General features: G+C 38.9%; 6 protein-coding genes and 1 long non-coding RNA gene across 20 annotated transcripts; 2 read left to right on the top strand and 5 right to left on the bottom strand.

The window, feature by feature from the left end:
- Window positions 1-4050: 4050 nt before the first annotated feature.
- On the bottom strand, window positions 4051-17842 carry tmem38b (transmembrane protein 38B). Its single transcript, XM_032570835.1, has 6 exons — window positions 17389-17842; window positions 10602-10758; window positions 9206-9390; window positions 8992-9079; window positions 6848-6965; window positions 4051-4799 (listed from the first exon to the last, which is right to left on the bottom strand). The coding sequence occupies exons 1-6, from the start codon at window positions 17510-17512 to the stop codon at window positions 4515-4517; spliced, it is 957 nt and encodes a 318-aa protein (XP_032426726.1). The 5' UTR covers window positions 17513-17842; the 3' UTR covers window positions 4051-4514.
- A 41492-nt stretch (window positions 17843-59334) lies between these two features.
- On the bottom strand, window positions 59335-60484 carry LOC116724198 (uncharacterized). The gene is made up of 2 exons (XR_004340118.1): window positions 60375-60484; window positions 59335-60277 (listed from the first exon to the last, which is right to left on the bottom strand). It is a non-coding gene; the product is annotated as an uncharacterized LOC116724198 (long non-coding RNA).
- Window positions 60485-60557: 73 nt separating this feature from the next.
- Window positions 60558-81279, top strand: prag1 (PEAK1 related, kinase-activating pseudokinase 1). Of its 8 annotated transcripts, none has more exons than XM_032569674.1 (7): window positions 60797-61309; window positions 61436-61481; window positions 63272-63618; window positions 63703-65408; window positions 72593-72738; window positions 73653-74419; window positions 78018-81279. In XM_032569674.1, the coding sequence occupies exons 3-7, from the start codon at window positions 63349-63351 to the stop codon at window positions 79176-79178; spliced, it is 4050 nt and encodes a 1349-aa protein (XP_032425565.1). In that variant the 5' UTR covers window positions 60797-61309; window positions 61436-61481; window positions 63272-63348; the 3' UTR covers window positions 79179-81279. The 8 variants fall into 8 exon arrangements, with proteins under 8 accessions (XP_032425564.1, XP_032425559.1, XP_032425565.1 ...); XM_032569669.1 differs by having other exon boundaries at window positions 63268-63618; XM_032569673.1 differs by lacking the exons at window positions 60797-61309; window positions 61436-61481 and adding an exon at window positions 60558-60783.
- A 2182-nt stretch (window positions 81280-83461) lies between these two features.
- edf1 (endothelial differentiation-related factor 1) lies at window positions 83462-86975 on the bottom strand. The gene is made up of 5 exons (XM_032569677.1): window positions 86721-86975; window positions 85672-85723; window positions 85134-85294; window positions 84882-84975; window positions 83462-84455 (listed from the first exon to the last, which is right to left on the bottom strand). The coding sequence occupies exons 1-5, from the start codon at window positions 86796-86798 to the stop codon at window positions 84394-84396; spliced, it is 447 nt and encodes a 148-aa protein (XP_032425568.1). The 5' UTR covers window positions 86799-86975; the 3' UTR covers window positions 83462-84393.
- Window positions 86976-91536: 4561 nt separating this feature from the next.
- Window positions 91537-111653, bottom strand: prrc2b (proline-rich coiled-coil 2B). 5 transcript variants are annotated; one of them, XM_032569666.1, is made up of 31 exons: window positions 111479-111653; window positions 108878-109055; window positions 108612-108789; window positions 108127-108229; window positions 107701-107764; window positions 107325-107468; window positions 106107-106420; window positions 105882-106006; window positions 105631-105794; window positions 105068-105155; window positions 104810-104978; window positions 104128-104461; window positions 103859-104037; window positions 103501-103696; window positions 103123-103327; window positions 100649-102655; window positions 100366-100529; window positions 100054-100169; window positions 99095-99239; window positions 98865-98941; window positions 98418-98705; window positions 98188-98286; window positions 97429-97618; window positions 97248-97345; window positions 97036-97163; window positions 96686-96926; window positions 95505-95672; window positions 95317-95396; window positions 95117-95198; window positions 94670-94879; window positions 91537-93667 (listed from the first exon to the last, which is right to left on the bottom strand). In XM_032569666.1, exons 2-31 carry the CDS (start codon window positions 108990-108992, stop codon window positions 93494-93496), a joined length of 6645 nt encoding a protein of 2214 aa, XP_032425557.1. In that variant the 5' UTR covers window positions 108993-109055; window positions 111479-111653; the 3' UTR covers window positions 91537-93493. The 5 variants fall into 5 exon arrangements, with proteins under 5 accessions (XP_032425557.1, XP_032425556.1, XP_032425555.1 ...); XM_032569665.1 differs by having other exon boundaries at window positions 100366-100532; window positions 108612-108786; XM_032569663.1 differs by having other exon boundaries at window positions 93494-93667; window positions 100366-100532.
- A 3833-nt stretch (window positions 111654-115486) lies between these two features.
- On the bottom strand, window positions 115487-122261 carry LOC116724358 (inactive phospholipid phosphatase 7-like). Its single transcript, XM_032570000.1, has 3 exons — window positions 122095-122261; window positions 121239-121972; window positions 115487-116746 (listed from the first exon to the last, which is right to left on the bottom strand). The coding sequence occupies exons 2-3, from the start codon at window positions 121717-121719 to the stop codon at window positions 116358-116360; spliced, it is 870 nt and encodes a 289-aa protein (XP_032425891.1). The 5' UTR covers window positions 121720-121972; window positions 122095-122261; the 3' UTR covers window positions 115487-116357.
- A 1649-nt stretch (window positions 122262-123910) lies between these two features.
- On the top strand, window positions 123911-136078 carry fam78ab (family with sequence similarity 78 member Ab). 3 transcript variants are annotated; one of them, XM_032569999.1, is made up of 4 exons: window positions 123911-124080; window positions 125206-125509; window positions 131354-131844; window positions 135952-136078. In XM_032569999.1, exons 2-4 carry the CDS (start codon window positions 125247-125249, stop codon window positions 136053-136055), a joined length of 858 nt encoding a protein of 285 aa, XP_032425890.1. In that variant the 5' UTR covers window positions 123911-124080; window positions 125206-125246; the 3' UTR covers window positions 136056-136078. The 3 variants fall into 3 exon arrangements, with proteins under 3 accessions (XP_032425890.1, XP_032425888.1, XP_032425889.1); XM_032569997.1 differs by having other exon boundaries at window positions 123911-125509; XM_032569998.1 differs by lacking the exon at window positions 135952-136078 and having other exon boundaries at window positions 123911-125509; window positions 131354-135878.
- Window positions 136079-144179: the final 8101 nt, after the last annotated feature.

Here is a 144179-nt window from a genome sequence, read left to right as displayed (position 1 = left end):
CAGCTGGTAGCCAGCCTGTCAGTTCCCAGTCATCAAGCCTTCAGAGATGACGCCTCCTCACGCCACCAAGTGGTAATCACCTGTCCTGCACATCTCAGACACAGAAACACTGTTATGCACTCAGAGTAAAGGTACTGAAGAATCTGTTTCTCATGTTGTTGTTTGTTTTTTTTTTGTTATTTAAATCTTCACCATTTGGATTTTGCAGCAAAAACTAAAACAGTTCATAATAAAAATAAAAAAAGCTGTGATGTTATAAGGTTTTGGTTATGAATATCTAAGTTATAGTTTCACAAGGAGTAAATTAACTAATAATCATAGTGAAATAAAAAAAAAAGATTTTCATTGTAACTTAGAGTGCATACATATTTTTGCAAGACACCGCCACTGCAAATGAACTAAAACGACTAGCTTTGGATGCAAATGTCTTCAATTTGAGGGAAATGTAACGAAGTGCCATGTTGCTATGAATATAAAAATTCCAGTTAACATTTCCACTGTTGTGGGCCTGACAGATAACAAAATACAGTTGAAGTGCAGGACATGCACTACTGTCAACTGAACTGGCTTTGCATAGCCTCAGATCTCAACCTGAGATTATAAAGTGTTGACAGCACACATGTCCTGGGAACTTATTTAAATTGTTAAAACAAGGTTACAGAGTTCAACAAGTCATTTGCATCCCTAACTTTAGACAGCTACGTAGGTATAGCTACCTACATAGCTGTAGGTAGCTATACCTACAGCTACCTATAGCTACCTACAGCTTGTGTTGAGCTTGTGTTGAGCTCAACACAAGCTCAACACCAAAGCTTGTGTTGAGCTTTGGTGCCTGAATTCACTAACAAAAGGTCACTTTTAATTGACTGGCATCATCTATAGGTTTGCTGTTATTAAACAGAAGAGGTATTACACAATAGAGATGAGGGAAAAAAAAATCACAATTTTGTTTTGAAAATATCATCAAAAAACAGCATGTTAGTCTGTAGACCAGGGGTCTCAAACTCAATTTACCCGGGGGCCGCTGGAGGTAGAGTTTGGGTGAGGCTGGGCCGCATTCACACACACGGTCTCCTCAGCCGAACCTTTCTGATTGCCTATTACCATATTTGGCCGTAGTCAGGCGCTGTAACAGCCGTAATTGTGTAGTGTCTCTTTAAGATACTCTAGTATTGCTAATGATGTCAGAAGTATGCGCCACGGCTTCTCTGTAGAGAGCTTGGGAGAAACGTGCTAGACGGACATGTTAGCTCCCTAACTTTTTAGTAATGTTACGGGTTGTTTGGACGCTGCTCAATTTTCATGTCTGATAATATAGCAGCCGTTCAACCAGGCTTTGTAAGGTTGGTGAAGAGCGTATTTATTAAAGGGCAACACTGTGGAATTCCCAGTACCAGTGTGGTTGTGAGTTTTTGACCGTCCTGACGAATCTGCCGCCTCCTCTCCTCCCTTAAAACACAACCCAAGCATTACAGCGCCTAACCTTAATTACGTTACACTGATCAGCAACTTCCGGGTCTAGACTGGATGCTGAAGCACGTGAAGTGGGAGCGGCCGCAGAAATTGCGCATGTACCGCATGAAAATAATGACAAATAGAAAATGCAAATAGGCCCGGCCGATGTCCCGCCCCCAAGAGCAATATACTCCACCGTGATTGGTAAGTTTGTTCAGCTCCGCACACAACACTGAAAAGTGCCAATTATATCAAACTCGCGGGCCGCACTAACATTAAACTTTCATATTAAGGCGGGGGCCACAAACTATCGTCCCGAGGGCCGCAGTTGGCCCGCGGGCCGCGAGTTTGAGACCCCTGCTGTAGACAAAGCTTGTGTATTAAATGTAGCCTTAGATTTATAAGTATATTTCCACACCCTGATTTTAAGTAGTTACATCTGGTGAAGTCTGAATTTTGGCGATTTTGCAGTAACTGAAAAGCACACAACATAAGTAAACTCAGTGACAGGATTCAAATCAGAAACTTCAGTTAGAGGAATGGTTTTGGCATTACCAGTCCAAAACCAATGCCTGTCGTAACATTTTGTACTTCTAGTAAATATGATAAAGACAGATGTAAGTCTCAAAAGATTCTCATTAACCTATAACTTGTAGAGCAAAGAACATCCAAGTACAGAAACATCCAGATGTGAATCCAGTTAAAAAATTGTAAAGGGAATGTGAAGAAGAAAGTACCTGCAAGAAAATTAAAAATCTCCCATTAACGGATGTCAGATGGCGATATTATACAAGTTTTGTTTTGTTGGGGGTTTTTTGTGAATAGATAATTTTAGGTTGTTCACAAAGAATATACAAAATTGTCCCTCTTGGAAAAGCTTCTCAGTGTGATACAAACAGAGAGTGTATTCTGTCGGTAAATTTAAAAGAAAAGACTGGAAGATGTTTACTTCAATATGATAAAAGCTTGACCTTTCTGAGTGAATGTGATGTCCTCAGATGACATCAGGTCATGGCGATGACAAAAGAAAAACAAAAAGCAAAGAAGATAGCGGAACAAACGGTCAAGCTCCCAGTGTCACATTTCTCCTGATGGCTTCCAGACACCAGCTTTCACCGTTTGTGGGTCTGTTTGTTTGTGATCGGGTTGGTTGTAGTTGGTATTCCATGGGCCTAGTATGTCAGCGACCTTTGGTAGGAATTCACAGACAGTTTGCAATATCATTGCACTGATAAAACCTTCATGTAAAAACAATGTGATTTTATCAACTTTTAAGAAAGACCTAGAAGTGCTAATGGAAGGATATGTGAATGAACAACCATATGCTTAAACCTTGGCACGTCTATGTTTCAGAATGGAAAACAGGGAACAAAGAGCTGATGAGGAAAAAAAACAAAAAAGCAAGGGGTCTTCAGTGATGGGTGGGCCGCTTTGTTCATTGAGTAATTGATGTGTGTTGGGGGGAGACTGCGTGAGGGTTTTATGCAAGTCAGGATTTCATTAAGACAACTGCATCATAACATTTAGGCTCTGAGCTGTGTAATGACATAATTGTTCTGGTTGTAAAAAGCAGTGAATAAAAATATGTGTCCTTTTATTCAATTAGTTCAACATTAAGGAAGATTAAGAAAGGACACCACAACAAAAGCCCAGCAGCCAACAGTAAAATCCAAGCCTCTAACTTACACACACACACCCACCCCCACCCACGCACACATACACATGACATATGCGGACATTTTAAAAGCAGGTACATCACCTCCACCAGTATCGCTTTTGATCTTCTTCTCTTTTCTTCTCAACACCCACCCTCGGTTTTTAATTTGCATTCGCAGAAGGGAGAGGGTAGAGGGGTGGGCCGCTCCAACGTTTGAGGTTACGCAGAATTGGGGGTGGGGGGGATTTGGGGGATTTCTCTCCAGCAGCTTTTCAGAGAGGGTGAGGTATCAATCAGGTGCTGATGTTACGATGATGCAAGGTTTCAGTCTACTAAGAAAAGTTACTTCTGAGGATTTGTATCAACTTAAGAGCAGTTAAAAGTCGCTATGAGTTGTTTGCTGACACATGCATGCAGCTGTTAGGAGGATGTCTGATGTTGCATTAATGAGACGTCTTGTAAAAGTATTTAAGAGAACTTGATGTCTTCTGGGTTTAAAAAACTGGAGACAGTATCTAAAATGTCGGGCAGAATCAAGAAATCAAATCATAGAAATAATTAGCTTGAATCAACCCATTTATTCTCATGCGCTTAGTTTACATCCAAGCCAGAAAGGTGTGAATGCATTGCATTTCTCAAATATATATTACATTCAATAGTGCCGCTGATTTGTATAAATATAATACAACATCAGAGTGTCATCAAATATAATTTCTTTTAAAAAGTGTAAAACTGAGGTGCTGTGGTGGCGCAGGGGCAAGGCACGGCCCACGTATTGAGGCCTTAGTCCTCGTGGCGGCGGTCGCAGGTTCGATTCCCAGCCTGGCGACATTTGCCACATGTCTTCCCCCTCTCTGATTACCCTGTTTCCTTTCAAATGGAAGCCACTAGAGCCAACAAACCCTTTTTTTTTTTTTTTAAAAGTGTAAAACCTGTAAAAGTAAAAAAAAAAAAAATGGAGCAAAATATACAGAAATTCTCAACAGTTGTACAGCATTGGTCCCAAAGCTTTGGAATATATAAACTTTTCATTTCTAAAATAAATATTTTAAAATAAAGAAGCTATACTTTGTACTGCAAGTGTGCAATCAGCCAAAGGATAGTGTTTCTTTCACCTCCAACAGCATGCATTTCACTGTTCTTTAAGGAGGGGGTAATTAACCCACAGAAACCCAGAGGTTGCTTAACTCATCTCTTATTGAATGTCTTCTTTTTTTTATAGCTAAAATCCTGAGAAATACATAAGAAATACTTTAGGAAAATATATATTTTCAAGCATGGCTACTAAAAAATTTTTTCTCAAACGGAGAAAAACGGAACATAAAGTCTAGGTCAACATTCAATGTGACAAATCTGAACCGTAAAGGATTCAGATAAAAAGGTGCTACGAGGCAAAGGCTGTTTATTTGTATTTTTTGGAGTCTTTAGCGTCTGACTCGTCTTTGGCTCTGCGCGTGCCTCTGTCACCCCTAACAGGAGAAGGGCAGTTGTGTCTGCACTCTTTGGTTGACCCACGAGTGGTGATCCTGCCTCTGTTTGATGTGCCGTTATCCATGATGATGGTTCCACATATCCGTCTCAGGGTGAGAGCGCCGTAGGAGAAACGTCCCGTAAAGAGCACCTCAAACAGGAGCCACTCGATGGGGGCGAAGGGGAAGGAGGAGGAGCCAGTCAGCATCATATAGGACTGAAGAAAAGCAAAGAAAAAAAAAATCAGATGAGAGAAGTTGCCCAAATAGTTCATTACTGCTCAACTGGACCGAAAAAAATAAAACTGTAAACGGTAAAACATTGAAATTCTAATTTCTAAGGAGATAAAACGAAATCACAGCAAAATTTCAAATAGCACAACCACTAAAGGAAAATAACATTAGAATAGAAATTGCTTGGAAGTTCTGTCAACAATAGCAAGTTTACTTTAACAATTTGGACCTTTTTGTTCTGACCACAATCTGGGTTTGATTCGAACCCAGACTATGGACGTTTCGTACCCGCCTTGACACGCCAGTCTTTTCTTGGTTTTATTTATAAAGTTGACCAGCCAAAACAGGAATTGGAACAATAATATCTGTAAATAGGATGTAACATGACATCTCAAAAAATGTCATAAAAATATTACTTCAATGCAATAGACTAACAAATGTATCAACAAGTGAAATTGGGGCGTTTTATGATTTGTTTTGTCCACAATTCATCAAAAACGCTTAACAGATACAATATGTTTGTTCAAGGGACAAAACTAGACATAACCAGGTATCAAATCAACCTGCAAACTAGTATAAGAGCCAACTGACCCAAGATTGTTTTACTACTTATTTTGAGTCTTTTCTGCACTTTTTCAAATGTTACAATTGTGTATCTATCTTTTTGTATCTTACGTTCTTCTGACTTCAGTTACATATTTTTATCTTTTTGTTTATTTATTTTTTGAGGAAAATGCTTTTGGTACGGTATTTGTTATTGGGTTTGTCGCAAATGTTACATATAACAAACATATATACAGTATATACAGTATATATATATATATATATATATATATATATATATATATATATATATATATATATGTATCTCAAGTCTTATAATTAATTAAAGCAATTTCCATTTACAGTGGTTTTGATCCACTGTAGGTTCAGGAGGCTCTTATTTATATGAGAATCTATCAGGCATGATTGCACAACTATAAAGGACCTTTTGTTTATAAGTCAGGCAATTATTATTTGGAGACATAGCTACATTTTCTAACAGTTAATCTATACATAGACCTTAGAAAATGAGTGTAAATGACTGCTTGTCAAAGTGGGTCCAAAACACCCAACTGGCAGGTACAAGTTACAGAACAGTCTGTTGATTTCAGTTACACTACCTATCTGGAAAGATTGAGAATAGAAACGTCTAAACTGCAGACACTTCTCTCAAATCGATGTATTTAGAATATGATTCCGTATTTTAACTAAACACTGCAGATCATTAAGACGGTCTCATAAAATTATGTCAATTTATAAAAAGCAGACTGCTATCTCTTCTATATCCAAGTACTAAACAAACTAACTTTAGAAAATGCACAAATTATCATTACATTCAAGCAGCATAAATGCAGACTTGAAATATATGTCTGTGTAAAGTATTAAAACCTTATAAACGATCAAGGGGTGTTTTTTCAGCAAGAACATGATGGCTGCTTAATAAGCATAAAAGCACATATTAGCGGTTAATTTCCATTAGTGAATGACTGCGTAAAGTATATGCCATTAGAAACAAAATAATAAACATCAGGCCTGGACACAGCTCTTAAATCTGATGAAACGGGCTGCTGGTAATTTGACGGATCAGTCAGTGGGAGCTAACTGGAGCAAAAGTTGAAAGAAGATGTGATAGATTTATCTGTGTCTGAGTCATGAGCACAAGTTTCCCAGAGAAGAGAAAAGTGGGTGATGCAAGCTGATGAAAATGATGCAAAAGCTCCAGCCCTGGGGTAATACGCAGCTAATGTGAGTCACCGCAGTAAAAACCTAAAAAAAAACAGCAAAGGGAGAAAGGTCATTTAAAAGACAAAACATCAAAGATCTGGCTGGAGCTGTGGCTGTGGCAAACAAAACATTTGCCATATCAAAGGTTCGCTTCAATTAATAAAAAGGAGACTGTCAAATTGCTGTTATTAGACACATCTCCCTGTTCTGCATATGACTCTCAGGGTTGAATTCCAGTAGTGTGAATACGGTCCAAGACACTGACCTTGTTGACAACAGTAAAGACGGTGTAGAAAAGCATCAGGTGGTGTTTCTCCACAGGCAGGTACTGAGTCTCCTCCAGAGCAAACAGCACCGCCCCTATCAGGGTGATCTTTGTAGGACTGAAATTGACAAAACATCACACAGAATATTCTAATAAACAAGAAAAAAACAACACATCAAAATATTTATTATCTCAACAGCAAAGCCTGCCGACACTTTAAATATATCTGGAGACACGCGAGACGTTCTGCATGCAAAATGGCTGCAAAATTACAAAAGTCCAAAACAAACACTTTGTTTACAGGCTGCCTCTTGGCTCTGCATCATCATGCAGAACATTATCTGTAACTAGAGAGTGGCAAAAGCTGGTGCTGCAGCATGAATGATGAGAAAGGACGTATTAAACACTGAACAGAACCCTCTCACAAAATCATAAACCTGTGAGCATAATTAGAGCTCATTAAGACACATAAGCACTAATGTGCATTATCGCTCTTAACTCGATTGCTGTAAGACACTTTCCAATAAATTACAGCACCGTATTGGAAAAATGATCATTTCCATTTCTACTCATTCCTCAAATGAGACGATTGGTACAGTAAGCTCCAACATTCAGGCATAACATCATGGTCACCTGCATGATGCTGTTTGTTGGTCCTGCTTTGCCCTAAAGCTTTGAGACATGGCATTTTATATAAGTAGCACGTTTCAGAGATAAACATCATAATGTGCTGTACACAGAGGGAAACGTTAAAAACATGGTTCCCATATAATGCACTCCATGGAAACCAGGTGGGTATTTATCAAAAATCTTAGGCTGATCCAGAACAGAAATCAGTCATAACTTTTTAAAGGATTGTGTAATTAATTGGCTGAAAGGAGTCCAAGCTGCGCTTCTTAAGAACTAGAACCCCAGAAGGTGTGCTGTGGTGTCTGGCAGTCAGATGTCAGCAGCAGATCCTTTCACTCTGGCCCAACTAAAAACCTAGGTGTCAGTTCAATTGAAGTGATCTCTGGTGAGGTACGAATGGATAAGTGGATGCCAATCGGACCGGACACCGTTCCGAAATCAGGAAGCAAACTATAGCGCAGGGCAACCTGAGTAAATGTGCGTGTCAAGCGATAGAGGGAGAAATGGCTTGTAGTCTTTTACCAAAGACAAAAAAGTAATCCTGCAATCGCAAAAATATTACACCACTCCATTTTTGTTTACATTTTTGCGAAGAAGGAAGTCGTGCTCATGTCTTCTTTAGACGCTTTCATGTCGCTTTATTCACAGGTTCTTAATGCTGCACCACCACATGCGAGGAAGTAAACAAGTTTTTCAAATGGTTTGGATTGTTTGACACAGTATCAAAGACACAGTATCAAGACAAGTGTGAAAGCGAACCACACCAGCTGAAAATGTAACAAGCAATTTTCCTTCCCAATCGAAAGAAGTCTACCGGACTATCAGGTGTGAAAACACTCCGAGTTAGCTATGTGTGGAAACTATCACTGATTTGTACATCATGCTGCCAGCATATTGTTATTAATGTTGACTGATTGCTCTCATCATCTTAATACTTGCTTCCTTTAATGAACTAGTTTAACCACGGTAATGAATTTAGGATTAGTTTTCCAACCTGAAAGAAGATATTTTTGCGCTTTAGCAGGATGTGTTATTCTACAAAGATGCACTATGTATTTTAACATATTTCTCTCAGATGTAGCATAAACCTCAGCAATTTAACTACTACTCACATGTGAATGTGTTAGATTGGGCTACACAGATCAGCCTTTCATCCCCACATGCATCAGCTCACATAGGTTGGACAACTTCTGACAGATACTGACCACTGCAGAGTGCCTACAACCCATAAAGACTGCAGTTTTGGAGATGCCCTAACCTATTACTACAACTACCCTTGTCAAACGCGCTTAAATGCATCTGGTGCCCTAAAACACCAGCTTTGTTTATTGCACCTACTAACAGATGAACAGATAATCCATGTTATTCCGCTGTAGTGGTCATAGCTGTGTGAGCTACATTCTTGTCAGAACTCCAGGGGTGAGTGTATGGTAGTAAAACAAGTCTGTTTTGTTTCTCCACTCAGGAAACATGTAAACACCGACCGCAATGCAAACCTGCTGGAGAAGACTTACTAGGACATCCTAATTAGCTCGTTGGTTTCTGGCCTCCATATACCCCGGACAAGCTGCTCAAAATTACTGATGAGGCCACCTCCAGCACCTGCAAAGAACAGCCATGCCTTTAAAACACATAAACAAGTACACAATTTACCTGATTTATAGTGACTTAAAAGCTAAATAATGTTTTCATATCTATCACATAAAAACAATGCATAACTCAGATCACCTTTCGCCCACCCGATGGCTATCATAATCAGCAGGTTGTCCTCGTACTTGTCTTGTGCCTGAGCAATGCCTCCAAGGATCTTCCAGGTCCTGGTCACCTCCTTCATTGCTGACAGCACCACCCTGATGGGCGTCAGAGTAGTGAAGCTGTAGACCCAGTCCATGGGGCAATAAAATATCAAGTACCTGTAGAGACAAAAAAAGCTCTGATAACTTCCAGTTCTGGTCAAAACATTACACATACTTACCATGGCAATGCATGTCTTATTAATTTTGGCTTCTTAATAATGCATTTAAACAGTTCTTTTTCCAAGGTGGAAATTGAATAAAGAACCAAACATTTTTTGTAGCCATAAACAAGTTACAATTAGCAGCGTACCTCTGGATGGGTGGATGGATGATCTTGCTACTTGGCTGTTGTTAGTTTTACTATTTGTTAGTTTTTGAAAATTAAATTGTCAGACTTTTAAAAAAAACAATAGGACAAAAATCTAATCAGAGTTATATCTTGAATCCCAGGTGTAGGGATTCAAGAAGCTATATGTGCAACTTGTTACAAAAATATTTATCGTATTAGTTTGGGTGTATGTCTGCAAATGTTAATGGAGAGTGAAGAGTGCCGAATTGCATTAAATAGATAACACATGTAATAATTATTTGTATTCTTAAAAAATTTTAAATAAATGCAGAAATAGTATTAAAAACGTAATTAATTATTTGTGCCTCAATTAAGTGTGCTGATTTCATTTTAAAAACAGATACAATCACCATCTAATAAGTCAAGTCAAAACAACTTCTTCAAAGTTTGCCATGTCTCAACATCTTCACTCTCAATACATATTTGAGGCATCATGTACAATTTAGACCATAAGCAGGTAAGGTTACCTGCACACAATAAATTCCAACTTACACGATGACTGCCGGATTATAAAAAATAACTAAGTTGTAGCATGTTGTATAATTATATAAGTTGTAAAAAGAACTTCCAAATGCATTGTCAAAAGCCCAAAATTAATTACTTTTATGGTCACGAGTGTAAACGTCTGACTAATCTGTGTAAAGTGAAGTGTTTTTACCCTGCTGTGTCAGTGAAGTACCTCTCTTTACCAGCAGAGTGCTAGATATGTGTTAAGGTGTAATTTTATAGTAAACCAGCAGAGGGAACCAAAGATTTTGTTTTCAAAGTCAGGAGACCTGCTGTGTCTTCCACTTGTCAGGCTCTCCCTGACTTAAAAAAAAAAAGCAAGTTCACCAATAGTTATATTTGTGTGTCACCTTTATCTGTCAACATAAACTTTTTTATTTCTTCCTCTTTGCTCTTCTCTCTGAACTTGCTTTGGACACATCTAGACAGACAAAAGACCGTTCTATGCACTGTTCCAGCCTCTGTCATTTACCAGATGATTGATGCAAGCAGAATATTGTCGCTGTTGGACAAAGGTCCTATTGGTGGCTCAGCCAGCATGATCCCTGTCAGTACTGCTCCCCCGAAGCAGTGCAGCATGGAGCTGAACCAACAGGCCAGGGGGCTGATTCTGGACAGAACTAGAGCTCCTGTGTAAGAAACATGAGTATTAAAGTGATTAGTGTCTCTGTTGATTAAATATTTCAACACCTTCACGAACATTTGCAAAAGTGTAAATGTCTGAGAACACCATATATTTGTTTGCAACAAATCAAGTTTAGAGCAATGTAATACTTTGGTTTCTTCGCGGCCAGATATTTGTGCCTCAAACGTCTTAGCTGCCTAAATATTAACTAGCTTATATTCCACAGGCACAGAGAACAGAGGAAGGGAAAGGTTTGTCAAACACATCCGCAGACTTTGCTCTGCAGTTTACATTTCGAAGTGCAGAGCAGAGAAATGACCTATATAGATAATGACACTGATCAGAGCACTTCCTCAAAGATAAAAAACCATCAGCTTTCTGAGTAATTCCAGCCTGATTAGACAGAACCGTGCAGTTTTGCTTTTTTCACCTGCAATCATTCACACAATACCTGCTTGACAAGACCAGCAATGAACTCAAGATTAACATATGCAAACATAGAAGCCTGGGAACTGCTCTACAGCATGCCACAACGCATTCTGATTTCCATAATCATAGTCAAGAAAAGTAAGATATTATGCAGTATGCCTTACATTTAGAATATACCGATGTCATTATAATATGATTCGTATAATACATTCATAGATCATTAGTCACTGATCTATTTAGTTTAATGAAAACAAATCAAGCCCAGAAATCAACACATTTAGACCTCAGACAGGTAGCCCTATCCAGAGAAGCTACAACCATACAGCTTTACTTGAGACTACAACGTTAATCTGAGGATTAGAGACTGATTGTAGACTCCAGGAGAGGGATATGGAGAATTTAAATCTGTTTTTCTCCCCTGAAGACTACTTTGGACTCAGTATGATTGCTTTTTAACCCTCTACTAACAATTATCAGTCAAGAGAGGCCTTTCCAGTGTGCTCCAGTAGGTGCAATAGGACAACTTTGCTTGAGTTCAAGGTCCTAAATTGATGGCCCGACATTCTTCCTCGAGGTTTTCTGTTAGGGAGCATGGTTCCACCTATTCCACCATTGCTGGTCTTCCAAAGTCCAGAAGTAGCTCCAGAACATCACACTACCACCACCATGTTTGACTCTATGTGTTATGTTCTTTTAGCTTTGGACTAGATATAACAGAGATCATAGGATCCACAGAGTTCCACTGTTGTTTCTCATTAGTCTACAGAATGGTCTCAATAAGTCTGGATATTCATCAAGATGTTTTTAGGGAAACAGAAAAGGGGCATTTGTGATTTTCTTTAGTCAGTCATGGTTTTGGCCTTGGAAATCTCCCATTTTTTAGTCTTATTGTTTAATCATGGACACTGACATTTACTGAAGCAAATGAGGCTCACGCATCTTTAGATGTTGTTTTGTGATCTTTTGAATTAATTGTTTCTGCTCTGTTGCAGTAATTATTTTAGGCAGGCCATTCCCAGGAAGATTCATTGCTGTGAGTAAGTAGAAGGCAACTGGACTTTTTTATCTTCTTTTTTCTGAAGATATATCAACTCTCAGTTAGAGGCAAAATGTTTTCAAGAATGGCTTTAGAGGCTTTTAGAGAAGAAATCCAGTTGTCTTCTACCTAAGTACTCAGGAATGTCCTGGAGGACTCAGAACTCATACCAGCATATTACTACTGATGTTTTCTCTGCAGGTCAATAATGGTTCACAGGAGATCAGTGGCTTGCAACCCTGTCCATGCTGATAGGGGTCATTGACTTACTTTCTCATCTGCTCTTGAATTTCTTTTGATTTTGACATAATTTGTTGCTTTTAGAGATCTTTAAGCCTACATTGTGTTGTCAGACAACTATTTAAGTTATTTCTTTCTTGAGCCTACAAGTCAGACAGAGTTCAACATTTTGTTTGGATGGAAAAACTGAGCTTTGTGGGAAAAGGTGGGTAATCACAGGTAATTCAGGATTTAACAAGCAGGGTAATTACAGTTTCACACAGGGCCAGAGCAGTTTGGATAGCTTTTTTTCCTTTAACGAATAAAATCTTAGCTAGATAGCTAGCATTTACATGTGTTTACTCTGACATCCCTCACAGTAAACACTAAAAAGTGGGTGTGCTTGGCCTGGTGGGAGTCTTGGTGCAGAGTGCAGCATTGTGTTTACACAGTTAACAGCCATGACGCTTTGTCACCACCTTTAGATGTGAAGCAAATGTAAATTATGCTGTCAGTGCTACAGTAGAGTCTGACTGAGCAGACAATCAGAAAATCATGATTAGCACTAAAACTGCTGGGTGCGGCAAGATCAACTCAATACAAACACCACAATACGATTGTTGTTTATATTTTCAGCTGATGTAAACTTAAAGAGCTCTGATCGGCAGGTTCACCTCAACTAGATCCTCTCTTTTGCTTAGTAGGAAACACATTTCCAAGGCAAATGAGCTATCAGGCCAACCACACTGCTGCTACCATGATATGCTTCCCCTAGTTTGTTTATCCTTTTCCTTGGCTGGAAAGAAGAGACAGAATTGTCTCTTTTCTTCATTCACTACTCGTTGTTTTGTTTGAAAGTTGGTTTGTCATCAAAACAAATACATATAATTTCTTCCATCTGAGAAGATCTTTTTTTTCTTTCCTCTTTACAATTATGTAGTACTTTGTGTTGGTCTAACACATAAAAATAAATATTAATATTTGTGCTTTTTCAAAATGGTGAAAATGATCAAACAGTATAAATACTCTTGTCATGTCTTATAGTTATTATCCAAGATCTGTACCACTTAACTAAAGACACTACAATGAATCAACTAACAGGAAGACACCCCTAAACTAAACATGTCCGATCTGCACCCAAACAGGAGCTTTCTCTGTCAGTTTAGACTGATGCCCGTGGCATCAGTCTAAACTGATTTCTCTTCATCCATCTATCTTTCTTCACTCACATGATCAGACTGATCCTGAACTCATGACTTCCATGGCCTAAGTGGTCTGTCTTTACAGCCATTAATGGATTGATAAAAAAAAAAAATCTTGTTTCTATTTCTGGCTTGAAGCAGAAATTGCTGACAGACAAATAACCACTGTTGGTCCTCCATGTCTCTGCCTCCTGCTTCCTAAACAATCCACATGTGGAAGTGAGTGTAGCTTTTGAGTTTAAAATAACTCCATAATGAGATACAGCCTTAGGATGAACTCTTGTGCTCTTTTAGAGAAAGCTTGTGTGCGTCCGTGTCTAGAAAATGTCCTTTATAAGTTTAAATAACGACTTTCTTCTCTTACTGTTACTTAAGAAAAAGAAAGTGATTTAAGGCAGGAAAGAGGACAGGCATGAAGGGCTGGAAAAGTTTATAGCATTCCATTCCTTTTATGGGATTTAAGACCAATAGAACCTGAAAACCAAATCAAACTTTTAGGAGATGTTGTTCAAACCAGCTTACTATTTTCAGAACTTTTTTCCACTAGAAATCACAGAACACAGATGTACGAGCACATTTCCCAGAGGCACCTCATATGAATTGTTTGCTTATATCTCTACACTCTGTATCTTCCCACCACTTTGAGACGGCCTGATGCCAGGAGATGAGGACAATGGGTTAAAATGTCACAGCGGCTCAGATGCTTTGCAAGGCAAGTTCAGAAATAGATCTGCTCTGTACTACAATGGCTTGCGTCTATGTTCTTGAATGTTCGTGTGTTGAAAGTCAAACGCTGGAGCAATTAGAAGCCCACCTGTCACTATAGCCATAACAGAAACAAACCCTGGCACAAGGCCTGACTTTGCTCTGTGTTGCTATAATACGGTTTGACTGGCACAAGGTTAATATTAAAGTCATCTTAGAGAGTTTTATTTCTGTTTGAGCTCAGCAAAACACCTGAACAAGCCTAATTCAAACACTTGAGGAGAAGCAGTAACTCTCTTCTTTCTTCTATTTTCCAAGTATCAACATGTGTTTGTTACTATGATCTGCTACTGTTGTCAATCAGTCACTTAAAAATATAATCAATATAATTGTTAGAGGATAAGTAGTAGTTAGTAGTTTATTGTTATAAATGTCCTACATCTAGTCCAAATAGGCCTTAGACTAGATGTAGGATCAAGCCTGTATAAGCCTACTAATTAGTCTTACAGATGTTAGATGGCCTCTAAAGCTTGGTTCAAAATATATTTAATGTCACAGATAAATATATTTAAAAAGCAAGACTGCTTGAATGCTCCTTAAAAGTCTAAAAAGTGCTTTCAACAGTGGCAATGGCTACTTCAAGATGGTCATGTTGGATTTCAACAGGATTTAAACCTGTCAGTGCAGAACGATGGTTCTGTGGAGGCTGTTTGATGTGTGCATGTATGGTCCTCATAAAAATAATGTTTTATTTCTCTTTCTGGACTGGCACACTGTCAGGAGTACTGTAAGAATCCAAACCTTAAATGAACAAAAGTGCAGCCATGCCTCCCTCAGCATAGACACCCAAGGAAGCTGAAACTATAAAGCTGACAAACCAGCTGGGTGGGTTCATAAATTTGGAGCAGGCCAGTCTTATCTGACATACCCCAGCTGCTGTGATGTTTAACACACGACTAAAGAAACCGTTGAATTACAAAAATAAAACAACACATATCCCTGGAGATAACCCAGAGAGGTGTCTTCACCTCTGACCAAAAATAATTTTTAATAAGGGAAACATGATGTCTTTTTATCTTTTTTTTTATATCTTCACTTTATAGTAGAGTTACTGCATGAACCTAAAACAAGTATGAAACAATATAAAACAGTATAAAAGAATACTGTTTTATATACACTAAAGAATGTAAATGAAAGGCAAAGCTTCTATCACATCTATAGCTCTACAAGTGGCCATTGTAAACACATAAATGCAGAAATATGAAGGTGAATTTACAACTTGCAACGCATTTGGGAATCTTATCATTAAAATCTCACAGTGTCATCGCAAAATTAAATAATAATCAATTACCGAAAATATCTGATTCTAACACGAACATTACCAGATTATCATTTGTTATCTATTTCTTCATTCCTGTTCATGACAGAGCTGGTGCTAACTGCTAACATTTTGATCTGCCAAAACGCTAAATTTACCTGAAGACAAGGGGAATTTTTTGTCAACTTTATGGCCTATTAGGTGATGTTTTTAACAAGCAATATACCAAAAAGAACTACTGATCTGATATCAGGGAGATTGCGAATTAGCTCGCGAACCACCTGGATTCCATTACAAATTACAAAAATAAACTAGAAATAATAGATACAAACTAATTTAGCAATATGATTGCATTTTTAAAAGGTAACTGTTTATTCTTGTAGTGTGTAATTCTTCAATGTTTTTAAGGTTAAAAAGAGGATTTTTTTACAGTCAAGCTGCACAATATATTGAACTGCTGATGTCAGCGCAACATCAATGTGTGCAATGTTACAACTGCAAAAGATGAAATATTTTGTAGGCTTTAAAATTGTAAGTGCCATATATTCAAACTGTGCACGTCAATAACATATTTGGTAAGTTATGTTACCAAAAATAATGTACTTTCCTTTTATGGAAAGGATGTACTTTCCTTTTATGCTTATAATCTGATTTTGGCATGGGTGACTAAGAACCTCATTCTCAGAGAGATTTCTGGCAACTCTGATGAGCGAAAAAAGAAAAGCTATTGTCAATGCAGATATTGTAAACACAGTATTCAAAAATATGTTTGGAGTCTAATACCATGCAGGTCTGTTCAACAGCAACAAAGTTACTTTTTGGCTCAATAAAAATACTATTACAAGTCACTTAATTTGCATTATTTCTAACCACTAGACAAAACACTGAGCAAACACAATTACTGAATTTGAACTATTAATATCAACATTTTAAAATATTTTACAAACTAAGCATGTTTTTATGATTTCACAATTACATATTTTACAAGTTGTAGTACAAACAAAGGAACATAAATCACAATGTAATTTCAGCTTATAAACGTTACTGCAATATTATTTCTAAACTCCACATGCATGACCTATCGTTGGTATCTCTGGAAAGTTATATTTAACCTCTTTCAGAGCAAGTCATGTGTTTTTACAGATCATTTGAACATTTTGCTAACATACATGTATCTCCAGCCCACTAAATACAGATTTTCTGCTAGCAAAGGCCTTCATCATAAAGTTGCAATCAAAAAAATAAAATAAAATAAAATAAATAAATGAATGAATAAATAAAAAATATCCTGGAAATCTATGGGACATAAATGGGACAAAATATTTAGTCATTCCAATAGCTGGAATAATAAACTTTGTAAGAGAGACCGGAAGTTCTTTTCCGGTTTAAGATTGAAAAATAACAAAAAAGTTAAAATATTCTCCCTTTCTTCTATAAGCTTCATAAGATAAAACCAACGAGACATAAACATGAAAAATAAATATTAAATACTTATTAAAAGTGTACACTGCACAATGAGGGTGATTAAAATAAATAACAGTCAGTCCGCATTCTAACTGCCACAACACCCGCTGTGTTTGCTTACGTTGTTGCAACACTGAACGTTCAACGTTAACATGTTACAGCTGTTACACTTTAACTTATAAACTATTTAAGTATCAACACAAGGACAACTATAGTTTCCAAACTTTATAAATTATGCAGACGCTCGAACTTTTCACTCACCTGGCTGCTCCCTCAAAGCCATCACCGACACGATATAGTGCGCGATCTCAAAATAAGGAAACATGGGCAAGTTTGCCAGTCCATCTGACAGTTCGTCCAAGGACGACATGTCGAAGAAACTCATCTTTGTTGCCTGGTCGAGAGCACTACGCTATGCTAGTTAGTTAGTCTGACCCTCGGGTGGAGAAAAGGCACGGGTCCAACTGAGAGCATCAAGGTATTAACACTTCATCCACGGTCTAAGAGGTTTGACACAAGCCAGGTGGCACACAACAGCTGTGTGTTGAGGATACGCTTCTGCCGAGTGGCTCACAGCTGGCTAGCTGAGTTATGGGATCACCGCTGGTCGCTGGGCAACAGCTTGGCGTTGCCACGGGACGGTCATCAGCGACGCTGTCATCCGCGCATAGACGGAATTCCTGTTTCGTTCTCCGCCATGCTAGTGATGTGGCGGGCGGAGCCAGGGCGGATTGTCATTGGAGGATTACAGCCAATCAGCTGCCAGGGGGTGGCTTTGCGAGGTGATGGAACAGGATATGAAAGCCTTCTGTGCCTGTTGTGTTTATTCCCACCTGCAGTTGCTTGGCATTACGATCATCTTATTCAAACTATAATCAATGTGACATGATTTGCTATTAATGATACAAAACTGCTTTGTGTACGGTAAGACCATTACAAGACGATGGTTATAAAACCTTGAAAAATAACTATATGGACAGGCCGAGTGCATGTCACATAAGTCATGAAGTGGAACTAATGGCTGCTATTAAAATTAAAATGGACAAATGAAAACTGTGGATAAAACATGTAGCTAATACAATAAAAAAAGCATTTAGAAGAAATTGCCTTCAGTTGAGAATTTCAGGATTTACTTTGCTATATTTAACTGTTATATAATCTATAGTTTAGATAGTGTTCTTTTATTAGTAGCATACTAATAATTTCAGGATGTAGCCTACTGTCAGACGGGACAGATTCCTTTAGAGTTTTATATTAGATTTGCTTCAGAAAAGGGGCAAATTGGATTGGCCTTTTCTTGTGTTTTTCTTGTATGTATATGTAAGGTTCTAAGTGTGGTGGGAAAACTAATACCATGAACACACCATGTCCACCAAGTGGTGACATTACAATAATGCTGCAACCATAAACATTCTTTGGAATGGCTTCACTAAAAACATATTAATGAGTTAGAACAGCCTACACATGAATAAAAATTAATGATCTCATAGTTGACCTTGATCAATTTTTAATAGGAGAGTTGGTGCAAATCTCAGTTTATAGAAGTAAATACAAATGCATGCTACAGGTTTCAGCTTCTTTTGTGCAAAAAGAGTTAGAAGAGCTGTCTCAATTTCCTTGGATTTCACAATTGTGCAGCATTTTGTGTTGATCTTTAATGTCAAACCCTGACAGAATATGTTTATTTGCGATTGGCATCTACCAAAATGGGAACAACATAATATGGTATTCATATAGGCCTACACACACAAATAAATTAATTAATTAATAAGTAAGCAACAAAACAAGAATGTCTACTGCATCTAGAGTCATAAAAGTATCATTTAAAATTCCCCTGCAAGCTTTCTTGTGTGTCAGTATTTTATATATTTTGTGTACGTTTAAAAAATAACCAATTACTGTTCACTGAAAGCATTAGACAACTTTCTATCAGAGGATGTATCACCCTGAAATTGAAAACAAAAATAGCATTTTAGTTGAAATACATAGCAGTCTGCTTTTGGCCTAGGGCAGCTTTGGATAGACCAAATAAAAGAACAAAGCAGGATATAACATGTTTTAGGTGCAGCTGTAGCTCAGTCTTCTTGGATGACTAATTTTGACAAATAGAAACTATGCTATCCCAAACCCTCAAGATTAATTTGTATTAATCTCGAAAGCAATTGAAAATTGGAAAAATAACAAGGCCTTTAAAAATAGGTTTTACTCTGTGGTTTCACATTAGTTCTCTTCATTTAACAGTGCAAAGAAAAGAAGAGCTGATGTAGCATTTCTGAAACCAAACTGACCCACTTGTTTTGCGGCTTGAGCTCTAAAGAAAGTACTTTCTTGTGTTTTTCTGCACAATCATAGTGAATGCAGTTAGGATTTACTGCAGCGCCAAAACCTTCTCCTCATAATCAAACAAATAGAAGTTGCAGGATGAGAATCATAATAGGCAGAATTGTGAAATTGTAGACATGCCATACTGCATGCAAACATCTGTGGTGATTCTGATGTCACGTTATAGCCATGGGTTAAATGCTACAGAGCTATTATGAACTGCACTATTAGTGTAAAATCTGCACTCTAATTTACTTTGTGAGCGAGCATGACACCTACTGGTGAATTTGCCTGGAAGCACATTTTGAAACCTGCAAAATATTTGACATCCTGTAATTCGAGGTACATTTTTACAGGAAGAAGAAAAATAATTAACTTATTGCTCAATAGAGCAGTAAGTTTCTATGATCCCTCAGTGTAATCTCATTCACTGCTTGCAAAGTTTACACATTTTGTTTTCTAATATTTAACATGGTTCCTTGAGTTTATTGCAGATAAACTATATGATATTATAATTATTTAGAAAAATCTTACAATTAAACATTTTATATTTTAAAATGTATCATTAAAGCATCCAACTGTACACATTTACACCAGATGATAGAGGCTTATCTGTGTGCATCTTTATTGACAGTTAATTATTAATCATCAGAAACATTTGATGTTTTTTTAAGCATTTAGAAAATACTTTATTACTTAAAATAAACTGTAACAATTAAAAGGGGTTAGATATTTTTAGTGCAATCTGCCATTTGAGTAACACTCCAGAAGAGGGCAGCACTGCACAATCCTTTATGTCACTTACTGTCGCTGTCCACTTTTGCTGTAGATAATTACACTGAAAAATATCCATCCATCAACGGCAGCTGTCAACGAGGGAGTAATTTCCTATCTCATGCTCTCTTATTAAAAAGATAAATCAAGAGAGAAAATATTGCACACAGGAAATTAGAAAAAAAAAACCTAATTGATAAGTTGTAGTTATGAAACTTTGATCTTCCCCGAGTTCTGAACCCACGGCAGAAGCAGGTGGTCATTTTGGTTTCTATTTTGTAACAGTGCCATCTTATTAAAGGATGTAATGAAGCTTTCCCTATGGATACTAAAAAGTGCTTCCAAACTGAAAATTACGTTAACAGGGACTAATGGAAATATTACTGACACACAATGGAAAAAGAGAGTGTACTAACATGACCAGGTGATGAAGTAATCTCATACTTAAGATTGTCTTGAAGAGAGAAACTCCACCCGAAACCACTCCTGTGTTTGGAACCAACACAACTCAAAGATCTGTATCGTCTTGTTAAGTCTCACTGCATGTCGTCACCGGAAGCATTACAGATGGCATAGAAATCAGGCCAGACACCTTCTAGTAATATTTTATAAGACCATACGTTTGTCAGAGCCAAGGCTCAGTACTTGTAAGTCCTTTCAACACCTTTACACACACACATACACACACAATCCACTTCCATTAAATCCAGGGATTCTGATCTGTATTCTTTGAAGAAAGCTCTCTCCACAGCACATGTTCTGCCACCGATTCATTTGGACTTTTCAGTGAAGGTTGAGTATTTGTTCATTTCATTCTGTAGTAGCTAGGCCTGTCAATCCGTCGTTACTCCCTTTGTTTCTAGACTGAATGCTGCCTTCCTTGAGGAAGCCAGGCAGGGCTTGGGCTGGTCACTCCTGGTATTAGAACAGCTCATTTCACATTTCTCAAACAATTGAAGGTCAAAGAAATCTATTCACTTGAATGTTCTAAAAAATAACTTTGTGCATGTGCAGGAATGTAAACTACTGTCTTTTGATAGGTGTACTCACATCCTATTCACTCAAAAGCATTATAAACAAGTTAAAATGGGCCACTGGAATCATTAATTTTAGCACAGCTTTGTCAAACTCTATTTCATTTTCTTTTAGTCGATCAGTCAATCGGTTAGACAGCGGGACGGATGGACAGAGACAGACAGACAACACTGATTAATGAATTGTGCTGTTTGTGATAAAGGATTCAGCTTAAAACTGCAGTATATAACTTTTACAAAAATATGTTTTTTACATATTTGGTTAAATGTCACCATGTTGTGACAAGACACATAATCTGTGATAAGACTGAGCTCATACACCTCCTCCCAGTGCTATTATTGGCGTCTGCAGAAATGCCCTTCTCCCAATCAAAAACAACCAATCAGAGCTAGGAAGAAGGTCTTAGCGCTGTCAATCAAGCTCATGTGCATGCTGCTAAATATGTTAATGGTGAAACAAGTTACCGTTCCAGGAAAACCATTTATCCACCATTATCAGTAACCATTCTCACTAGCCTGAGCTTTCATGCCATACTTTGTTGTAGTGAATCAGCTGTAGCATTGCAGAGAGAAAGGGGAAGAGGACGAGCAGCACATACACAAATTTGATTGACAGCACTAAGACCCTCCTCCGGACCCTAACTGGTTGTTTCTGACGGAACAGTGAACATTTTATAAAGTAAAATTTCTTTTATTCTTTTGAGATAAGGTTGGAGAGGAAAAATAAAAATGTAAAGTATGCTAGCGATTGCAAGCATTACTTACACTCGCTCATTCTGACTGTTACTAAAGCTTTGACGCCAGCTTTATAAGCTTTATGTGATTACTTGGAGTATACATGAAAAACTATCCAGTGACCCTTTGCATATCTGCATTTTTGATAAAGCATTTTCAGTTTTGCACAAGCAGCCTTCACAATCTAAACAATGACATCTGTTAGCATCAGTATTTATCTCAGGCGCTGTGACATCACACCATCTCTTGAGAATCCCCAGCAACACCGCCTAAAAGTGAATCTTAGACCACAACACTCTGAAATAACTGGTCGCATTTTGTGGTTTACTAAATACGTCAAGTGATAGAAACATAAACCCAGTCTCATGGGGTTACAACATTAAAGGGTACATGACTGGGAAAGTTCAGTAGGCATTTACCTGACTGTTTTCAATAGAAATGTATATATGAATACTTAAGAAAATCCCAGCAAAGATCAGAAACAATGATCAATCCAAAACTTTAAAAATAATCTCATGCACAAATAAATTATGTTTAATGTAATTTTTTTCTGAAAAACTAGATTATTTTCTTCCAACTTTTGGAGTCTCATAACTGAGACTCCTTAGCTGGCACAAAGATCTGTCTGTCTTCATCTGTACTGTTCACATGAGAACAACTAAAAGGTAGGACAGCACAACAACCAGCAGCACATAATCCCTGCAATTAGTTTCAATCCCACAAGCAGATGTTGTATCCATCAGTACTGCGGTGATCTAAAATCCTTTATAGGATCTGCAAACAATAAACAGCTACTAACAAACCATTGGGTTTGTTAGCAAAACAAACCCAAGGATGGGTAATAATGCTGTTCTTGGTGAAACAACATACAATAGGAATTTTTCAACACAACTATACTTAAGTATACACCAGGCTAATGTTGTGCTAATGTCTTCAGTTTTCTTGAATTCTGTGAGCTCACTTAGTATGAGCATGATAAATTTTAGTTTAATGTTAGGAATATGCATGATTTGAATAAGATTCAACACAATGGCAATTACTTAGGTCTGCTCTTAGCAAATATGTATGGTTGCTACAGTATGCAGGCATTTGATACTATAGGAAAATAGCTCACTGGGGAGTGTGTGAACTAAAATAATGACTGTTTCTTATGAGAATGGTCAAAAAAACTACAGAGTGAAAACTGAGTGCATTTTTTTCACAGATTAAGCAAATAGTTAGCTCACTTACAAGCCAAAACTACTTAGCGCCTTTAATAATTGATGTAAAGCTGCATGCTAAATCCTAGACACTAACAGGTACCATAGAATTGAACAAAAATCCGTGAGGGACGGCGGAGTCCCTGCTCGAAATTCCGTGAAAGAGCCTTGTGCCAGAAGCCCATTAAAATGCTGTCTACATCATTTTAACCTGTGTGATTGTGAGCGTGAGTGGGAATAAAAATAGCAATAGGTATTTTGTTCCATAAAACATAGTAGGAGTGTAACAGCTCAACCTTTTATGGGTGCAAACTCGACTAAAACCCACCTGTTGAGGATTGTATTTGAAACGTAATCAATTACAAATTTATTGATGGAACCTGACTTAATGTCGTGTTTTGATTGTTGATTCTATGTTGCATTGTGTTTTTGTGTTTGATATGATGTAAAGCACTTTGAAATGCCTTGCTGCTGAAATGTGCTATACAAATAAAATTTGATTGATTGGTTGATTGATTGATGTGTGGCAACAGTTTCATCAACAAGTCACATGTGCTCAATATTACAGTTCATCGACTAACTGTCAGATGGGATTAAGATTGCTGCCTCCAAGAGAATAAACCTCTGAGAAGGGAAAGTGCGTGAGTATCATTAAAACAAGTCAATCCCTTCAAACTAAACAAAACAAAGTAAAAGAGTGACAGTAAATGCTGGAGTTTCTTGAGCAGTGTATAAGACAGAGGAAATGAAAGCCATTTTTACTCATGAACTGCACAAATGAAACCAGAAGCCCTGAAGAGCCTGGTTCTGGTATTTACTTCATCAAATTGGACGATACAAGTCCCAACTTTATTAGATTTTGGATTATTAAGTTAGTCTAAAGTCAGCTGCTGGGGAAGAAGTTGAGCAGTTTTAACCAAAGATTAGACCAAAAATTGTACCCAGGTTATTGAGTTAGAAGGAAGATGAGAAAAATCCTCATTACTCCTCAAAGATCAGTGATCACCCTTCACTGAATCCCCTCCATGGTAAAGGAATTATACTTGTACTCAGTTATGCTAGAAAGTGATTTTCATGTCGATGAGTTGTGCTAGTGCCTTCAGTTTTCTTGAGTTCTGTGAGTTCACTTAGAATAGTAACAGCCATATTCCTGCTAACTAGTTAAGTCAGGTTAATGCCATATTGCTAGCATAGTTGAGCATAAATAGTTGGTCATAAAGTCACCACAGACAGGGAAAGATTATGCAGAATGACTCTCTTAGTCCAGTTTCACTTGTGCCTTTAATATAATTTAATTGATTAAGTTTTAATACAGAATTAAACTTGAAATGACAAAAACATTCATTAAATAATCCAGATATTTCTAGTATAAAAATTCAGGTTATAGGTTATTCTATTCAGCTCACTCTTCAGTAGTCTTAACAGAGGACGTAAATCATTTAACCCAATTTTTGGTTAAAAACCTATCTTAGAATTCTGGGTCAAACTCATTAGCTAACCATGTTGCATTAAATCAACCCAGTGCTAAATTATTTTAGGTTTGGCCCAGATCTGGGTTATCAAAAATAATCTATACTTGTCAAAGGAATGGTTTGGTTTTTTTTGTCTGTTTGTGTCTATAATTGTAAAAGGACACAGTGTCTTTATCCCAAATCATGTTTTTTTGTTTTTTTGTTTTGTTTTAAATACAAATCTCAATAGCTTTTGTTAGACCTACAAAGAAGTTGTTTATTAAGGTGTTTGTTGCTGGTGACTGGCAACAAACCTGAACTGTGTAAACCTATTAGTCTGCTATTCTGCTTAACTATTTGTCTCAAGGCTGAATGTTTATGTCTGACCAGGCAATAATCTTAACATTCACAAACATTACAGCAGACAGAATTAAATGTGTTTTTGCTGAATTTGTCAGAAAACTGATAGTCACTGGGAGTTTTTCAAAGTACAAAAACTTGAATTTTTGTTCTCATGACAGAAGCTCTTCACTTAATCCACTTACTTTAGTACCATCTCCACAGTAGTATTTTCGAAAAGCCTACAAAAGTGACAGACTATTGACTTCTTTTACTTTTCACCAGATAGGGCTTGAAATTAATCGAACAACTTAAAAGCGTGACCGATGGGGCAACGTGGTCGGCAGCCTATTAAATGTCCACAGAAGGTCAGTCAGTGAGTCAGCTTGTAGCTTCCTTCCTCAGGGGGCTCTGCGTATGTGGGACATTGACTGCCTTCGGGTCGGGCTGGAAAAGCCTCTCACCTGCCAGATATTTCCACAGAGCTCTCAACTACCAAATGCACACGCACAATTAAACACAAAAATCCACTAAACTCTGTCTATGGTATCTCCGTCTCCGTGTGTGAGCTGGGGTGTGGGCCTCAGTGTCGGCCTGGCCACACAGCTATGCAGGGGAGTGCGTCACCCTGTGGTAAATTAGAAGTTGTGGCATAAACAGATTCTTTTAGACTCTCATTACATGTGTACCAAATGATGGCTTAGCCCAATCAACGAGGACTCTGCCCAAACCCTCCTTTTTTGATTGGAGCTCTTGCCAGTAATTATTACTCTGACTCAGTATGGCGAGTGGATAAAGATATTAGAAAGGTAAGGTAAAATGACATTGTGCATGCAAGGCTTTAGGTACCAAGGATCTTGAGAACATTACTTTCTTCGCCTTCAGCTGAAGTTCTCTATCCCTGAACATTACAAACTACAGTACATTAATTATTATTCTCAAGATTTAATCTCAATTTCCTTCCTCATTTTCCACCGGATGCAGCTGTCTGTTTCATGTTGCTTGGAAATTAGGTGGGTAAAAATGCTATGCTCGATGTAACAACATCCAATAAGGAGTTTTCAACACAACTTTTGTGAGGCATTCACCAGAATATCAAAATAAGCCATGTTTTAGAGATAGCAGGAGAAAGGGCGGAGGCTGAACTGCAACAAGTTTAAACTCCAAACCATCTATCTGTTTTTGATAAATATGCAAACGTTTCCGCAGGTTTGCTTCTCTCTACCAGAATCAACCATGTAATTTCAGTTCAGCCAAAGCTGGGTGTCGCCTTTTCTCTGGTGAAATCATGCCACGTGGAGAATTAGAGGGCATAGGGAGGAAATACCTAAATTGAAACTTGAAGTTTTTCAGTAACAGTTGAGTGGAAACACACATGACTTTTGGCAAAAATTCTTGAACAAAAATGTGATGTGGTTTCTTCTCTTCAGTATCTGTTTACGCCTTTGTGGATGTGTACTATTGCACCTCCACACTTCACATGCTAAATTTATTACCAAATATCAATTTAGCTATTTTTTGGGGAATGGGGCAGGGCTGGTGCAAATCCATTTACCTGGTCCTTAATGCAAAATGAAGGAGATGCTTATTGACTTCCAAAGGCCACATTCTAAGTTCGCACCCCTCTGCATCAACAACTGTGGAGTACAGAACATGGAAAGTATTAATTTTTTCAGAGTTCAGGTGTCAGATCACCTCAACCTGGTAAAGAACAGGGTTAGGACTGTGAAATGAGCTCAGTAGAGACTGCACTTTCAATACCTACCAGCATTCATACAGCATTAAATGTTGGTTTGCATGTGCAATTTGGTAGTCATGCAGTCATGCAGAAGACAGTGAAGAAAAAGAAAAAAAAATACTGTCTCAGCTTTTCTCCCACAAATATAAACTTTAAGGTAGTTTATTGTGTTATGATATTGCCCCATTCTTTGCAGCTGTACAACTTCAGGATTGTGAGCATTCACAATCCTGGATCAAGATTGTGCATGTGGCAAATTTCTATCATTCTTCCAGCACCACATTTATGAGATTAGACACTGCTGTTGGATGAGATGACCTGTCAAGTTCTTCAACACCAAAGTTGCTCATGCATTTCTTTATGGACCCTGCATTGTACACATTAGTGCTCAGCCATGTTGGAACAGTAAGCAGCCATCTTCAAACTGTTACTAATTTGGGAGATTGAAATTGTCCAATTTCCCCCATAGTCTTTCATTAAAACTGAGGTGTTGAGTCCAAATACTGAAAACCAAATTCACATCCTAATTCTCTTTGGACCAAACATTACAATTTACACAGACCAGTACTTTATGCCACTGCATCCAATCGTTTGCATTTTACTTGGTGACGTAAGGCTTAGATTCAGTTGCTTGGTCATGAAGACCAAAGCTCTTGACACAGCTATTTAACTAATCTGAACATGGAATATCAGCAGCTATTGATTCTGTAGAAAATTGGCATTCTTTGTGCACTGTATTCTTCATCTGCTGATGACCCCAAGCTGAAATTTTACCCAGCCTAGCACTTCATAAATGAGATGTTGTCAAACTCAATCACTTCCACTTTCTTGTAATACCATTATCTGTTGTTTGTGGGATAGTTAGCTGTGAGGAAAATTATTGAAGGGACTTATTGCACAAGTGGCATCTTACCACAATACCATGTTGGAATGTACTGAGCTCCTGAAGGGATCTGCTTTTTATAAATGTTTGTATAACCAGCCTATAGTCAAATTCCAGACTAACAAAGAATGGAGCTGGTCTTCATTTGTTCTTAAGTGGCAGGCAAAACGAGGTGCTGGGTTCATCATTCAGTGTTTGCAACAATCCACTGTGGGAAAACTGGCAGTGTTTTGCATATTAGTGAAAAGATAGAGCCCTCTGGGTTGATGCCATAGCCAAGTTCTTTCTGATGCTCTCAAAGTGCACTCCGGCTTAATTACATCTGCTCCTATGTGAGAGATACAAGCATGTTTATGATGAATCTGTGACTGCTATGAAATAGCAGAAAACATGCTGCACTTGTTCATAATGAAACGCGATTCAGGATTCAGCATAATTTCAAGTCAAGCCCTTTAAAAATCACTTAATTGCAGTTTTTGGTGTTCTCCCTAATTCTCCACGGTGCTTCATACTTACATTTGGATTAATCAAGGCTGACTTGAGCAGTTGTCATGCTGAGGGAGGAATGCTCCTCTCGACTCCCTTCATTTTTGAGGATAATTGGTGCTGATTACCACCTCTTACTGTGTCTATTCACTGCTTGCAGATGAGGAAATTGGCTCATGAGCAAAGATGCTCGCAAGCTTGCTTTTGTGAGCTCAAAATTCCAGGGCAAGACAACGACTTGTGCGTGCAGATACAGAGCGATTCCCTCATTATCTGCAGCAGTTTGTACCTGTAGAGAAGAAAACGTGTTTATTTGAGCTGCTATGTCTCTTAGAGACATTCCACAGAGGCTTTCCCACGCTGAGGGTAGTGCTGGTAGCTGAGGGCGGAGGTGAATGGGCTTAAGGCTGAAGACCTCTTGGGCTTTGTTGGACCATGAACTACTGAAACATACCATACCTCTGAAACAAGTCCAGGCAAGTTAGAGACCAACTGAGGTCAAAGGCATTTTCTCATACAGTTACAGGGCCTTGCAAAAAAAATATTCAAACCTTTGAACTTTTACTCTATTTGTCACACTACATCTCCAATCTTCTATTGATTTTATTGATATTTTTGCGGCAGATCGACATGAGATAGCAAATAATAGTCAAAAGGATGGAAATGAACACATTTTCTTACAAGTACAAATCTAAAAAGTGTGGCATGCATTCGCATTCGGTCTGCCTGAGTCAATACTACGTAGAATCACCTTTTGCTGCATTTAGGTACCCTGGAAAGTTTTGTGGAAAGTATTTTGACCAGCATCACTCATTTAGAAATTGAAATGTCATGTAAACTTACAGGGTTATGGCACCACCAACATGTTTTCCTATTGGGATGTGCAGTGATAGTTTCCCACCACAAATAGTGATGATTTAAATGATCTTTGTTGAGATGTTCAAAGCTTGGGATGTTGTTTTATAACCTAGAATTGTATAACCTGCTTTAGACCAAATATTGACCCAGAGTTGTTTTGGTCTTCATGATGTTGTTTGTTCTCCAGTAAAGGTTACCAAACCTCAAAGATCCTCACCAATCAGTTTATTTCAAATTAAAATTTAACAACATGCTGGTGGACTCTGTTTACTATAATTAGTTTATTTCTGAGGGCAAGATATCACTAGATTTTATTTTGGAAAGGTGTTTGAATACAATCAAACACCTTTAATTTTCACATCTTTTATTTATCTTATATATATACACTGCTCAAAAAAATAAAGGGAACACTCAAATAACACATCCTAGATCTGAATGAAAGAAATATTCTCATTGAATACTTTGTTCTGTACAAAGTTGAATGTGCTGACAACAAAATCACACAAAAATCATCAATGGAAATCAAATTTATTAACCAATGGAGGCCTGGATTTGGAGCCACACACAAAATTAAAGTGAAATAACACTACACACTGATCCAACTTTAATGTAATGTCCTTAAAACAAGTCAAAATGAGGCTCAGTATTGTGTGTGGCCTCCAAGTGCCTGTATGACCTCCCTACAACGCCTGGGCATGCTCCTGATGAGGTGGCGGATGGTCTCCTGAGGGATCTCCTCCCAGACCTGGACTAAAGCATCCGCCAACTCCTGGACAGTCTGTGGTGCAATGTGACGTTGGTGGATGGAGCGAGACATGATGTCCCAGATGTGCTCAATCGGATTCAGGTCTGGGGAACGGGCTGGCCAGTCCATAGCTTCAATGCCTTCATCTTGCAGGAACTGCTGACACACTCCAGCCACATGAGGTCTAGCATTGTCCTGCATTAGGAGGAACCCAGGGCCAACCGCACCAGCATATGGTCTCACAAGGGGTCTGAGGATCTCATCTCGGTACCTAATGGCAGTCAGGCTACCTCTGGTGAGCCTGACTGCTGGTGAGCAGTCAGGCTCACCAGCAGTCAGGCTCACCAGGCTCACCTGCTGGTGAGCTGTGCGGTCCCTCCAAAGAGGGACCGCACAGCCCTCCAAAGAGGGCTGTGCGGTCCTCCAAAGAAATGCCACCCCACACCATTACTGACCCACTGCCAAACCGGTCATGCTGAAGGATGTTGCAGGCAGCAGACCACTCTCCACGGCGTCTCCAGACTCTGTCACATCCTCATGGAGTCGGTTTCTAACCGTTTGTGCAGACACATGCACATTTGTGGCCTGCTGGAGGTCATTTTGCAGGGCTCTGGCAGTGCTCCTCCTGTTCCTTCTTGCACAAAGGCGGAGGTAGCGGTCCTGCTGCTGGGTTGTTGCCCTCCTACGGCCTCCTCCACGTCTCCTGGTGTACTGGCCTGTCTCCTGGTAGCACCTCCAGCCTCTGGACACTACGCTGACAGACACAGCAAACCTTCTTGCCACAGCTCGCATTGATGTGCCATCCTGGATGAGCTGCACTACCTGAGCCACTTGTGTGGGTTGTGGAGTCCGTCTCATGCTACCACGAGTGTGAAAGCACCACCAACATTCAAAACTGACCAAAACATCAGCCAGACAGCATAGGTACTGAGAAGTGGTCTGTGGTCCCAACTGCAGAACCACTCCTTTATTGAGTGTGTCTTGCTAATTGCCAATAATTTCCACCTGTTGCCTATTCCATCTGCACAACAGCAGGTGAAATTGATTGTCAATCAGTGTTGCTTCCTAAGTGGACAGTTTGATTTCACAGAAGTTTGATTTACTTGGAGTTATATTGTGTTGTTTAAGTGTTCCCTTTATTTTTTTGAGAAGTGTATATACGTATATAGTACATATGTATATATAGTACAAGAAGTATTGTGTGTGGACACCAGATACTTCACAATTTTGAAGTATCAGGTGTTGGTCCATCACCTGTAGAGGATTGAAACATGCTGAAGTTTTTGTGCTGTTTTAAAAAGTAACAAAGATAAAGTGTTATGAATTAAGACGGTAAGACAGAACCTATAAAGTAAAGGAAAGATGGGTTGAGCATGTGTATGTGTATCTTTGGACAAAGTCGGTATATACGGTGCAGGATTATTCTTGGTCTTCATTTTTGGTGTTGAAGTCAACACAGTCCTGCTATTAAAAACATAACGACTTGGTTTACAGAGTGCAGCAACAGCTAAGCTCTGAAGTCATACCTCGGTCTGTTCCATCATTAGATGCAGATTTAAAACTGCAGATAGTAACACAGCCATGGAATTACCCTGAACTGTATGGCTCCAAGATAGATCTTATCAGAGTGACTGCTGCTTCCAGACAAGGAGTGTTGAAATACAACAGTTTGCTCGATTTCTGAAAAAAACAGTTATATATATAACACACTCTGAAACACACTCTCCACTGTGAATGCCTAATGTTGCATCCCTAAAGCTCCCACTGTCTGCATAAATCAGCATCGTATTTGGTGAAACTGGAGTCCACTGGATATTGGAAGGACACAGAAACAGGGTACAGAGGAGGGGACAGGAGGGGGTGCTCCCGTCCCTTTTCTCCCTCTCAACCAGCTGCCACCAAGGGGCAAGTCTGTGTCCCCCGTAACTGATTTACACCCCGCAGGTGTTTTGCATGTTCATGTGCAGGCATGCATGCATAAGTTCATGCACGTGCAATGGCTCCCTTCACCGTATATAGGCTTTTAGTTAAGGTTGTGAAGTGAAACAAAGAGATGAATGCTTCAGACTGTGGCCTGCGTCATTAATTCTGCATGGTTAAACACTTCCTTTAAAAACTCTTTCTGATGGGTAATAACAAGCAGATTCGGTGTCTGCTTTTTGCTGTGAAGAATTCTTACAGATAGAGACATACAATGGATTTTATTTTTCATTGGATATCAAACATTAAGATTGTTCAAACAGTATTTCCAAAAGAGATAACTTAAAAACCTTTAAGTGTGCGACAGGTTTTCCAAAGCCACAAATATTTACGGCACGTTTCTTGCTCTTAGCTTTGTGAACGATAGTAATAAGCCCTTTTTTGTTTTTGAAGGTTACCCTAAATCCTTTTGTGCATACTCCTTTAAAGAAAATATATTTTGCTCCTCACCCATATCTACTGAAACCTGACAGACACTGAGTCTGTACATGTCTGCCTGTCTGTTAAGCTCCCAGAATGTACAGACTGAGTGCTGTTGGGCTGTTTATACAGGAGGGAAACATACAACCAGTTTCATGTTAAAAGTTCATTTGTTACTATTTATAAGAACTGTTCTTCTTTGGAATGCTTCACAATGTCTATGCTGGACGTTTTAAGACTAGTCACAACAACCTCTTCTACCATACTAATTGCATTTCAGAATCTTCAAAATGTTCATCTTTTCATGGCCTCAAGATGTTTTATGCTCAAAAAAGTTTTTCTTTTCAATATGCCTGTCAGTATATCTCAAAGTTCATCAATTATGTATGGTCTTACTTAGCTAATTTAGAAATTTAGAACAGCTTTTGAAATGAGCTATGATTCGTGATGAGATTAATGTGTTAATCTATGAATGTGAATTTGTCTTTTTTTATCCACCATCATGGGCCTCACAAAAATGTACAGAACCTATATTCCATTTTACCTGACCAGGTCAAAGAGTTGTCTGATCAACCCAACAAGCTTTGTTTGCAATATATGTTTTGGTTCGCCTCATACACCTATCGACGTTTATTTTATCTTTGTTTAAGGGTTGTGCAAGATTTTTATTTTTATTTTTTATTTTTGTGTCATCAAATCCAAACTGGGGAACAACCATGACATCCAACTTACTGAGCCAACACAGGTCACGGTGACAGAAACAAAACGTGCATGAGTCTAAACATCAGTCACTGAATTTTGTGAAGTTCAAAGTTCATGACGATGGAAAACATTCCTTTCTGCAAGCTTCATCGACACACCACTAACTGGAACAGCACTGAAATGTGCAATGTGCAGCAACTACAAACATCAACACAAAGAGTAAACATGCTAGAACTAGCACTCTGAGTCTTCTCAGCAAGAAAACATCAGCAGGTGCAAGACATGAGTTGATCAGCTATATGTGTCGAGTCAAATATATGTCCAGAAGCAAGTTGCGTATGTTATACATGTTTTCCAAATATTTTAATTGCTTCCTTAGTTGAGTTAGCCCTATGTTAAAAGCCCAATCTTGGATGACTTTGATTGCATCACAGACAAAAAAAGTCCTTATCTGAAAGATTTTAATTGAAAAATACAAAAACTTCACTGGTTCCTTCCTGGTTAGTAGACCTCATATGGTTCTCTTTTTTAATATTCCCACACCTGATTGAAGGTATTGTATCAATGGAGATGAAGTGGAAAAGGATGGAGTGATAAGAAAGATAGGCTGCGGGATGGGCAGTGGAGTGTTGAGGGGGGTCAGGTTAATGCAGAATGCTGATTTAGCTCTTTCCTGCACACTCTATTCTAGAATTTCCTGAGGGATCAGTTATGTTCTCATGGCTGCTCTCTTTATAACGGGAACACTCATCAGTCAGCCAGCACTTTGTTATGAGGATCAAATTACTAGTGTGAGGCAATATGTGGCAAAAACGCTCACAAAACAACTTACAACAATAGCTTCAAGTAATAAAACTCAAAGTCTTAGCTTCATGAATGAGAATGGCTGCTTGTTTTTAGTGTCATTAAATAGTGTTGCTTTCATTCGTCCCACTGGAAATGTATAAAAAAGTTACATAAACCTAAAGACAATGGAGTGTCCCTCCACATCTGTCAAAACAACACTGCTGGTCCTTGGTTCTTTTTCCCCTCAAGCTGTCCCATGATTTGGCCTATGCAATGCTTCTGATAGCGAAACAATAGGGAAATATGTCTGGTAGGTCAAAGATGTCATGGGTATCACAGATCAGCCAGCTGAAGCTGCAGTGTAACCTAGAAACTTAAACATAGATGTCTAATTGGTTGACAGGAAGGAAGCAAGATGAATACAAGGAAACAAGGTTCACTGAGAAGACCAAACGCCCACCATGACCTCGTTTGCTAGTTGCATGAAATGTCCAAAAGTTTCCTGAGTCTGCTTCAGCCTGTTTGCTGTTTCTAAGCAACAGTGATTACGTTTAATCACTGGGGAACTTTTATCTTCCCTTGACTGCAAATTTTGCCTCTTCCTCCAGAAAAGGTCATCTCATGTATGCAGAGTTATGATAGGCTGATTTATATCTGAGTACTGTGACAATTACCTGCTATAGACTAGCTAACCTAATCAGCAATGTGAGTCAATAATGGGGAAATAGTTTATCGCGTTGAGCTGCTATTCTGGTCACACTGAAATTGCTGAGAGTTAATAATTGTAAAGAAAAAAAATCCAAGTAAAAATCTTTTCTATAGTGCATTCTCACTAGATTCAATGTTTAGGTTTTTAGACTGATTACTATGACACCAGCTGCTAATTAAACCTGCTGCATTATTCACTGAAATGTAAATAAATGGTATTTTACTGTAAAGTTCCCTGTAGACATTCAAGGATAAAAAAGAAAAACTATTTATTTTTTTTCTGCTCCAGCTTGGTTAAACACTTCCTTCCATTGACTACAATTACAGTAGTAAATGAAAATGAGTCTGTTTGATACTATACAAGTGTCCGGTTTACTGTAGGATTAACACAGAAACACCTATTCATGGACACTAACACCATTAGTGTCCATGAATAGGACACTAATGGTGTATTTGATGTATTTGTATCAAACAAATACATTTAGATCTTGGCACCCCAATGAGTAGACCTTTAAACCGGGTTTCTCATCGAGTTGAATCCATGCACTTTTCTGAATTTTCTGATCTCACCGAGATGTCACATTACAACCATAGCTACCTGACCATTGCAACAACTGGAGGATGGATTCTGCCCTCTTTAAAAGCAAGGGAGCAAACATCTGTAATGCATAAACAACTTTACACATCATTAGATTATTCAGATCAAGGTTGCAGGCTGCTCAGACATATTAGTCTTCAGCGGGGAAAAGTAAGCATTGCAGGTTTTGCGCATATCTGTGTCTGTTGTTATGAGACTTTCCATCACTCTATAGAAAGAGCATCCCAGTGGCTATTTTCTCATTAACCTAGACATAAACTAGCTCAAAATTGAGAGCAAAAATTGCCAAAAAAGTTATATTCTACAAGAATGACATTACTTCATGAGCTGTGAGGTTAGAAGTTCACAACTAATTCACATACACATTAAATAAATGTAAATAAAGGTAAGTCTGTTTAGACATTTTTTTAAAACAAATAGTGAATAACCCATTTAGATTCATATCATCCTGAGCTACCAAGTTACCACATGTGCAAAGACTGCCATGTGGCAGCCACTCAATGTAGTTGGACCTCTAGATGTGATGACTTGCTGAAGTTCAAACCAAGCATCTGGATGGGTGAAAAAAGGGGAGCTTAATTGACTTTGAACTAGGCATGGTTTTTGGTGCCAGATGTCGGGTCTTTGTATTTTGAAAACCGATTATCTACCGGATAAGTTCTCTGGTTTACAGATAATGATCCGAATAGAGATGAAATACAGAGTGAGGGTTGACTGTGTGCATGAAATTGCCTTGGTGACGTCAGAGGTGATTAAAAGCTCTAAATGTTCTTGTTACAGCCAAGGCTTGTAACATATGATGAGGCTACAGTGTGCACAGAAAATGTCAGGCTGGAAAAATGCTGCCTGGTCAAATTAGGCTTCTGGATTAAGTTGGTCAGAATTTGGTGTAAGTAACATAAAAGCATGGGTCCATCCTGCTGGTAGATTTGGTTCATGAATGTGTAGCCAACAAATCTGCACCAGCTGCATCACGTCAACAAGTCAAAATGTTCTGAAGTCTAATAAATGTTTCAGAGAGGGTTTATTCATGCCCTAAGAGCTCAAAGCAGCTTTGCAGGCAAATAGCTGTCCAACCAAATATCTTAGTGCTCTTGCAGAAAATGTCTCTAAATTTTTCAGCGAGAGTAGATATCCTGTACAGAGGACTTAATATTTATTGATGTGAGATTATTTCTTATAGGTTCTCACTTGTGGTGTTCTTCTGATTCATGTTACTATTTAATATCTGAAATTGCTCTGTAGGTCACTTGACAACATGTACTTTAGCCTTTGGGCAAATATTTCATTAACAAGTTTCTGTGCACAGTTAAAGACATTGTTTTCTTTCCAACACAGGCTACCACAAAGATTTGTCACACCGCTACTAAGTGTCAACAAAAGAAAAAAAAAATGCACATTTAACAAAGCCACAGTGTGACCCAGAACAAAAAGAGACAGCTAACAAAACTTTGGTAGTTGTTAGTCAAACCAGGGAGACAGATGGCAGGAAGTGCATCTGTGTCTTTCTCTCTTAGACAGCTGTAGCTGTCATGCAGGTTTGACGCAGACCCTTCCCAGGTGTTGCCTCCTGGGCTCCACCGAGGGAGGCACCGGGCACTCCAACCCATCTGAGGGGAAACCGATGTCTTTCATGAGTGCGTGTGCCGTTCTAGCAACGGTTTCAGTCCCAGAACACTTTTACAAGTATACATGTCATGTCCTGCCTCCGTCAGAGCAACTGATGTGTCATGCTGTGCCTCAAAGCGGCTGGCACGGGGTGAGACAAAGAGAATTTACTTTAAGCTGAAGCACCTTTCATGTGCACATTCTTCTCATGCCAAAACACAGTCAACACCTAGATTAAACAAAGGAAAGGTATCGTTTTCCCAACTGTGTGTTTGCTCAGGAAGTCTCTCTGAGACAGAGATCAACAGATTTAGACAGAAATAAAGGATGCATTTAAAAATGCTGCCCACATGAGAAACATTCAGGCGATAATGACTCCTGGCTTACCTGATTGCCGGGTTCAGGAATGCCTTTTCTCACTAATGTTTTTACATGAGCTCATAATGCTTCTTCTTTAAAATAGCGTATGCTAATAATTTGGCTTTTTCTTATGGCGCTAATCTATTTGTGATGTAATGATTTTCTTGTTGTTCAGGATCAAAATGTTTACAAGAAGCAGGCAAGATTAATTGCAGCGGAGTTTAATGAATAAGCTGATGGAAAATACTGTTTTAAGGAGCTGTAGGTGACAGAGAAAAATAACGACAGGGACCAAAACCGCAAAGACACCTTAAGGTTACAATCCGACAGCTGTTAAGTCAAACTTATGACTACATTTTTGGTAAAATTCATGACTAAAATCCTGGTCATGGCATGAGAAGAATGGAGTTTGGCCTCATGGGTGTGATGTGTCTGTACATTGGAGAAGCAGCTGCCACCATCTAGCATCACACAGACAGGAAGCAACTCGCTGACCGATCGCGTTTCATTTCCTCCTGCCAGCTGAAAGGCAGGAAGTCAGACTGATAAGCAAGAGTGACCAAAGACAAGGAACTGTGTAAACTGCCAGAGACCAAAACCTACGCTTTCTCACACTGCTCAGAATGACTAATTTGTAACTGTGTATGTAATTATTTAAAGAGATTCCCAAACAAAGGAACGCCTGCACTCTTCTCCCTTTTGTACAGCATGCTGAGTGGGCTTATTGTTTCCCACTATTGTCTGAAAGGGCAAAAAAACTACTCTGTCAGCAGAATCTCTGGAATGCCTGAAATTTGTCCTATCAATTTTATTCATTCACAAAAGAGCTCGAAGGAAACAAAGCACTGGGAAAAATATTCTCTGCGAAAACAACTTCAATTTTAAGTATTTGGTAGAAAAGTGAAAAGAAAAGAGCCAGAAACAGCATTGATCTCAAATAGAGTGTTGGGTGGTATTTTTGATCAATGAGCACTTGTCATGTTTTCTTTCCTTGAGTTAAAATGAGCGAATTAGCTATAGCCTGCTATTTGTGAAGGTTTATTGCTACATTACGAGGTTAGCATATAATTACAAGTCGACCTATGGAGAAGAGAGGTCACTTTCATGTGTCTAATTAGCAGATTAGTATGTTCTTCAGAATGTATTCATCCCTTTTATGTGGCCATTTTATCCAGGTCCATTTCATGACCTTCATATGTGCTATTGAAATTTGTCCCAACCCAAAGGTTTCTGCAGAGGAAGGTGGTGTTCTCACAAGAAGTCACAAAAAATGGTGCATAGCTTAATTAATTATTCCCAGAGACAGAATGAGGTAAAATCAAATGGACTAAAGCAGTTTAATTTCATCAGGACACAATTATTCCTATTTTCTATCCAGTGTTCTTTGCGAATGTAACTCTTACTGGATGGCCACCCATTCAGCTTAATCTTTGACACACATATCACACTCTTCTCAGTACACCAAACATTGCACAGTCAGTTGAGCAAGATGACCAGGAAAGCTTGGGTTTACTGGAGGGACACAAAAGGCTTTTGTATTTCTACCCCAAACTGACACACAATGGTTGAATGTATGGGAAAAAAATTTAACAATGCATACATTACTGTTTGGACAGCACCAACAATGTGCTTGTGTGATTCACACTTTTGCTGCACCTTTCTACATTTTCACACTGCATCGCCATGAACCAATTATTTAAAAGACCGAAGCCACGGGGACTGATATGCATCAAACCCTCAGAGGACAGAGGCTTACGTTTGTCATTCAAAGGAGAGATTTGTAATGATTTTTTTTTTCTCCTCCCTTCATTTAAAAGACAGGCAGCAGGGAAAGAGTGAAAAGGAGCATTCTGAAGCAGCTCTGGAGAAAATTAAGTGCTGGTTAAAGTGAGAAAACTGTGAGGCACAGAAGGAAAAAAGGAAAATGGAGATTAAGGCAGGGAGGAAACAACAAGGACAAAGACTGATCCCTCACAGTTAAAAAAGAGGGAGAGAAAGAGAGCGGGACAATGTTGTTAAGGCTGGAAAAAAATAATTGTGGAAAAAGAGAATGAAGGGACAATAGTAAGAAAAGGGAGGCAGAACAGAAAAATGGGTCTATCATCCAGACAGACAACAGATAAATGATTTAGAACCTTAATGATAATTTACTATATTGTGTGTTCTTTGGAAAACAATAAAACTCACTGGGATAAACTTGTCTTGGATTTTTCCCATTTGATTTCAGTTTTGTGTGTGTGCGTGTGTGTGTGTGTGAATTCTTATATAAAATCTTTACCTAAGAATTATAATACACCCATTGTCATTGTCATCGTCTTTTGCATATAATCTGCACACTTTTTGTCAGGTAAATAGAGCACACTGAAACAATATGCTTGTTGTTTCTGGTGGCATTGCATCCAGCCTTTGGTGAATGTTCACTCGCCAAATGCATATATGCATGGTTGCACACAGGCAGAAACAAGTACACGTGGACATGCATACCAATGAAGAGTTATCATGATCCCCTCTCAGCCCCTTCTCAAACATCAATATCGCCCTCTCATCTGTGCAGGATTGTATATAAAACTGAATAATTTAGCAGCAAGAAGAGTTGCACTTCTTTATCCTGTCACATGCACACGCCAACATGCATAAACACACGGCATGGTTAGATCAATACGCAAGGTCAAATGTATCTGTAAACGACATAACAGCAGAACAGGCTTAGTGAACTTTGGTGTACGCACACAAAAGGACTCAACATAATGTGTTTTCTGTCACGACAGGAAACAAAGTAAATAGAAAAAATGAAATGGAGATACAGAAGAGGAGTCAAGGTAAGTTCAGAAGCCTTTAAACTGAAAGGATTTTTAATTAATATCATAATTAATTACAATTCAGGCCAATTCTGCTTCTACGTGTGTGTGTGTGTGCTTTACTATTATTTTATAAGAACGTTTACGTTTCAAAAGATAAAAGCATACTTAGATATCAGATGTCACTTAATATTTTATATGAACTATCTCACTACCACGTTTCAGCTCTGAGAGCCACTGCAGCAACCTGCTGTAGAGCTGAGCTGTGGCTCACTGCAGGATTCACTAAAGGTGGGGATTTTATAACCTTTTTTTTTAGACATGCAGCCATGTGTAAAAGCAGATATGTAAAGGTTATTATAATAACCTGATCCAATATATTAACATTCCAGGTGAACAAGGGAGCTCTGCCTGGAGGTGCATGAGCCTATCTAATGTTTTATAATTCAGGGGATCTTCTGTTCAATCATTTAAACATGGATCCTACACAGTGTAATATAACAAGGGCCTGGCAGCATGAAATGTCAAATAAAGTAACACAAAGCCTGGTCAAAAGGAAACAAATTCACCAACATGAGCCAGACATAGCCTCAGGTGTTATAACTGACATTTTTAAATGTTCTGTGTTGCAGTCAAGCAAGAAGGAATATTTTGAGAAAAATAAAAGATCTACTGCTTCAGGAAGCGTGTTGTAAAACCGCCACACTCAAAATGTTGAAGATATTTTAGCCTAGGGGTTCATAACTGTTTTCTATGTATTCATTATCTTTAAAACACCCCTTTTTTTTTTACACTTTCAAGTTTCTCACTGCATAACAAATTTATTTTCTATATTGTGATTTTGATCATAATGACAAGTTTTGAAATCAAATTTGCTTTTAATTTTAGGAGATTCAGCATGTTGACAGTCCATGCTTATCTGAGTGAAGCTGCCCAATCAGAGTGCACTGATTGTTTTGTTTGTTTCGTTTTACAAACAAACGAAACAAAAAAACTATTTTTGCAGGCGTTTTTGTCTGCAAGTGTAAAAATATATAAGCGTAATTTATTTTTACATCTGAAAATTTTAAAAGTAACATGGTATCAATAAAATAGTTAAATGTCTGGGGAAACTTGTTTAATTCTTTAACATTCTGTCTTTTAGTGTCTGTGCTATAGACATGCATACTAAGGCAATGTATTTAGTTGTTTTTACCTCAATTATTTACAAACCCAAATGTCCATTTTTATGATAAAGCTTCATTCATTTTATATCTAAAAATATGTCTATATTATTAACCGCGCTTGGCAAATTCCTTAAAATCAAATTTTAAGGAATTTGATTTGGGAACCCTTCACCGCCACTGGAAACATTTCAATAGAGATTTGGTGGAATCTAGGATAGGGAGCCAGGTGTAATTAGCTAATTATTACTAATTAAGTTAAAAGCAATAATGATTAATTGGTTATTATTTGAGTTGTGTTGTTGAACACATTAAGATCAAACACAAAGAAAAGATTAAAGATCAACGTATTAGATGGTAACGTTAACACAACAATCAAACAACAAAGATTTTTTTTTTGCACTTCTATAAAGAGAGCTAACAATTTTAAACATTATTCACTTTCAATAAACAGATGTAAAATCTTTGACCTATATTAAAATTTAAGCATTTATTGTAGGTCCCTGTTGTTTAGAGCACTGTAAACGGCAACATGAGTTTGCCGATGCCTTGCTCAGATCATCAAGGAAAGAAAAAAAAATTTTCAAACTTCACAGCAAACATGTTCATATACTTCCCTTCATGTTTATGTAACATTGATTTACCATTTCCATTTGGATCTGGGAGGGATGCTGGAACTGGATTTTTCAAGCCCTGGATCCACAGGGGTATTGATGGGAAAAGGTTATGACCTTGAGGGTTGCTGGCTCATTGTCTCCCTCCTTGTTGAATATGGCAACACCATTGTGGAATACAGATTTAATCACCACTGGGAGAATTCATCCACATTCCATGAATCTGTGCTTTAAAATAGAAACAATAGGAGAAGCATGGTAGTTATTTTAGTAGAAGTTGCAGGTGTTCTTCTTCCTTTCTAAATAGAGAATTTAAATCTCAAGCAGGAAAGGGTCCAATGAGATTTATGAGCCGTTTGGTCCACGGGATTTTCATTGTTTTTCTTTTTCTCTTTAGATTCTGTAGAATATTTGAAAGGATGAAGGACAGAGAGGTGACCTGTCCGTCACAGAGAAAGCAGGCGTCAGAAAACAGCTATGGCCTACAGCCATTTTAAATTAACCTACAAGAAAGGACCACAGGGAGAGAACCTGAACACTGGAATTGGAAGACACACAAAGACACAGGCAGAGTTTAAAAATGAAAAGGCCAGGTCAGACCACTTCTCCAATCTCCTACCTCACAGCCAAAATAGCGTATTTAAAGGATATTTTAGATATTAAAATATTAAATATTAAAATTCAAGTCCAAACTCTACATTTCATGTTGTCTAATTTTTTATCTTTGTCTCTTTGTTTTGTGCTGGTGCAAAAATGACAATTTATTATCAATGTTGTGATTTAGCCAATAAGGAAAAGAACTCCAACAATTTCATGGGTAATAGGACAACGTTTTATTTTCATTGCTACTCCATGAATTTATGTGTTATTAATGTGTACATTAATACAAGCTGCACTGGTGTTCACGTAGTTCAAAATAAGTTATTTATCCTCTCACACTCATTCAGTTTTTGTCACTACATATTGCTGAGGTTTTGATAAAAGACCACACATGATGCACCAGTAACAATCATAAAGGAATAAAAATACACAGATTGTAATTTAGTGCCCAATTTTCAAGTTTTTGTAAAGCTTTGTGATTGCATTATTATTATTTTTTTAAACAATCACTAAATGATTAGAGTTAATATTTAAAGTGCTCTTTAGTATATTATATTAGAGATTACAAATGAGGGCTAGTGTCACAAAACAGTACTCATTTCACACCTCAACTCTGAGATTTCCAAACAGTTGTCAGCATTTCCACGTCCAAATTTTCTAATGACCAGCAGACATTCTTTCTTTCAAATAGTTTCTTACATTTCTGTGTTTCCTCAAATGATCGATTACTGATCAGGAGAATTAAGCTGAGATTCATTCAGCACCAAGTTCTCGGTGTTTCTCCAAGGTTGGAAAATAGTTATCAGTGGTCACATTTATCTCTCAACAGTTTGATGATTTAAACGTAGGCAGAACCACGACCAGATCTCCGATCTGGAGAAAAAGCTAAAATATTAAACAATTTTTATCTGAGTAAGAAAACAAAATTAAGATCAGACTCTTTTTTTAAGATTCAGTTTACTCTCTTCTACATACTAAAAAGGCATTTCCCTGGCAACCTAAGACAAATTGTATTTTGCAATAGAGCCAATTATACACCACACCAGTAGTTCACAGCCGAGATTTTAAAGTTGAACATTAATCATTTTTATGACTTTGTAATGCAGCCAAATGTTTATGGTATATAGTTCAGATAGCTTCTAATGTATCTGTAAGTCTGTCTGTATAAGCAATAAAAAGCCACTCAAATATGTTATGGTGTTACAGTTATAATCAATTGGCCGATTAATTTACGGCTGTAAAGACTGAGGATGAGACTGTTAAGGTAGTGTTGAGACTGAACATCAAACAGAAGAGTCCCCCAAAGGTCCGAATGAGATCATAAACCCTGTCTTATTCCTCCTGTTAAACTATTTACAGTAATTGTAAGACTGTAGAGTCGCTGTCAGCACTATCAAGAGAAGGGTTTTATTTTAGCACCTATGCTCACAGCGGCAAAATAATAAACAAATATAGAGAAAATTGTTTCTCCGTGAAAGATGGATCTAAGAATACATTTAAAAAATTCCTACACCATCTGTTCAGTCACTGAAAGGGTCATGGAGACCTACTGACAAAGAGCAACCTATCTTAGAAAAAAACTGTGAAAATGTCAATGCATTTCTTCATCCATGAGTTGTTGTAGCAATTAAGGAGATTTTTTTCTCCCCCTTATCCCTTCTTGCTGGAGGGCTGTGTAATTGCACAGAGGCCATTTTCTGATTCAGCAATTCCAACATGTCAGAAAACCAATCAGAAACATCCTGCAGCAATCTGACTTTATTGCTCCACTTGGTCCATCATTTTTTAGATGATCTAAAGTAGACCATCGCTTTTGTGTCAATGCTCCAGATAATTTCAGAAAATATTATGTGTTATATCCTCCTTATTTGCTTATTTAACGTCAGTATAAATACTTTTATTTCAATTGCCTGTTGTTTAACTTTAGCTATCGCCCGTCGCTGAATGACTGAACAGGAAAAACCAGCATCTGTAGCTGTTTCACGACAAATGTCAGGTAATCAGTAATGTCGCCGTGAGGTTTCAACACACAAACACAGACAGATACCAGACAGGAATTTTCTGATTTTCTGCTCAGACAGGTGCTTATTAACTCTGCAAATCCCTCTTTTCTTCTCGCGTTTAAGCCCCGCTCAGCTCGAAGGTCAAGACGATGAAAATGAGAGAAAATGGCAGATGGAGGACAGAAGAAGGTGAGGACTTTTCACCCCGACCACCCACCATCCTCACAACCTCTGTCTGTGTTTTCTTTCCCCATTGATAATCAGGGAGGTGAGACATGCTGCCACATGGTCGCCTCTTTGTTTGTCAGCTGTTTGCACTACAAACTCTATACTCCTCTGTTTAGGATAAATAAGCTGTAAATGTGTTTTTCTTTAATATTTGTGAGATGAACAGAGATTAAAAAAGGGGGGGAGGCTTTGTCACTTCTAGGTGTTTCATGGGAAACCGGTTTTGAATTCTCAAACAGACAGAGGGAAATCTGTTTCAATATCAAGCCTTTTAAACAAGAAACCCTCCAAACTGTTTCGTTTCACTTCTTCTCTTCACGGCCCATATACATAAGATGCCTGTTCCACTTTTATATTTCATGACCAAGCAGCTTGTGTCCCATTCTCAGCAGTAATGTTACTCTGTGCTCTCCTACATCCTGCTGAGCGCAGCAGTTTGGAGTAAACTTTGCTTTTAATATTCCTGCCATTGTTATGGCTCTCCACGTCCCCTCCATGTTAACAAGAAAGCCATGTGATATGTGAGGCCGAGCGCGTTCTGGGGGTTTCATGTGGTGAGTGGAGCAGGGGAATGGTCGGTGCTTTATGAATCATGGATCAGAGAGATTGTGTTGGAGCAAAGCCAGCATTTCCTCAGCGTGTGGATAGGAAGTTCACCTCATCGCTCATTCGGATTTTTTCCGTCCTTATATGTGAGACTGATAGTGGGTTGGGACAGAAATCTTTCTTTATTTGTTGCAAAGTTAAAGAAACTGGGATTCTGTTGCCTCAAGTTCACAGTTTTACCAACAATAGGGAATTTATATTTTATTTTTTTGATCGGACTCCATAGAACAGCTTTGAGCATTTGGTCTTCCACCTGTAGTTGGCATTCAAGTCTGGATAATCTGGGAGAAATACTCATCGGGATATATTAAAGAGTCAGACTTGTCAAACTAAAATAAAAGTTAAACAAATTAATAACAAATTGAATAAACTTTTGCATTTACATAATTACTTACACTGTTAATGTTGATTTACACGCAAAAATGTGTTGCAAGAATGCTGATCTGTACAAAGTAACTCCCTGAAGTAAAAGTAATGGGATCTAAAATAAAAAGGAAAATGTAATATATAAACTGATGCAAAATGTTTAGCTCCAACCTGATAAGCTTTTTGCTCAACGTCCCCATTATGGTTTTTTCTAAGCTTATCCTAATTGAAAATATCTGGAGTGAAGTCTCAGATAATATTTGCATTTGATAAAATTCAATATATACCCTTTATAACGTTGCACTTTTATTTAGCGGCAGAAAACTACTAGTTTAAGATGATTAAAAGAAATTGGTCTGCCACAGTGAAATTCTGTGGAATGATAGATCTTTGCTGCCTTTCTTTCACAGGAAAAGCCTGCACAGAGTTATTACTTCTACTAAATCCCCTTCTCTTGAGAAGTATCTACATATTTGTTGTTGTTTTTTTTCCCAGAAACTTGCAGAGGTCATGGAAGCTCATTAAACTCAGCTTTCATATTATGCCTCAGGAAATTGCAGATATTTTCAGTGGTAGACTGCTAAATATCTCGTTTTTTTAGCTCACAAATATGAGTCTCACACAGTAAAATCCATGTGCCATGAAGATTTGACAGTGAAAATGTATTAATCTTAGCACTAACTTAATTCTATACACTATACAAATTGATTAAAGTATAACAGATCTTATTTTAGAGCTGAACTCATTGATGACCTCCATTCAGTTGTGAAGGTTTCCCCATTATCTTGTGTGATCTTCTACTATAATGAAGCTTATTTCAAGTCTTAAAATGTAACCGATTCTGAATGACTGGCGGGGTCATTCTTTCTAGTAATTACTAATTAAATTAATACAACAGTTTTTAATACTTCCTTGTGTTCTTTCTCTTTCCTCACAAAAGTTTTTCATAGGAATTTTTCTCCAGAATTCATTTTCATCCTGCCCAGATTTGTTAACTTGCTGCATAAAACCACAAACTGCATTCAGCCTCTTGATCTTATCTGGCCCAAAATGGCAGGAATTACAACAACGTTTCCTATCTCGGAAAATAAATAATACCCCCACTAAAATCTCCAAGTGTGCAAGATAATCTTAGCTCATGTCTGGTCAGTCCATTAGCAGCACGGAGGCTGTGAGTGCCAGATGTGCCTGATACATAATGGATGATCAGGAAGGCAAACATAAGGTCTGCATACAGTCATCAGATCTATGACCTTTCCTGATGTCGCCTACATAACTTAAAATCTGCTCCATCATGATAGTTCAATCTGCACTATTTGATAATGTAATTATGCCTTATGTGAAATAGTAGCATTTGAAAAAATAAATATTGCTTAGTTTAATTTAAGCAACAACAACATGCATTTAGTTTGCAGTGGCATGATCCGCATTTAACTTTTCTCTTCTTTGAGTCACTTAAATGATAAAATCCCAAATTAAACAAAAGCATAACACCAAGGAATTTAAACTGAATTCACCTTACAGTGTCAAAAGGTTTAAATGTGATATCACAAATGAAAGAAAGATCGACTTTTTAAACTTAAAATACATTTTCATTGTGTTCTTGTCCCTCCTCTTTAAAATGGTGGTTTGGGTGCAGGGGGGCTTCATAGACCCTTCTTCTCCTTGGGGAGTCCACAGGACTGCTCCTTGACATTAAAAATTAATTGTGATTAATGCACATGAAGAAAAAAAAATGCATGCATCATGCCTACTTCAATGAAATAAGTGAGCATAACTTGATTTTTTGCTTTAAATACACCTTTAGGTGCGTAGATGTAAATAGTGAAGGTTAACCAATATGAAGATCGTGATTTAATAATTAAAAATTGCCCTCAGATGACTTAGAGATCACATGCTCAACTGGTAAAAAGCAATAATATTGATATTTTTCAATGATTGTTCTCAGATATGTCTAAATATTTATAATGCCATTGTTAACATAAGTAAATTAATGTTCCTATATGTATATAAATGTTTTTTTGTTTTTTTTACAGGAATTTAAATGATATTAATATGGTCCTGAATTTTGTTTTGATGTTGTGAAAGAAAGCGAAAAATAATACGTGCTTTCACTTGTGTCTGCTGCTTTTTGTGTTATTGCAGCATGCTGCAGAGCAGTACCAGGGCTCCCACATTGATTTCCTGTAAATTTAGTTCATATCAATGCATGTGTGAGCAGTGTGAATGCAAGGCCTCTCTATCTTTTTGGGTCATGCAGCAGTTTGATTTGGCAGTGTGGTCTGTTTTAACAGTTAGATGCTACACACTGTTGCAAACATGTTTTTTATTATTATTATTTTGTCTGAAAAGCCATTTAAAATACATTTTTAATATATTTTCTGCAACTTGACCTCAGAGAGCAGTGCAAAAGGAAGACACTACCTGTCTTCAGAGATGGCGTCACAGATCTTAAGAATAGGCACACAAACAAAGACTTTCTCAGCTCGCGCAGACATGACTACACCTGATGCCTTTTGTTTCTGGTTCTAGTTCAACAGAAATGTCATTGTACGAGGAATCAGTGGACAGACAAGTTTTCTGCAACTCGACCCGACTTTGACAAACCTGTGTGGAATTTCAAGCTTTTGTGATCAAATTACTTTGGAGACTTTCATGAGTTATGAAATGTTGCACGCTGCCTAAACTGACCTCAGAGATACAGAATGGGAGAATATGTGGAACCACAGTCTAAGTTTCAAACGTATTAGAGAGTCAGTGCAAGACGACTGGCATTTTGAAAAACATTCCCATGTTAAAACAGATAAGAAAGCTGGAGCAACTGATGCATAACAATTGTTTTCCTAACATACAGTACAGTTATAAGTTCATTTAGAATTACAGAGGGGGAAAAAAGTCACTGCTGGGAAAAAATAGACATAAAAACTCAATGCACTCTGATAGAGGTATAAAGTTACAGGATAAACACAGCACTAAACCACAGCCTTTAAATAAAAGGAGAAGTAAAGCCATCAAATTATCCTATTTTCATCACGGTTTCCCAGACAGGCAGAAGTTATTTCTGAAAACATGCCTCAGCTATTTTTACAAACTGAAAATGTCTTGTTTACCGTTTCTCTATCCCACTTCACTGCATGCTCTAATCTCTTACACACCTTGTCTTTCTGCCACACCAGAGATTTACAAAAAAAAAAAGATCAAAACAGATTAGAATGCCACCCAAAGTGTGAGTCAATAAGAAGTGCTTTTTTTCCACTTGTTTCTACAACAGTTTCTGCTCCTATTAAACCGTCCTCTTTGTGTCTTATGACCTTCAGATTGCCTGTCTTCTTGATAAGCACCAGTCTCCTTTCTGCTACACTAGCATGTATCGCTTAGTCTTTTGTTGCAGACAGCCAAAGCATTGGACAAGGAATACTTCAGTTGTTATTATTGTATCAGAAAATATGTGTCTGGATCAGTGCTTTCTGAAATAACTCTTTAGTTCAGGTAGATCTTCTCTTCTGCAGCTTTCTGCAACAGCTGGTTTCTGAATAAGGCAAAAGGTTTATACTAGCATTAAAACATTAACATTAAGCAAATTCTATGCAACATGTCGTTTCTACTCACAAAAAACATCAAACTTCATAAATTAAGTTTTCAAATTATAAAATGCTACAGGGCAAAAGATCATTATCATAAAGCCTAAAAAAAAAAATCATGAAATTATGACACAGAAAAATCCTATTTGGCTTTCCATTGTTTTTCAAAGGAAAGAAATCATTTTAATTTTCTTTTTCCAACACAAAATATAGACCATGGAAGCAAGCATCTCCTTTTAAGCCCAAAATGAATGATCACATATGGATGATAATGTTTTCAATGTTTGTTGCAAACAGAGCACAAACTGATTTCTGTCTTTCCAACTGCAACATGTCAGCTATTTCACCACTTATGGGGGAAAAGTGTTGGAAAATGTGTACGAGAAAACAGAGAGACACTTTTTGCTTTGGGGTTATGAAATAATTTCAGTCTTGGGCAGCTACAAGCTGAGGCGGAGTGTCAACAACACAGCACAGTTCATACTATGACATGAGCAGTGAATAAGCTGCTAGGCTCTCTAGGCGACTGGCAGTGTTGTCTCTGAATATAAAGCTTCCCAGGTAAGCAAAAGTGTTATTTTCCTATTGTTTGCCTTTTTTATTTGCCTTTTAGTAGAAAGTCGCTGCTGATGTCAACCAGGCATTTAACAAATTAATAACTACTCTCAGCAAACATGCTACCACTCTAGCCATTTGCTGCTTTTAGTTTCAAACACCACAGATATACAATCATCTTTTTGGGGGCAAGTGGGAGTTCAAACACATCCCAGTGAATATCATACAGACAATACTTATCTGAATAAGAGCCACCCTGAATGCTGCCAGAGTGTTAGTTTCTCTAATAAAATAATTAGTCGCAAGCAGTCAATTGGCTTACCGTTCCATTTGTGTGTCCACGACTGCCTTGTGGTCGCCTTTTCCCTTCATCTATTTGTGTAAATTCCTTGACTTTGAAAATACAAATTCAAATAACAGCTGCAAGATACAAGCCTGAGCACATTTGAAAAGGAAAAGTTATAAAAGTTGTGATGTGACACCCTTAAACATACAAGGTTTTCAGATTTTTGCTAAAGTAAAGCAACAACAGCATCCCAGTGAGCAACTTTAAACGTTTTTATTCTGACGTTCTGGACTGAGGTGTCATTCTACTAACATTTCCCGACAAAAGCGATTCAATCAAGATTAAAACACTCTAATGTTGTCTGGCTCTCACCCACAGCCTTCTATTATTGCCCAAATTCTGCACCAATTCACCAAAAATCGACAGAGTAAACAAATATTTCCCAGTAAAAACAAACAGATGTCTCCTTTTTACTCGCAGCGTTTGAATTTTTAGCATTTCACGTGATACAAAGGCAGATTGACCTCTTTGAGGTCATCAGAGACTGAAGCAACGAGGCAAACAGGAGGGGGAGGTGAGATGTCGAGCTAACGTGCGTCTGGGAACCAAGCGTGATTCACACACTGTTCATCCCATCCAGCTCAGTTCTATACTCAGCCTCGGGCACTTCACTGAGAAGAGGCCTTTGTTTGGTCTCCTCTGAGTGTTTGCAAGTGAGAGTTTAAAAAAAAAACTTTGAAACAAATGCACGTTTTATTCCTTCTAACCAATAAATCCTTCAACATCTAGTCACTCGACCTTTGTTCACCTCAAGAAGTTAGCAAGGGGAGTTAGAGCTGCTTGATTCCAGCTTTGGCTTTGCAGTTTGTTTGGTTTCACTTTTTTGATTTATTCCCTCAGTTGACACAAAGTTGGCAAGTGTAACAGTCTGAAAAGCGTTATTACTACAGGCAAAAGAATCAATTAGAGCCCCAGTTTTCAATATCTTGTTGAGGATCTGACAAGGAAAACGGACCTAACAAAGCTAAATAGCCCCAATGGTAAACATCCCATTCACAAGTTGAAATCGAATGAAGCGTTTTTCTGGCAAAATAATTTCTGTTCAAACCCTGACAATTTTATTTGCCAGTTCATTTTTTTTAAATTTGTATTTTTGCGTTGAACATTCTTGTCAAGAAATAAATCTCGATAAGATTCTGGTTACATTTAACTGATTCAGCTTCGGTGGTTGCAGATTTTTGAGATAAAACACCTTCCACTTGAGGGTTTTTCAACCCTCCTCCATCAAACCAACATAGTCTGAGCAACAACATCCATTCAAATGATTTGCAACTCAGATGTGTTTTTGAAACACTCTTTGTTGGCTAAAAATAGTGTTTGCAGACTTGCTTTTATACTTTAGATTAGGAAAGTTACATATCGACCCTGTGGGACACAAAAATGTCCTTTTAAAATGTGGAAACAGTGTTTATTATTTTTAAATAAAAACGAACTAACATTAATTGGAATTCACTTTTTTTTAGACTAACAAGCTCAAATATATTACAGTACCATCTTCTTTAACAATCTTCATTGACAATAGACAATGTGTGTGTGTTCCTACTTGACTGTACTATAGAGATTAAGTGTAGGTTCTTTGACTGAAAAGAAAGTGTTTTCTGTTGCCCGTATCAAATCCAGTAAAACACAGGTCCTGCTTTAGCACAAACAGACTAATCTGCCCAAACGTCTGCTGGTCCTACAATTATTTGTGCATGCAAATGTGTGTAACGGCCACCTCTGACAACAGATCGGCTTTAACAGCAACAACAGCCCACTCCCAGAGCAAACAGGTCAGTGGTGTGGTGCAGGTGTTGGATTTAGGTGTGTTTGATGGGTAAACAGTTTAAACACTATGGGCAACTGAAATGGTGGCAAAACTTGTGCAGATCTATCCTTTCCAGATCTGGAGCTTTAACCACAGTTTTCTTTGTAGTTCTCTGAGTGCTGATTGTCTCAGTGTTACGAAAAATGACAAAGTATGCATGTATTTATGTGTTGAGGGTGAATACATTGATGCACATTAAACGAGTGTGGACAAAACTTAAGGACTACCATCCTGCCTGTAAGAACATCCTGCCTGTATAATTTTAAGTTATTTATATTTGACTAAAAATCATTACACAACCTGCAAAAGTAGATTTCTTTTTGTTCTTGTTTTCACATTAACATGTGATATTTTATCTTTTTTACTTGAGTCCAAACTAAATAAAGGGTGGAAATACAAATGTGCCAGCAACCAAGTGACAAGCAAGTTGAACCAAGTGAAACACAACGCCATGTGATTCACTATTTAGTTATTTTGGGGGGATTTTTTTTTATCATGGGAAACAGAAAATATTTTTTTTTGAATTGTTCCTGGTAAGTTGACAGTATTCTAAAGTCATGTTGGAAAACCTGTAAAAATTTCCTCACAGTTTGTGCGCTAAGAAACAGACAGGCTACCATTAGAAACAGAAAAACCATCCCGCTGCACTACAGCAACATATTTACTGATTCACCTTTGACCTTTATTCTGAGTGCACGCGATTTGACGATTTGCAGTGGAAATGTAAGCAAACATTTAATTACTGTCAGGCAGCCGTCAGGCAGATGTCAGAAGTCTAATTCAAAGTTTGTGACTTTCCAGTTGGGTTTCCGAAGTGGAACTGGAAAGTTCCAAATGCCAAAGTTAAAATGGAGCACTAATATGGGGCTGTAAAACGTTTTACAACAGGAATATTCAGCATATTTTAGCCAATTGTTTCATTTACCAGAAAACATGTTGTGACTGATTAAATGAATACACTCATTTGGTCTTCTTTTTGTCGATTTGTTGTTTTTAGGTCAGCTGGGCATGTTGGAGATTTGCCAACATACAGCAATTGCCCAGAGAAGGAAGTAGAGTATGTAGTAAAATCCAAACTCAAGTAAATGCCACCACCACATTGTGAAATGAGTTTTTTCTGCTAAATATTTCTTACATTTTGAGCATAATTAGTGATTTAATAGAAAATGTTATTAGTAGATCCAAAAATGGCATTCTGTCACAGAAAGAAACGTAAAATTAAAAAAAGGAATGGAAAGAGGAAAGCTCGCTTTTATTCTGAGTTGCCCATTGTGACTTCCTGAATTTCTGTTGAGAGAGGAATTTACTGCACTTGGCAGCTGTTTGTAAGACTTCAACTTCCCACTTAGCAGAGGAACATCCTTTTTTATTAATTTATGATAATAATAAAAAAAAGCAAATTCATATTCCAACGCGGTGAACTTTCTAGTGAGATATTTTAACATATTGTAACTGCAGCGCTTTTGTCTAAAAACACTGCTATTCTCTTCGTATTCAAGAATTCAGAACCCGTAAAACTGTCAGAGACACAAACATTAGTACTAATGCTCTCATTAAATATGGAAACTATTTGATTATTTGTTTACATTTAGTCTTTTTTTTTTAAATCTATGCTCTGATGCATCACATCAAATATGATTCAAGTGTCTTTAGGTCACCTTTAAAGAGCTGGGTGGTGGTTCTAACAATAAGTTCATACATTAAAAAGACGTTTTCACAGCAGGATGTGTTTCCACCTCCAATGTGGGTCGGAAGTGGAAAGACAAACAAAAGACAAGGAGAACTCTTCTTCTGCTCACACAATGAAGTTCAAATGTGTTTTGATGGCTGAAACTGACCTGGTTTTTAATCCACCAGTGTTACAAAGAACATAAGATAGTCGTTGTGGTTGTTGCTGTTGTTTGTTTTTTATTGCCGAGTGCTTTTACACGGACGTGCCGTCCGGTTAAACTGTAAATAAAGTAAGAAAAAACAAAACATCAATACTTAGTATTGCAGAATTCAATCAACACAAACTTAAACATAGATTTATTAGCTAGGCTTGACTAACCAGTTATAAGGCAGTTTATTCTTAGAACTCTTCGTCATATAATAAACATCGGCATTCAACTATCAGTGCAGCAAACACAGCTAGCATTGGGCTAATTAGCACTAGCAAATTCAGCAAGCTCACGCTTAGAACAGATAACAAAAAAACTCATCTCCCCACAGCTTACAGCATTAATAACTCACCACGTTGGGCAACACTCATGAACGCCAGTAGAATATGATTTTTATTGTAGCTTCAGCTTGTTAGCTTCAGCTAACGGCAGTCTCGGTGTATTACTGGCCTGCCGCAAGTTTCTTCTCTTGTTTCACCTCCCCTCCACTACCAATGCAAAACAACTACAGAGCCCCCTAGCGGAATGGGAGGAGTGAATCCAACAACCAGAAAGGAATAATGCAACGTCCTGTAAGGATGGGGTTTAAATTCAAAGGGGTAGTTGATGATTTTGTTGAAAGCGGATGAGCACTTAATGTGTTGCCAGCAGTAGGCAACTCCCTTGATGTCTTCTATAAGTTAAATCCAGATTAGTCGGTCCAAGAAGCCAAAGATCATTTCTGGTACGATAGGGGCCAAGAACAAAGAAGACGTCTTAAAACAACTCAAATCTTAAAACAATTAAAATGTTTTGGGGTTTTTTATGCTTCACATGTTTGTATTAGAAAGATATTTACAGAAAAGCCACTTTATGCAGTCAATGAAGGCCAACTGTTTAAAAAAGCATCTAAACAATGTCTTAATCATCTTCAGATGTCTAAGCAAAAGTTGTTGTGTATTTGATCTAAAACTGAAGGCTTTTGCAACTTGCTTTAAGACATTCAATTAAAGTCTAAATGTAGACTTAGTGTAACCAAGACAAGCGTGAGAGCAAATGATCTAGGCACAAAGGAAGAATCCCTTGACCACAAAGACACCACCTTTACTACATGAGCTTTGCGATCACACACTTCAGCTCCACAAAATCAAGACTTTTATGTGTATGAGTCATGGGGTTGGTTGTTATTGCTTGAGAATTATTGTCTTTTTTATCAAGACAAATTAAACTCTGTTTCTCATCCACTTCAGAGATTTTTATTTAGCACATGTGGTCACAGAAGAGCTCCCACTGCAAATGAGCATATAGTGTTTGCTGTAGAGCTTTTTTTTTTTGGTTTTAATACACTTTGGATTTGAAGCAAAAACATGTTGTTTAAATCCATGAGTACAAATGTGTAAATATAGTTGTCAGATTGTGGTACATTTACTATTTTGTGCTAAATTTTTAGGTATCAGATAAACAAAACTTTATCAAGTCAGAGGACTCCAAAGCACTTTACACTACAATCAGTTATTAATTCATTGATGGTGGTTAGCTACATCCTAGCCAGGATAATTTGCTTAGCCTATCTCTTGATTAAATGTATAGGTGTAAATCAGGTTGAGACCTGTGTGTAGCTTCAACATTAGAATCTGGTCAGTTCCTTTAACATACTGAGAAGAGAAAATTTAAGGCATTTTTGGTTAGAATAACCTAAAAAAGCAAGTCAGTGTTAAAATAAAAGCACACTTAAACTCTAATGCTTTTTTTATTTGCACTTCCTTTATTTTTATATCTGATACTCTGATATTCCATTCTCAGTGCATGTTTCACACAAGAAGACCATTGGCAGCACACTGCCTTTATTTTCAGTGCAAAAAGTAATTAGTCATTCACTTATTTACAAAGTTATTTACGTTACTTATGAGAATTTAAAGGTTCACAAGATTGCATTTGTGTAAATTTGTGTGAGATTGGAGTCTTTTGGACTAGCTGATAGCCTAAAAATCCAACTAACTTACACAATGTGATAATACAGAGAGAGTTTTGTACACCACCTGACATATTTAACTGCTTTTAAACTTTCTCTAGAACTTCCCTTCAAAAATACTGAAGTTTTCCATTAAGTGATGATCAAAAGCTTTTTGTTTTATTATTATTATTAATCAAGGTAAACATTACATAAGATATACCCTTGTTCTCCGTCAAGGAATGCTAAGGAGAGCATAAATGTGTCAGCGTATGCTGAGTTTCATAATCACAGGTTGAGCCTGCAGGGACAGGTATAGGAATGCAAAAATGGAGACTCAGCTGACAAACTGCATCATCCGAGGCAACAAAGAGGGCTGGAAATCATAGAGTGGGTCTGTGTTTTCTATGTGAGGTGTGGCTCTGTTCTGCTTTATCTTTGCATTCCTGACCACCCCAACTCCTCTACATCAGACTAGCACTCTCCCTCTAACACACACACACCCGCCCACACCCCCACACACACACAACTATGTACATGGTGCCAGGCTCTCAGAGGCATATGGTTTCACGAGGTGGTTATCTTTGAATGCTTAGGTTTTAAGAGGGACAACCTGGGGAGACCAAAGTGAGTCCTGAGGGATCTGCTGAATGTTCGGTGCTTGTCGTTCTTTGTAGTGTTTCCGACCAGCAGTAAACAGACTGTCTGCAAACAGCACTTCCTCTGCTCTTTCATCTTTCATTTCAGACACCTGTTGGAAATGTTCAGATTTCACTTTTTTTCCCTTTTTTTGTGTGTGGTTACAGAGCGTAGGAAAACCTGAGAAAAGCACATGGTTTCAAATTAAAAGTCTAATGTCTCCGATGACTAAAGAGTATTCTTAACATGCAGGCCAAACTCAAACAAAGACCTTTTGGTGTTGTGGCAGGAAATCCTTTATGGTCTCCTGTAGTAGGGGGAAGTTACACTCAGGCCGAAACCTGAGCAACACAGTACCTGGTTTGTCAATTAGCCCAAACAAACAGAGAAAAAGGGCAAAAGTTTCCCTTTGGCTAAGAGTTTGGTAAGTTTAAAAAGGTCCTATAGTTAAAAACAGTAATGACCATTCAAAATTAAGGTTTCCATGCCTTTTGACTTTCTAAATGAAACTGTTCACCTACAAAATTGATGTGGGTGATTAGTTTCTTTGCCATGTCATAACTTTGGAGTCTTGCGATCTTTGGATGTTTCACATTAACACGGCCCTCAGCAGAGATTTGTATAACCTACATCACAAACTGATCTAACAAGGCGTTCCCTTCATTTTTGTATGATTGTTTCTATGTCAGGAAAATTCATGAAGCAAAGTCTGAAAGTATTTAAGAACTTGAACTTCTTGTTGGACTTGTACAGAGGATTAGTCTGTGAATTTAAGGTAGGGATAAGTCATGTGAAGATTTGGCTTGTAAACAAAAACGCTCAAAGAAGTCAAAGAGTCATGGTTTGTTTGCCCTTTTGACATTTTTGGTATGAAGGAAACTGATACATTTGCTGTGGAGACCTTTTGTGTTGAGTCAAGTTTTAGGAACACTTTCTTAATCTTGTACAAAAATAGTTTTTTGTTTCAAAAAAACAATTTTTGCTGGATTGCCTGTTTGCTTCAATAGAGCACATAGCAGAGATGATTTTTGTAACAAAAGTACTCACTATGTCTTTTTGTGTCTCCCCAATAAGCAGCAAAATATCCAAGTAATATGTTTCTATTAGAAACCTTTTTGTTTTTTTTACAGAGAGGTTGAAAGACTTTCCGCTGTCTTTCTGTTTTTGAGGACAAAACTGAAATGGCTCAGTTTGATTAAAAGAAAGGTTTTTAACCAAACTTATAATCTGCATATTATGAATGCATATATCAATGCAGATTATAAGTTATTTATGTGCTAAACTTTCAAAAGCTTCAGTTTTCTGCCTCTAAACTGAAACAATATTGGCTGTTGAAGACCATATTAGGCTATAAGAATCCTCTAGTACATCATGCTCAAAGTGAACATTGCTATGGAGTGGCAGTCACACAAATAACCTTATGGACACAAATAAAATGGTCCTTTGAACTCAGAAATGTCCTATGTATAAGCAGGTACTAGAAGCAAGCCACATAAACAAACTGTTATGTATTGCAAGGGACCGCAATTCCTGTGAACGTCAACAGCCACGAAGGGCTCCCCACCGTCTGAGAGTACCCAGCTCTACCCAGAATGAGGCAAAATGGTGTGACACAACTGTGTGGTGACTGGTTAACACACACAAAAAAACCCACAGGCATATATTCTGTTACTGTGGCGTTGCTATTGATGGCGCAAATGAAAACAGAAAGAAAACCTGTGTGGCTCAGGGGAAGATCCTACATTTATTATGCCGAGGAAGTCACCAGAACAGTTTAGTGGAAAATCCCAGAAATTCTCCTGACAGAATAGTTTCAGATATCACAGTAAACAGGTGCACAAGAAGTCCCACTAAAAACAGGGAAACAGTACTGGGCTAGTCATGTCCTGCACATTTAATCTCCCTTCCATAAATAATAAATATGATTGCTCGTTTTATCTGATACCAGTCGAGCCGTCAGTCATGAAGAGAAGCCCCATCTTTTTGTTGCAAGCTTTATATCTAAGCCCATTTATCTCCCGACTGAATTTAATCTCAGATGATTGCCCCTTTTAATAATTCACAAGCAAAAGGAGCAGGTAGAGAAGGGTGACTGCTGGCAAAGCAGTGTTCCCATGTAGGAGCAGAATGATTGTCTAGAAAACCTGAATGTATGTATCACTGGGCAACAGGAATTTGTTGTTGTTGTTGTTGTTATGAAATTATTTTCCATTAAGTACCTGTAATGTTTGAGGAGTACAAAGACATGTGACACATAATTTACCATCCTGATGCTGTATCTGAGCCCAGTGCAGCTTGTGCTTGGCTCCTTTGAGACAGCATCCTCATGTTGCAGTCTGCAGGGAGGTTAACTCCAGTCTGCCTCTCGGTCTCACGTCCAACCCTACAGCAGCATGCAGCACGGCAACAAACTGCTAAATCATCAATGTGCTCATCCTGGCAGAGGCTTTTGTTGCCAGCGACATTTGTGTTAGCTTGCTTGGTAAGAGCTAGGTGCAAGGAGCTTGAGCAGCTCAAAAGGCTGCATGGCTCTTTATTTTTTGTTTCCTCACGATTTAGTAAAACTATGTAACGCATGCAGGGACTATGCGTACACTGCAGCAGTTTGCAAATTAGATTTTCTCATGGATGTTTGCTTGATGAAAAAAAACCCTCTACATTAGGGTTAGAGTAAAAGGCTTCTTAACCAAGTTTGTCCATAATATTTACACACCATCTCAGTTTTATTTGACAGACCCACCCTTACAGAATGAAAACGCACGTAGATGATCAGGGGTTCTCTCAGCACAGACACCATCCACCACCTAAATCAGAAGCTGATATTTCCAACAGTAAAATTAGAAAATGACCCCCTAAAAAAGCAAGAAATTTAGCATTTAGAGTTATGTCTTCTTTCAAAATACATCTAAAAGCTTTCCAGGTCTCAACCTGCCTTTTATCTGCAAAGCGAGAACTGCTAGAATCATCCCATTAGCAGAATTATGACAAGCTTTTCCTTTGCCAAAAATAGATGAAGCGCAACAAGCCCCTAATCCTCTTGAGAGGGCTGCAGCCATCTCCAGATTCAACAGGTGGTCTTGTAAAGGATAGCACTTTTCCTGGATCCAGTCTCTGTTGTGCTACTTATGCTGATTGTCTCAGCTCTGCTATAAATCTTTAAGCAACGTCCAGGAAACCCGCGTTACTGTGTCCAATCGATTCATGCGCGTCGAATCGGACCATACGCAAGGAAGCAGACTGCATGGGATCTTTGATTTTGTAGGGTTAGGAGATCTAAAGGGTTATGTTTTTTTCTAACCCTTTTAACACTCAAAAATGATGAAAACAGATCTTTAAAGAATGCCTTGTAAAAGTATTCATATGGGTAGAGTTTTTTTCAGGTTTTATCACCAACAAATTCTAAGGGTTTCCATAGCTTATTCAGAAAACAGTATTATGAACACCAAGGAAGACAAACTTATATAGAGTTTAAAAGCAGATTTGGGTTACAAAACAGTATTCAAGCTTTGAACATTTCCTGGAGCATTGTCTATCATCTGAAAATAGAAAGAGTCTAGCATCCAGTTAATCAGGAAGAGCATGAAAAAGCCAGCAAAAATGTGGAAGACTGTGCTATGGTCATATAAAGCTAAACTTTGTGACATAAAACTTGCAATGCATGTCATCCTGAACCCAGGGGAGTTAGGCAGAGCTGATGAAAACATGGATGGGGCAAAACACAGGGCTCTTCAGGAGGAAAAACTGCTGCAGCATAACAGTCCTGAACACCTGAACATACACCCAGAGCAACAAGAATATGGTTTATATAAAAGCTCATTTGTTTGCTTGAATGGCCTTGTCAAAGTCTAGACCTAATTCAACCTGAGGATCTGTAGCCAGAAAATGGAAAATGATGCTCTCCATCCTATCTGTGTGAGCTAGAGCTGTTCTGGAAAGAAATCTCACTCTGGATGTGCAAACTTGGTAGACACATACCCTCAAAAAGACTTGAAGCTGCGATTGCATTTTAATTCAGTGACAAATAAGGTGCATCAATACTTTTGCATTGCACTCAGTCGTTGTATCACAATCAAAGTCAAATGTCTAATCTCTGCAGATGACTGGTTCTCCCGTGTTTGTCCCTCCCCGAGTTCTGCCTCTCCCTTTTGCTGACCGTAATGGAGACCAGCAGGGGGTCCAGACTGGCTCTGAAGCGGTGGCAGCGTTCCTCCCCATCACTGTCACCCAGAAACAGGAGCAGTCCCGGGGGAGAGAGGGGCACTTCAAATTCTGCCCACTTCAAAGAGCCCTCTGACCAAGATTGATTGCCTGCAGGAGAAACAAAACAAAACTTAAACGGATACATTATGGTTGTATTAGATTTCTTCAACAGTCTAAATTTTCCGTCTGTAATATTTTAAGTAACCTGGTTGCGTGCTGAACATTAATGACAGCAAAGCAACGCAGGAGGTTTAACGAGGATCGGTGAGTGTGGCCGCTTGCCAGACTGCATGGCTGGTTGAAGGAGCTCCTCCCACCTTCTTCTGCTCTCCCCCTGACGCTGCAGCAGAGGACTTCAGCTGTTCTCCAGCAGCATTTCACCTCTGCACAGATTAGCGGCAGCAGCAGCAGCACCAGAGGCATGCAGGGCAGGAGAGCAAGCCAGCCCGTAGCAACGCACTCTACCCCGGCTCTGTAGCCGGAGGGAAACCCGTAAGGACACTGGAAAATCAAAGGACCATTTATCATTGGACACGTTTTCTCTTATTTTTTTTATTTTTTATTTTCTCACAGTAAAGCTTTTTGTGTTGCCAGGGAGGAGAAAGTCCGAGCAGGTAAGCAGCAGCCAGCAGACAATATAACCTTGAGCGCTCGATTATGTTGCAGCTGCATTTTTTTATTTATTTATTTGTTTTTGCTCGTTTATTTCCTCCAGTATACCTGGCTTACTGAACCACACTCTTTATTCTGCTTTGATTTGATGTGATAAAGATGAAGACAAAAAAAAAAAAAAACGTATCAAAAATTTTCTGTTTAAAGTAATGAGAAGGGGGGCTATTTTACCAATTTCCTCGTTGGTAAAACAAAGCAATTTTTTCTCAAACCTCATTTTTCAGAGCCTCAACCCTCTTAACACGTGTAGTGTGTTCATCGCATACCTAAGAGAAATTTAGTCAGATACTGAAAAGATAAAGACACCTCAGAGTTGGAAGTTTTTGAGAAGTTTTGGCGGACACCCCCCTCCCTCCCTCTGACTATAAGCAGAAGAACAGGTTGCGCGCCCCCTCCCTCCCTTTTCTTGGTGAATGAAGGGGCTGCTGTGTGGGTGAGCAGGCGTGACGAATGCAGCGCCCGTTCAAAGTGAGTGTGTGTGCACACACTGCCGTGACCTGGTTATCAGACTGGAACATAGACAAATGGACGTCCAATTATTGTGATCATGTATGAATGATGAATGAATGACTAGACTGTTTTTTTGTTTTTCAGATTGTGATGTCCAATTAAGCTTCTTGGACACTGCAGCACATAGAGTGTAAGGCTCAAAAAATGACCCCCAGGGTCTAGTGCATGCATGATTTCTGGTGCAGACAGATTTATTATTTAGATAAGGTGTAGCTTTACCTGTTTTTAGAGCGTTACTGTAAGACACCTCACTGTCACATCTTGTTTTTAAAAGTGCACACATTTAGCTTAGAGCAATGCATGCAATGCAAGACCTGAAACCCTCATGAGGAATGAGGATGATCACTTCAAGGTTCATAATGTCTGCCGCAGGTGGCACCAAAAGCTTTAAATTCCACATCCACCCTCCAGCCAGTGACTCCTGACATACTAGCGAAAAATTTACTTATTTTTTTTTTATCCGCCATGGCTTGTTGCAAGGCTGGTATTTTGCTTTTCTCCGTTTCTGTGTGTGTGCTTTATACGAGGAAGTGAGAAATGCTGGACCTTGAGCTTGAGAAGGTGTGGGGAATAAGGGGTCTATCATTGATCAAAGAAGGACCGACCACGGTCAACAAGCAGCAGGCACACCATTCGTTAACGTTTTAGTCTTGTGTGGCTGCATTTCAGACAACTTGTAAGAGATTGTAAAGTCCAGAACGCCCACTAGGTCTATCAGCTCTTTGTGATAGTGTTCTGAAAACATTTGAGTCTCTAGACAGCCATCTCATCGCATGACTAGTGGACAACACCACGAGATCTTGGGCAATGCTCTGCTTCCTCTGTTGTCGCAGGAACGGTTAAACAAACAGTGAGCTGGTGGGTGCTTTCCTGCTCAGACTAAGTCAGAAAGAACAAAGAAAATGTAAACAGGTATTATCTTTACCAACAGAGAAACTCCTTATGACTACTATAGGATTAGTAGATCTCAAGATTGTTCTGCTGGTGCCATAATATCATTTTTTAAAAATCACAAAACACTTAACTGTATTATTTTAACATGTATTACTTTTTATGTATATGTGCATTAAATACATTTTTACAGCTTTCTTTCAGAAAGGTCTTGCTTATTGCCTCCCTTTCTCAAATATTCAGCATCTGAATAATGAGCTGATGTTGGCATGAGTTGTGATAGCACCTTGTTGAGAAGCTCTTGTACTGTGTTAAGATTATTTTTAAAAAAAAAACGTTACAAAGAGACAAACAAGTCCTCTGAAATGTTGTTCTTCGCCTCACTGTCAGTCCAGTCAAACAGGACATGACCAGTCAGAAGGAGGGGGTGTGTGTGGCTCAGTTTTGTTTGTTAGCAAGGGAGGACACATGTGGATTTGGAGGGGTGGGTGAGTGTTGTTGCACATTGGGGGGGGGGGAAGGGAGCTTGTTCTGGGTGTAAGATTCACCCTGGTGAGACTTGTGCCTTTAGACATTCCTGACATTCCGACCTCTGGGATGTTTGAGGCTCCTCCGTCTTCTTCTTGCTTGTCGGGGGGCTGCTGAGGACTCTTTGTAGGGCTTTCATGTTGCTGGGCTCACTTCGGCAAGCCTTTTATTTGAATGGAGACCACATGCCCTCTAATTTAGGAGGCCATGGGAACATATAGCATAGCACATATTTGGTCATCTTGAGTTACATCTCAGGATGACCCTTAAGTTCTTATGGCTTGGCTGTCGTGGTGCTTCTTTCACTGAATTTCTTTTATCACTGGAGTCTTTGTTCTAAACCTGACATTTAGACTTTTTTTGTAAAATTGAAGCGTTGTTAGCTGCAAAATGTAAAGAATGAGCTGATAAATAGTTTGTTCTGGCACTCAAAATAAAAATGATCTAATTTGATCTCTTGGTTAATTATGCTTCCTTCTTCTACCATCTTCTCCTAGCCAGCCATGAGAGCTTATCCTCTGTCTGGAAGATTCCTTCGCCACCTCCTCTGACCAAATCCGACTCTCAGCAAACCGAAGATGTCAGCCTGTGGTGACTTTGCAGAACACGTGTGGAAACCTGGCTCTTGCAAGAACTGCTTCCACCCGCTCAGTGCACACAAGACTCACAAGACTCGCGTCTCTGATGACAACGTCCCGCCAGCTTGTTTGAAGAGCAGCTTGGGAGGTGATGAGGAGGGTGGAGTGACTGCACCTTCGCCCTACAGCAAGCCAACCATTGCTGTCAAACCCACCATGATGAGCTTTGACACAAGTGAGATGAAAGATGTGAACATGAACATAGAACAGGTGAGTTTCTTAAATGATTACCTGTACTTCGCTTTCTGACTTTTTTTTCCTGGCTTTTAATGAGGTCTCATTTTTTTGGAGCAGGACAACCCAAAGAGTCCAAGTGAGCGAATGGGTCTAAAGAAGCTCCAAAACATGTCACCACTCTACATTGATGATAATAATGGTTGCAACAAGGCCCATAAAGAGGCGGGTCTTCAAAGCCCTAATGCCAAGATTGACTACAACAGCTGCCTCTCCTTGTCCCCCAGTATCCTGCCCAAAGACTCTCTCTTCATTAGTAATGTTTATGTCAGCCAGGAGGAAGGAAGAGGTTCAAAGAGTTTCAAGAAAAATGCCAATGGAGACTCATGCTGGCAGCAGAATAATGCACCAGCTATTGGACCAAAGAGCACTTACAATGAAAGGAGTAATTTTAGGGAGTCCAATGAATCAACAGTGGAGATCCCTTTGTCAGTGGATGGTGTTTCTTCTGAACATACCACAGTTCATCACAACCCTTTATGCAGTAGTGGCATCAACACAAAAATGCCCAGCACTTCCACTGCCTACACCACAGTTTCAAGTGTGGAATCTACAAATCACATTAGTCCAACATCCCTCAGTCCCATTCCTGCTCTGTCTAAACAGAACAGCTTCTCAGACTCTCCTTCTTCCTATCACAGCAGTACTGATTCCCTTCCTGGGCCTGATGGATCAGTAGAACAACAGAATGGGCTCGGGATACACCAAAGGCCATCAGCCACAGGTAGCCCAGAATCAACTCCAAGCTCTCCAAGTGTTCAGGAAGACTCTGAACCAATATACGCTGAAAGCACCAAGAGGAAGCCTAAGCCACTAGGAAATGGACTGCTTTCCTGTCCCGAGTCCCAAAACCAGATTAAGCAATCCAAGTCCTCGGAGTCTGAACGTTCTGGAGAGAGTCAGCGCGCCACCATCACCGTAGTGGCTGCTCACACAGAGAACAACAGAACTTTTTTCCTAAGCAGCCCAGATTCAGGTGTTGGCACCCAGTGCCACTTTAGCCCTACAGCATGCAAAGATCCCAGTAGCCCAGCCTTCCGTTGGCCCAGTCCCAGCTACAGTGCACCTTCTCTTGGCAGAGAACCTTCTTTGTCCCCCAACCTGCACCCAAAGCCCCAGTCTAGCCCACCCATTCCTCCCAAGAGAAGTTCTCGCTCCCCAAAACTAGGTACCTCTAGCCTTTCACCATCCATGTCTTCTCCGATCCTCCTTCCTGAATTCCCTAAACTTGGCACATCTAGCCTCTCAGCATCCTTGTCCTCCCCTATCCCGCTCCCAGAACTCCCCATGCTCTTCCTCGTCTCTGCGAGAGAAGGACACTTCAAGGGCCCCGCAGACAACCAGTGTGCAACATCCGAACGCTTGCACAAGTCCAGCCACCACAGCCCTGGCTGGAACTGCCGCATTGAGGAAGAAGAGGAGGAAGAAGACCAGAAGAAGCAAGTTGCCGCTAGTTTGGGAATAACCTCCCAGGGGACTGGACCCATCAATGGTGCTGCTGTCTGGAAGGAGGCCAATGACTGTAAGATCCACAGCAGTCCCCCTCCGATGACAGAGCCAGGCACGGCCCCCCCGGCTGCCTCCAACAATGATGCCTGTCAGCGGGAAACCGAGGGCACCAGCACAGAGGAGGAGGGCAAGCATAACGAGAGCATGCCGACCAAGCAACCGTTGCATGGAGGCTCAACAGAGCTGCTGGCAGAGGGGAAAGGAGTTCCCAACCTTGACCTCAACCCACCACCTCCCCCACCTAAAAAACTGCACAGGTAAGAATAACAAAGATCTTGTTTGGATTTATGCTCTGGGTCAATAACATTCAAACTAGAATGCCCAAACAAATGGCGTCTTATTTTTTATTAAATTTCGTAAATCCAAAAGCAATATAATTAACTGATTCACCTTTTAAAAAAAAGTATAATGTTGACTGGCAAGTAGAAATCAGCAGAGGCAGAATGGAGTCAAAACTATAAAGATAATGAGGTGTCAATGTTTAAAGTACAATTTTAGATGTTTGTACTCCGAAAATAATCTGTACTTTTAGGAAAATTTGGGTTTTCCATTCCTCAAACTTTTGTTGCAGTATAAACAATCTTTATCCACATGGAGGGCAAATTGCATCAAAAACTCAGACATCTTAAGCAGCAGTGAGTCTAAATTATTATTTACATTCAGACAGCGGCATTATCGAAAATCCGCTAGCTGTTTAAACACAATTTGGATGTCATTGCCTATTTGAGCCCATTTTATTCCACTCTGGCATGCACAAGTCTAGAAAATGGTCTTAGCAGATAATTTAGCCCTTTCCCCATGCAGTAGGTCTAAATTCAGATATGGGATTTGCTCCCATGTCTGGTGTGTATATATAGCTGCGTTGCTGCTACAGTGCACACTCTCACTTCTTGCATTTAAATGCACCTTACTGCAGTCATCTCCATGTGAAACCTTCAGTGCCTTCTCCTTTCATAGCATCATTATTCAGCCTTGAATTGGCCTCCATTCTGACGCTGTGTGATCATTCAAACCATTGGGGCATAATCCTCAATGCATGCCTTGTTCTGTTCCTACTGGTATTGTGACTTCTTCAGTTCTAATTAATGCACAAAATAGGCCTGGTGGATAGTCCACTGCTGTGTCACGTTGCTATAAACTGTTTTGGCTACTGAACAATAAGTCTCATTGTCAAATAAACTGGCTTTTTATTCTTTCTTTGTTGTTCATCATACACAGACAACGCTTTTTTTAAAAACATTTGTTTACAGCCTTTCAATATTAACCAACATATTTGCACTGTAGCCATACTTCATGTTCGTGAAGTCCACATCTGCTTTTTTTCCACTTAACATTTGTAATTTTGCCCAGCTACCACGTGGATAAGAATATATTCTGCAGTCTGAGTCAGCAATCCACAGCAGAAAAAGAGAAGGGGCCATCAGTTTGGTATTTAAAAGAGATGATTCCCCTAAAATAGACTTTTCTTTGTCTGGGCTGGTGAAGATGAGGTGTAACTCACCTCCAACCAACTTTCTTTTAATAATAAGTTTTGTCCACTTGAATCAGACACACCAAAAGCCTGCTATTGTCAAAAATGGCTGATCAGGTTCTGTGGAGTAGAGGGAGGGCTGAGAGGAATATCATTTTGACCTTTAAAGCAGCAATTATAAAAGGGCACAAGTTAATACAAATTAATAGGAACTGTTGCAAATACATTACTAGCCACTTTGAATTTCTTGAACAGCTTTATCATAGACTCAACAAGGTGTTGGAAACCTTTTTTTAGAGCGTTTGGTCCCATCTTGGCATGATGGCAATACACAGTTGCTGCAGGTTTGTTGGATCATCCATGATACAAATCTCTTGTTCCAACACACCTTAGTGGTGCTCTTTTCGATTGAGATCTGGTGATTGGTGAAGCTGAAGTATAGGGGACTCCTCAAGATGTTCAAGAACCCAGTTTGAAATAATTTGAGCTTTATAACAGAGGGCATAAAACCTCCCACCAATCTGCTTTAGGGTTCAACATGTGCTTTCAGAAATGCTATTCTGCCAACCTTGAGGGTAGCAACCTTGAAATCAAAGGCATTTTTGCACACACAACTGCCTCTCGGTGAATATTTTCTCTCTTTCTTTTTTTTTTTAACCATTTTTTTCTGACCCTGAGAAATGACTGTGCATGTAAATCCCACCTGGTCAGCAGTTTCTGAAACGTACAGACCTGCCCATCTTGGCAATAGTAATTCTACATTCTAAGTGACTTAAATGTGCCTCCATCCTCATTCTGGTGCTTGATTTTAACTTCAACAGCCTATCTTCACCACTAAATATCAAAAGGCATGAGTTGCTGCCACAAGCAATTGAAGAGCTTTGCCAAATAAAGTGATTGTGGAGTGTAGTTTGGGTTATTTTATATCTTAGTGTTTCAGTATCCATTATGATTTCTAGTTTGAAGTGTTCCACACTTGATATCATTCTTGATTATTGTTGGTCAGCAGAAAAAAACTATTCAAATATTTCAATTTGAAATATTTAACAGTCTCAACTATTACATTATGTAGCTTGGTGCACACCAATATAATTGATATTTTTTCAGTTTTTCCCCCCCCCCAAGTAAAAAAAATATAATAAAACTATAAATAAACTGTCACAAGATCCAAAATGCAAAAAGGCATCGCAATTTCTTCAATGTGTCTGATAATAGATGCATTACCCTAACATAAAATGTTACTGTACTAAGTACATTCAATTTTGAGATATTGACATTTATGAAGTCCCTCTAATCATTAACATCGCTTAAGTATATTTGAAGATTTCTTCTTATTCTCTACCATTTTGTAATTTTAAATTTGATCTTTCAAATTTGGTGAGCATATTGGCAACATATTATATAAGATCTAAATGCTTTTTAAATCAAATAAAATGGACAGATTTTTCACTTGGGTAGATCTTGTGTTACAGTTTTGAGAAACATAAAACATTTTGATTTATAAGTCTGCAGGATTCATAAATAGTTGACCACATTTACATAGGAAACTGAGAACAGATGATGCACCAGCTTCTTGAAGGAGTGTCCCATTTCTCAGTGGGATATCTAACCCCCTACCTGAATTAAGTGCCAATGAATACAGAGAGGTGTGAGAATGGCCTTAGGACATGGAAATAATATTCAGCCTTTACTTTGGTTAAATAACAAGGGTGTTTATCAGAACAATAAATCATAGAATATCATTTTTGTCTTTTTATATATATTTTTTTCAAATTTTATTGGCAGAAGTTGTATTAATATTTGTTTAATGAATGGAAAATCTTGACCACCACACAAAGTCACGTGTACATTCTGTCTTGTGAGGGAACATTTTGATTCTCTGAATCATTTAAAAGCCACAGATGGCTTGAAGAATCTGCCTCCCAGAGTGTTTTATCATGGCTGCAAATGGCACATTGTTGTCTTTTTTATCTATTATATCCGGCACCGTACTGCATAGTGAGTCAGACTAAGACGACTGTGTTTGTACCTGTGCCCTATGTCCTAAGTAGTTTTCATAACAAAGAAGGTGTGTCAGCTGGCCATTGATTGCTGCCATGAGGCGGGGCTTAAGTGAGCAGATTGTTGCCCCTGGCAGCTCCCATACTGTTCCCGCTTGGATATCAATTACAACCAGTAGAAGTAGAATTTATAGACCAGCCTCCTGGTTTCAAGTCCACTGAGTTGGACTTGGGTTTGAGCTGCTTCCTACTCAGTAAACACATGTTCCAAGATGCTCTGCCCCTCCCTTCACAGAGCCACCCTTGTTTTATGTGTTATTTTTTTTTTGCAGCACAACAGATAGCATCCTGTTGGTGCCGGACACACTTAAAGTTTACTCCACACTAGTAGCTGAACAAGAGAATGCTAAATATAAGAAACAAGGGCTTATATTCCACACATCTAACGGATGCAGTTGCTTTTCCTGCTGAGACACTTTAAATATCCTCATGACTCGTGTGGAACCAGAGTTGTGTTACTACACATGACAGGGCTTTAGAGAGCCACCAGTCTGATCCAGGGACCAATTTTGTGTGCCTGCCGACCCGGCAAGGACCTCTGCTTCGGCAGCATGAGGTAAGCACCTGATAGCTGATTTATTTATTTTTTTCTTATGTTTTACAGTTAGAGATGGAAATTTACAGGACTTTTTTATGAGCAGTCTCATGATGGGAAATGGTGATGTTCTTGTGGTTCAGTATTGGCTTTAAAAAAAAAAAAAAAAAACTCTACACTAAACCACCTTTTTCCAGAAGCATCTGCATTTTCACACCTTTATCAGCAGCTTGGTTACCAAAGTAGAAGTGCTGCTTTGACTTTTGTTTTCACAACCTGCATGTGTGTTAAGGTAGCTGTAAGTTGAAGAAAACCTGAAAGGTAACATAGGTACTTTTGCACTTATAGATGAGAAGTGACAAAAGGAAATGTACAGAAAAGCCTTAGAGTGCCGTTAAGAAGTAGACGTCTGACTGAGGTGGGCGATAACAAGCCAGACTGGAGCCATGTACAAAAGATAACATGGATTTGTGTCAAACATTAATGGGTCTTTGGTTTATATGACTAGATAGCCATAGTAACTCTACTACAGTCAAAGCAAAGAAACAATCGGTTTCTTTCTTCTCTGGACTATATTGTAATGTACGGGAATTCCACAACAATCCAACACAGAAGATAATAAACTTTGTAATTCAAGATTAAAATTGATAGCCGAACAAAACAAAGTTCAATACTGATTAAGCATTTGAACTGAACAATCTTAGTGTTTCAGTATCACTGCAGAAGCAACACTTTGCCTCTTATGGTAGGTTTTGTTTGGAATCTGCCTATCCCTACTTCAAGCTGTCAAGCCAAAACCTCAACAAAGTGGTGCAGGAAAAGCAATGTTAGAATTCACAGAATCTTTTATTTTTCATCGTCCTACTTTTGTACTTGTGATTCTGCCTATCTTGGGTGATGATACATTATTATAACAGCTCTTATTTTGCAGCTGTGGAAATAATATTTGTGTTTGTATTTTAATTGAAAGCAATCAGATCATGTTCTACATTTTTACCTTAGGTTTTTATATTACTATTGTTGTCCCTGAAACCATTATAATTTTACTCAAGGCTGGCCTACTCTGAGAACCTCAAACCAGCCCTTGGATAGATCATACAAATCTCTAATGTCTATAAATTTAAGATTATTATTCTAATATAAAATCCTTAGTTAATTACTGTTTGTTAGGGGATGGTGGGATATTAGAAAATGATTCAATGATGTTGTGACAAATCCACATTTGGTGCAAATGTGCTTCCAACTCTCAATGATCTTTAGTATCATGGTCCATCCAATAGACTGGATATGTTATTGCCATGCAAAGTCAGTTCAACATATCATGCAGGCAATTTGTGTTTTAATAACAGGTGAGTTGCTGAACTTTTGCACACTTTACCAAATGTGAGGAACGTGCTTCTGTGATGGTGTCACGTCATTTGTTTTACCACAAATAGGGCCTCTAATTTCAATACAGGAAGTGAAACCAGTTGAGTGAGTCACAACAACACCATGGCTCCTGCTTTAGTCTGTCTCTCCTTTAACCCAGAAGGTGAGCTGCAGCCAGCTGCATGTAACTCCACTCTGGTCTGTTTTTAAAGTCAAGCAGCCTCCTGTTGCCCTGCTTTTTTTAAAGACAACGTCAGGACTCGGTGTGTGTAAACAGACGGAGGCTGCCATGCACCGTAAGGGTATCTGTTGATATTTAGAGTCTGTGTGGCTTCTGGGTTGATAAGTGGAGACACCTCGCTTGACAAGTTTATCACAGTACTTCATGCCGGCAGGAAGGATGATTAAATCTACGGAGAGGAAATGGGCAGCCAGGATGTTTAGGCTAAAAGTGAGCATTCCATTCGTGGGAATGAATGTGAAATCCACCGGCAAACCGGAACGTTTTGAGAATACTTATCAATCTTTGCACATGTTTCAACACAGCAAAGAATGACGATTTTTTTTTCATTCATGTTTTGAATACAAATTTGCTCAGCTTGAGAGATAAATGCAGAGACACACTCATGGACTTGCAATCCGTACATTTGTTACCATTTGTCCCGTGCCTCAGCACTTCCCCTGCCTTTCATCACACCTCTTTTGTCTGCAAAACGACAGCGGATCCTCTAGCTAGCACACTGGCCACTGAGCGAATACCTCACCCTTTGTCTCCCCCACTGCACTCAACTCCTCCTGTCCTCCTCTTCTGTTTGTTCTGCTGATTTATGTAGGAATTGAAGTCATGGAGGAGTCATTTTGAAATGACAGAGAGGAACGATTATGATAAAGGAGAGGAACGGGTTCTAGCCCTCCACCCCTCCGAGCCATTTAGGTGTATAATGAGACGAGTGAATGGCTGTCAGTCGGCCTAATTGGTCAGCTTCTGGATTAAAACTCTGCTCATGGAGCCTTTTCGTTGGCATTGTGAGAGGCCATCATGTCAGTCAGGAAGTAAAAAGGAGGAAGGAAATGCTTCTCCCTCAAATATGAAAAGGAATAAGTCTTAATGTTTTAAAGATTTGGGTGGTGTTTTGTGTCATACTTGCGATTATGAACCAAAAGCTCTGTATCTACAAGGTTGAATGTTTTCCCACAAAAACCAGAGCTTTTTATGGGTATTTTATGTGCAAAGTACATGGTAAATGGCTTGTACTTAGTGCTTCATTCACACACACACATCCATACGCTGATGGTGGCAAGCAGAGTGGCCACAGCTGTGAAGAAGGAAAATGTGGCTGGCTTTCAGAGTTTTTTTTTTATTTTTGTTTGTTTTGTTTTTACAAACAAAAATCTGCAAAATATTTGCATTAGCATTGAGCCACTTTTACTCTGGTACACCTAAAAAAAATTCCAGTACAACCCATTGTCTTCTTGCTTGTGTTTCTTTTAATTAATTGTAAAATTGCCTTTCCTTTGTCTCATGCAATGAGATGCTTCATGTTTAGAATGTCAGGACATTGCAAGCATCACTTTTATTTTTGAAATCTACTTGTGGCCAAGGTTCCAGAGCTTCAACTAGTCACACGCTGCAGTTTTTATAAGTTTGTAAACACCTTATTCCTGAGGATCATTCTGTTTCAGCAATAAATAAGCTCAGAATAAAGAAGTGTACCTCACTATGAGGAAGTGGAACTACTCCTGACCATTTAAAGTAAAAACAAATGTACTCTTTCGCCTAGATTTATCAGCACCAAAACACAGATTTAAAAAAAAAAACAGCCAAGAGGAAGTGAATCGGTTCCACATTTACAAACGGTCACATCAAAACATTACTATTTCTTCAGCAAAAGTGCAGATACTGTGGTCGGCCTTCCTGACAGTTTCCCCTAACCAATCATTTTGAAATTAGTTCACAAACATTTTTTTTTCCCTTGTTACTTTAATTTGCTACGTTGTCTCTTACAGGGTGAGTGGTAAGATGAGCGGCAGCACCGTGGAGTTGAACTGCAGCAGCCAGGGAGGGTCAGCAGAGAGCCCCGTGTCGTCTGTTCGGAGCCTGGGCAGCATTAGCCTACCAGCTGCATCCACTGACAACCTGACAGCTGACACCGGTAAGTCAGTCACAACAAATCACGTCCAGCTAAGAGGATTTACTCCAACAGGGACATGCACAGAGAATCCAAAGCATTGTCTCCTGTTTATAGGGGTTAGTTGCATTTCTGCTCCCTCACATTCAACCCACCAAAAGAGGAAATGTTTCGCTGCAAGGTTATGTTTTCCCACTTATCTCTTGCCTTCCTTATTTTGTTATGACTGGGTGTGTTTGAGATTTCTAAAGTCTTCAAACATGTGACGTGGCTCGCACAGTGAGTGGCATTTGTCCTTGGCGTATCGGCTTTAAACCTTGGTGGCTCTCAGACGCTTGTAATTGCTGCAACTTCCTGTGCAATGCTGTTTGAAGAGATAATTATGGACTCTGATAACGAGGAAAAAAAAGGGTTTGGCTACATCCTACAGAGTACGTCTTTTTTTTTCTGCCTTTATGCGTCTCCCCTCACTGTGAAAGCAGTTATTGAAGACTGCACAGCGCAATTACCTTGTCGTCTGCCTCCTCGAGTGTAATGCGAAGCCTTTAATTGAATTGAATGGATCATAATCTGGTGGAAGATGTCTTGAGTGTTGACTTGAATCAGAGGTTGTGGAAATTTCCAGCTCTTCTGAGGAAACGAGGTATGTGTTTATAGCTAAGCAGTTAGATAAGGGGGTTGGATGGTCTAACGAGGTTTACAGTAAGAAATATATGAATCAGTCAGATTTAGGCTCTAAGAAATAGGAATAATACTTAGAATTCAGCTTGTTTTCTAGGTTGTCAAGGTATTCCTGGGTGATCTGACAGAACATGTAATTCTTTTTCATTTTTTATTGCAAAGACACTCCAAAAAAAAAATTGGTAATATAAAAAAAATACTCAACCAGACCGAGATCATACCAGAAGCCACTAATGTAATTTTTTTCTCCTCCTTAGGGTCTCGAGATGCTACACGAATGTCTTGTTCTTCACCGTTTCCCAGAACTCCTGTAGCATCAGCTCCTGGTTCTCCTCACTTGTCCTCCTTCAGCAGCTTAAGCACCCAACCGCCTCCTCTGCCAGAGAAGAAAATGGTCAACCGCACCGTGTCAGCTCCAGACACCGCCAATGGGAAACCCTTCATCCGAGCCTACCCGCGCTTTCCGTTCGCCGGCTCGGAGAGCAATGTGTGTCGCTCCACTGATGCCGCTTCCCGCACCAGCCTGCCATCGAGTCCTGTTGACCCCCGGCCTGTTTTCTCCTCCAACGAGTCCCTGGAGCGCTGCCACCTCCCTCTGGCTAGGCCCTCAAAGTCCCGGACTCTGGATGAGCAACAAAAGACCCAGGGGCGGTTAGGCGTGCACTGCCGAACCAGCATCACCTGCTTGTCCTCGCCGCAGCTTAGCGCGCCCTTTTCGGCCTCAGAAGCCGGCTCGGCACCAAACCTTGGCTCGAGCATGCAGCTCCAGACTCTTCTGAGCAACATCGACAGCAGGGAAGGAGTGTACTCCAAACTGGGCGGCCTATATGCGGAGTCCCTACGACGCTTGGCCCTGAAATGTGAAGATCACTTTACTCGCTCCCAGAAGAATCCGCTTAGGTTTGACGAGAGCAACTGGTCGCTATTCAGGCTTACTTCCAACAAGCCGAGCTGCAACGCAGGAGATGCTGTGTACTACTCTGCTGCCTGCGCATCGGACCCCAGGAACTCCTACGCTGTGAAGGTAATCCTTAAATCCTGAAACAAAATAGTATTACTTCTATACTCTTGGTTCAACTGACAACTGAACAGCTAGTGAACTGTCTGAGAATTTACAATGAAAAAGAGTTTTATTTAATTACAGAGCACTCAGAACATAGTTTGCATTAGGGGTGTCCCGATTCGATATTGATATTGGAAACTGGTCCAATATCAACCAAAAAAGGAGTATTGGATTATATCATGCATCCAAAATCTCTGATATAAGCCTGCCGACAAAAGCTCTCCGCTCCAGCGTTTAGTCTGCCCCAGCATTTCTCTTCTGCAGTGCTTGTATCTTGCATGCAGACCCATTGGAAAATAATAAATAGGTCAGTTGTACGCTTACCTATTGTTGTTGACTATTGTTTTCTGTTCTAGTACTGTCACATGATCAAGGCATTTTTAACACTACACTACAAAATAAGTAACATAATTACGTATGAGCCATATTGGTATCATATTGAGTCAATATTGGTATTGGCCAACAGTGAAAGCTGCAATATTGGTATTGTATCGAAAGTGAAAAAGTCTTATCGCCTGTAATTTGCGAGTTTTGCCTCAGTGCAATTTTTAAAAATCTTCTTAAATATCAATTTTTTTACACCTTGAAAAGTTTTACTAAATTAGTAACTTAATGCAGAAGTTTTCAAACTGTTTTAGCACCAGAATTAAAAAGAGAACCGCCTACCCCTGCTATCCCCTAGACTATGATAATCTTGCCAATAAGTAACTACCTTATAATTTTATCATGAAACAAATTAGCAAAAAAAAGGTTTCTTGAGGCCTTAATTCAGGTGTGAAAGTTACATGTTTTAACACCCAGCAGCAGAGGGAGTTAGTGATCTGGATCAGTAATGTTTGTCCATGATCTGGTGTTCAGTCTGCAGTGTAGCAAACTCCAAGTAACCACTAACTGAACAAAGTACTTTCACTACTGCTTTGGGTTTTGAAACAAACCACAGCATCGGGATCGATGTTTGCTTGGGGTTAAGAGCTCCATCATCCTGGGTCAGCCTGCAGCAGAGTTAATGTTTCTCAAGAATTAAAAGGAGTCAGATGAGGTGTTTCTGGTATCAGGATACCTAATTCAAGTCACCCTTTGAAGGTTTCCTGGACACATTCAACTGAAAAAACATCGGGGAGTTTGAAGACTAAGCTTCCCCCTGCTACTCCTGCGAGAAATGTATATAAGCACAATAAATAGAAGTAAAAGGCAGTCTTGTCTCAGCAGCAATATCTGTCTCATCAATGAATGCTTCTGAGGAAATGCATGATCTGGTCTCACAGTCTGATGTAGCAATAGGAGAAGCTTTAAAGTAGGGAAAATTATTTTTTAAAAATTATAATCCTTTTTTATTCACATCAATAGTCTTTGATGTGAATTCAAAGGCTATTGACAAGATTACAGGAAGTTAAAATAGAGAACAATGAATGAAGCATTAGAAAGTCAATTGCTGTGTTGTGCCTATTCACTCCCGTTACCTTAGCAATTGTCTAGTGGGTGTGAATTTATAAAACGGTTTGAGAGTTTAAAGAAAAGCCCTAGAAATGAAAAACATGTGGTTGCAGTGTTGTTGGTCTACAGATGGGATGGTTCCCATTGCTGTTCAAACCTTCAAACCCCAGAAAGTAAACAAGCGGCGAGCAGGGCGTGGATTCAGTCTCACTGATCTTTGTGCTCTAGTCTTTATTGCAGTACAAAGCAGCAGCTCTTTGTGCTGCATGTGTTACACCACAGGCTAGCCTCCCAGACTGTTGCTTAATATCTCCAGCCACAATTAATCTTTACATTCCAGAAAGGATTTACAGTCAGACAAACCACTGTTGTCAAGGCCACCCCTCACACACACACACACACACAATGCAGCATGAGAGGATCCTTCAGAACTGCTGATGATATATATTTCTGCAGCCACTTTGTGTTTAATAGGCTGTCTGTGGTGTTTAATTATTTTTATGTTTCAGACATGTTGATTCTTAAAATCTGTTCCCAATAAATGTTTTTAGGAGAGATTAGCAATCCAACCATGGCCACAATAAAAAACATTGTTAACATTTTATGAGAATGGTTTTCGGTGGTGTTGAGTGTTTCCCATGACAGTCTTTTATAATACTTAAAGAGATGGTCCAGGATTTTTTTTTTTCATTTTCTTTTAAAAAATGCGAGCAGTTAATAACTTGCCTATAAAGAAAAAAAATTAGGTACAAGCTAATGGCTGGTCTGCGGAGGCGAAGACCGGAGCAGACTTCAGTCAACAACGCCGATCTGAAAAACATTGTTGTGGTTTCCACACCATGACCACCATCATGTTTGCACTGAATGATTATTTACAAAGGAGAAGAATATTTTGAACAAAGAAAATTAATCTAGGAGGCAGTGCACCACCAAAATTCTTCCTGTGTGAAACTAACAGAATAGAGATTCTGAAGAGAAACTTCTCTGAAACAACTTCAGTTGCCAGTATTATTTGCGATGCTAAGCTAGTAGCTACCACATAGCTGAAGACCAAAGTGGACTTCAGCAACCTTAAACAATTCCGATCTCAAAATTATTCCGGTTTATTTAATGCTATTTTGTGAACCTTTAAATACTCCATTACGATTGCATTGGGAGGTTTATTAAGAAGCAAAGGGTTATTTACATGTGGAAATGGAGGTTGGAGGCAGTACACCACCAATAATCTTCCTGTGTGAAATGAATACTGAGAAACAAACATGCAGAGTTTAATAGAAAAGTGAGACAGTGTACAAAAAAACAAATGAACAACAAAATCACCTGGAGTTTAACATGTAATAGCATTGCTTTTACCCCAGCTTTACTATTATGTTAAATGGTTTACATGTTTCATTTTTTATGATTCACAGAAAGTGGTGCATCACCTCCACCCTTCTTTTCTCATGTAAATAATCATTAGCTTATTTGTTAATCACACCCTAATGGATATATGGCAGTTGTTCATAGGTATATTAAACATTGTTTGCTAAAACTGATTTGAGTTTTTTTTTCTCTGGGCTTCTAAAAGTCTACTTTGGAGATAAGTTTCAACCTTTGGGTCCAAATGTGTATTTAGTGTTAATTCAGTGGCGCTCAAGTCCAGTCCTCGAGAGCTACCATCCTGCAACTTTCAGATGTTTCCCTGCTCCAACACACCTGAATCAAATGAATGGCTTGTTAGCAGGTCTGTTCAGAGCTGATCCTGGTCTGTTTTAGTGAGGATGCATCTAAAAGTTGCAGGATGGTAGGTCTCCAGTGTGCTTCAATTAGAGCTTTCCTGCTCTAATTGAAGGTACAGATTGAAGACTAGCAACCTGTCCAGGGTCTCAATCAATGATTGTAGACTACAATCCCCATTCCCCAAAGATAAGCAGAAATAGACAATGAATGACTTCTATAGGTAACCTACTGCAATCAAAATATTGTGTATATATAAATCAGAAACTGGGGGGGGGGGGGGGGGGGGGGGTGCTTTTATTTCCATTAACAAATATTTTTTTTTATTATCAAGAACATATGTTTACCTTTTTACATGCAATCTGTCTTTGTCCTTTCTCACTTCTGCCTTATGTTGCTTGCTCCACAGATCTGTAAGAGTTCATCCAATGATGCCAAACAGGGTCATCTCTACGGTCTGACAGTGCAGCAGAGCATCCCTCCTCACTTTAACATCCAGCAGGATTGTGGTCACTTTCTCGCCTGTGTTCCTCAGAGCATGCTGCCTTCAAATGAAGTCTCTCTGCCTGCTGCGCTGGCTCCTACATCGCCCCACTGTGCAGCATCTGCTCAAGGTCAGCAAGCAGAGCAAGAGAGAGTGGTGGTCATCACGCCTGAGATTCCCCATCAGACCACTGCTGACTTCGTTCGGGAGTGGGAGGCGTTCCATAAGACTCAGCCTGAGGTCTACGAGCGCCGTGTTTGCTTCCTGCTTCTGCAACTCTGCAATGGCCTTGAGCACCTGAAGGAGCATGGGGTCACGCACCGTGACCTGTGTTTAGAAAACCTGCTGTTGATCCCTCACCAACAAAAGCCAGCCCACCTAACTCAGCAGAGCACCGCTGATGGCAGTGCCTGTAACGGTGTAGCTGCTGGAGACGTTCAGCGCCACCTCCCCCGTCTCCTCATCAGCAACTTTGCCAAGGCCAAGCGGCGCTCGTCAGAGGACGCTGCTTCGACGAACGGGGACCCTCGCATCAAGCGTGACCACGCCAGACTGGCGCCCGAGATCGTCTCTGCTGCTCAGTATCGTAAATTTGACGAGTTCCAGGCTGGCATCTTGATCTACGAGCTTCTCCACCTGCCCAACCCATTTGAGGTGAGTCCAGCGCTGAGGGAACAGGACTACCGCTGCGAGGACTTGCCTCCTGTGCCCCCTATATCCATTTACTCCTTGGGCCTCCAGAAGCTCGCACAGCTCCTCCTGCAACCCGACCCCATCAAGCGCATCCACATCCAGGAGGCTAAGCGGATACTACAGAGCCTGCTTTGGGGACCCCGGAAAGACCTGATGGAGCAGCAGTGGGAACGGCACAGGCGAGGCGGGGGCTTTGTTGACGGGTCCCGAAACGAAGGCCTGCTCAACTGGCTGGATGTGAAACGGGCCCTGCTGATGATGAAGTTCGCCGAGCGCTCGCTGGAGCCAGAGAGGAACGCCGAGCTGGAGGACTGGCTGTGCTGTCAGTACTTTTCCACAGCTCACCCTCTGTCTCTCTGCCACACGGCCGAACTGCTCTACTCCCTAAAGTGACAGCTCATGTGTGCGAGCCGCATTAAAATCATGTGTGAACTTGTGAACGTGCGAATGAGAGTCATAGATAATATCCAGACACTATGCACTGAACTGTGAACCTGATAATGTTACTTCTGCGTGTATGAGAGCCATAAATCAAACCATCTACACACTCTGTGCTGGAGTTTCTTCACCAATGGCAGCCCCCATGAAGACAGGATAAGAGGACCCTAAAGAAGGAGAGATGCACCAATCAAAATTTGGGTCTAATTTACAAAATCTGTTTTTTTAAAAGGCTTGGACCTGTTGAAAGGGATTTCTCTTAAGACCAGAAAATAGAAGATCAGTATTCTGCCACGAGTGTTTAATCCTTTATATTGGGAGTAAAGGCTACATCTGTTGGTGTGTGTGTGAGTGTGAGGGACAAATTGCTGCAAACCAGGTTTACTGTCATCTGAAAAAAGGGTTTACATAGTTAACATTTTCTACCAGCATTAGCATCATATATTGGTGAACAGGCACAGCTGACACTGCTGTTTCCATGGTTATTTATACAGAATCTGGATCCTGACGTTAGCTCTGAGGTTGCCAAAGTTTCCAAATGCAGCATTTTCTACAACAGGTAGAAGTTAAAAGCTTGAAAGGATAAACCACTGCAACTTTGTTGTAACTCAATTAGTGTTCCCGTTATCTGCTCTCTTGCAGCCTAGATGAAACCATATTGTAGAAAGTTTGAACGTTCTTCACATCTTTGTTTCCCCTGATTATAGTTACCACGCTGATACAAAGAATGGCTAACTGTGAGACGACTTCCACCTGTAACGACTTCCTCAGAAAATAGTGTGGTCAGCATATCCTGGTAGCTTCTGTTGTGGTGTATTCACTGATCAGGCTGGTCATTGATCAAAGCCGATCAAGCTTTCAGACAACTTTCTAGGTGCATCACTAGAAAAAAGTGATTGACAAAGTACCATTACCAAAGTTTCTTATTTAACATCCTGTGTATTTAATAAATAGATGTGGAGGTACTGTGGAAGCTTATTAACTTATAACCTGATAATGTGTCTGTCTATAACACTTAGTTGTCTAAACATACAGCTCATTTTTCTCCATTTACATCTAGTTTCTTCTCAAAATAAGATGTTGATTGTCAATTTGAACTTGTCGTATCTTCTCCTCCACTCTTTTAAGCCGCAGGCACATAGTGCTGTACTGTGAAAGCAACTGGTTACTGGTTTACTGGCCAAAACTATCAAACACACCTGCTTCTGTATTGACTGACAAAGTTTTCCCAAGCCCTACTGCCGGGGTGTCAAACTCCAGTCCTCGAGGGCCGCAGTCCTGCAACTTTTAGATGAGCCTCTGCTGCACCACACCTGAATAGAATAATTAGGTCATTAGCAAGGCTCTGGAGAACTGATCTACACAAGGAGGCGGTAATTAAGCCATTTCATTCCAGTGTTTTGTACCTGTGGCATATCTAAAAACTGCAGGAAAAAGTGCAAGGACAGTCCTTGAGGACTGGAGTTTGACATCTGTGCCCTACTGACTTCCATCACACATTTAAATGTTTTGACTTTTGTTGAGGTGCCTTTTGTTCTTTGTATATGTTTCAGTGATTTGAACCAAGTGTAAATATATTTCATTTGTCTTTTGTGAAACTGGCCTTTCACAGAATGTTCCGGTAACAACTTTGTACAGTTATTTGTAAATGATTTTCAAAAGCAAACGTGAGCCCAAGCAGGTCTTAAAAAGCCATGAATATGAACAGCAGGTGTTATTTATGACGTATTTTTGTTTTCCTACGCAAGTCACTGGAAGTTTTTCTGAGTTCACTCTTTCTTTTTATATGTACATTTCCTTTTGTGACTATTGTTGGGTGCAGAAAAAGGCTCAAATGATCTTTTTTCTGTATATTTTTTTTTTATCCCCAATAAAAATATTCAAATAAACTGTTTGGTAAACAGCCTGCATGCAGGTGTTTGCCCACGACTAATTTAGATTTCTAACAAGAAACATGCTCTGAACTAATGCATAATGGATTTGATTTTCTTTTGTGTGTGTGTGTTTGTCCTATTTGCATCGCTCAATAAACTGTGCATATATTTTCCCACAGTTATATTCTGTGTTTTGGCACTTTTTGTACGTCTCCAAGTTAATGGATATTTTAAAAATGGGCATTGGTGTAGGAATGTCTGTGGTGCAGCCCCACCTCGTGGTGCTGAAGATTATTGCACCTGAAGAGTATTCTCATACAAACCGTGGCAAAGATCATAATTTTTTACAAATCAGAGCGAAATGATACGTGTAGTACTTTCACAAAGTACCTTAAGATGTAAGCTGAATTTTCACTTATTTATTCTGTTTATGCACAATAAAGTGTAAGGAGAGCATCACTTTAGCTGCTACTGGAAGTATAACAAGTAGCAAGAATAGATGCTTAAAACAATGTGTTTTAATTCAATTTAATATCTTTCTATTGCAGCCATTATGATAATTTAAATAAGCGCGTTTATGTATATTGTTGCCAATGCTGTTACTTTAATTTTGGCCAACATAATAAACATGCTTCCAACAATGAACTATATTCTGTCAGTGTTGGTAGAAAGTGACTGTGAAAAGTTAATGCAGCTGAGTCATATAAATATGTACATAGCTTTTTTGTTTTATCAGAAATTAGAGTTTATAAAGTGAACATTTTAGTTCAGGTCCTCCTTAGAAACAGAATTTTATAAGGGTATGTTTTACACAGACACACATTAAAAAAAAAACTGTAAAAGTTGTATATTAATGACTAAATTGGAGATATGTTCTTGAATTAGTAAAAAGACGCTAAAATTTCTGAATAAAAATTTTAAGGTGAAACAAATGTAAAAAAAAAAAAAAGTAGCATTTTCACAGTGGAAATGTTTGCTGTTGTGAAAGACGCAGGTGCATCACCCGTTAACCCTTCAACCTATAACAGGTTGGTCGTGTTGAGGAATCTCAATTGGAGTTTGGAGCCTCAGGCCAAAACAGCTCTGCCCTATGCCCCCACCCACCCATGTGTCTCCTCCGTGCTGCCACTGACTCCCCCTCACACCGGCCCACCCCACAGCTTTCTGCTTCACATCACTCCTTCAAACCACCGGGTGCTCCTCCGTCATAGGTGGAACCATGTTGCTAGGGTGTTTTGGCCAATGGAATGGCATTTCCAAGAACACTGCTGGTCTCTGTCTCCCACACACACACTCCCACCAAGTAAAGGAGTCTGTCAAGTATCCAACTAACCCACCAGAAACCCCTCCCACCCACCTTTTGGACATTGTGCACCCCATTACTCCTGGCATAAAACTTACAGAACTACAAAAAGAGATCATGTTGCCAATAAAACATGGAGGTGATGTCCTGGGATGCACTTGAACTTAAGGTCATGCAGCATCCAAAAAGCCAACAAATCCTGTATAAATATTAATATGAGGTTCTCAAGGGGTTCGGTAAAAACCTGGCCTCAATCTAAATTGAGAAAATGTAGAATTACCTAAATGTAGGTAATGCTTGAATAAATGTGAATAAATTTAAGCAACGGGGCTAACATTCCTCCACAGCATTGTCAAAGACCAGTTTTCAGAAACATTAAATGTTTGATGCCTTTCATACAAAGGATGGGACAGCCAGTGACATTTAGGAAGCAGCCATTACCTTTTCCACATCATAGAGCCAGGTTGATTTGTATCACTTCCCCTCACGTCCTTTAAGGAAATCATTTCAAAACTCCATTTTATACTTTTTAACCTGAAATATTTTTGGGCAACAAAACATGCAAAAAAAGAATTAGCCTGTAAAGGGCCAAATACTTATTCACAGCTAATCTCAATATTCCTACTCCAGTTCAATTTTTAGGGCCGTTTCCTTGGCATATGAAAGTGCCTCCAAGTTATGGCTAAATATTTAAACAGAAAATGTGAACGTTTTTTTTTTATATGGCAATAAAAATATGTAATTCTATAATTCCTACACTTCAGTCATAGATGTGATGATTTTTCTGTGTGTATCTGTGTAAAGATTTTTTTTCAATCGTCATCCACTCCGATATAGAAATCAGACTCGCTCCCATGCTTGGATGACACACATCTACAGCTTCCTTTGGATGTTTCCTCTTCCTTTGGATGTTTCCTCTCCCTTAAAGGAATTGTAGCTTTTCCTGTTTCTGCAGCAAAACTTGCCTACTAGCCAACTGCAGCAGAATTACACAACCTCATCAGTTAAAACACGGCCGCCTCAACCTCCAGCAGCCTTTACATCAAATACTTGCATTTCAATTACAATTTTGCTGTGGGAACAGCCTTTAATTGGATGAGAAAAAAATTCTGCCAACCATCCAGTCATTCATTCCAATTGAATATTATTTTTTTTGAGCTTCACTGATTTTTTTTTTTAAATACATGGTTACTTTTAAGACCTTTTTTAAATGTATTATCTGATTTTTTCTTTCTTTTTTTTGTGGAGCAAATAAGAAGCCTTGCAATTGAGTTGGACCACCCAAAAGCATTTTGATCTTATACTGCCACCTGGTGGATCACATTTGTCATAACATTCAAGATTTCAGATTTTGAATATTAAAAAAAAGTTTGTTCTACAAAGTAAATAACACCCCATAAGTATTAATTTTACAAATGAACATGTGAGTATTATTTTTGCTCTGAAATCTTAAAACCTGACATCATAAACTGCTAAACTTTATTTAGCATTAAAACATTTCAAGCACGGTATTAACATCCACCAAGTTGTCCTAAAAGTGTGAGAAAAAAAAAAAGATGCAATCAAGCACTTGTGGTTTTATAACATGCTCAGATCTGAAAGTTAGACTTGTTTGATCATGAAAAATGAGTTAGCCTCTGAATGACTTACCACCGTCATGCTAAAAGCCTAAAAGGTGAAAGAAATTTACTGAGAAAAAAAATGCATTCAATCATGTTTGTTTACATTAAGTTTTACAGATGACCCGTTCGTACGCAGCCTGTGGTACAGTCGATCACCAGGTCCTCAGGCGGGACGCAGGTGAGATCAGCCCAGGTAAGGAAGAGGATTGGAGAAGAGAAGTGGGATATTTGGCTGGGTGGGGTGGGATGGGAGATGGGTACAGGAATAAGGATTTCTTGGAAGAGAGTTCCAAGAAATCCTTGGAAAGGATTCAGGGTTAAATTAGGGGCCACATATGGGGATGGGGAGGGCTGATTTCGAGGCTTTGTGTTCATTTCGTCTTCGGTTTGGCCTCTAGGGGTTGGCCAATATCTTTCCCACGCAGCTTTCGGCCTGACAGAAAAAAAGAAAAAAATTAAAATAAGAAATGAAAAAGACAGAAAACCTAATACTGAACAGAAGATATTTTTTCATATTCATTGAACACGCTATAACTAATAATTTACAGCCTATACTTCCATTAACACGGTACAAGATTTTTCTGGATTCAGTAAGTTTATTATCAAATATAACAGGCAAACAACCCATTTACACATTCAGTTCTGGACACAATACCAATGTAACGTGTCTAATGATTTCAACTACTGCTTCAACATTAAAATGAAAAAAAAAAAAAGGTTCAGACAGCAATCTTGTTCACCTTTTCAATGCCAGTCTTCCAGTAAGTAACCCATTATTAAAACTCCATGTATTTTTTCCTACATTATGTGTACTATATGTAGTGTTCTCGTGTTTATGTGCATCAAGAGCCTTTCTTACCAATGACTCGCTCAATTTTTCCCATGACCTGGTTGTTGGGTATCGCCTTTCCGCTTTCGTAGTCGGCAATCACTTGAGGCTTCTCGTTAATTTTCTGAGTGTAAAAACAGGTTAGAAAACATGCTTAAACAAGTCAAAACAAAGACAATGTGTTTAACTCCTACCTATATCTACAAGTGTATTTATCAGTGAACGTCAGTAAAACATTACAAGTCGCCACAGAAGGTCAGTATGCAAAGTGTGTATACTCACTGTGGCGAGGTCTTTCTGGGTCATTCCCTTCTCCTGTCTGCCTTGCTGAATGACCTTTCCCACCTCCAAAGGAACCCTCTCGTGGTGCAGCTCCTCTGTCTCCCTGTCCAGTTTGGCAGTATTTTTGGTCACGAGGTGCTGCTTATTCTGGCCTGCAGACCCTGTGGGACAAGGACCGGTTCGAGGCACTTAGACATGCAAATGCAGCTTTTGAGTTTATCTAGAGCAGGGGTCTCAAACTCCAGGCCTCAAGGGCCGCAGTCCTGCAGTTTTTAGATGTGCCACAGGTACAAAACACTGGAATGAAATGACTTAATGACCTCCTCCTTGTGCAGATCAGTTTTCCAGAGCCTTAATGACCTAATTATTCTGTTCAGGTGTGGTGCAGCAGAGGCACATCTAAAAGTTGCAGGACTGCGGCCCTCGAGGACTGGAGTTTGAGACCCCTGATCTAGAGCCAATTTTGATCAGCGAAAAATAATGAGTTCATAAACGTTATTTAAAGCTGTTAAAAACTTGTCTTTTTGTAACGAGTTACATTTTTTAGTCGTCTCAACATCCTCCCCACGTCTCTGAGCAGCAGTGATTGCCTGGAGGAAAAACAAAAACAAAGGAGTAAGGGTGAACAATAAGTCTCCAAACTAATTGCTGCTTTATTGGAGGTAAAATTTAATTATGACTATGTTTGTGGTGAGCTCTATCTGCTTTTGTTTGTCACTTCCAAAAATGAGGCTAATAAATGAGTCTGCTTATCTTTGTGTATTGACGTAACAAAATGGCACCATGGTCACCAACATTGCCTCAAAGCAATCTGGCATTTATACCCAGTCAGCATGATCTCTCAGCTCACTCAACAAAAAAATATTTCCACATTAGAGAAATCAGTGTCACCTGTCATTTTTTTGGTATACATCTTTTGGCAGAGATGTATGCCTATAACTGTTTACAGTTTAAATAGCATTTTAGTGATAATTACGGTGCTTTGAAATGTATTTAGACCCACGTCACGTGATTCACATTTTGTCATATTATAACTACAAACTTTTGTGACAGACCAAGCTCAGTCTAATCATTTGGTCACTTCCTTTTCAAACCTAGCAACAGATTTTCAACTGCATTTAAACCAGCTGTTTGATTGGTTCAGATAAATACACTAATTAAATCTGGTTCTTGTCTCCAGAACTATGACTTATGTACCAATAATAACGTTTTGTGAACTGTTTAATGTGTCTAAGACTTAAAAACGAAACGGCACTGCTTATACTTTCACTTCCAAACTTCACATATGTCAAAGATTAATCTGTGTTGGCCAAGCCTGTCAGCTGTTTAGCAAAAGAAACACTTCTATCAGCAACATTAATATCAACATTATGTTGCCCCTGTGGAGAAACATAAAACGGTCGCATCTGTTGTCTTTAAACCACACCACGCGATGCAGAAGTCGGACACATAAACAAGAATAAAGCCAGTTTCCACGACAACAAACGCAGACAACCAGAGTGCGCCATTTCAATGTCTCGCAGGAAAACGATTCAAGGGGGAAAAAACACAAACCAAACAAACGGTTTTACGCGTACTTATACTGACCTGTTTGGACTTGGCCTGGGCAGCAGTAGGGCCCTTCTTCCTCAACACAGTCACAGTATCCCAGTCGCTTTCGGCCATGTTTTCAAGGGTTCAGTCGGCTTTTGTGATATTTGTGAATCGTTAAAAAAGTTCAAATGCACTCAGTCTGTCTGGAAGTGAACCTTTTAAATAAGACAATGTACTAGTAGTACTTAAGCGACTCAGTTCCTTCCAGAAATATCACCCCACGCGTACTGCCAAACCTTTATTTATAACAGACGGTTAACAGCGACATAACGGTGGGTCAACAACAGCGCCCTCTTCTGCTTGAGCTCAGTAATGCTTGTGTATGGCAGATCATTAGAACATATAATCAAGCACTAGTCCCATATATTTATTTAAGACATAGATGACATTTCTCCGACAAAATGGCTTTCGTAATGAACGGAAATTTACTTAATATCAGTAGGATTACAGATATCTATGCTTACTTCTTTTTAAACCCACAATGTTTTTTTTGTTTGTTGTATTGTTGTTGTGTTTATGTTTATTATTATTTATTGCTACAGACTATGCTTTTACCCTCAGATCTATCCCCAAGCCATCTCTCTGCCGAATACACTCTATATCTCCAAGGCAGGGTAGTCAATTACTCAGCTTAAACAATAGACAATTTTGTTTGTTTTGTTTTGTTTATTGCATGTTTCATTACAATGCCAGTTACAGAAACCGACGTCAAATTTCTTATTAGTGCCCAAAAACGTAGCGAATTAAGTTGATTCTGATTCTTTGGTGCATCTATAAAATCTAATGTCCTGCAACATTTTAAACTTAAAATTCTGTTAGTACCAAACTTACCAAAAGTCAGTCATTTTATATGCGAGCACAGACTCTTTCAGCCCACAATATTTTGTGACTGGGGTTTTAAAATATTGATGCTCTCTTAATTATAACTTCAATATAGGATCTCATTATAATTTGACATTTTCCAAATGAAATTGTCTATTTTTCTATTCCTCAAATTATGCAAGCTACAATAGCTGTTTACTTTCCATAATAAGTAGCTTGCATACTTATTATGCAAGCTGTTGAAAGTAAACAGCACTGGACTTTTCCATAGTACATTGGACTTTTTCCATAGTCCAACGTAATAGACTGCTAATAAGCTTTCGTTGTTGGTCTGATATCCCTGTTAGACCTTTCATGTACAATTATGTTCCAGTCAGCCTTTTTTTCATTGGCCCATTGATTATATGGGAAAGTTGATTGCCACTTTTAAATATAGTTTAATATTTAAAAGTGAACATTACATCAGAAAGGGGAAAAAAAACTTCTATTTATCTCATTGCTACAAAATTATTAATGACAGTATGTATATTTATTAGCTGCATTCCGAATAAATTAAACAGAACATAATTTGAAAAACTAACTTGTTTTATTTTGTAGGATTAAACAGTAAGTATACAGCAACACTTTCGGAAATCTAATAGTCTTAAAGTGGGACATTGTTAACGTACAGCTGAAGACAGCAGCAATGGAAGTGCTTGTAGAAACTATACGCAGGTGCTCTTTTGGAAATTCAGGTATGCTACTTCTAGGCACACTGCCCTGCCTGCTACAGCACACCTGATTTCTACTGATGACTGATTAATAGGTTTTTGCTGAACTGTAATCATCTGAATCAGGCGTGTTAAAGCAGGGAAACATCTAAAGAAATGCAGTGTGCCTCAAAGACCAGGGTTGGGAAACACCGTGCTGACTGATGAAGGCAGGGCTTTTTACTTTAAGTAAAAAACAAAAAAAGGGGGAAATTTTTTCTGAAAAAGCAGGGAGCCTAACGAAAATATTAGCTAAATCCTAATTCTACTTTTGGATTACATTGGTCCCTTGGTATGTAAAAAATTCAAGGTTCTCTTTCACCAATTACAGGACATTTCTGAGGCAGCATCACTGTTACGCCGCATATGAACTGGGGACCAGCCGAACTCAGACAGAGCATCGTCCGTCTGGTGACGTCCCAGTCGGAAACTTTGTCTTGAACCCCGTCTGGATGTCCACGCCCGAGGTTTTGGATTCATCTGGAAACATTGAGAGAAATTCATAAATAAAAGAAGAAAAAGCACAATGCACCTGGCTGCAGATAGATCTACAAGCAAGAAGGTATTCCCAGAATACAAGCTCCCAAAAAGAATGTAATAATCTGCTTCCTACCTGAACGAAAACAGCTGTGTTCATGTGAAGAGTCTCGACTCGATCAGATAAGTGATTTAACCATTCCAAATGGTCACTGATAGACTGGCTCAGATCACTGTTGCTCTGTTTTAGGAGAGAGAAAAAAGCATCACATGGAATACAAACATGAATTTAGCTAAATTTATTTGTTAAAAATGAGTATTCAAAGAAACGCACCCCAGACAAGTTGTCTTTCACTTCAACTGCAGCAAGACGAATGTGCTCAAGTTTGTCAATTTGTTCTTTCAGCCGATCATCAAGCTCCTGCATCATCATCAGGCCCTCGTCCGCTCTGACAGAACTCTTAGCGGCCATCCTGGGTCTGGGACAAATAAGTGGTTATTTAGAAAGATCACAACCTGTTCTTATATATATATATATATATATACAGTTCATATATATATATATATATATATATATATATATATATATATATATATATATATATATATACTGCTCAAAAAAATAAAGGGAACACTTTAAGTGTTAAACACCTGTATAAGTGTTCCCTTTATTTTTTTTAGCAGTGTATATATATATATATATATATATATATATATATATATATATATATATATATATATATATATATATATATATATATATATATATATAATTTTGCTGCCAAGTTGTTATATACCTAAATGGTGGGCATATTTTGCTCAGAAATACATTGGTAAACATCTGACCTTATGTCTCACTCAACTCATTAACAAGTTAAAGAAGCAGCACAGCAACTCCAGAGAGTAGCAAGTTTCTTTAGTAAAAGACCTTTGCCAAGAAAATTTACTTAGGCAACATTTTCATGTTATTCAGAAGGACATTTTGCTATGCATTATACTAACAATTAATTGTGTAGAAGTGGATGCCAATGACCTGCAACAGACTGGCGACCTGTCCAGGGTCTACCCCGCCTCTCACCTGAAACGTTTGCTGGAGATAGGCACCAGCAACCCTCCCGACCATACTAGGGACAAGGGTGTACAGAAAATGAATGAATGAATGGATGAATGGATGGATGGATGGATGGATGGATGGATGGATCTGATACTGGTGGTTGCTAATGTGTCCCATCTGGATGTTAAAATGATATTAAACGTAATTTAACCATGCTTCAGCTTCAAAATTAGAATATCACCTTACAGATGTTTAAAGCACAAAGAAAGTTATGGGGTGAGAAATAACCTGTTTGATGTAAAATGGTCACCAAAACACAACATAGTGAAAACAAATTGGTCAGTGTTCCAAAATCAATAAAGAAGTATGTATTCCCAGCCTATGAGCTGCCGAGCTATGCTTAGTACTTACTTTGAAGCTATTATGGAGACTGCATCGGTAGTTCATTCACAACATCTCAAGTGAGACCTCTAATTTTGAGTCTTGACCGCAGCTAAAAACGGCAATTTTTAAACCCATCGCTTTATTTGCACGAGCACCTAAACATCAAATACAATGGCGCGGCAGAATATCGACAACCGCGAGGAAAATTAGTATTAAATAAAAACCCAATTACCTTTTTGTTCTTGAGGTAAACACACTCAGAATGCTTGGAGGTAGACCACTAACAATACAGGGGTTGCAGAAGAATGCCCCTTTTCCGCATTCCTTAAGAAAAAAACTTTCTTCCTCCCGCCTACATGCCTCATGAACTCTTCAGAATATTTTTTTTATGGAAAGTGGAGTATGTGAAAAATAGTATGAGCATGGACTACGTTATCCTAAGTATGCATTGATGAAATATCTTCGGATATATTAGAATAAAAGCTAGATTCATCTTTTTCTTTGTGAAGAACACATTTGTTTCCCCTCCTTACAAATTTCTGTCTAACCGTGTGGTGGCAGTGTTGCACCTATGACATGGTTTGCCAACTGGTGTAAATAAATACAGAAGAAGATTCAGGGAAATAAGTCCCAGCAGAGCGCGCACTCTAATAACCTGCAACGAGAAATAGCACTTCATATTATGCGATTATTTTTTACAGCTACTAAGAAACTGGGTTTTTTATGAGCCTGCTAAATTCTCAGTAGTACATGTTTTGTTTTTCGAACATAATTTCATTAAATTATTCAGATGACGTAAAAAAAACTTGAAATTATAGCAGAAATTGAAAATATGTTTGCACCTTTATTCATTTTATCAGAAAATGTAGCAATCTTTTAAGAGCTTTCTTGCTAGATTCAGGAATAAGAAGTTAAGCGGAACAGAAAATGAGTAATTATTTGCATTTTGTACCAGACTCCACACAGGACCACAACCATTTCCATTTCCTGCCATGCCTCAAGGTAGACACGTTTCAACACTGGAGAAGCACCGATCGGGTTTTTTGTTGGCCGATTCCGATTGTAGGGAAAAACAACCACCATCATAAAGCAACACTTCTTTAATTTCAAAACGATTTTAGTATTTTTCTGAGGCAGTATGGAGCTTGTGAAGGGAATATTCAAAGCAAGTGACAGTGAATTTCCCACAGGTTATAGATGGAACAAAAAACATTATAATAAAGGTACAAAATATATAACCATCTTGTACTCTTTTTCATCATGGGTGCAGGACATTTTGCAAAATTGATTTTCATTCTTGAAAGTTCATATAATCAACAATACATTTAAGAAACCACAACTGCTTTATTTTTCTTTCAATAAGCTGTTTTTTCAAATCAAGGAAAAGTACTGACCAAATATCTGAAAAGATAGCGATAAAATGTTGCAGTGGTCCTCTGACAAAGAAAGAAAAAAACAAAACAATGTATCACTTAAGTACAAAAACAGTCAGGGCAGCATCTTTAAGATACAATGATGAAAAAAGGTGAATTTTTGCAGATATCTATGAAAACACTCCAAGCCCAACAGATCCAAAGGAAAGCAGTTCATGTTAAGAACAGTGACTTGCTGACCATCAAATCCTTTATCGTGCCACAATGTTTAAAATAAAACTTGAGTTTTGGCCTGTACCCCAGTTAATAAAGCATGACTGTACAGTTAAGTATGCATTTACATAAAAAACAGTGAAACATTGTAGCAAAGATAAACATTTTGTAGTGTCAAGGAGCATGATAGCAACATCTAACCAGTGATCACATTGGTACAGAGTTCCAAAGTGCCGATTCTCACCTAAAAAAAGAAAAGAAAAAGAAACCTTTGAAATCCCCTGGAACAGCTGAGCTCACACATAAAACATTAAAAGAAGCAAAACACAAATACTTTACTTTCCTGAAGAAAGCAATGCTTGATGCCCCTTGCAGCAAGTTTAAAAAGAAAGAGTAGTAGTCTAAATGGCCCCCCTGATTGTGATTACAGTTAGGTGAGGGTTTTGTTTTTTTTTCTTTATTGCTAGAGCCACTTCAGAGACCAGATGCTAATTAATTGCACTGCTTCTTCACAATTCCCTACTGGGTTGTTCAATAGAATCTCAATTCTAGTTTAAGAAATATTTCCCAGAAGCCTAAGTTCAGCTAATCTCCAGCCAGAGGGATGTAGAGAAAATAATCATTTCATGTAGACAAGCAAGTTCATTATAACCAAAGCAAAGCAACAGGGAAGTTATTTCACTGAGCTATTGGAGGGTTTCTTACATTAACTTTGAGCCCTTTCTGAAAAATACTGTTGCCAGATGCTGGATGAGTCCTGCAATATCACACACGGTCAGCTCATCACATGCACACGGCGTTAATGTCAGTGACGTTTCCAAGGAAGAAATATGATTTTGTCAAAAGTCTGACCTTTTCCTTTAATTTCACAAATAGAGCAGGGTGAGCAACAGAATGTAAAAACCAAATAACAATTTTATGAAAAGAAGGGTTTCTTTCTACTAACCTAAGCAGTTCTGACAACTTTATGGGGTTTGTTATGTGCCTCCATAGATGCAATTCTGGGATGGTGCACAATGTTGACATGCAAGGAATACATTTATTTTTTAAAATAATGAATTAATAAAACAAGTCTTTCACAGGTGGCTTGAACGGGTGGTCATGAAGTTAACCTTTATTTACTAGCAAACTCTGAAAGGAAATGACAAAAAAAAAAAAGTGCCCCGCTGCATTTCAAAGTTGTTAAATAGGAAGTAACAGACTTTGCTTCTTACAGTAGGTTATGTTATCAAGTGTCCGGTCTGTTCTGTAGGGCTACAGTTCATATACAGGAAGCAAATACAGTTTGGCAAAACAGCATGAAAAGTGAACCATCTGAGTTAGCCGTCTTTCTTTTTCCACACTTACCAAGAAAAACACAAAACAAGTATATATATATATTTTTTTTCCCCCAAACCAGTCTCTCCTTAAAAGGGTCTAATAATAAGTTAAAGTGGACCTTGGAGAGATCAGCTTAAAAGATGGTCTGTGTGTATGTATAATATATATTCATATTTATATATATCTCTATAATTGGTGTGAAATAATAGTGTCCAGTTCTGGAAGTCCATGGTTAATTCATTGTAACTGCATGTTTACCCCCCCCCTATGCTTCAGAGCCATGGGATAATGAGGGTGTTTCAAAGGCTCGCACGTTTCGTCGAGGATCTTTGAGTTGGCAGGCTTGGCGGCGATGAGGATCTTCAAGGTCCATTGTTATGCCTTGCCCTCTTCTACTTTGACAGCCTGGGGTTTAATGGCTCCAGTGCGTGCTGGTTTGGTTTGACCCGTAGAGTGTAAGGGTTCTTGGAGTTTGCTGGTCATGCCCCCAGGATGAGGTGGTGATTTGCCCTCCCCCACCGCTTTGCGCACTTCTCGCAATGCTTTGCTCTACATAAGAAAAAAAAAAAAAAAAAGAAAGAAAAAAATAATTGCAGTGATGTAACCTCTGCTCCTAATATAATTACTAGTCAATAGCACAATGTCTCCTAAATGTAAAGGCTGCTTTATGTTAAGTGAAATGTATAATTTAACACATCTGGAGTTACATGAGTTTTTCACCATCAAACTAACTTGGACAGAGCTTAAGTTCAATATGAAATGATCCTGTAGAAAAAAAAATATATTTTTGTGAAACGGTGTGAGTCCATGTTTAAAAGTGTCCAAAAATATATGAAGTCAGTCATAAAAGATAACTGATGTAGTTTATCTGACTTAATTATCCAAACTGGATGATTTTCTCATTAATTTAATCATTAACGCATTAAATGTTCAACTTATACAGATCTTGGAAGCATAAAAAAAAAATCCTAAATGTTATTTAAATTTCCCAAAAGGAAATCAAGAGCTATCCAACACCAGTATCACATAACAGAAATAGCACAGAAATGTTAAAAGCCAGGAACTCAAACACAAAAAACATCAGTGCTTCTCTACCGACAAAATAAATCTAGGTTTGGTTTAGTCAATCACAACTAACATGACACAAATGAACTGTTCAGAAATTCTTCACCGCAAACCTAGTGAATCAAGGAGGTTTAATCAAAAGCAGGAACAAAAAAGCTGTTTAGATACATCATCAAATCTTAACCATGCACAGGCATTCCTTACATCAGATTATGTTTTTAAAAAGTCATTAGCTAGTAGCATTTAATTAAAATTAAAAAAAAAATTCTTACAAAGGGAGAAAGAGTTAAAAATTGAGCACAATCATAATAACTTAGACAAGTTACTAGAATTAATATGAACACAAGAAAATTACACCATGCTAATAAAAACTGGTCATTACTTCAGGTCAAAAGGAAGTAAAATACAAAAAGCATTGAGAACAGAGAATAGAGAAAAAGAAAATGAATTAAAATAAATTACCTATATTTATAGTGGGTGGCTCACCTTCATGCCATCCTCTGGCCCCTTGACTGTGGGCTCAGGGACTGAAGGAGGGGTGGGATGGGAGGGGTCGCGGCCAGGATTAGGGTAAGGGGGGGAGCGGATGATGACGGGTTTGTTGACCTGCATGACAGGTCTCTGAATGGGACTGGGGAAAGGGCCAGTGGGGGGAGGCCGCATGTGCATGACCATGCTGCCTTGAGCAGGCGACACCTGGTAATTATGAAAGAATGAGGGCAGGGGAAAAATAGATTAGCGGTGGGAAATAAAAAGCATATATTTACCATTTCATTAGAGAATTGCACACTACATCATCAGATATATCTATTCTGTATATACTTTCTCTATTTTAAATACAAAAAATAACCTTTAGGACTGTCGAAGTTTAAAAAATATTATATGGACACAAAAGCATCTGAACAATAACGTAAAAAAAATAAAAATACACACCTGCTGAGTAAAAAGCGTAGGCAGAGGGCCGACAGGCCCACCAGGACCAGAAGGCTTTCCACTGGGGCTCGCAGATCCAGGCCTGACAAGGACAGACGCTTATTAAGAGCAATATGATGCAATTTATATGAATTCTTACTTCTATCACAATATACAGTTCAGTACAATAAGAATAATAATAAAAAAAAACTTCTAATCACCTGTAGGAACCTCCAGATAAACCTGGGGAATGATTGGGCTTCTCAGAGAACTGGAATCCTTTCATTTCCATCTGTGAGCCCTGATGAAAACAACACAGTAAAAAAAAAAAAAAAAAAAAGATTAAAAGGCAATTAAAAAAAAAAAAAAAGAACGGAAGGATGCAAAACAAAAATCAAGAAAGACTCGCCTCTCTGCTTCCTGTCATGACTGCAGCCTGGGAGCCTGGTGGTAGCATCCGGCGTGGCCCTCCCACCGACAGGTTCTGTCCCTGTTGCAACTGGATGGACTGGGGAAGGATGAGGTGCTGCTGAGCTTGACCGTAACGCAGCTGCGAGCCAGGAAGGGGCATCGTCACCTGGTGACATAAAACAATGGGCCATTTCATTAACAACAAAGCAATGTTTAACACGTCTTTAAAGTAAAGCTGCAGCACCTTGTACATGTTTTCAGCTTACAATCACAAAACGCAATGCATTTTATCCGACACGAGTAGCGCATAATGACAAAATGTAAGGAAAGTTTTACATTATTTCTAAGTAAAGGTCCAAAAATGTTGGTGTGCACTTGTATTTCTGACATAAGTAAATTTAATTGTATTTTTTAGACCTTGTGATGTTTGTTCACCAATGTTCTCCAACAGACCTAATACTTCATACACTTTTCTCCACAGTAAAATTCAGGCATTTTCAAGGTAAATTTTCAAACTTTCCAGCACCACATCTTGGAGTCAAAAACGATACAAATGAACTAATGAAGACAACTTCAATTCAGGATTTTATGCTATCATTTATTACTGTTGTTAACACCATCTTGTGATAGACATGTACAGCAGGGACAATGTAACCTAAAATTTTATGTTTTGAAATGTCTCTAACCCACCTTACAAATGACTGGTCTAAAAACGTTACAAAAAAATATTCTCGCCAGGTTTTCTGGCATTTAGCAAATACAAATAATTTTGGTAATTCCAACTGACCTAAAACACAAATTTGGTCTGATTTAACTTCAGATAGCAAACGTTGGATAGCATTTTTTTTTTCCTTTTTACAAAATTGCATAGTTTGAATATCAAGCACATCCAAGGACTTTTTACAGAAACCAAGTATTTTCCAAACCTTGAAAGATTCAAGAATTTTCAAAGATTTCAAGCACTTGTACAAACAATGCATAACTACCTATGTAATTATACTGACATTAAATAAAAGATAGATGGACAATTTTTACTACCTAAAGATTTGAAGGCAACTGGTTAAATTTTATTTAGTAGTATCAGAATAAACGTAGGCGAATACAAATCCATGTTACGTCAAAATCTTAAATTCATCAAAAGTATATCTGTTTGCTAAGGTGTTACCAAACTGAGTTCACCTGGATGAGTTGGGAGTCCATCAGTTGTGAGGAACCCATACCAGGCCCCTGGTTCATCTGACCGTCGTAAACAAGCTGCTGGTTGCCGTTCATAGGCTGGTAGTGTGAGCCCGACTGGGTTTTCACCATATCTGACGGCTGCATGCCAGGAAAAGCAGAGTAAGGACCCTTAAGGGGGGCCCCACCAGACAGCACCATGGGGTTGGGCTGCGACAGGTTGGGGTGCATGTAAACCTGGGACCTGAACCGAGGAAGGAAGATGACCATCATCAAACTTGCATGGCATATCAGAGAGAAGGTTATGATAAATGAATGAGTGGTGGTCAATGAAACGCTTCAGCTTCCAATACCTGAAGGGGGGGATGGAGTTAAACATCTCTTGCGACTGAGAGACAGGCAGACCTCCACGAAGCCCCAGCTGAGAATGAGCCTGAAGAGATGTGTGCAAAGAGATGGGAATCTGCTGAGCTGCTGCGGCCTGAATGGGTGAGAAAGTGCAACATTACAGCAATGTGTTGATGCACAGGTGTGTGTGTGTGTGTTTTTTTTTTTTTTTTTTAACCTGTGGATAGGTCTGCTGCTGGGTCATGGTGGGAGGAACGAGGCGTGGCTGACTCGGAAACACATGACCGTCCATATACAACGGAGGAATAGGATTACCTACATTAAGGTTAGGAAGCACACAGTTCTGAGTTCAGTACTGACTGAGCCACTGGGGAATAATTAAACTTATAAAATCATACCTTGCATGGACATGGAAGGTGCCACTGACGCAACAGGCATTGGAGGCATGGAAACCCCGAAAGAGCTGTAGCTGACTCCAGAGGATGACCCAACACTGCAGGGAGGCTGAGCGCCTGAAGCACTACCACTGGGGGAGCCCTGCTCCGGGAGAGACTGCGAATTCTCCCAGGCTTTACGTGCCGACTCCATCTGCGGAGAAAAGAAGCGAAGTAGAATTTCACACATAATTAGCTTTAGCTTTTCTAGTATAATCCAACAAATCTACATGGCAGAAACGGTACTGCAGAAACAGACTGATTTTTGTAATCAATTACTCTACGTATTATTATGCTGATTAATCGGATTCGGATAAATAAATTGTCACGTTCAGCAAATTTTTTATTTAACCACTTCAGATTGTCCTACACAATATTAGAAAAAAATTAAAAGATGCAAATAAACAAATTGTCCTTTTTTTAAATAAGGATACAATTCTTTAAATAAGGATTTTATTGCCTAAAATGTAATAACACAGCATTCCTTCAGCGTACACTTGATCATTCGTAGCAAAAATACTGCCAACATTGGTAGAAAATTACTGCTCTGAGTATGTTGTTCCTGCAGAAAAGAGCTTTTTTGAGTGTGTATACTCCAGTTAATTAATCAATTTAAAAATTGGTTGTTTCAATAATCGATTCATCACAATTACTCCAATGAGTTGTTTCAGCCCCACAAAATATACACGTTGCTTTGTATTTACACAAATCAAATTCAGATACCTTGAGAGTGAGGTCGGCAGTGGGGAAGATGGTATTGAGGCTGATGCCAGGCTGCAGGTGGTTAGAACGCAGCATTGGGATGCTCTGATTTAGAGATGTCTGTTTTGGAAAATTTTAGAATTAATTAATTTGCACCTTCATAAAAACACACACAAAAAAAAATCACAGTTGCACATTTTATTTTTCCTGAATTTCTCACTCTTTGATATGTATTGTGTCATGTTACTCACATCCGTGCTAAGCGTATCCTGAAGCTTGTTAACAGGATTGGAGACGGGTACTGGGGTAGAGCCAGGCGGCAGGCTGAAATCAGAGTCTTTGGCACTGACACCGAACTCAATTGGAGGCACAGGAAGTACACTGTCCACATGGAGATCCACACCGTTGACTGGTGTTATCGGGCCACCTTCCAGTCTGTCCACACCTTCTGAGCCCTTGCGGTTCTTCAGGGAACGTTCATTCCCGATGGGTCCTGGTTTGTGCTGTTCTTTACTCTGTTCTGGACCAGCATCGGAATCCTGGTGGAGGAGGTGATGTTATATTTACATTTCTTCGAGTGAGATTTATCCTAAAAATGCTCTATTAGTTGATAAACAGCCACAAACACCAGAAACAACTAATTAACATTCTAGTAACTGTATTCAACAGCGGAAAACACAGAGTTTCATGCATGCTACCTCAGAGTTGGGTTCACTCCCAGTGTAAGACACCTGTTTAGTCCATGAGTCTCCCCCTGAAGACTGCACAGAGAGAGCTACAAAAGAAACAGGAACACAGGAAATTATTGGTGAAGAATAAAAAATGCAAACAAATTTTAACATTGTATTTTGTCTCCTCGTTCAAAATAATATTTGCCGATCAGATGAAAATATGAATGTCATTATAATGGCAAACAAACAAATATTACCTGAACTGTTGGTCTCCCAGATTTCTGTTCCTAGATTGTTCGGTGAAGAAATTGCTTCCTCCGTTTGCTCGAGGCTCATGCTTCCCTGCTTTTTGATGAAGCGTGGCGGTATCTTGGAAGAGGCCGTTCTGTTCTTGACCTGCACCTAACAACAACAAAAAAAAAGAAACAGAGGAAATTGTTTAAAGCTAGACAATATCCTAAATTTCAGCATAACTATTGCAACCAAACTGATTTATTCTGCTTGTTTGACTTTTCACAGACCTCTATTATAGGCACAAATAAGCCCGACAGAGGCTAGAACGCAGAAAACAATGCTTGAGGTTATTATGAAAAAGCCTAATAGACTTTTTCTTCCCAGCAGAAGTCTGTCAGGATGAGCAGTAAAGTAGGCTAGTTTGGGCTTTACAGTTGGGTTACGGAAAATATCCTACATAAAAGAGTTTTCTGTATGTATTCTGGACTAAATCAGAGTGGATTTTAGATGTGTGGGCAATTTAGGGTTCAGTAACTACAAGTGTTATTGACAACTGGATCACTGGCTCGGATCAATTATTCATAAAATATATTTGATAATGAATTTTGACAGCTGCTTTTAACAATACAGAGATTGCAAAAGAACAACATGTAAAATGCCTTTCTACAAACTTAACTTTTATATTACCTTACTGTAATAATTTCTTAGGAAATTGTTAAAAAATGCTAAAGGTCTTCTATGTTCAGCTTGAATTACTATTACAGTACTCAACTTAATCTTAGTCCTCTTGGTAGAATGTTTTCACCCAGATAAATAGCCTTTTCCACACTGATTGGACTGTACATTGATGGAAAATTTACTTCTAAAACATTGTAGCCTAATTCACCAAAATATTTATTAACCAGTGACAATTTTCTCTTAAAAAACCCAAAACTGTAATGTATTGTCTCCAACCATTTTTCTTAGCATATGTTTAACTTACAGAAGGTCCCTGATCTTTTCTCCGCCTTTCATCCTCCTGAGGACGTCGTTGCTTTTTTGACAAGGCATCCTGGTATCCATCTGGGTCCACGTTTTGTCCCACTGCATCAGCATCAACTATTAAAAGAAAAGAGGTTGGCAGTCAATGCAAAGTTATCTGATGACAAGAAACTACTGCTGTTCATTAACACCTATGCTTTTTGTATGTAAGAAAGAAAGCAAAAGCGGGCCATGGATCTGACCTAAAGCACAGCTTTAACAAGCGTTGCTTTATTTCAATCAACATAAGACAAAAAAAAAAAAAAAAACTCACTGGGGTAGCTGCTGAGTTCATATTGCGTGAGCGGTTCAACAATGTCCGTCTTGATCGATCCAGGTTTCATTTCTTTGTCTAATTTCTTCCCTGTAAGCTCACTGGGCTCCCTGTCCTCTGTTGGGGGTTCTAAGCTATAGACTGGACCAGTCTCATCTGGGCTCCTGCTGATGTATAAACAGAGGCAATAAAGAAGTATTTTAACTGATTCCAGTGACTATCAAAAATGTAAAAGCATTACATAAAACCAAACAAAAGATGGTATAACTAGAATTTGCCTCACCTCTTGCAAGAAGTCCCTCCGTTCTGCCAACTGTCACTCCTGTTAGATGAAGAAGAGGAGGGATTTTCAGATGTGCGTACCATCTTGCTTGCCTCTAGCAGGGAAGGCTCTCCTTTTCTGTTCTGTCGCTCGACCAGCGGTCTCTGACTAGAGAAGCTTCTCTTTGAAAGCTCCCTCTTCTCACCAGAGCCGGGTTCACTGTGAGCAGAGTCTGAGGGAATGTCAACATGTCCCTGCACAGCTAGATTCCCGCTCCCACCTTGCTTCCCTCTCCAGTCACCAAAGTCGCTGTTGTCTGATCCCGTCTCCCATTCTTCAGTCTGACCAGGCTGGCTGGAGCGTCCTGAGAAGTGACCACCGGGCCAGTGGTCATCTCCGCTGCCTTTGGAGCGAGTAGGCCAGGGATTCGCAAAGTCTCCATTGACGTACTCATCGCTCGTCCACTGATTTGAACCGGGTTCCCGTTCTTGTCGTAAGCGTCGGAAACGGGGAGGCTTGTCTTGACGCGGGGGACGCCGCCGTCTCAGGATCTGTCTGTCAGGGTTGTCGTTCTCAAAGTAGTATTCTCCTTCACGGACCTCGCCACCATTTTCTGTGAAAGAGCCTGAAAATTTCGGAGTGTACTTGAGAGCATCACGTTCCACTGGAGGTCTGCGGGAATAAGCGACCTCAGCTCCAGGTCCATAACCGTTCTCTTGCATCAAGCTACTGTTGCTGTTGAATTGGGTTCCCCGGCCCCTCCAGGAAGAAATGTCCCTCGACCCTCCAAAGGTTCGATTGTAACTGTTGGTTGTGTTCAGTCTGGGAGGCAGAACGCGACCTCCAAAACCCCTCATCCTTGCCTTTTCTCTGTTATCTGAGGCTGTCTGGTCATCGGTGTACACCTTGTTGGACCTCCAAGAATCTCTATCGGCCTTACGAACCTCACCGGACTCTGTGTAACCTTCTCTGTTTTCCGCTTCCTTCTGGCGCCGCCTCTTGGGAAGTTCTTCATACTCCGATGCTTCGCTCAAGGTCTCACTGACATTTCGTCTGCGAGGTTTGCCTCTCTGGAACTCGTCAACCTTCAGGAGGTCTCTGGGAGGTCCTCGACCTCTAGCAGCTCTCGGAGCACCACCGCTGTTGTTGTTATATCCTCCTCTGAGGTTATCCCCACCTCGGCCACCACGGGTTCCACCTCTGGAGCTAAATTCCCTGAAGCCTCGACTGCGACCTCTACCTCCTCCTCTGACGGAACTAAACGCTTGTTCTTCATCGATGAATATCCAGTTATTGCGCCGGGGGGCCTGAGGATCTCGGTTATTTTCCTGGCCCTCTCTAAGTAACTGGCTCCTGCCACTGCCCAGGTGGGTTTCCTTAGAGAAGTCATCACTGTGAGTGCTAAGAGGCCGGTCCGTTTTGCTAAGAGCCGGTGACTGCCGCAGCCTCTCCTCGGGCTGTTTCTCAACAACAGGTGATGCTGGACGCCTGTTACTGGCAGGCTGGTTATCTTTCTTCAAATCATAAACATTAGTGAGAACTTCCTTCTCCAGACGATAGGGGACAGGCTTCTCTTCAGGTTCAGGCTTAGGCTTTTCATTTTCCTTGTCTTCCAATTTGAGAGCCTTAAGGACCGGCTTCTTGATGGGCCCAGTTCTACGAATCAATGTCCGACCACTGGTCTCAGATGTCTGGTTGACACTATTGTTAGAACTAGCTTCGGGCCACTGGCTTGGGGAACTGAGGCCTCCTCCATCTCTTTTCCAGTTGTCCTTGGACCCATCTAAGAATGGGTCATAAGAATCAAGAGCATCTTTCAGGTGTTTGTCTCTTGGGTCCTGCTTTGTGCCTTCACTCTTCTGGCAGAGGTTTTGAGCGGTGGTGAGAAGGCCGGTGTCATGGTGTTTGCGTTCTTTATCAGAGTCTCGGCTATAGTAAGCATTATGGGGATGATCATCACTATTATGGGTCAAGCTCTGATTGGTCCCATCTTCAAAAGAGTCCCGTTGTGAAGGGGCAATATGACCTCTATAAAAAAAAAAAGGGGAACAAAAGCAAGCAAAGTCAATAATCACTTTTTTCTTTTTAATTAGAAACAAGGTTCTCACTGTGATTCTGTTATTTAGTTTTCCAGATTCAAATTGTCATTACTGTCAATCCTTTGTAGCCCATTTCTGAAGGAGTGAGGGAGGAATTGATGCATGGACCAACAAACTGACGAATTAGATTTAGGTATTTTCAGCTTATAGAACTATTAAAAAGCAAAATACTATATGAACAAATATTTGCCTTTACCAGCTGTTAGTTTCAATTCAAAACTGTGTAGCAGTATTCTTTCGAACTTTTAATTTATTTTTTAACCCTGATTAAACATAGAAGACCAGTTATTTCTACCTTGACTGTTTTCTAGAAATTGCACGGTCCTCATATATTAATTTAAGCATTTTACAATTTACAAGATTTTATGTTATTTTTTTTTAAACACATCAACTAACCTTTCCCCTGACAGGTCACTATCAGAAGTTTCATGCTGTCTCTGATAGGGTGGAGTGAAGCTGCGTAGAGGGTAGCCATCTTGACTCCAAACTGGATAAGGCTCAGTAGACGGGGTCCGTCTCTCTTGGTGTAGGTTGGAATGACATCCCTCATCAGAGCTAGGACTGTTCAGGTGGTCTTGATGCACAATGGGTTTTACCATTCCTGATACACCAATGAAAAAGTTTAAATACATTTTTAGTACAGTTGCAATATATCCATGAGATCAACTTCAATTGCTGGTGAGATTCTTCTAAAGTTCAGTGGCCAATAGCTAATTTTACAACATTGCTAATCCATCACACAACATAGATTTTTAAACCACTTTATTTGTTTACCTGAAGACTGAATAGGACCAGGGTAGTAGTCCACCGGAGAGCGGCCTTGTGTCATGCGTGGATCCATGAAAGGTGGCATCATCATCCAGCGGGGATCAAACCCGAGCACATGTTGGGGATAATAGCCCCGCTGGCTATGACTTGAGCTTGAAGGATGACTGGACTGCTGCCAGTTCTGCATTTTGGGGGCTTGTTCCTACGGAGTGTGCAGAACACACAAAAAGTTGAGAAATGTTCCAAGTATTAAAGCTTTTCAAAGTTTGATGAATTATCTGCCAAAATAAGACTCAGAAAGAAAAAAATCTCATTTTGAAAAGAAAACATTTTATTATTCAATGGAGATAAATCTGGTTCGGACCTGCTGCTGGTGGTGCTGTAGCTGCTTTTGAAAGCGGGGTGGAACTGGTTTGGACACTTGGCGTCCACTGTAGTCGTCTGAAGGGGAGGAAGGTTCCGGGCCATCATCATCACTGCTACGATGGTGCTCTTCACGATAGCTATGGCCAAAGGAGCTGACTGGCAGACACTCACTTCCTTCTGCAGATCATTAAATGACAAAAGACAATCCTCAACACCTGGTAACCTTTCATGATTTTGTTTTTATTTGGATTTTTATGTTTGTTCTACCTTTTGTGCTATACTGCCAGTTTTCATTATGGCCTTTACTGTGTTCCCGGTTAGGAGAAAGTGGGGCTTCTTTCCCCTCGGCCTCCTTCGGAATATCTTCAGTCTTTGATGCAGGTCTTTCAGACTTCCCAAACTTCTCGTCTAACTTTTTGAGTTTCTCAGCACAGGCAGCTAGTCGCTCTTCCCGAGCACGCCTCTCCTCCTCCTCTCGCCGTCTCCGGGCTCTCTCAACAGCCTCGGATACTTCAGGAGACAGGTATTTTGCTCTGGCTGGTGCTTGACTTTGAGACCGCTGGTGATCGTCTGAGTCAGTTGGTGGTTCACTGTGGTTTTTCTGCAGGGCAAAAACAGTTGAAAGCAGATAATTCGGGCTTCCTTGTTTGAATTTTCTACATTTGACAAATTCCTCAAGTGCATACAAAACTGGTTATGATTAAATGATAAACTTTCTTCTTTTTAATTCTGCATTTTTGAAATTACTGTACCCCACAAATAACCAAACATGATCTCTTATTTCACAATCATAGTTAACATTTTACTTTTTCCTTAAGCTTTATAGTGCTCCATTATTCAGTCATTAAAAAGAAACTAATAGAAACTTTTTTTAAATAAGATCACACAGAATGAATCTCAAAAGAGGTACATCAAAGTAGGGAGAATGCTGTATATTGTGAGTAGTTACCTGACTGTCAGTAGAGAGATATCTGCTGATGGGTTTCCTATGGGACTCATGGTGATGATGTTGGGAAGAATAATTGTCATCTGCGCCCTCCTGAGAGTAAGTTGCTTCTCCTGAACTAAGAGAGGACTGGCAGTCTCGCTGGTTTTCTTTCTCTCTCTCCCACTCAGCCCTAAGATACAAAGGTTTAACCAAAAACTTATGAATAAGGTTGTGGCTATACATCAGAGCAATACTAAGCAATGGAGCAAGAGCTCATACCACATTTTATTTTTATCACTACAGGCGTGTTCTTCTTCATCATCGCTGAACTTGAGCTTCTCGCTGTAGTCAACTTCTTCGTGAAGACCTGAAGGGAAAAATAAAACCAGAAAAAAAGCAACAATGTCAGATAATTCATGATACATCAACGATTTCAATTTATATCAAGTATAAATTAATTATTTAAAGCAAGAGCATCTAAACTAATGGCTATTATTTTTTACAGTTCAACATTAAATCAGATTAAGCATTTCCTACTTTGTGTCTATTAAGACTACAAAACATATTTTTGGGTAAATCCCAGAATAATAAAAATCTTATAAATCTTATGACCCAATACAGAAAAAGATAGGTCTGAATTAATGTCAAGCAGGTAGAATAAAAGAGAGGATGATTTTGTACAGTGTATCCAACTTTTAGTTTTTTCTAGATAAGACTAACAAGTGCTTTTTATAATACAAGACATTGTAAATCATAAACAAGAATCTATTTCACAGAGAGGATAATTACACCTCCAATAATAGGAAAAACAACAGCAATATATTAGTAGAAGAAATACTGACCGGCCCATCCGTCCTCACAATCGTTGTCGAGGTCATCCAGATCCTTCAGGTCCTCTGGGTTAATAATGGCTGGACGCGCTGGTCTGTCGCTGGGCCTGCGGATGGGCTGAGAAGATAGACGAGCTGCAGCACGGACAAAGCGGTTCTCTCTTCTTAAATCGCCGCTGTAATCACAAATTGAAAAATATGTAATTAACAATAGCTCATCTAGTATAAAGAAATAATCTTTACAGCTTACATATTGTACTTACTTGACAAGTTCTGGTTTGGCATAGCTTGGTCTAAAAGTGGGTTTGTTGTCAAATCGTGCTGGGGTTGCTGCGGTGGTAGTAACATTGTCAGCAGTTGGCGTTTCACGCGTCTCTTTAGCACACATCTGAAAATGTAAAATTGAATATATTGCGTCAGTTGTAAACCAAGTTCTTTGTGAGTCTGTCCACAAAGGCCTAGAAAGTCTAGGACAAAAAAGTACTTACAAATGCAGGCAACATGTCGTGGTAGACAGCGGTTGAAGTGTGATGAAGCTGATACTGGAGGGCAGTAGGGACGGCTGGTCTGCGGACTGGCTGGGCGGGTCTGAGGGAAGGCTCCTTGGGGTCAAGGCTCGGTAACTGAGCAGTCACTGCGGTAGCAGAGGTGGTGCCGGTGGCAGAGGAAGGGTGCGATGAGGCCGGCGGAGAGCCAGTCTCACCCAGGGCAGTGGTCTTACCCTCAGGATCTGCTGGCAGGCTGAGGGTCAGGGAGGAGGGCTGAAGGTTCCTGCCACCACCTTCCCTCCAACTTGTCACATCTTCAAAGCAAGATAAAACCAGAGAGGTTTTTTGGTAGTCGCTTCACCCTCAAAGTCAAAAACAACATGATGTTTCTGATGTTACTCCTTAGGATAATCTTGTTACATAGAGTCATCTATTTCTGAAATGTTCACATATCGATGTCTAACCTTTTATTTGTTGAAAAAGTTACCTTGTTGTCCTTATACAGAAGATAAAAAAAACAGATGTGCATTTTATTACAAGTGTTGTTATTACAAATTATTACACCCAACCTCCTTTATAATTAGCATTTGGATGTCCAAAGCCTGTTGTAGGACTCATGGAAACATTTTAGGGTTATTGGAAACTTATTTTAGAATCTTGTAGTTTGTTTGGACTGTCAGACATGGGAATGTTGGTAAATGAATTTTCTCCACTTTCCAAGTGGTGGAAAGCGGAGTTCAAAATTATTTTAAAACCTCCTTAGGTCTCTCATTGGACTCATGAGTTTCTACATTAAGCTTTTGAATGTTCATGCAGAAGCCGTCTTCAGAAAGAAGTCTCTATACATCAAGTTGAAATAATAGTCTGATCAAGATCTTTTCTTTCTGTAGGTCTAACATCTTTGTTTAAGTAATGCCATTTTAGGAGAGATGTCCTTGCTTACCAAGATATATATATTTTGTAGGGTTTTTGAAAGGATTTATTGGCTCGATCTAAACCCATTTGTTTCTAATAAGTTCTATAATTATATAACTTATAACTTATATATGGGCTCATAAACTCCATCTTGGGCTTTATGAGCCCAAGATGGAGTTTTAAATGCTGATCTTAGAGGGTCTATAAGCAAAAATGTGACAAGTTTTGAAAATAGTAATCCAAAGCATTGCTTTCCTCAATACATGAGCTTGTTTAGGGTTTGTAAGTAAGAGCTAAACCTACTCTGAGGGCGGAGGCTTGGTCCGGGCCCATACGACGGATCGAAGCCGCTTCTTTCCTTGCCAACTTTGTCCTGTTCTCCAGCTGCCTTCAGGGTGGGAAATTCCTCGTGAGAGAAGGGCTGAAGTCGGTTTAAGGCCCTTGAACCTGAAGTTATAAAAAAAAACATGTGTTAACACAACTCAGCATTATAGATTTCATGGAGGAATGTTTAACAGGAAATGCGACACAAATCTTTAACCGCTGACTGTTCTTCACACCAGAAGAACAGTCTTCTGGTGTTCTTCTGGTGTGAAGGACACACCAGAAGAAGTGACGTGTAAATTAAAGCACATCACTTTAATTTACATATATGACCAAGTAAAATTACGCTGCTCACCATCTTGCTCTACTGCCTTTCCATTTAGCTGGGCCCATTGCTTTGGTCCACCTGTGTTTGTGTTCTGTGAAAGAGAATGAAATTAAGCTTTTGGCCCAAGTGCTGATGACTTTGAAGGGAAAGATACAACATCCTTGAGTCTAAACATCAACCTCTTCTATACTGCATCTTATTTTTCCCAAGAAGTAGAAGCTTGAAAATGACATTATGGCTACATTTTACTGGAATTTTTTGAGGAGGATTGTTGAAATTCCAGTTACCGGAGATATTCCAGTTGATTTTTCTGATATTGAACGCAATACGTCAAAGTCCTAAGTATAAATGAACTCAGGGAATCAAACTGTGTAAAAGAAAAAAACAAGGTAGAAGCTAAAGCAGTTGGTATTAGTTTAAAAGAAAGATAATCAGCCGTAGGTACACACGCACCTCCTGGTTGGCTACTGGTGAGGACTTCTGAAGATTGGAGACAGATTTCTGTAAAGCCGGCTGCGGCTGCGACTCCGGCAGCAGTGGCGTAGATGCACTGGAACTAAAAGGCAAAAATAGAAAAGAACAATGTTAAAATTCAAGGTGACAGAACAGACAAAGAGTCAAAAGTCTTTGGACTGGTGTACTGGGCCCAGTTACAAAGCAACCAGTGTAAAATTCAAACTTCGTCTATTCAGATTTTTCTTCTTAAAAAAGAAACTACAGTCTTTAAGTTGAAGCTAATTTGTTAGGAGGTACTAATCTCTTTCAATAAATGGATGTACCTAAATATTAGAAATTTGAAAATTGTAAAATTCTGTTTTCAAATTACAAATCAGACAGCCACTTAGATCTATTATTAAAATAATTAGAAATAAAACTACTGCTTATGATTTGCTTGACACACGGTGATTTGAGATGCTCGTAACGTTTTGCCCATGTACCTCTTTTGATCGGTTTGTTCCTGCTTGTTCGCCCATCCTGTACCGTCTTTGGGCACTATAATCACGTTGGGATCGTTTCCTTTGTTTTCAGACTTTAGACTAGGCAGGTGAGCGGGTGGGGGCATACGCCGGGCTGTTGCCACTTTGCCAAGACTCTGCAAGCCATGTCGCGTAACTACTGGGAGACAGAGCAGGACCAGATTAAGAAATACAAGATTAAAGACAGCTGTGCTGAGAAAAAAAGGAAAACATGCACACAAGCCTACCTGTATTTTTCTGAGATTCTATTGATTTTCCCTTGTACTTGTCAAATAGGCTGAGTGAGGAATACTTGCTTTTCCCATCCTTGGACTTGGTTAATTGCCCCAAACGATCGGACATTTCGATGTAATGTCATCGAGTATGAAAATTTTTCTTTGCGCCTCTTCCCAGTGCCTTCTGATTCTGCAAAGAAAAATAGTGCCCATTATATAAATAAATTTTTATTTTTATTTATTTTTTTTAGCAGAGAAGAGTTTATTTAAAAGTCAGATTTTCAACTTTTCAAATACTGAATTTTTTCAAACATTTAATGAAATTTCACTTTGGCTGCGTTCACACTGCAGCCTGAAGTGACCGTATTCAGACTTTTTTGTCAAATCGGATATTATGTGCCATGGCCGTTCGCACTTCCAAATATATGCGACCTGAATGTGTTCTCCGGTGTGAACGGGCGACCGCCATAAAAAGAAGAAGTGCTCAGTGTATGCGGAAGTAATAATGGATGCTAAAGGTGGAGCATAGTTTATACATTTGAAGCCAGCATATTAACAACTTAATCCTCATTATACTGTCATGGTTGTTGTTTCTCTAACAGCTTGCGCGTATCAGGACAGAGAATAGTAAGGTTTGTCGAGCATCAGTGACGTTCAGGTCGCATTCGAAAAGAATCCGACCTGTGTTGTTCAGAATGTCATGAAAAGATCAGATACAGGTCGCATTATGTCAAAAAAAATCTGAATTGGGTCATTTCAGGATGCAGTGTGCAGCCTTTGACTCAGGTTTGTATTCGCCGGGCCATCATGTTTGACACGGAGTTGGTGTCAGATTGATGCCATTTTGAAAAAGTAGAACAAGCACACAGTGTTAAAACACAATATCTAAGTAGGTAAGAGTGCATCCCTTGAATCCCATGCATGACATCTGATGTAGATTTTGTCAATTTACTCCAACACATAACATTGGTCTATGCAGACTTTTGTAGTTATTCGAGTCAAAAACAGCTTAATAGGTGATAAGTGTTGGTCTAGATCAGTATTGGTCATTAGTTCAGTACCTCACAATCAACAATTTGTCATTTAACTTTTACTTTTTGGAATACTGCCAAATAGTAGACATAACTCGATGATGTCACACTTATCTAAACAGATTCAGCATAAATTAAAAACTTGATCTGTCTACAAGAGCAGTGACATATAGACTATTCACAATAAGGACATATCTTTACTTTTGATAGAAAAATATGTTATTAATCAATGTACAATTTCAATATATTCAAGAATCCTGATACCTTTCAGCAACTAGTATTTACTTTTACCCACAATAAAACTCGTGAACATAAACTACATACATTACATCACGAAATGCATCAGAAAAAATGAGAGATTTGTGAAAATTTCAAATGCTAATACACACAGGTAGCAAGCCGCCAGCAGATTGGCCCTTTATAGGAGACTAAAATATTCCTGATCCAACTGTAAACATAACGGGACACGATGGCATTTAATCCTAGAATTAGTCAATAACGTGTTGGAGGCCACCCGAGACTAGACTCCGCATAGGCGTTTCACTGGGACTTAAAACGAAGTACATCCATCCACAAAGAATTTCAATTGTATATTTAAAATGGATAAATGGAGGTGATTTCTCCTGCGTAATTTTGTAAATTTGATTTTACAAAAAATATCCACAAATACCAAATTTCAAGCTAGCAGCTGGTTCATCTTTGTAAGTTAGAAACTTCACAGCTAACGCCTTAGATCCAAAAACATATAGATTTCACATTTAAAAATCACGTAAGCACACACCGGAATATACTATAGCATAATTAATCATAATAACTCCACTTAAGCTATTCGTATCGACTTGTCAGTTGTTTAGCTGAAAGCTAGTACTAATGCTAATGCTAGCGTTGAAATCTGACAACAAACACTTAGCTGGAAAAAGCCCGAACAATTATTTTTTTTAAAGCACAATATTATGTTGAATTATAACCTTAATAGACAAGATAGTATGATATCTAAATACGACACTTAAAATCGATAATAATATTTAAATGGGTAACCGCTAACCTTGGATATGCTATTTTGACGGCTTAATCAAAAACGCTATGTAAACATTAAATGCTAGCGAGTGACTCTTGTAACTTTAACTATTATTGCAGTTCCATCAATTTTACTGTAACTCTGTTGTCTTTGGTTACATTTATTTTTTATAAAGACGAATAGAGCAGAAATTTTGCTTCGGCTAACTGCCCTCGACAGTCGAAGCTTGTTGGAGGAAAACTAGCAAAACGAAAATCCCGTTAAACTTCCAGCGTACCGCTGCAAATCCAACCCCGTACAGGCCAGAAATTTGACAGTGCATTTCAGTTCCAAGAACATATAATTTAATGTGGATTTTTAGTTTTAGTCATTATGAAGCCCTTGTATCCAAGTAAAAAATTTCAACCTTTGCTGGGCTTTTTGAACGGGCTGTAGACGGCGACGGGGAATGTAGGACAAGGCGATTAAAAATGGCTGCTGCTCAGAACAAAGCAACCATAAAACTGAGCAGCCGAGAAAAATACGAGGCAGACAATTTGACACAGCTCCGCATTTAGGACTCACCGGATTAAACAATTTAAGAATGTCTTCTGCTCAGTGACAGTGATATAGTTCCACAAAACGTTGTCTATTCGGAGGATGGGTTGCGATTGTAAAGCTCAATCTTCATAGGCTGAACCGATAGAAGAGTTGTTGCTGGGGTCCTACCCGGCCTGAGAATGAAGAACACGGTGTAGGCTGGATTGACTCGGCTAACATCGGCGTCCGTAAACGAAGCAAGTTCAGCAGTTGCCACCTGCTGGTCAATTTTAATCATTACACAAACACCCAACTTGAAATATATATAAAAAAAACAATAGTTAGGATCAAAATTAAAACTTTATGCTTGATCAAATGATAAAAGGCTTCATGAAAACACGTTTTAAGTAACTCAAGCACCACTGCGACCTCTATTTAATAGCACAAATTCTCTGAAGATAATACATTTTTACAAAGATGCATGAATTAGAATTTCAGCAATTTTTTTTCAGTAAATCAACTCAAAAAGTAAAACTTATATATTAGATTCATTACACTCAGACAGATATACTTATGATTAAATATTTCTTTTGTTAATGGTAATTGTGGCTTACAGCCAATTAAAATATTCAACAAAACATTAAACCAATAAAAAAGACTTTTAATGCAGAGAAGTTATTTTATGCATTTTATGTTTTACATAGTTATGGGGAAGACTACTAACTTCACAGTTGTCACGAATTCAGTCAATGGTACCCTTGTGTTTATTGAGATATAAGTGTATTAACTGAAAGTTAAGTGGAAGGAAAATGTGGTATAAAAAGTTGCACAAGGAAACAGATATCTTGAATGGATGATGAAGAGTTTAAAATGTTTTTTGAGGAGATTTCCATGGTGTGAAAAGAAACTTTTTTGTTTGTTTGTTTTTGTAAGTTTGTCTTATTTGTTCTTATTTTATTAATTTTTTTTCTAGAAACTGAATGTTTGATTTCTATTGAGTAGGGGATGAAATTTGCTAAGATAAAACTGAATGATACTACTAAATTCAACTTTGTGTTAAACACACAGATGCTTCAATTTTATCATTTTGCTTTCTTAATGGAATCCTTAAGAACATCCAAAGATAATTTGTCACTGCCTGAAATACTACTATTTTTATTTTTATTTGTCTTTAAATGCACAAATAATAAAATCAACTCTTTGCTTGGCATCTACTAGAGTGTGTTAATAGCTTAAACACATACATGTTTGAGCAGAAGTGTTGGTAGTTTGAAGAGTAAGAGAAGCTATTACTTTCTTATCATGTGCAACATGAGATAAATGTTATTAAAAAATGAGGATCATTAAATGCTAGCTTTGGACAAAACCTTTGGATCCTTCCTCTTTTCCTTTTGCCCGGGATCGAGCGGCGTTCTCCATGAGCGACCCGCAACCGCGTGCTGTTAAAACGAAACAACAACAAAACGTGTTGACGTCACAGATCACGGAGTTTAATCTCATACAAAGCAATCGACAACAAAGCTGCAGAGGTACAGAGATATACATTTTATACAGACAAGAGAACAGACAACACGAAACACAAAAGACAGACAAAGGCGCCCAAAATGTGGAGGAAAAGATGGAAAAAACCTCTCTCTCTGGCTTGCTGACCTGTACTTTTTAATGAAAGAGGTGTTTCCCTATTTAATATATGCAGTCAAGGCGTTCCGTTCTTTGACCAATTAGAAACTTAGAAACTCCCGGAAACTCCCCTTCTTTACAGCTCCGATGTCTGGTTTTTATCTAACCACTTCGTGCCCATCTCCGTCCGACCTGGCCGAGAGGCGCCAAGAAGTCTGTTCTGCTCTCTCGGAATTGTAAATTTTATTGCTGTGTCTGTCAAAAGGGGGAGGAAAAAAGGCCCTGCTTTGTCTGCTGAATTCCCAACTGCTCAACAGAAACTATTCCAAATTAAAGTGTTGGCTATACCTTTACACATGTCGTGGATTAGCTATATTAAGCACCAAACAATAATTATTTTCTTTACAATGTATAATAATTTAATGACCAAACTTTGCTGTAAAATCAAACTCATAGATTTCGCTTGTCTTTTATTTTAAAATACTGTATATACAGTATATATATGTCATGGTGAGTTTTTCTATTTGTTTTTGCTATTTTGCTTTAAATTTGTTTAATTCAGATTAAATCTAACTTTCCAAAAACAAGTTTTCATGCATCCATTCCTTTGGTGACATCACATAAGGCAGAGCTTTTCTGCAGTTTTTTTTCTACATTTGTTATAGGTTCCTTATTTATTTAATTTTTTTCATTTTCTGCAGTCTGGAATAGAGAGCTGTCTGACAACATTGCATTCAGACAGCTTTGGCAAAATCATTTTTTTAATTATTTTTGGATTTTTTTTTTTTTCAGCCAGCACTGACAATATTTTTATGACACAAAAACAACTCCCACTGTCACTGTCCTCCAGAGGGCACTCTCCTCCAACCAGCAAAATTGTAATTTATCTGGAAGCTGTACTGGTATCTAAAATTCAAACAGCTTTTGTAAAACACACAAGGAGTTTTTATTAAACTGTTGTACTTTTACGGATCATATATAACTGAGGACTGATGTTATCATTGGGGATGCTCACGAAGGCTTGCGAAAATATGGCAAAATAATTTAATAGTAACCATAATAACGAGCTGCAGATGTGATATGCTCAAAGGTATGAGGCACCTAAAGATTGTTGAGTCTGATCTTACCTCAATCTAACTGAAACACAGCTCAAAATTAGGAGAAAGACACAACAGAGGGACATGTGGGGTCTGTGAACACTGACTGCATGCACAGGGCAGATATAGTCCAGAGGCACAATATTTTGGTTGTACACCAGGCAAGCCTAAAGGCCTTGATTTTGAAGCAACAGCTCTTACACACGTTCAGAAACAAACCATTCTGTTGACACAGAGCTGCAAAAATTCTGGCATTTTAGAGCAAATTTGAATTTTAACAAATTGTTTACAAGTTGCTTATCTTTTTATGTTTTCTTTTAGTTTGGAAGAAACTGTTTGTTGTTCTGGTTTATCTAGGAAATGTTCTCAGTTGTTGGACACTGATGGATCTACTGATCCATCACTGTACACTGATGGATCCCCTCAACTATTTTTTGAAAAGATTTTTCAAAAAAGGTTGTTTTGTTTTTTGTTGTTTTTTTGCTGTAAAACATGCGAGGAAACACTGTCTCTTTTGACTCATAACTATAGAACCTTGCAAACATTTTCAACAGGATATGAACCTTTTTCACTTTTTATCATGTTGCAAAAACAAAACCTAACAATTTTACACTGGACTTTTTTTTTTTGTTAATAGACCAACTTTGCAGACAACTTTGTAATGCAATAATTTCTGTAAAGGTTCAGGAAGTAGAATAAGGAATTTCAGTTCCTCATTTTAGCTGTGTTAAAGACCACAAAGCATTGCGTTAGTGCTGCTTCTTTTTTTGTGATTGTGAAATAATACAGCTTACTGCCCAGATCCTGTTTAGTTTGTGAATATTTGGGTCCCAAGTATAATTGAGGTATGAAGAAACAACAGATTGAAATGGTACGAATGAATACAATTTTGCTCATGTCCAACTTTTCACATGGTAGAGAGATCTCACGTTTAATGTGCAGTAATTCCGGGACAACTTCAAACAGCTACAGAGAAAAATGTATGTGCTTGTTTCTCCGGCACATACATTGCAAATTGAGAAGAAATGAGAAGGTACTGTAACTTAGAATTTCAATGAAGACACATCTTTTTTTCTTTCTTGTTTTTTCTTTTGGTTTTTTTTGCTGACCCTGTTGAACCACATGTGATACATTGAAGTGCATGTGATGTTTGAAGCAAATGAATGTATTCGAATGAAGCCCTACAATTCAGGTAAACATCTCATTAATCATATTTATTCCTGGATAGGATTGGTAAACCTTAAGAAACTCAAGTCACGATCATTTCTGCATAAAAAAACCCAATTTTTGTTATTGGAAATTTTGTGCCACAAAATTGATAAAACCCAAAGACATATTTTGCAACTGTATATCTGGATTTATTTTTGAGATGCAGCAACAAAGTGTAAACATTGTACACAGATTTCTGCACAGTACAAAGCTAACTCATGTACACTATACATTGTTCATTTCAAATATCAAACAAGTGCCACCAAAAAGTAAGAAAGAAAAAAACACACACTTCATATTCACGCATATGCTGAAGCCTTTCAGTGAGGCAGAGAGCCTTTAATGACAAACCAATATCATTTGTAAGGTTAATTTTTGAAAGAACAATGAAAAATGTTGAATTCTCCTTGGCATCTGTCCATAAATGGTTCAAATCAGCTGCATAAAAAAGGGTAAAGAGTGGAACATAACAATAAAAAGTGCAAAAAATCCATTAAAAATATATAAATATTACATCAGTGCCAAATAAGAATAATGAAATGTAGGATATGTTCTACAACCAACTCCCTACACTGTTCATTATGGTGTCAGTTAAAAAAAAATCAAAGGAAGAGGAAGAATGAGACATAGCAAAACCGAATGGAGGCATGATACAACCAAGAGCCAGAAGAGAAATTACAGGTTAAATTACTGATGAAAACAGGATAACATTTTTCAGATTTTTTTTTGTCTTCAGTGTTTGTTAAAACTGGAGATTAAAGATGAAATCTAGAATTTATTAAGTTGTATGAAGATTCTGAAGGGCCCAGGGGCCCATGGGACTTTTTTTTTTGCTTATTGCATGCAAGTCAGCGTCTGCATCCAAATATCAGCTTTCAGTGGTCACAGCTTAGAAAAACCTCCCTGCTGCATAAATAGCTCCTTGAGACCAAAGATCAAAGTCTGCAGTATTGCACAGTTGAAATATTAGTTGCAAGATCATTTAAGCCGAGCAAAGCTCAATAAAAAGGGCTCCAGCTGAGTGTACTTATGGATATAATAGTCTGACAGGTGTTTGAGGACAGCCACACCGTCTCCATCAGACTAAAGTGAAACATGCCCAGAGCAAAGCCACACACCATGTCAGTTAGGTGGTGTTTACCCAGGAGCACTCGAGAAATGCCCACCAGGAAGGCCCACAGCACCAACAGGATGCGCAGCGGCACGGCCAGGACCAGGTGAGACAGCAGGAATTTGGAGACCATGGCGGCCCGACTGGCATGAGCAGCAGGGAAAGAGTACACATCCATGGCGACGCAATCCAAGAAGCCTGGCGTCATCTCCCATGGTCCTCTGCGCTTCACCAGTCTCTGGACTCCAGCCACCGTCATGACATCAAGGATGAGGGCTATAAGAACAAATCAGAGTGTAAGAATCTAAATCTTAATGCTGTGCATAAAATGTTCAAAGAGTTTCACAGCATAAATGTTCCCACCAAGGGAGTCATTAGTTTATATCCACGACATAGACAGTAGATCTGACTTTTCCTTTTAGCTTTTCTTGCAAAGGATTTGTGATATGCAATATGCAATGTTAATTACAAAAAAGTGGAAATATATACTGTATTAGAAATAGTAAAAACACAGATTTGCTGAAAATAACAACAGGCAACAAAACAGTTTAATAAATGACGTGAAATAATTCACACCTAAAATTGTGTTCGCACCATTTTAAAACTAAATAGTGAATCTTCCTCTGACAAGCATTTGGTACTGATTGACCAGGAACAACCCTGAGGTAGTGGTTTGATGTATTCATATATATGAGGATGCTAATACATCTAACCCCTCCACCCATTATGTTTTCATGCTAATGCAGAGCCATATCATTACACTCCCCCCACCTTGCCTTGTTGTAGTCATGAGTATGCATTCACTCTTAATCCTGGCCAGATTTATTCAGAATTATGATATAGTTTACCAAATATTTTTGGTTAAAACAGATGACATGCAGTCAGTTGTAACCCTTGTCTATGTGTATTTTATCAGTGTTTAAAGTTTTTAATTCCCTTGTTTTTCAGTTGAGGTTAATGTCACTTAGCAGTTCTCTCATTTCTTGGAATATTTCAAACTATCAATCAATGTATTTGTTCAAGCATGCAAGCAGTAATCTGACTGTCACATAGGTTGTGATAAACTGTACAATGTCCTGCTTTACACCTGCTGATAATAACTGCAAGTGAAATACTGATTTTTATAGGCTATGAACCTGCATGTACTTGTTTCATTATTGTAAGGTCTCGCAATCCTGCTGAGTCTGAAAACAACTGGAATAAATGTGTAAACAGATATCTTGGTGACTAAGAATAACCAGTGTGGCATACAATAATACCAAGCAACATTTGCTCCAAGCTCGCATGGCAGAGATTTGTAGAGTCTTTTTATAACTCAGCGACAGTCCCAGAAATATCCATGTCCCCTTTGCTATCTCCAACTTCAAGTCTGCCATCGTCACACACTTAAAATCAACTGCTGGACAAACTGGTTTTGGTGCCCTGATTCAGCGTTCTCATAATGCTATTTATTCCAGCCAAGACACTGAACGTATGCAGCCAGAGTTACCAAGGAAATGGTTTAAATCAAAACATATTCATTTGTTAGAATGGCCCAGTCAAAGTACAGTCCTTAATCCAAAACTGAATAAGGCTGGATGGTTTGGTTGAAAAATGTACCACAATATAAGTGTCTCATATCAGTCGATGTTGATAATAACTGATTAGTTGTTTTTTTTGTTTGTTTGTTTTAGATATCTGACATAGTGCCAAACTGGCGGCATGACCTTTCCTGTTTCATCCACAATTTTCACTCCACGCCGCTGTTGTTTATTTTTAAGCAGTAATGAGGCACAGTGGGGGAAGCTTAAACTGTTGCTGCACATGTTACTCAACAGGTTATTGCTAGGTAACCAAAGAGTGAGTGAGTTAGCTAATGCCACAAACCTTGCTAAGCTGGCTGTGAGACTTTGAACAGCTAAAGTCTTTCCTCTGCTTACATCCCCCAGAATGCTGCGTGGCTTTGGACTGGAGTTAAGTGAAATTATTGAATATTCTATCAAACATATTATCTATAAATATTGATCATGTGTCTATTACGACATATATTGTTAGTTGTCTAGCCCTAAGAGAATCTGTGGCAAGACTTGATATTCAGAGGTCCTCTTCATCCTATCCAGATTAGTTTGTGCAATTTAGCAAAAAGAAAAGGGCAAACAAATTCACTCTCTGAAAGACAGCTGGTATGGCCCCAAACATTTCCAGCTGGAATGTAAGGTGGTTTTACAGACTAAAGAGGTGGGTGGGTAAGTTCCTCCCACTGCACTATTAAGCACTACTTCGTGTTGGTCCATCACATAAAATTCCAATAAAATGCAATTGCAATTTCAGTTGTGAAGGGTCCAAAGGTGATAGAAGTTTTATAAATATGAATGATTCTGCAAGGCATTCAAAATGTGGTTTCAGGAGGTTTATATATCTAAATATTCAAATATTCAATTTCAAGATTCAGATATTAAAATCTTGAAGTGATAGTTTCAAAACAACACAACTTTAAAAAAAGTGTATCATATCAAATTCAACTGATATATACAGTACAGACCAAAAGTTTGGACACACTTTCTCATTGAATTCAATGAGAAGGTGTGTCCAAACTTTTGGTCTGTACTGTATATATATATATATATATATATATATATATATATATATTACTGTGACATCAGACAAGCAGACAGCTGTCGCTTCTGCTTGTGGATTTTCTCCTGAACAAAAAAACCCAAAAACAAATAATGAACAAGCACTGGAGCTCAAATAATACCCCAAACACAATGCAACAGTGTCCCAAATCCAGAGATTTGTTGGCTTCCAATCAGTTCCAGCATGGCCTTAGTGAGTAGATTTGTAATACTTTCAATGTGATTAATCTGTATTTTGTGCTGAGACTGGGCATTTGACTGCATACATGTGACTACAAACACACAGATGTCTGAATGATTCTGAAAAGATCAAGCTTTGTTTTTGGTGCAGGCTAAAAAAAATTGGACATTTAACAGAGCAAAATTATTTACGAGTCTGAACATGACACAACCTAAAAAATTAAGTAATGCAAACAAGCTTTTCACTGCTTAGGTTTCAGGCGTATGTGCTGCTCTGCTGGATCAAAATTAAGCCATTAAAGTTTTTGATTAAGGCTACGCATACAACCTAGCATCAAATATGAATCACGATAAATATCTTATTGTAATTGGGAAATATCTCATTTTTAGTTTGATGTTCATCTTATGTTTCCAAAACAAATTGAATATGGGAATGATGTTGATAACTCTAAAATGTAATTTTTTTTAAGGAATGTCAGGATTCATGTTTCTGTCTGAGCTATGTTTTGAGTCCTTGGCAAAAAATCTAAAATATTTTTGAAAGTCATCTAAGCAGTTGGTAATGTATAGCAGTAAGCAAAGCCAAAGTTTCAAAGTAAAAATTTGTTTGAGATAAAATTGTACTTTCTAAAAGATAGTAAACTATCAAACTTCTTGACAATAAAATTATTTTTAAATTGCTAAATACAAGAATTATTGTTCATCGTGCAAGTACATTTCTCTTGATTCACATATTCCAAATATTAAATTGATAAACTTTATACAGATTGTTAAAACTTTTACACAAGCAGGCTTTCACATTGGGATTAAAACCACACAAAAAGAAGGGATTTTCCAAGATTTCGCTCTACCTACGGTTGAATGTTTTTAAGATGTTCTTGCATTATTTTGGAGCTTGCATTATTTTGAGGATGTCATAGGCATGGACTTTCTAAAATACTCGTATCCCTAATCATTTTCCACATGTTGTCACTTTACAACAACAAATTTTAATGCATTTTAATGGGAATTTTTATGTGACTGACTCACACAAGCAGCATGTCAGAAGCTTTGAATCACACAGAGCTGTGTTCCATCAATCACTCAGATAAAAAGAGCCAGGAACTGCAAATCTACTTTAACATGGCCAACCTGAGCAGGCAAGAACAGCATTAATCACTTAGGCAGTGAAGAGGACCGTGCAACTCTGGAGGAGCTGCCTTGTACCACAGTTCAGGTTGAATGATGACTAATTAATTAATGCCCACTATTAGACGTGCAATCCGCAAAGCTGGCCTTTGTCGAAGAAGGGCAAAACAAACCCATTGTTGAAAGAAATCCATTAGAATTTTTGACTGCAGTTTGCCACAAGCCTTGTAACAGAGCAAACGTGTTTATTATAAGACTTAAAATTGAACTTGCATCAGAAAAATCTATGGAACAAAAAAGTAACACTGCACATCATCCTGGACACACCTTTCCCATGGTGTAGTATGGTGGTGGCAGCGTCATGCTATTTAATGCTTTTCTTTAGCATGAAGCTTTTGGTGTTGCTAAACACTGTATACTTTCTTCTCATCAAAATATATAAAAAATATAGAGCCTATAAATACTGTATATATCCTATCCTGATCCTTGATTTAACTGACGTATAATTAAAATAATTGTTTTGTTGTGTTATTTAAAAATGCCATTTAATTTAGAATTTTCTGCTCACAGTGGGAAAATCAGTATCATTAATCGCTGCTTTTACCCATGTTTCTGTTTTTGTGAAACAATGATAAATTTCTGATTATAACACTTATAATTGTGTTATTATGTATTAAATTAAAGGTTATTAGCTTAAAACATTTTAGCTGATGTATCAGATTTGATAAGAATTTATGCATGAGACAAAGAAATAAAGCAGCAAAAAGTGGATGTGAATCAGAATTACTCCCAAATAATAATCCGGTGTGTTGCAACTTGGTGAATGTGATGTGGTATTTATTTACCCAGCAGCAGATTGACCAGGACCTCCTGACCAGCCAGAGTGTTGCTCCGTGTCAGACATACGATAGTGCCAATGATCCACGTGATGCCGTGCCCCGTGAGCGCTAGCAGGGCCACCATGGACCTGCAGCCTCCCCAGGAGGACGACGTGGAAGCGCACACCCCCATTCGTTTGGACAGGCAGATGTCAATGGCGAGGAGGGAATTCATTGCTATCCCTTTGAAGGAAGGGTTGAGCTGCATGCAGTCTTCCTCTGGCATCTTGGTGGACTCTCTTCTGTCCTTGCTGCCGCCGTCGGTAGGTTCTTCGCTCTTCTGGATCGCTTGGTGCTTGGTTTGAGGCGCGCGTTTAGGACCGCAGCGGTTCTCCGGGGGCCCGGAGCCGCCACGGAGGGGCTGATGATTGAGAGACATGAACTCGGGTCTGCTCAGGACGCTGTTCCTCTCCCGAGCCCTGGATCTCACGTTGTTCGCCGAGGGCATGTTTGGTCAGAATCGAGTTTTCCTTCTGAGGGCCCAATAAAAGATAAATCCCCGGAAGGTAAACCACCTGGGTTTGAGTTCACCACGACGGCCCACTGTCTCGGAATAACACCAGTCCTCCCCCTCCTGTGGCCTTAATAGCTATATTTAGTGTGTGGGGAATGCGCGATGTCCATGTTGTTTATATCACCCAGACGGGCAGAGCGCAGCTACTGAATGGCATCAGCTTCCAGCCAATCCCGTGAAACCCGACCTACAGCATGGGCACAAAACAATTTTAATATCAACACGAGCATTTCAGTTAGACACAACAATACAGCACAGCTCAGCGTAAAATGTGCAAGAAACTCTCAAGCTGCAGCGCTGTGGTCTCACCTCCGGCATCAGATCCTCCTCGCAGCATCCATCACACCTCTCACATCCTGGGAGCGAGTCGCCATATTCTGGATGTAGTAAAACCCGAGACAGCACAAAGAAAGGAAGAAGACAATGCAGCTGTGTTGGTGCTGCATCTAGTGCTGCTGCGCAGATTTGACGTAGTTCACGCACAACCACTATTCAGATTAAGTGGTGCGCCCTGACGTAAAGCGGAGTTCTCCAAGGTACTTAAAAAACCCCCCACAAAACAAAGCTGATAGGCTCATTTCTTATGAATCTCCAAACACCACAGTTCATAAGAAAAAAACAAAACACCTTTATTAAATAATAACTAGAGTAAATTATTATTGGAATATAGAACAAATACATATTTTTTTTCATAAATACAAGCTTTAACACGCTTAAAACACATTTTTATTTTCCAAACCAAATATTCTTTAAATTATTTCACTATTTCTCTGATAATTTCTGCAATGTTACTTTACAACCCTACCCATCGCAAACAATGCGTGACTAGATGTTGTTGGTCAACATGGGCAGCTTAACCAATCAAATGTTAGGAAATGGTTGAAAAGGCAGTGACAGTTTTAATTATGTCTTGCTGATCTGCAGCAAAGTAATCAAGAACTAGTTGAATAACAGTTGAAATTATTATTATTACAATTACTATTACTATCATCATCATCATCATTATTTTACATTCTAAAAACAATTAATTTTAATTAGTTTGTGATTTAGGTCCTTATTCAATAAATGTGTGGTATTTTAAAACACTTCAGGAGACATATTTATGTACATTAAGGTCCTACTTATTGTTTATTAGATCTAGGTTTTTTGACAGTAACTAAGTAAGTTAGGAATATATAACAGTATTAAACAGAAAATGGAAATGTTAACAAATAAGTGCAAATAAAGTTTAGAACTTAAATTATGCTTTTGGAAACTAAGGTTGGACAAAATAGGCCAGTTACAATTTCAGCGATCACAATAGTAGAACTGAAAACTTTACAAAAATATGAAGTGCACCAACATTTCACAATATCTGATATTTTCTTAGAACAAAAAATAATTTGGCTTATCAGAATTATTTTAAATAGGGTCACATTTTGCTAATAACGCTGACGTTTTTAAAATTGATGTGCATTTAATTATGATTAACCCATCCCCAGAGGTCAATGACAGACAATCGTCAGCTTTATGTCACAGTTCCTTACAGAAGTATTCATATCCCCTGTGAACTGTTTCTCATTTTGTAACATTACTCTTTATCGCAAGAAGAAAAACAGTATTCAAAGACAGCCACAAGAAACCCAATTTGTAGGCGGAATGATTTTGATCAAATTTTGTAAGAACATTAGAACAACAGACAAATGTATCAGTTTATGTTGGGGTTATGCAAATACCCCAAAAGACAATTGGAGCTGTAATTGTATAGAAAGGTGGTTTTACAAAGTATTGACTCGGGAGGGCTGAATACAAATGCATGCAGCACTTTTTATATTCTTATTTCCAAAAGATTTAGAAAATCATTTCCCTTTCGCATCACCTTTATTCATGTTGTTCTGTTAAAAATCCTCAATCAAATACAATAAAGTTAGTGGGATTGTAACGTGAAAAGGGGAGAAAAAAAGTTGCATTATGCGGTACGTCATGTGGTACTTTTTTCTTGAAAGCGAAAAATAAATAAAAAAAATAGAGAGAGAGCTGTCTATTATGCAGTAATTATGTTGATTCTCATGCTGCCTACATTTCCCAGCGTGCTCACTGCTCAAGGCGGAAGTGTCGTCATGGAGATGCTTATAAAGCTGCTTCTCCGGCGGCTCTGTGAGCAGCGGGGTGAACCTGCCGTTGTAACGATGGGACGGTGACAGAGATCTGACAGCTCGTTCAGGAATTTCACTCCAACAGCTGCATAACAACCCGAAATGCTAGCATGCGACCCACTGGCTTCAACAATGTGACAAGATGAATTGTTTGGATTAGGTCTGTCATTTTTTTTTTTTTTTTACATTTATTTATTTCGGACTTTAGTGTTTTTTTGTTTTTGTTTTTTTTAATCTAGTCCTATGTTACCGATGGAACAGGGGGCAAATCGTTGACCCTGCAGTGTCCTTTGGATGTCGCCGATGTAGTCTTAAACTCTGCCGGGGATGGCTCTCCTCTCTCGGCGGGACGGTTACCGCAGCCGCCGCTGTGGAGAAGAATAACGGGAGGGGGGATAACGGAATTACCTCTCTGACCGAAGAACTGTGCGAGTCAACGCCTCGCTCCTGTACGCTCCAGGAATTTTACACCGCTGAAGACACTGGATATATTACACTCTATTGTTTTATAGGTAGACCTCGTTTTGCATGCTGTTTTTTTTTCTCTTTTTAATCGGCTATAAATAGACAAAACTCCTGCATTCACACTGCACGAACCCTTAATCCGACATACAGCTGTCTTAACTCGTTAAGTCACATTTTCGTGCGGAATTGGGACTCTAAATTAAGAATATGTGGACTGTAGCCTATATATGCTTCAGACAGTCACTTCATTTAGAACTGATCCACGACGGCGGTCTTTGATCATGATTCATGTCACCGGCTGGACGTCGTCGTCTCCCTGCGGATTATCTTCTGATGAATTATACAAACGGAAATCTGACTCCAAGATGTAACATTAGTAGTTCTTTTAATAATTTAGGTCAGAATTGCCACCAGCCTCTCAATGATCTTGTCAAATCTATCTCTAGATCCCCTTTCCGTGTAGTTGTTTTGTATCTTGGTAGTATGCGGCCATCAGTGCATGCATCAGAAAAAGTTGCGATGCCCAACTTCTGCAAGTGAAGTCACATTTTCGCACCGGAAAGCATGCGCTCTGCGGCTGTGAAGCTTTTCTATTGGCTCGCCTTCCTCTCCTGTGACAGTATCGGATCAACGCATGGCAATTTTTGTCACTGTTGATATATAAAGGCGTTTTGGTTTTGTAGATCCTTTTTCTTTTTTTTTTTTTTTTTTTTTTTTGGAGGGTTGGGGAGGGAGAAAGGAGCGTGTAGGTCCAAACTTATGGTGATTCTTCCTGCTGTTTCCATGCGTCTTTCTTCTTCTCCCCCACCTCCTTCTCCAGAGCTTTGGGCGCTTTTGTGGACTGTGTTACAATTCAGTGCAATGGGCTGCATCCAGAGCCTCAAGTGTAAGCCCAAGAGTTTCCGAGACAGCGTTATCGTCCTGGAGCTGAACACGTCCATCGACTCCAACCCCACCAGCATCGACGAGGCGTCCAGCGTGGTTCTGCGCTACCGGACGCCGCACTTCCGAGCTCATGCGCGTCTCCTGGTGCCGCCTGTAGCGGCCAAAGAGACGTGGACCATCGGGTGGATCCAGGCGTGTAACCAGATGATGTTCTACAATACCTACCGGGACAAAGGGATGTGAGTATATGCGCCTGGCTCTTTTGGCATGTTTGACGAGTGAGTGCTGGTGTTAAAATATAGTAAAAATAATATAAAGTAAAAATAAAATAAAGCAAAGTAAAATGAAATGAAATAAAATTGAACTCAACGGAAGAGTTTTAATAAAATCATTCATCTATGTAAATTTACTTTTTAAAATTAGATATATTTTTAGATGACATATTTATACAATAGTATTAATAATAATAATAATAAAAATTACTATTAAATTTATTATTTAAATGGCAAAATATCATAAGAAATTGAACTTAGCGTTTTGACTTATTTTCTGTGCTACTTGCACTTTAATATCATTATCCAAGTTTGAGTAGAACAGAAAATCACCCAATTGGAACTGTGTCTCATTCTAGTATAACTAAATACATTTTAAGGAAATTATAAGCAGGCGGATTAAATTATGTATAAACAATTAAAATTGCAGTGGTCCTTTCAGCAAAAAATCTTTATAAGTACTTTGAATTTAAAAGATAATTGTTCAGTCTTAAAACACAGAGAGCAGGGAATGACAGAAAGAGTGAGAGGCCAGCTGCCAACAGGGAGACTTTTTTTCTTCTCTATTTTTTGCTTAATTTCATTGGCTGAAGGTTTGAATTCCTGTTTTCGTGCAACAAGTAATGCTAAAATTACGTGGCAGAGGAAATGTCACTCAGAAGTGAAACTCTTGCAGCATCTGGGTTACACAAGAACACCTGTGGGGTTTTTTGCATTGTCTGAAAAAAAAAAAAAGACTAACATGTTCAAAGCTAAATGTGCAACAGCTCTCGCCTATGGCTACATAGACGGGAGTATTTAGATGAATAATAATTGCTGTGACCTTTCATATCCTAGTGACAGCTAGCACTAGTGTTGTCCTTTCTTCTGTTTCCTGTGTGTCAGACATGCAGTCCTCGTCTTATTTACTGTGGGCGACCACACGCTGATCAGAATATACTTTATCTGTAAAGAAGAGGATGTCTGAGTGCTGCAGCACTAAGATTAGAGCCAGACACCCCCACCCATGTATGGCCCAACATGTTTCTTTTCCCCGTAAGCCCCCTGTTTCAGTGTCAGTAAAGGTGCATTCTCCCAAGTGTGTGATGGAGAGATGGATAAAAGGAAACATTAACCTTTAAAAGTTCAGCTTCATTTGTTCACCCAATCTGCAGGTGCATCTGTCAGAATGTCACCAAAAGCTTTATTTCCTTTAATTTATTTCAAAAAGTGGAACTTATGTGTAATGTGGAGTCATTACACATAAATAAATATATTTTTTCAAGTGTTTATTTCTGTTAAATATGATGGTTATGGCTCACAGTCAATAAAAACCTAAAATAGTTTTATTTATAGTTTTTATTTTATTTATTATTTATTAAAATAAATAATTTGCATGTTCTTACTACGCATGTCATGCATAAGTTCTCTCTTGATTCTCAAGCTTCCTTTCACAATCAAAAAACAGGACTGTTAAGTTAATTGGTTGCTCTAAATTGCCCATATGTGTTTGCATGTATGGTTGTTTATCCTTCGTGTCTCTCCCTGCAATGGGCACCCTGCACAAATTATGAACATGGACCTGTTAAGTATTTCTAGAACTATTTTTGTGGGGTTTTTATAAATGTATTTATTGCCTCATTTGTGCCACTAAGCTGCTTCTTTTCAAGATTTATTGTATGTAAGGGAGAAACAGCTTTTTAGGGATACAGTAGGTGTTGTTGGTTGGAGGAATCAAATACTTTGTGACCACTGTAATATTGTTACTTGTGTTGGATGATGTTGGACATGAAGGTAGGCCGTGAAAAAGCAAATTCAGGCAATGGTGAGCAATAAATGCTTTTAAGCTGATAAGATAAACGTCACTGGAGATATTGGACTTTCTCAGTTTTCATCCACAACTGTGATGTGTGCATTAACCCAGTTCATTGTGCTCCTTAGGGTCTTCAAGCATACATAGGCCCAGCCTTCACAGTATTAGTAAAAAAAGTTTTGTCATGCCTACATCTCGCTATATGAAGGCGAAGATATTTGAGAAAAATATACTAAATAAGTTATTTTAGTAAATGCAAATGCCACAGCCCAAAAGTACCCCACATACCCATTTTCTGGAGTTTAAAAGTTACCGTCAAGATGCAGTAGAAGATGAATTCTCCTTGCTCGAATCTCATACTACATAGTTGCTTTTGGTGGTGATAACGGCCCAGCATGCTGTAATTGCACAGAACAGCTGAGGATGGTAATATTGATAATTTCTCTGTTGGGTTTGGACGGTGCACTCAGAATTCTGTGCACATTCATCACTCCCATGTGCACCATTGGGATATTGCGAGGTATGGTTTGGTTGGTTTCGACATCCCGTGTGCGTCTGTTAGGAGGCAGGCATATACTTGCATGCACGTAGAAATGAAAAGAAAAAGAGATTGCTGTTTACAGCTCAGACTTTACACAAAAAGGCTTCTCAGTTTTCTTAATGTAAACACTCGCCTACTCTGTCTCTTGGACACATTTACTTTGCCTTACCTTTGTAGGTATCTGTACTTATCGACAACATGCAAAGTAACAGGAAACAGCAAAGAGGTCTAGTAGTGGTTGTAGATATGTGTTTTGTCTCCCATGAAGGAAACCTGTCAGGTCCTTAAAATCATGCACAATGTTCCAAATTCATTCATTTAATCTGGGTGGTTTTGAAGCAATCATAAAACATGCACCGCTTACAAATCTTCAAGCTTGAGTTTCTGTCCGGAAAGGCAAGCAAACAGGAAGTGGACACTGGTGGTGGTTTCCACACTCGCAGTGACAGCTCCGGAGTGGGTAGAGATACAGACTCTGGTTTACCTGTGTTCACTGCTTGGTGCTTCCTGTCTCCTTTAAATATTTTGATGCTGGGTATAGTAAATGCTGCATCTGAATAGAAGAGTCGAAGACAGCGCTCTTGAATGTTTTACTTCTTGTTCCGACTTAGGCGTGTGTAAATTTTTATATATGTTTCGTGATAAATTAAAGTCGAGAGACTTTAAATAAACAGCACAGTTTCTTGGCTTTCCCATTTTGAAGAGTAGCTAAGAGAAAATCGGCTTTGCGCCACATGCTTTTGTAATAACTTGGATTAATAGTTTGTGTAATAGAAATTGTAGGGATGCCACTGATTTTGCCACCCATGCTTTTGTTTTCTCCATTATTCAGTGTGAGTTCATGCCACAGCAATAAAAGGTGCATTTATTTAATAAAGATTCTTCCACTTTAATGCATGTAAGTAAATTTAGGGTAGAGAGGCAGTACGTTGTGTGGCCGCTCATTGCACTGCTTCGCCTCTATTCTGCTGATCCTCCAAATCAGGGAACGAAAGGTAATCTATTATCACACTGCAGACAGAAAATCAATGTTGGACAGAACAGAGGGACTGAGTCACTTAAGATGTTCTTTGTCACCTGCTGTATGTGTCAAAATATTTCATTACTGTATTGTAGTTTTAAGTCAGTAGGAAGAAAACCAGAAGTATTAAGCTGTCAGGCTTTGAATCGGCTTTCTTGTGTTGTTAGATAACAAGGTTGAAATGAGTTACTGTCAATGCCGAAAACAAAGAAAACACATCAAATGTGACTTGGACATAAAATGTGACTTGGTTTGCAGTTTGTGTCATTTAATCACAGATTTGGTCATTTCTTTAAGTCATGGCCATACTAATTTATTTTTTTTTACTGTTGCTATTAACATTTTTGAACTTGTCAATAATTGAGAATAAAGAATGAAAGCAAGAAAGAAAGGCACACATCCTCTTACATTCACATAAAAGCTTCACAAACAACTTTTTGGTATGTTAAAGTGTATCTCCACCATGGTTTATACCGTTCTCTCCCCAACAAAACCAAAATAAAGTTTCCATTGTTGTCATTTCAACTGACAGCGTAATAATCACAATGTTTAAATTATGAGATCATTTTTAAAAAGCCGAGTCTACAAAGCATCTCTCTGTGCAGTTGATACATTTCTCCCTGTGATTCTGCCACAGTAGCCAAGCTTTGCGGATCCTTTTTAATTTTTTCCAAGGCGAGATATATTCTGTTCCAAGGTGACCCAGCCAAAAGTTTTCGGATCAATACCTGCTGCAGGAGACGGCTCTTCGGCTCAGTCCTCAAACAGCAGACCAGTCAGTGGGCTGGATTGTGCATCTACACACTGCCTGCTTAGCAATCAGTTGTGCTGTATTTTCTTTGAGTAGTTAACATAAATGACCTGAACGTTTGTTTTGCACATTGTGAAAATTCTGCTACCCTGCATCAAAACTTTACCTGCACAATCCTATGAATTCGTTCAGTATGTGGCTTCCTGCCACTTGTCAAAGTTGATGTCAAATGAAGCGGCCGATCTCAAGAAGTTCTGATATGGGCAGAGATTTATCGATAAGAGATTGTAGGCTGATGTTTCTTAAAACTTTGTCATGCCTGCTAAGATTGTGTCTGACCTAGTTTCTTGCTAAAAAGAAGTAATTACCTGCCTTGAAAGTAGTAGCCGTTAAACAGTGTTTAACCGATTGAAAACAGTCAAAATGATTTGAGTTAACACGGGATAACTAATAACTAAGAGATTGGTCGTTTTTCAAAAGGTTTGTTGGTTTTGGTGTTTTTGTCACTTTTGTCTCAGACAAATGCTGATTTAATGAGCTAAATTAAAGCGTTAACAGTTTGGATTAGATAGAAAATAGTCACTGTAATAGAGTTTCTACAAATGGCAGCATCATTGCAACAGAGACTTGGAGGACACCTGCGTGCGTTTGCATATTGCTGTTGCAGACCAGGTCTAAATACTGCAAAGCCGTGCAAGGTTTTCTGCTGTGTCTTATCTGATTTTCAGTGAGGGAGATGCGACTCTGTCTTTTACCCTAAAAAAGTCAGTCAGATTCATTTACTTCTCCTGTGCATGACTGTCTGTCTGGACAGCTCACGCTAAGATGAAGCAACTTTAAAAAAATAAATAAAATTGACTTTCCTACACAGTGTGAGTTCAACTGAACCAATACAGAACAAAATGTAGCAATTTCAAGGGGTTACTTTTAGCTTGCCGTTGTTTAACTGAGGCTTTATTAACTTCTCAGACTTCAAGGGATGATCAGATTTTTGAGTAAATAAAAATTATGCAGCATAAAACATAAACTTGTTCTGCCTCTTTTAAAAATGGTGAAGCAGTTACTCTCCTTGCTCATTTTTCAGGCCCCTATGCTATGGTTAGCTTTACTAACTGTATTCATTTGTCTCAATTTGTATTCTGCAGAGATTTGTAAAAGGCTGCCAGTAGTTATAAATCCAGGATGTTCTATGAGAAACAGCTGTAACAAGCTTAAAAGGTTGAAACTTTGCCATTACACATTCTCCCATCATGGACTGAAGTTGGCTGGATCAGTTCTCCTTCATCAATTTGACAAAATATCTATTGATGTTCTTGAACTGATGGCTTCTTTTCATACCAGACTTCTACCATGCATGATATAATCAAAACTACAAAAGCACAAAATAGTGAAGGTCAAATCAAACTGACCAGTACCTGTTGAGGCAGCCGAAATGAACAACCGACATCTCTTTGAAGGAAATAGTTTTCATTTAAATTGTTTTTTACATGTATGTTTTTCTGCCCGATTGTTGTCAGATTTCTAAATAGTTGTGTCACCTTGCACTTAAAATAAGACCTCCATAATTTCAAACATTGTAATCGGAGAGCAGATAAATTCAACATTTCCAGAGTACAGTTTCCATACATTGATCCTTGATTACTTAAAAGAAAAAAAGCTAAGTTTCTTTTTAAAGCCTCATTTGTGTCTCCATTTCTAACATCCAGGTCAAGTTGGGAGCTTCCAGACCTGCGTGATGGCAAGATCCAAGCAATCAGCGACTCAGATGGCGTCAACTACCCGTGGTATGGCAACACCACAGAGACCTGCACCGTGGTAGGGCCCACCAAGAAGGACAGCAAGTTTGCAGTCAGCATGAATGACAATTTTTACCCCAGTGTTACCTGGGGAGTACCGGTCAGCGACAGCAATGTGCCTCTGCTCAGCAGCATCCAACGCGACCAGAGCTTTACCACGTGGCTGGTTGCCATCAACCAAGCCACCTCAGAGACAGTCGTTCTCCGGACAATCCGCTGGAGAATGAGGCTTCATATTCAGGTGGACCCAGAGAAGCCTCTGGGTCAAAGGGCTGTTTTAAAGGAGCCTGTGGCCCAGGAACAACCTCAGATACTGGGCAAGAATGAACCCATCCCCCCCAATGCCATGGTGAAGCCCAACGCCAATGACGCCCAGGTGCTTATGTGGCGGCCAAAGAAAGGTGATCCCATGATGGTCATCCCACCTAAATACTGATCTGCTCCTCTGACCAGACTGGCCTTTGATACCTGCTCTACTTCATCCCTTAACTATATGTTTTGTTTACGTTTCGCTCTCCGTTTTCACCAACCTCTCAGTGCTTTAATCCGTTTTTAATCGTTTTTTTTCTCCCCAATTCTTTGCCTCTACAGTCCCCCACGTTAGAGACATAAACACTGACAAACAAAAGAAAGAGGTTAAAAAAACCACAGCAGACAAAAGGACCAGATGATCCTTTTGAGGAAGGAATTTACTGCAATTCACTGCAACCATTCTACCTTCAAACATAAGTCGGGTCTCACTGTGCTGAAATGCAAAAATGAACAGAAGCAGTGTTTCATTTTTAGTTTTACACTCTGGCCAACTGAGCCAGCTGATTAGACCGTGGGTAAGGATAAGCAAGATATGATCGCGTGTGCAGACATGCTGCACAAGCCGTGTACGAATACAAGTGGTATTTTTTTTTTTACTATTGTTATTATTTATAGGCTGGAAGAGGGTGCATTCACTTGTGTTTTATGTTGTTTGGTTATTTACATGACGAAATGCAATGAGTGACTTAGATTTTAGTCATTTTTAAGGAATTCTAGATCTTCGATCCATGCTGCCTTAAGTTTACATCGCTTTCCACTGCAAACGTTTTCGCCTTAAACTGAAGTGCAATGCAGTTATTTAGTCGGCCGTCCCAATTCTTCCAGGTGCTCGGTGCTGGGATGTGTGGGTTTAGGACTGGAACCAGAGCACAAAAGAACATTTTTAGATAGAATCTTTGACGTGTAGAGGAATCCAATGTCTAGCACCCGGCGTTATGAGTGGAAAACAGTTACACAATCAAACTAACTCAGTGTGTTGGGTTTCAAGTGCATTATGCAACAAACGAGATGCTCTGTGAAGCCATCAGTTGTACTTAGCACAGTAAACTAAGAACATCTGGAGAAAAATCTAGTGAAAGCACAGTTGACCTCATTTTTGTCACTTTATTCTGCTGATAGGCTGTTGTAGAATTGACTGCATCAATCCATCTCAGGGCCTCTGTTTTACTTCCTCCTTGTCTGTTTTCATCTAGCTTTGTCTTCCATGCTTCTTCCTACCTCTGTAGCCTACACAGGACATAGAGCAGTTTTGTTTTTATTTATGTGTAACTAAAAACAAGAATCTGTCTTTGAAGGAACTCCTCATGTACAACAGTATCCTCCACCCACCCTTTCTCACATTTTTTTTTTTTCTCTCCGCTGTCGGGGCTGACTAGTAGAACAGGAAGCGGGCGAATTTAATGCCGACTGCTCGGCTGGCATATAGATGACCCACTTCTCTTCTCTGCCTGTCGTAGCTCTCGCTGCATGCCGGGCCTGTCTCCCTTCATTTTACCGCCAGCGAGAGTTAACGCAGGCACACATGCATGAATAAAGAGCTCCGGTCAGCTAAACATCAGTGCTCAACAACCCAATGCTCATTTATCTAGAAAACTTTGAGAGGAAACCAAAATTAGAGCTGAATTTGACTTCAGAAATTTTCTTCCTCCAGAGACAGAAATTTTTTTTTTTTCATTTTTCAATTTTTATACCACCAGACAAATTGAATACACATAAGGCTCACCAGTTTATATATTTAACTTCTTATTTAAATGCAAACCTTTCTGAAAATTGAATGAGAAGTGCAGCATTTGTCTCATATCAGTATTCTAGATCTGAAGCGGCATCCAGGAATTGCCCAAAAACAATAATAAAAGTGCGACTGCCACTGCCTTTGAAGCTTAACAGTTAAGCCATTTTATCTCATTTGCATAACATGCAAAAATAGAAGCATAGCTTCTTTTATCTTGAGGCTGGACTAAAGCTAGTATATCCTGACGACAGCTGGGAGAGGCTTCACCCACCCACCCCGTGACCCAAAACAGGATAAAGTGGATATAAAAAAATAAAAAGTATTTTTTTTTTTTTTTAGATGAATGAACATTTCTGAAAACCAATTGAAATTGTTCTCCTGACTACAGAAGTGGGTTAACACTGTTGGAGAATAATCTCTGAAGGCTCTGCAGCAAATGCGCTAGAAGTCAAACAACATGACAAAATTGACAGATCAAATCCATCTGTGGATTTAAAGTCGTGGAAAGGCAAAGTTCAGAATTTTTAAAGTGAGGTTCTGTAATGTCTTCCCTGCAGTAGATAACACTCTTGCTGTTTTGGTTCAGTATAAATCCAGATGAGTTTTTCTCTAAGGCTAACACTAAGAGCTAAGAGGGACAAAGGTTCGAGACAACAGCAGACGTGTACCATCTTAAAACAACTCCTATCTCAAAAACGCCATAGAGGTTTATTCAAATGGAGTTTTTATAAACCATTAAGCTAGCATGTTTACAACAAGCCTTTATTTAAAAAAAGAAGCTGATGATTATTTACTCAGAAAATGTACATAGGTGTTGCACTACCAGTGGTCTTCCTGTACTCTGAATGGAGAATGCAGAAGTATTTGAAGTCAAAGTTTCTCTCAAGCAAATATTGTAGCAGCTTGAATGAACGCTTTTTTATTTTTTGCGCTGCCTTACTTTTCTTCTTGGTGGTTATTCTGACGGGAAGGGCTTTACTTCTTTCTTAGCATGTGTTTCACAAAGGAAACTAATTGGTGGTGCACTGCCTCCTATCTCCATTTTCTGTGTAAATATTCATAATTTTTTTATTTTGTTTTAAATAACCACATTGTGTAAATGTGACAATGACTTAAAGGTTCGTGAACTACTGTTGACGTACAGTAAATCACTATGACTATTTAATGATTAGAGCTGTTTTAAAACTGTAAAAGTCTGCTTTAGTTTTGGCCTGTCTTGAACTGTCCATTTGATTTATCCTTCAGGACAGACTAAAGTAAACGAAGACACCAAGACAGTTATCTGCTGTGGATGAGACGTTGTCCGCTGATAACTTTTTAACCAGACTTGACTTCTAAAGATCATGAACTATCCCTTAAATACTTTCTAATTTCAAGCACGGCTGACACCCATGCTTGGCATGAGACGGCCACAGTCCCAGGCTGAGTCACGGGTGAAAGAAAAGGGAGGCTCAGGCTACTGCGGGACGGCTGTCACATTTAGATATGCAGTGACACACTTTCTGAAGCCCTCTTTGGGCCCAACAGAGCTGAGCTGGACTAGCTCGAGTCACGGCTCAGGCTTAAGGAGGCCAAATAATAACAGTAAAGGGCTGTCACAGTGAGAGGACTGAATGCAAAGGTGAAGACAAACTCAATCCTCTCATAAAAACGACGCAGACATATTTTTGAAAGCAACCTGGATGCGAGCCAAACATTATGAAAAGATTATTATTATTTTTTTTTTTCTAATTTTATCCCATCACCCCGCTGCATGAGGACTCTATTTCACAGACTTTGTTCCAAGATCCCAGCCGGACATTACGTAGCGTAAATACTCCACTTGTCTGCTGCCATTTTCTCTCCTCCACATACAAACACACGCCCGCACACCTACACACACACACACAAAAGTACAGCTGAGGTTATGTCCTTGTCATAAAGCAGGGGTTGAGCGAGCCCACACCAGCATACAGCCTCCCCCCGAGGGGAAGGGAGCAGGCCGGTATCTGATTGTCACTGCGGTGTCACATTGGCAGTGTGTACTCGTTTAGAGGGGGGCGGCACGTGGATCATGCGACGACAGGCACGAGCGAACAGAGCCATAAGCACAACACACCTGCTCACTACTAATATTTAGGGAGTGATGTGCAGATGTGCAGCTTGTATTTTTAGTTTGTTTTAATATTTGAATTTTAATAATAATAAGAAGAAGAATAAAAAATGGAATTTAAGAGGTCACTGAGTGTGTGTTTGTCCATAATCATCAGTGTTTATATGTTGGATTGAAGCTAACGGGCACTAAGTGTCTTCTCTTTATCTCAACCTGTCATGCATGATCATAATGTGTAAGCTGTGTTCACACCAATGAAAAATGTCAGCAATGCTACATGTGCTTCCTTAAAAAAAAAAGCCAGAGAAAAACAAAGCTTCCAGACTTAGCAGAAGGGTTGTTTTGTTGATGGTCTTTAATTTTGTTGTTCAGATGGTGAGATGTGCCAATGTTGGACAAGAGCCAAAACTATGCAGTGTGACGCTGATGCCCTCATGAACCTCCTGGCACCTGAAGTGACCGCTTGGTTTGAATAAACGTTTTTATATTCCCAGAGAAACACTGTGGATTGAATCGTGTCTGTGAGATTGTGTGCCAAGTAGATGGACATCTCCTCTCCTAAACTCACACCTTCACAGTTCTTCTGAGGGCAGCTACCTTTCCTTCGTGAAGAAGGTATCTGCTCTCCCCTGAGCCACTCAGGAATCCCTCGCCTCACTTCCTGGCTTTTGTTTTTGTTTTTATTTTGAGACAAATCCACTTTCCATAGGCCGTCCGGCTCTCTCATTATTTCAGTAAATTCAGTTCATCATTTTAAAGGTAACCCTCTCAAATGTAGCACACAAGATGACTAAAGAAAATGAGTTTGATTTCTTGGAAGCACAGTGCACCACTGGAGTATTTTGGGCAGAATGTGTTCTTTTTTGTGTACCAATACTTGAAAATGGGTTGGTTCTGGCAATTGTTTAAAACTGTGAAACTGCACAACACCAGGGATACAAAGCCCATATATATATATATATATATATATATGAATGAAAGATTTTTTCATGAAAGAATAAAATATACAAAACAGAAAATATTGTGCTTTCTTTATTTTAATCTGAGATGTGAATATTTCATCATATCTCTACTTTTTGGTATCACTTAAATTATTACATTATTATTACATGATTATGACATAATGGTAGAAAACAATAAGGGAAGGAAGAGTGGCAAAGTATAGGAGAGCCATACGTACAGGTGTGCAGGTGATAGAGCAAGAATGAAGATGTTTGATATTTGCATCTTCCATAAATGCTTTTATGGAAGATGCTATGCTAATGGGAAAAGAAAGCTTATTTTTAGCTTGTACACATCTGAAGGAAAACTGCCTCATTAGGCTTTGTTTGTATTACACAATATCAAAGTGGAATAATAATATTAGCAACAATCTTGGAAAAACAATTATTACTCCTCATCTATCTGAGAAGGCTTGCTAGCCAGCATGGTTCTGCAGTGGTAACCAGTGAAGGTTGAGACAATTAGAAAAATCATATAAAAACTATGGCTTAAGAGGTCAGCAGTAAATACCTTTTCCTTTAATGGAAGATAATGGAAGCATGCCTTAGTTTATGCAAAGTTGCACCTGATTATAACTTCTATAACTCTGATGAATAAAACCAAAGTAAAAGTGCCTGGCGGGAAAGTACAATATCATGTTCAAGTCAAAGTGTAGATCTCATCCTGACAGAAATACTGTAGTGTGTCCTGATGTGAGTTATGCAGGAACAAATGCTGGCAAATCTCACTGAATTGAATCAAGCTATAAAGAACAGTGGGCCTAAGTTACTCAACAACTATGCAGGCAGTAGATAATATTACACAGGAAATAACTACTTCAAGGTGTTATACAAGCTGCTAAATCATGGTGTGTAATTAGTGTTTCCATGGAATATTAGTTTTTGTGTGTTGACATTTTCAATGTATGCCTGCCATTTAGAAATGTGTCATAAAATAACTTTACTTAGTTTTGTAAAACATTAGAAGAGACTGTAGCTAGTGAAAATGAAAACTGCACATGTGCAAGATTATTTTCAGCCGTGGAATAATTGTCATTTGACATGGAAGCAAGAACTTACAAAATGCCGATTGGCTTAGACTAGACCACAGCGCTTTGGGTCACACGGTAGTGAGGAAATTGCAACATAAGGCGACTACTGTGTGTTTCTCAAAGAAGAGCTTTTATTGAGATAATGATCAGGATTTTTGAAATAGAGAAATAAAACATGAAGCTCTGGCAGAGTTAAATCAACACTGTGCTGAATCTGTTTGGTCTTTTTCAGAATTGGTTATTTCATTTTAATATTTCAAACAGTTAAACCTACTCATTTTTTTTGTTGATACAACTTTGTAAGAATTAAATTAATACCAATTCTGAAAAGGACCAAATAGACTCGACACAGTGTTGGCTTAAATCTGCCAAATTGCTGCTTCTGCTGAAACTGAATTTCTGCATAGATGTTCTCTGCGTGCTCTGTTAATCTTCCCTTCAGATTGGATTATAAAAGAAGTCATCAGAAAATATAAACTCCCTGCTTCTGCTGAGACTGACATAAAATTATTTGTATCCAATTAAAAATAAGTTCTTAGTTGAAATAATAAGAAAAAAAGAAGGAAGATGCAAAATAAGTAGACTTCATCTTTCCTGTGTGCTAAATAAATTTTTACTTGAAGTATAAAGTGTGGGTCACTCGGGGACTTGTAATTTCTTTGCCAAGAAATTATCTCAAAAGATAATTAAACAATATAAAAGAATCATCAATCTAAAAACAAACATCTTTTTGTCCATATATTATTGGAATAGCATTGTTCCTTAATTAGCTTTTTGCATGTTTTCACAGGGATTTCTGGATTTTTTTTTGTGACGAGTTCAAAGTCTTTTGATGAATGAAAAAGCCAGAGGTGAGTATCGACACTCCTTTGCATGGAAAGTTTACTTGACCCCAGTCAGCTCCAAGCATGCGGTCTCTGCTATCCTGGTCACATTCCTGAACTGCACATTCACGACTATATTTACATCGCGGCTGCAGCTCCCTGCAAACCCCCACCTGTCCCTATTTGTTCCTGCAAATAATAACCAAAGTATCTATTTAACTAAATTGTACAAATGCCAGGAAAGCTTGATTCCTCTGTGTGACATCACCTGTTAAGCAAAGGAAGACAATCCATTTTGGGACGTTGAATTTTCATGCTGTGTTTTTGTTTCACGCTGGTGTAAATTCTAAACTTAGTTGTTAGTAACTCGCAAACTGAGCCCAGCGCTGACAAAGGCATAAATATTTAAACAGTTTTATAAATTTCATTCAAAGTAAAGAAAGAAAGAAATCTGATTTTGATTTTCTGTAAAAGTAAATAAATAAATAGGCCAAATTTAATGCCTTCTACAACGTAAAGTGAGTTGGAATCTGATCATGCTCAAGTCAATCATGAGGAATGAAGGATGTTAGTCGGACAGGTAATCAACTTGAGAATGACCCCAGTGTAAGAGTAAAATCGTAGCAGATGAATCTTATTCAGCCTGATTTAAAGGACAAGACAGTCTGCTGGGAGTTTGACAGAGGGCACCTGGCTGTGCTTTAGACCAAGTTTTAGGAGTGAAGTCTTTGGATGATTGTCATTTGATGAAACAAAAGGTTGAGCTATTTGATGATGAGGAAATTTGGAGACTGGATTTCCTCATCATAACATTCCTATAGGTAAGAAGATTTTTTTAAAAACTGTTTTGTCTAAAGTCATCATTTATTTGAATAAAAGTTTAACTTGATTAAGTTTGTCAGATTTGATTTGGTGAAGTATGTGAATAGTTTTACAAGGCACTGCAAGTAAAGGGAGAAACAGTTGCAGGGGTCTCAAACTCCAGTCCTCGGGGGCCGCTGTCCTGCAGTTTTTAGATGTGCCACAGGTACAAAACACTGGAATGAAGTGGTTTAATTACCTCCTCCTTGTGTAGATCAGTTCTCCAGAGCCTTGCTAATGACCTAATTATTCTGTTCAGGTGTGGTGCAGCAGAGGCTCATCTAAAAGTTGCAGGACTGTGGCCCTCGAGGACTGGAGTTTGTGACCCCTGGTACAGTAAGGGGTATACTGGCATCCTCCTTATGTGTTACTAAAAACACTCTGAGTTTTTAGTGGAGGGCATCATGAACAGGTGGAGATCAAATCCCTCCATGATTAATTGGATGTCACGGCGGATGTGAGCCCCAGGGTCTAAAGGTTTATGATACATTTAGATTATCCACGTTTTAGTATTTATCCCAGAATAATGGCCAAAGCACAAATAAATCTATAAAGTTTTTATTAAACTGATAGAAGGTTGCCATGAGTCTCCTAATCGAAACAGGAGTCCCAAGGCTGCATTTCCAGACAGCTTTGCAATATGATAGAACGGCGTTTTATTAGTGAGATCAAACCCTGGGGCTGTCCTCTGCGAGTCAAATTTGAAACTTTTTAATACCCTCGAAGGCCGCGACGCTGTTCCGCGCTCGTAGATGCCATCCAGACAATGTAATGTAACATTTATTGAAATGAAACGCCGCGACAAAGCAGATAAATCACTCTTAAGCTCCGAGCCAGCCATTCCCGCCGCAGTCCCCGCGGTTATGTAAGAGGATGACGTTTGAGCGACACGTACATCTGGACCGTCAGGCCGAGGCTCGAGGTAGGACAATGGTTGATTAGCGTACACAGCATAATGTGATATTCCATTTAAATTAATGATAGCTATTAAGCGATGAACATCCCACAAGCCGAGGCAGGACGACTCGGAGGCAACCTTTGGCTGCCATCAGCGTAATTACAGCAGGTGATGGAGTTGGAGCCCACACCTCCCACACGCTGCCAAGGCTTTTAGTAATAAACTCAGACATCACAAGCAGCTCCTGAGGGGAAAGCATCAAGATACTTGGTGCAATTATAAACTCAGCCTTGTGTGAGAGTTAAACTCTCGTCTGACTCTAGTTCATAATTAATTTGCGTGAGTTTGAAAACTTTAACTCCCAGTAATGAAATAAAGCCAAAGGGTCCTTCAACTTAACGGTAACTTGCACTTTTATCTTAAAAGTTACACAATGTTATGGATAACAAAGACAGATGCAGGAAATGAACGCAAGAGAATGTGTGGAAATAGGCGAAACTGGTTACATTTTATGTCAGTTGATCATACATTCATACATCCTGCATGTGATTTCACACAATTAAATATTACTTATGTTGCTCAATTGATGGGCTGCAGTGGAATCCGGACTCGACAAAAGATGTAATCTATAGCTGGATATTGATTTATCTGATTTAAGTTCACAAACTTTGCAGACAGAACACATCTGGTGACAATCTGCAGTGTTTAATTTGCATTGATTTGGAAGATGCTTGTTTGGTAAAGGAGGGGGAAAGTCTTTGATTCATTCAGCAGATTGCATCATTACCTACTCTACATACTGACAGAGTGAAAAGCTGAAACCAAAATGTTCTCAAGAGACTGCTTGCTTAAATAATGAACTCAACAGCCCCTGTGTTGCAAAATGTTAAAGCTACCGTCGTCAAACGGGGACGTCAGTATCTAAATTTAAATCCGGGGGGGTGGAGAGAAGTAAAGTCAGATATCTTCCATTCTGATTAGCACTTCTTTGACCTTTCTGACCGCAGCTCTGACGATGCTGAAATCCTTTCGCCCTGACATCTGTGGTAATGCCTGACATCCACGACCATGCCTAATAGATAAGACTTTAAGCTCATTCTCGGTAATCCATTCTCACGCAAAGAAGCCAAATGCTTAAATTGCTGTAGCATGCACCTGTTTTTTTGTTTTTTTCTTGTTGGGTTCCAAGTAAACAACTTTCCCTGCAAAGGTAAGAGTACTTTGTGTGAGCCCTTTGCTTTGAATAGTCAGAGTTTGACTGAAATTAAAGCGTTTAGTGTAAAGCTCCTTTGAAGTATCAAGATAAGTAACCTGCCTAATCCTCGAGCAAGTTAAAGGCAGAGAGAAAGTGAGCAAAGAAAAGCAGCTGAGGCAGGTAGTGTAATTAAAAGCTGTGAGGTTAAGGATGTTATCTTTTGTGCTCCTCAAAGCTCAAAGTTCCTCTTTCAGCCCTTTCAGAATGGTTACACTTTGACGGGTTGTGAATAAGACTGTAATGACACCGTCATAAACATGACATAACCCCTGTCATGAACATGAGGAAGTCTTCATGATTATTTATTACTGTTTGATAACATAAAGCTACATAATTTTAATAGTTTAATCAGTAATACTTTTATAACAAATTTATGTCGGATCATGATTTCTTGGTTAATGTCAAGTTGTTATAACGAAGACATTTTTGTCTAGGTTAATGACAAGTTGTCACAACCTTATTCACAACCAGTCAAATAAAGCGTTACCTCAGAATGAGCGCTCCTACCGTTGGTATTTTAACAGGAAGAGAAAATGCAGAAAAGTCCCACAATTCACTGAGGGTGAGATTTAAAACCTTGCTAACTATAGGCTCCATATAAGAATAGTTCAAATCTGTAAAACAGGAAGAGATTGTAGGAAAATCGTATAATTTTCTCACTTGTTTTAAGACAAATGTATACCAAAAACATAAATATCTTCAGAAACAATTGAATCTTGTTTGAATTAGATTAATGTAATTTCAAAAATGTTGAAACCCAAGAATCAAATGCAGATTTAATAAACATTTTCTGGATTTTTTCCCCCCCATCTTCACAGTGACATAACTACTTACTCCAGCAGTACAAAGAAAGAAGAAGTAATTTAGGCTCATCTTAAGATAAAATCACTAAAGTTCACAATCATTTTATTTCTGGTCAGGCTTTATAAAATGGAACCTGGAAAACTTTGAGTGAACGATGGAAATAAGGGAGGAAGGAGAGGAAAGAAAAGAGCTTTTGGACAAAAGGACAAGAATTAAAATATGGATAAAAAAATCAATTTCCAAACCTGGAAAGTACTGAAATAAAATTTGACATACTGGATACAAACCCTGTGTGTAGATTAGAGAAAATCTGCATTATATTGTGCACCAGTAGCATGTTCTTCATTCAACTCTCAAAATCAGCTCAGATGAGTCGCTGAAAATTCTCCCCAGCATTGTACTGATGGATTTGGATGCATAACGCGGAAGTAAAAATGATCAGAGGAACCAAAGCAAATTCTTGCAAATGGCTCAGAATGAGGATAAATACAATGACATGACATTTCTTTAGATTATTTCATGTAAAAAGAGGAGCTCTTCACTAACTTCTCAGCACCTACTCACTACTGTACTGTAGACGTTGCCTCAGCAAAGCACTGCTGGGCTTATTTGTTAGAAGATTATTAGATCATCAGTGCACACAAAATTACCCACCGGGGTAAACGGAAGCCACTGCTCAGCTGAAACCCATGTTCAACAATGCCGTAAATAAAAAGAAGACGACAAAACTAGCTCACATTGCTGTGAGAAAACCAGAATGGTTGGTATATGTACAGTAAAGGAGACACCTGACTGACCACAACTAACATTTGCCAGAGAAATGTTCATGGAAATGCCTCATGGCACCAATGATGCTAGCGGCGTGAAGTGCAGCCACACATGAAGAGATGATGAATATGTCAGCAAAGCGAGGCAGCGAAGAACTGCTAATCATTTCACAGTGGACGTGGGACAGAACCAGGGTGCAGCTTGGGGAGCTTGTTTGGTTTGGACAAATCTATTTTTATCTGGATTCCATGAAGACAGCTGCCAACCTCCTGAGCACTTTGTAATCACAGGGAACAAAGAGACAGAGACGGGGTACAATTACATTTGCATACTTCTGTCAGATGAGAGGTAAGGCGCAGTACAGCAAAAGGGACTCTGTTTTTACCGCCGTCATGGGGGACCCGTTGTGGCGTGGGCGCTGGGAATCTCATAAGCTCATCCGCTTTAGCTGAAAGCATTACAGAGTTTGGGGCTGTGCAACTGCCTGTGTGGCGCTGTAATCTGTCAACGTGTCCGGCTGTAATTCCTTAACCAGAACGTGGAATAAATAAGTGCTGCGGAACAAACATCACTGTTTGGGTAACCTGATGCTGAAGAAACCTGCTCCGTTCCAGTTAACAATAACACCGGCCTCAAGGTCCCATTTATATACACACTGAAACTCCAATGTGGACTTTACAATTTTAGCGGGTCTCTGTTAGAGGTCACATACTGCAACCCTGACATTTCTCAGGCCTCTTTCAGAGCTACTTAGGAGCTCTGCCACATGTTCTGGCCAAAGACAGAAGATAAGGGCTGATGAAGTGACACTGACATGATCCACAAGTCATACAACTCTGCTGCCAGAGGCTACATGCCACAATGTCACAGACCACACGACCCCCACACAGTGGTGCCACAGCAGAGTGTAGCTCTGTATACGAGTGGATGTGCTCCTCGGTGAAGATGGAGGAATGAGCTGCATATAAACAAGGATTTAGCATTAATTACCAAACAGTCTGAAGGAGGCCCAGAGCTTGCTGCTGTGGCAATACATTAAAGCATAGTGCGCTATTGGGTTATCTTAGTACTCTTTCTCATAATATTTGGAGGCACCTGCAATTATCAATCCCTGCTCGTGTTAGAATATTGTAATGCTACAACACAAATCCAGAATTG

Source organism: Xiphophorus hellerii, chromosome 8, assembly GCF_003331165.1.
Source record: "Xiphophorus hellerii strain 12219 chromosome 8, Xiphophorus_hellerii-4.1, whole genome shotgun sequence".
NCBI classification, from domain to species: Eukaryota; Metazoa; Chordata; class Actinopteri; order Cyprinodontiformes; family Poeciliidae; genus Xiphophorus; species Xiphophorus hellerii.
This window is presented reverse-complemented; position numbering and strand designations above follow the sequence as displayed.

Bases quoted from the DNA above. Each gene is read 5' to 3' on its own strand.
- fam78ab (XM_032569997.1), top strand. From the start codon at position 125,145: ATGGTGATTCTTCCTGCTGTTTCCATGCGTCTTTCTTCTTCTCCCCCA. The intron at 125,510-131,353 runs GTGAGTATATGC...TCTAACATCCAG, and splicing joins ACCTACCGGGACAAAGGGAT to GTCAAGTTGGGAGCTTCCAG. The intron at 131,845-135,951 runs GTGATCCCATGA...TTTGTTGTTCAG, and splicing joins TATGTGGCGGCCAAAGAAAG to ATGGTGAGATGTGCCAATGT.
- edf1 (XM_032569677.1), bottom strand. From the start codon at position 86,798: ATGGCCGAAAGCGACTGGGATACTGTGACTGTGTTGAGGAAGAAGGGC. The intron at 85,724-86,720 runs GTCAGTATAAGT...TTTTTCCTCCAG, and splicing joins CCCAGGCCAAGTCCAAACAG to GCAATCACTGCTGCTCAGAG. The intron at 84,976-85,133 runs GTGAGTATACAC...TTTTACACTCAG, and splicing joins CCCAGAAAGACCTCGCCACA to AAAATTAACGAGAAGCCTCA.
- prag1 (XM_032569673.1), top strand. From the start codon at position 63,349: ATGTCAGCCTGTGGTGACTTTGCAGAACACGTGTGGAAACCTGGCTCT. The intron at 63,619-63,702 runs GTGAGTTTCTTA...TTTTTGGAGCAG, and splicing joins TGAACATGAACATAGAACAG to GACAACCCAAAGAGTCCAAG. The intron at 65,409-72,592 runs GTAAGAATAACA...TGTCTCTTACAG, and splicing joins CCACCTAAAAAACTGCACAG to GGTGAGTGGTAAGATGAGCG.
- LOC116724358 (XM_032570000.1), bottom strand. From the start codon at position 121,719: ATGCCCTCGGCGAACAACGTGAGATCCAGGGCTCGGGAGAGGAACAGC. The intron at 116,747-121,238 runs GTAAATAAATAC...TTGTTCTTATAG, and splicing joins CCTGGTCAATCTGCTGCTGG to CCCTCATCCTTGATGTCATG.
- tmem38b (XM_032570835.1), bottom strand. From the start codon at position 17,512: ATGAGTTTCTTCGACATGTCGTCCTTGGACGAACTGTCAGATGGACTG. The intron at 9,391-10,601 runs GTAAATGACAGA...TTGTCTCTACAG, and splicing joins CTGCTTGCATCAATCATCTG to GTACTTGATATTTTATTGCC. The intron at 9,080-9,205 runs GTGATCTGAGTT...TGTTCTTTGCAG, and splicing joins AGCCATCGGGTGGGCGAAAG to GTGCTGGAGGTGGCCTCATC.
- prrc2b (XM_032569663.1), bottom strand. From the start codon at position 108,992: ATGTCCGATCGTTTGGGGCAATTAACCAAGTCCAAGGATGGGAAAAGC. The intron at 108,230-108,611 runs GTACATGGGCAA...TTTGCCTTTTAG, and splicing joins GAACAAACCGATCAAAAGAG to TTCCAGTGCATCTACGCCAC. The intron at 95,397-95,504 runs GCGAGTCTTTCT...TGTTTTCATCAG, and splicing joins TCATGACAGGAAGCAGAGAG to GGCTCACAGATGGAAATGAA.